At 40.5% G+C, this 144179-nt stretch overlaps 1 protein-coding gene across 2 annotated transcripts; it reads left to right on the forward strand.

Annotated features, from left to right (window-relative positions):
- The first annotated feature begins 19045 nt into the window (after positions 1–19045).
- Positions 19046–47602, forward strand: TLR4 (toll like receptor 4). 2 transcript variants are annotated; one of them, XM_012768778.3, is made up of 3 exons: positions 19046–19441; positions 23275–23441; positions 33960–47602. In XM_012768778.3, exons 1-3 carry the CDS (start codon positions 19349–19351, stop codon positions 36190–36192), a joined length of 2493 nt encoding a protein of 830 aa, XP_012624232.2. In that variant the 5' UTR covers positions 19046–19348; the 3' UTR covers positions 36193–47602. The 2 variants fall into 2 exon arrangements, with proteins under 2 accessions (XP_012624232.2, XP_012624233.2); XM_012768779.3 differs by having other exon boundaries at positions 19046–19287.
- Positions 47603–144179: the final 96577 nt, after the last annotated feature.

The raw sequence follows: 144179 nt of genomic DNA on the forward strand, positions 1-144179 counted from the left end.
TAATCTAGTTCTAACATACTTTCACTTTTGCAAAGGCAGCACATCAAAATAGAACTCCATTTGGGGAAAACTTGAAAGTTGGTGATCTACATTGGGCTCTCTGCCTTCCTTTTGAGCTAGCATTCTACAAGACAAAACTTTTTGCTATTATCTGAGTCCTCTGTCCCATGGTTCATTGTCTTACTTAGTCTGTTTCTCCATTCATCTCTGTTGAGGCTGGGGGAGGGGCAGGTAGTTAATAAATAAAACAGTATGATAGGGAAAGGGAGGTGACCTCTTCCTAATGCAAGGGCGGTGTAAGAGCTATTGTAGGAAATCAAATTTCTATAAAGTTTCTAGTAGAATAGAAGTTTGGTTCTCACTCATATCACAATTGAGAGTGGTTGGTAGGGCTTACTATGAGTCAATGGATGTGAAAGCACTTTCTCAGAGTGAATTGGTTGGTGGGCCTTATGAATCAGTAAATGGGAAAACATTTTCTCAGTTGTAAAACGCTATATGGACTTCAGGGAAGTGTTGGGAATTTCACGTAGGGTAGGTGAGTAATTTGGAGAGCAGATTCAGATTAGTGAAGGCTTTTAAAAAAACAGACAGCAGAGTGCAGAGCTTGGATTTTGAATCGGTCTTTACAGATGGAGTAATTAAGTTCCTGAAAGGCCTAGCAATGTGATCATTCAGATCTCTTGACATTGGAACTCCAGCCCTTTCCTCTAACTTCAATACCACTGGCCGAGCATACCTCCACATTAAAGGGTATACCAACAGAATGTGGTGTGATTGATCGTATGGTCTCAGTTATGGGTCAACTTCATTATTTTCTCTAGCCTGCCCAGCCATACTCAGAGTAGGAAATTGGGATTATAGACAACTCTAAGCTGTAAATTGAAGGAAGGACAAACTAAAGATGATGATATCTTGTATGTCTAGCACATCTACTGTGTGCCAGGCTCTGTACTGGATGTTTTGCTTGTTTTTATGTTACCCGTTGGATGTCACAAGGTATTTTTATCCCAATTTTATTGGTAGGAACAAAATCATGGCCCAAAGTCACACAATTGGCAAAATGTGAAGCAGATTCAAACTCAAATCTGTCTGTCTCCAAAATGTGCTCAATTTCCATTCTACCATGATGCCTTTATTAAGTGGAATAGAATCTCAATTATTGTCTAGGGCTCATCATTTATTCCTCCCACATTTGACCATAACTCTTTGTCTAAGAGTTAAGGAGTCTTTCTTAGTTAGTTTGAATTATTTTCAGGACAAGACTATAATTTCCTCTTCTTCTTTTTAGAAGTATGTTCTTCCATCAGTAGGTAGCATCGCATGACTTCTGAACAGGGAAGGAACTCTAGATGAAGATGTTTTCTACAGGCCAGATCTTAGATGTGATGAGTCCATACCCCTGGGACATCCTTAGGAGGTAGCTTCTCTTCTTGATGTAAGTGGGATTCTGATGTTTTATTGGCATTTGGCAGAGATGGCTGCTGGCAAATTGTTGCTTAGAAGTCTGGGCATTTGAATAATTCCTTATTGTAAACCCAGGAGTGTTACGTTCTATGATCTGGGAGAAGTCTGAAGTGCCCCAATCTCCCTTGTATAGTTAGATATTGAATTTTCCAATCCCCTGTGTAGAAATCGGATGACTTTTGTTGTTGAATTATTTGTTATTGTACTTTTATGTGTTTGTATGTGGGGCTGATAACTTCTGACAACCTCTGCTTAAAGGAAGATTATGTTTTGTGGAATGAAGGAACTGAATTCCCCTCCTCTCAAAAATATCCAGTCTACCTTCCCATTTTCTTTTCATCTTGTTCTTATGTCAGCTATTTAATTGAGATGTTAAGGTTCCTCACAGTTCTGAGTGGCAATTTTAAACCAGATTTCTCCATGGACCTGGGAGCTAGCAGTATGTGTGAGATGAGGCTGATCCAATTATCTAGGCTGAAAACTCTGGAGAGAGAAGATTTTCCAAGCTGTGATGTTATGTCCAGGGTTCTCTCTTTGTTAAAAATAAACATTTCTAAGTTATAGGCTCTTTGTTCGAGTTGGCTGTGTAATTGAGGGAGAACAAGGGACATGTCCTTTTGGAAGCTGCAATGGGGTGCTGTACATTATAGTGGTAGTCACCATCTCTTTATATTTTTTCATTTAATTAAAAAATGGCTTTGCCCTTAAATTTCAAATTTCCTGAGAATTGGTTACCCTTTTGATGTTGTTTTATCACAAGCTTCTTCATATAGCCTATTAGAAACTCCGAGCAAGGGTAAAAATCTCAGTATACCTCCTTCTTTTACAGATGAAGCAATTGATGTGGAGATGTAGGTGCTGTGCTCACCATCACATAGCAGGTTTTAGGGACAGAGTCATGAAAAATAGAATCCGGCTTCCTTACTCTATCTTTTTACATTTTTTCCCAAGTCTACTTTTATATGTTACTTCTCATTAGTTCAAATAATTGAGGGGCACAGCATCACATGAATTCTATGTCCAAATGGCATTAGCAGGAAGGCTGCTTTAGAAGTTAGCATGAACCATGCCACTGTTCCCATGGGCACAAGTTACCTTTTCAAGATGACTCTGTTTTGTTCGGTTTGCTGCCAGGAATTATTGTGCTGTTCCTTTTATTTTGTACTCATAAACACATCTCTTGCCCACATAGAATTCAGTTTCATCTTGGGCATAAACACCTTTAATTTTAAGAAGAGCTGTGTGTTCCCTTTGGTCCTGGAAAACTCACTCATTGCCAGCAAAATTGGATTTGGACTTATTTGCTTTTTAGAAGTCCTGTTCCCTGCAGGCTGGGCCATTCTCCGTTCTCCAGACGTCAGGGGACTGGCACTGTCAGTCCCACTTCTCCTCCATCCTGTCTTCTCTTCTCTTGAAAACCATAAAATTCTTCCCCTGTTCTGTTTGTATTCCATTCTTCTCCAAGGTTACTGAGTTGCTTTCCTTAGTTTTCAAATCTGATAACATGCACATGTCATTTTTTTCTGATGTTCATTTATTCAATTAATTCCTTTGATCATTGGAAGAATATGAGCCTATTATTGTGCCAGTCTCCCTCTGCAATTATTTTTAACATTTATACATCCCTATTTATTTGGGTTTTTGTTTGTAAGTTTAAGCTAACATAAGAAAAAAGAAAAACAATTGGGAGAATCTCTGAGAGTATCTCAGGAAATTAGACTTGGGAATAAGCAGAAGCCAAGAAACTCTGGTAGGGAGGAAAAAATGATAGTTCTGCAAAACATATACAGCTAAATTATTGGGAAAAATCAGAAAATGGAGAGAACAAAAGTTCAAGCAGCTCTAGGTAAATAAGGGGATGCTTTCTGGAGGAGATGGCATGTGAGCTAATTCTCCAAGAATAGGGAGGATTTATATATATATATGTTGAGACAGAAAGGAAAACTGTAATTTTTTTTTTTTTTTTTTTTTTTTTTTTTGCAAGAACTCAAGATGAACTTTGGGAAACTCCACACATGGACAATGAAATAGTCAGGCGATGTTGGAAGGCAGGTCATTGTTTGGGGTCAAAAAATCATGGCTGTTTTGCATTGTATTTTTTTTCTATCTTCTTGCCCTCATTTTTCCTTCCATTATGTGCTTTTCTCACTGTTGTTGCTCTTTCCTTTAGTATAACCCAGGTACCTCTTTTTTATTGTTATTCTTTCCCATCACCTGTGTTATGACTACTGACCTTACTTTTGGGATATTAACTTTGGTGTGAAAGTTACTTATGTTTGACTTCCACTTTTGATATGGCAGCATGAGGAGCTCTGTGGACATGCTCCTCATGGATACTGGTGAACATCATTAAAACACACACATGCACACAACCATTCAAAGTCTCTATAAGTGGTTGAAAGGGCATAGCAAATTAAGGAACATTTATTTAAGAAAATTTACCAAAAGTTGGTAGGAACAGTGAGAGTCTACAGTATCTGAACCAAAACTCACTCACTCCCCACTCTCAGCTCAGTGAGACAGAAATTGAATTCTAGTCTGATGCTATCAATAATACAGACCTCTATCTGCCTCCTTGTTGAGGATCTATTTTCCCACAAGGGGCAGAATGTCAACATTTCTCATATTGCTCCCACCTACCTATTTCTGAGGCTAAGTATTGGGTAAATGCAGCCAAAAGTGAGTGTTCCCTTTTGCTGTCAGGCCCCCACTAATGGGATGGGGGCTCTACCTTGGGCAGGCACCACTAAGAATACTGAAAGCCCAATCACCATTATTCTACCTGGTAAGTCAGGGGTTCCATGCTGGGAGAGGGGCAAACCTAAGGGACCTGAGGCTACCTTTATCCACTGAGCTTTCAGTTGTCAAAGTGGGAAGTGTCACTCATAGAGACTGATGCCATTCCTTGTCACCACTTGAGCTCCAGAGCCCTTGCTCAGAAATGTTGCCTAGGGGAAGGAAAAAACCCTAAAACAGGTAGTCCCTAATCTCTTCCTAAGGGAACTGATTTGATTTTCAAAAGAGTTTGGAGAAGTTAAAGCCTGAGAACTCTCTCAAAAACAGTGGAGGTTGTGGTGAAAGGTAATTGTGAGGATATTGGTAGATTTATCAGAGATATAAACTGAAGTGTAGTCCAGATAGTTTTCTATAGACAGATTGAGAAATAGCTGGGAGGAGCCCTCCTATAGTCAGAACAAATCTGAAACAATGACTTTAGAAACTATCCCTTCAAAGAAGTCTTAATTAGATTAGATAAGCCTACAGAGGACTTTATGGCCCAGAGCACTATTGAAACAATAGAAGAATCAGCCAGCTATTAGTGGAGTTTAATAGCTGGGTGTAGTCAGGAAAGACTCTATCAAAGAGAGGCCTGCATAAATCACTGTCCTTCCAGATTGAATGTTAGTACACCCAAGGCTGTGTCCCCTAAGAAACAATATCAGAGGCTTAACACTGCAGATGGGAGTGAAGGAATAGATTTTATTAAAAAAAATGTAGCCAGTTACTAAACATGTAAACAAGCAAGTAATATAGTCCCAGAGAAGAAGGGAACAGAACCAGAATTGTAACAATATGTTACCTAAAATGTCCTATTTCTGGCCATAATCTCTATAATGACAGCACTTAAGGAGGCCAGGGTAGGAGGATTACTTGAGGACAGGAGTTCAAGACCAGCCTGGGTAATATAGTGAAAACCCGGCCTCTAAAAAAAAAAAAAAAAAAAGATAATAAAATAATGAATAAAATATCCTGTTTCCAACAAAATGCAAAGAAATTGGAAAGTATGGCCCATACATTAAAAAAAAAAAAATAGCAATAGAAGCTGCTCATGAGAGTGACTAGATGTTGGCTATAACAGACAATGTGCTCAATGTAGCCATTATAAATATGTATAAAGAATTAAAAAAAACATGATTAAAGAAATGAAAGAGCTTATAAAACAAGGTCATATTAAATAAATATTATCAATTGAAAGAGAGAATTGTTAAAATGAGCCAAATAAAAATTCTGTAGATGTAAAGTATAACTGAAATAAACATTCACTAAAAAGGCACAGCAGTAAATTTGAATGTGCGGAAAAAGAGTTAGGAAACTTGAAGAAGAGATCAATAAAAAGGATGTATTCCAAAGAACAGAGCCAAAAAGGAATAATAATAAAAAAAAGAACAAATCTTACAGAAATTTCGGATACCATTAAGCACACCAACATATGCATAATGGGAGTACAAGAAGTAGAGAAGAGAGAGAAAAGAACAGAAAAAAATATTTGAAGAAATAATGGCTTAAAATTTCCAATTTTTTTGAAAAAATATCCACACATTAAGGAAACTCAGTGAATTCCAAGTAGGATAAATGAAAAGAGATCCACAGACAGATACATCACATTTAAAATGTTAAAAGCCAAAGTCAAGGAAAACATCTTGAAAGCAGCAAGAAAAAAAAATGATTTGTCATTTACAAGGGACCCTCCCCAATAAGATTAACAGCCTACTTCTCATCAGAAACAATGAAAACCAGAAGACAGTGGGATAACATATTCAAAGTCCTTGAAGGAAAAAACTGTTAATCAAGAATCCCACACAGAGAAAAGAGAATCTTTGTACACTGTTGGTGGCACTATAAATTAGTACAGCTGTTTTGGAAAAAAGTATGGAGGTTTCACAAAACTAAAAATAGAATGACTACATGATTCAGCAATCCTACTTCTGAGTATATATCCAAAGGAATTAAAATCAGTGGGTTGGAGTGATATCTTCACTCCCAAATTTATTGCACCATTATTCACAATAACCAAAATTTGGAAACAACTCAAGTGTCCATCAATGAACAAATGAAAAACAGCCCATGTACCCCCTAAATCTATTGAAATTGAAAAAAAAAAAAGAAAATGTGGTATATATATATGCAATGGAATACTATTCAGCCTTTAAAAAGAGGTAAATTTTTTCATTTGCTACAATATGGATAAACCTAGAAGATGTTATGATAAGTGAAATAAGCCAGATATAGAGAGACAAAGTAGAATGGTGGTTACCAGAGGGTAGGGAGGTGAAGAAAGGGGAGATATTAATCAAAGGCTACAAAAGAGGAATACAGTCTGGTGATCTATTGCACAGTATGGGGACTATAGTTAATAAAAATGTATTATATATTTCAATATTGCTGAAAGAGAGAATTTTAAATGTTCTCACCACAAAGAAATGATAAATATTTGAGGTGATGATTATGTTAATTAACCTAATTGATCATGCCACAATGTACACATGTAGTGAAACATCACATTGTACCCTATAAATACATACAATTATTTTCAATTAAAAATAAAGTAAAACTTAAAAAAATAAAATAGCATAAGTTAAATACTTAAAAGTATCCTATATCCAGCAAAGCTATCTTTCAAAAGTGAAGGTGAAATACAAACTTTCCCAGTTAAACAAAAACTGAAAGAATTTGTTGTTAGCAGGCATGATTTATAAGAAATAGTAAAGGAAGTTCTTCCATGAAAGAGTGACTCCAGACAGTGAATTAAATCCACACAAATACCACAGTAAAAGTAATTAGGTAAATTTTTAAAAAAAGTATAAATGCATAACTTTTTCTTTTTTTCTTAAGTGATTTAAGAAGGAATTTAATAAAACAATATGTATATAATGCATTTGGGGCCTACTATGTATAGAAATTTAATGTATTTGACAGCATAAAAGAAGTGGATGGGAGAAAGATGTATTGGGCTAAGGAAATGACTCCAGATGGTAACTGTAAGGAACAGTGACAACTTAAGAGAACCAGATATATTAAAAGAGAACAGTAATATGCCAGAAGCAATAGATATATATTTGTTCTCCTTTATTCTCTTACTTGACAAAGGGCATCTGTGGGAAACTCAAAGCTAACAACATACTTAGTGGTGAAAGACAGGATAGTTTCTCTCTCTGAGTAGGAATAATACAAAGATATCTGCTCTCACCACTTCTATTTAACATTGTACAGGTGGTTCTACTCAAAGTAATTGGGAAAGAAAAAGAAATAAAGGCATCTGTATTAAAAAGAAAGCAGTAATGCTATCTCTATTCACAATTGATAGGATCTTGTATCTAGAAAATCCTAAGGAATGCACTAAAAACTATTAGAACTAGTAAACAAGTTCAGCAAGGTTGCAGGATTCAAGATCAATATACAAAAATCAATTGTATTTTTTACCCTTGAAATGAACAACCTGAAATTGAAATTACCAAAACAATTCAATTTATAATATCAAAATAATAAAATACTTGGAAATAAATTTAATAAAATATAAAGTAATAAAATATAAGTATATATCAATATATATAAGTTCAATGAAGTATAAGTACAAAACTTATACTCAAAACTGCAAGGCATTGTTGAAAGAAATTAGAGAACATCTAAATAAATGGCAAAATATCTCATATTCATGGATTGGAAGACTTAAAATTGTTAAGATGACAACATAGATTCCCCAAATTTATCTACAGATTCAATACAATCCCTATCAGAATTCCAGCTGGTTTCTTTGTAGAAATGACAAGCTGATTCTAAAATTCACGTGATTTTTCAAGAGACCTAGAAGAGCTAAAACAATCATAAAAGAACAAATTAGTGAAGAACTGACATTTCTAGATTTCAAAACTTACTTCAAAGGAACAGTAATCAAAACATTGTGGGATTATTATAGGATAGACATATAGATTAATATAATGGAATTGAGAGTTCAGAGATAAGTCTACATGTCTATGATTAATTGATTTTTGACAAGGGTGCCAATACCGTTCAATGGGAAAATACAGTGTTTTTAATAAATGATGCTGGAAAAACTGGATAGAAACATGCAAAAGAATGATTTCTTACCTCACACCATATATAAAAATTAACTCAAAATTGATGAAGAACTTAAATGTAAGAGCTAAAACTATAAAACTCTTATAAGAAACATAGTGATAAATCCTATTACCTCAGATTTGGCATTGCATTCTTAGATAAAATGCTGAAAGCAAGAACAACAAAAGAAACCATAGATAAATTGGAATTCAATGCTTAAACCCATTTGTGCTTCAAAGGACATGATCAATAAAGTGAAGATAACTCACAGATTGGGAGAATATATTTTAAAATCATATATCTGATAAGAGATTAGTATCTGGAATATATAGAGAACATTTCTAACACAATAATATGATAAGTTAATTTAAACATGGACAAAGGAAGTGAATATACATTTCTCCAAAGAAGATATACAAATGGCCGATAAAAACTTGAAAAGTTGCCTGACATCATTAGTCGTAAGGGAAATGCAAATTAAAACAGTGTGAGATCACTCCATACTCACTAGAATAGATATAATAAAAAAGGTAGACAATAGCAAGCATTTGTCAGGATATGCAGAAGTTGGAATCCTGATATACTGCTGGTAGCATAAAATAATGTGGTCATCTTGGAAGACATGTAAGTGTCTCAAATGATTAAACATAGAGTTACCATATTACTTTGCAGTTCTACTTCTTCTAAGTATATACCCAAAAGAAATGAAGACATGTCCCCACAAAAACTTATTCACAAGGGTTTATGTCAGTGTTATTCATAATAGCCAAAAGGTGAAAACAAGCTGTGGTATATCCACACAATGGAATATTATTTGGCCATAAAAAGGAATGAAATACTGGTACATATTATAACATGGATGAAGCTTGAAAACAATATGATGTGTGAAAGAAGCCAGTTACCAAATATCACACACTGTATGATTCCATTTTATGAAATGTCCAGAATAGCAAATGTATACAGACAGAAAGTGCATTAGTGATTGCTTAGGTCTGTGATGATAGAAAGGAGCTAGGTTAGTGAGAGCAAAAGGGTTTGGGGTTTCTTTACGTGGTGATGAAAATGTTTTAAAATTAACTGTGGTGATAGTTGAACATATGGGTGAATATGATAGAAACCATCAAATTGTATGCTTTAAATTGAAGAATTATATTGTAAATCTCAATAAAACTATTTAGTGACAGTTCAGTGATATATTATCACAGTAACTCCCTGACACATGCATTAGAACTCAATTAATGATGCCAATAGTTATGATGATAACAATCACATTAATTTGTTGTATTTCAAAGTTCTTAGACCCTTTCTCTCTCCTTGTTTTTTTCCTCCAGGGTATTCTGGGATGGCGCTTCCTCTTTTCCACATTAAAGCATTCCCCCATTGTCTAATTGTTTGTTGATTTGTTTGTTTGAGGGTAGAGTGTAATGACACAGCTGGAATAAAAAAAAAAAAAGATTTCAATCTCAGCTCTGCCAGATGGCAGTATGAAAAGTGTGTGTGTGTATATCTAAGTTTTGTTTTCACAAATAAAGAAAAGGTGATTTCCTCAGCCTCATGGAAATAAGAGCTTCCCTTGTTGACAATTTGATTCCATTAAAGTGGCTGATGACAGAGCATGGTGGCCAAGCCCCTGCAATTGGCCCAGGCAATCTTTCTGGAATTTGACTCAGTTATGACAGTGCTATTTGTCCCTGTAATAATGATGATGTTGATAGTGGAGAGAGGTGGGGTGGACATGCAGTGGATCAGTACTTTCAGAGATAGGTCATGAATTAGCTAGTAAGGTCATTAAATATGAAATATCCCATTTTGAATCAAAAGTTCAGTTTATTATATCTCAAACAAGAAGCAGTACAATTAATCAAACATGTGTCTAAACTATCAACACAGTTTTCTCATCTTAACAGTAGCTTGTTCATGCCAGAAGTGAAGAAGCCCGGCAAGCGAGTGGTGATGAAATCACAAAAGATGTTTTTCACAGTTTGTTGAGAACTGAATATTGTTTTCTCGAAAGAAGTGGTCCAAGGTCTGGAAGAAGTGGTAGTCAGTTGGTGCAAGGTCTGGTGAATACGGTGGATGACCGAGAATTTCCAAGTCCAGTCTCCGTAGTTTGAGCAGCTTTGTTTGCGCAGCATGTGGAGTGTTGTCTTGCAAGAAGATTGCCTGTCTCTGTTGACCAATCTTGGCTGTTTAATCACAAGCATCCTCATCATTTCACTCAGTTGGTTGCAGTAGACATCTGCTGTAATCGATCGACCAAGTTTCATGAAACTGTAAAGGATAATACCAGTGCTGGACCATCAAATAGACAATATTCTTTTTTGTGATGAATATTTGGTTTTGGACTGAGTTTAAGCACTTTATTTTTATCCAGTCATTGTGCTGAATGCTTGTGATTGTGCAAAAATCATCTATTTTTTTATCACATGTAACAATACAGTGTAGAAATGGTTTAACGGTTTGCCTTTATGTCGTGGCAGCAAACAAAGGCAAGCTTCACGACTATTTTTCTTTTTATGTTTTTATAATTCATGTAGTACCCATCTATCCAGCTTCTTTACCTTGTTGATTTGTTTTAAATGGTCTGATATAATTAAATGATAACATTAAACTTTGTTGTTAATTTATGCACAGGTTGAGATGAAGTCACTTCCACTACGGTTTTTAGTTTATCATTATCCATCTTGGTCTCAGGTTGTCCATGTGGCTCAATTGTAAGGTTAAAATTACCAGAATGGAACTTTTTAAACCACTGATGCATTATATGTTCATTAGCCACATCCTTTCCAAACAGTTTGTTGATATTTAGAGCTGTCTATGTCGTATTGGCTTTACGACAGGACTCATATTTGAAAGTAATCTGAATTTTTGACTTATCTATGGTTGTTCAAAAATTGTTCTTAAAAATTGGAAAGATAATCACAAGTCAAAGCATGCATTCAAAAGAATGAGTATGTACCTTTACAATAAAAACAAAATAAGAAGTGTCAAAGTGAAATGTCAAAGATATTAACTGTCAAACATAGTACTTAAGGAAATCAGAGATTTCACACTTAACAACCTAAATACTTCCCTATGCATGCTTATTCTTTCTCTTTAATTTGTTGAGCCTCACCCCCCCCCACTTTTCTTGTATACACCTTTCTCTTGAGAACTTTCAGCTTGTTAATAAAATTAGCTTTCATGCTTTGACCACAGAACCTTTCTCTCCACTTGTTCTCTCATTGCACTAACTGTACAGCAATATGCCCCCTGTTTGCATAGGACTGATTCTGATTTGTCCCCACCTGCAGTTTAAATGGGCATGACCAAAATCTGCAGGTGAGACCTAGTCAAGCTGATCTAAAGTCACATTTTTATTGGTAAGCTATACTTCAAGTTCCCAGACTGAATCCCTTAACACTTTACTTCCCATTGATCACAAGTAGCAGTGCATCTTCTCTGCACCCTACCACCACCATGACCAAACAAACTAAAACAAGTTCATCATAAATGCTGAATTAGAAGTCTCATTTTCCCACATGAAGGACAGGGCAGCTCAAAATACAGAACGCCAATCTTACCACTGCCTCCTGTGTAAAGAGTGAAGGTGAGCTTAAAGATTCTATAGATCAGCATTGAGCAATCTACAACCATATGCTGCCCTCAGCTCTGCCATATGGCTCTGAGTCTAATTTCAAACTCATTTTTCAGCACATTTAAAGGTGAGGGATTTGGAGAGGAATGTGATACCTCCATGGAAACCACTTTCCAAGAGCAGAAGGGAGACTGTAGAATGGCCGGTCCCCTAGCATGTGTTCCCCAGCTGGGCTGGGGCAGAGGCAGAAGCGAAGGCTTTTGATTGCTGGGGAAGAAGGAAATGCCTGTGGAGGGCTCCCAGGCAGCTGGGGCTGTGGGCTCCAGGATGCAGTCCTGACTATATGGAGTCCAGAGCAACCTAGGAGAAGGAAATGGGGAGAGTATTCACTTAGTTTCTTATAGAATGAGGATTTCTTGGTCTCCTAGTTGCATTATTTTTTTGAGCTTCCCATTGTGCTTTATTGCAGGGTCAAATCATTTTATTTTGTTTGAGGAAGTTGCATTATGAATAGTTTCTCAATATTTATTTTTTTAAAAATCTGTTCTGCTATCAATTTTATTCATTCCTTTGCACCTCCTCTCCCGCCCTTCCTCTCTTTCCATTCCTTCCTCCTTCCTTCTCTTCCTCCCTCTCTCCTTCCCTTCCTTCCTTCTTTTTTTTTTTATTCTTCCTTTAGTTGATTTTTAATACAGGATGAGATGCTACATAGATTACATATATGTGCAAGGCAAGGTTCCTTTCCTGGAGGGCTTCCTGATTTGGGGGGAATATAAGTTGTGATAAAATGCCTTTCAATACAGGTGAGGGTGGATAAAGACCAGAACAATATTTCTTTAAAAAATCAAGATCACTTTGACCTGGTATATGAGAGTATGTGGTAGGGAAGTAGGGAGTGTTTTAGAAGGAACTAGAGAAGACTCTATGGAGGAGATTGACTTTGAGCTGAGCCTGGACCCATGGAAGATAAGTTTTTTTTGTTTTTTTTTTTCTCCAGACACGGTAAGTCACCACTTTCTTTCCATCCCCAATATCAGTGGCTCTGCTTAATGTGACATGTCCTCATTTAGTGAAGGAAACAACAAATCACCGGAGTTAAACTCCAACATACAAAAGTAACAGGAGTTTCATCAGCCATGTGTTTTGCATCTTCTGAAGTCATGGAAGCCTCCAACTAACTAAAAGATGTAGGATATAAGGAAACCAACCCAGGATAAACAGTCAGTGATCAGAAAGGTGTACTGGGTGTTACTCTTACACGAGCAATGAGAAGTCTCCATCAAGCATTAACATAAAACAAAAGAATAAATCCTGAAGTTGCCATAGTATTAGCCAACATTATCTCATTTTCTCTTGCAACAAGCATAATACAGAGAAGAAAAGTCTTGCAATGTTAAGTGATTTGTTTGAAGTCACACAGCTAAGAAGTGATGCAGCAAGTATTTTAGAAGCAAGTTCCCCCAAGCTAATGCATAGTCCATGCATTTCAGCTATTACTCCATTTCATATCATTGAGATAACTCCTTTACAGAGGCATTCAGTGGACGTTATGGTTCCTTGTGCTGACCTCTAGAGGAATTAGATGAAAGAGGCACAGTCCCTTTGGTGTAAATCAAAAGAGCAGAGGAGAGACTGAAACATATTTATTTTTAGTACCCAAAAGATATTTTTATGTTACCTCAAGTGCAAAACTTTCCACAAAATCACATCCAACCTTTTGTTTTCTTTCTTCCTCTCTTTATCTTCCTACTGTATGGCAGCTCAGCCTTTTAAGACACTAAGAGGGGGTTTTCCTTTTATAGCTATTTTTTGTTTGTTTTTCTGAGATAGGGTCTCACTCTGTCATCCAGGCTGGAGTGGAGTGGGTTGATTGTAGCTCACTGTAAACTCGAAATCCTAGGCTCAAGCAATCCTCCTGCCTCAGCCTCCCAAAATGTTGAGATTACAGATGTGAGCCACCTCCCCTGGTCTTTTACTCCTTATTTTGACACAAAGCAAGAGAAAAGGTAAATGCTTACACAAGCATAAAATAAAAAATCCTTGGTTGAAAAGAGTTTCACCTTAGGAAAGCATCCCACCTTTTAGTTTACTTTTATTTTTGTCCCCTGACCCCCATGTTCCTCCTACCATGGCAGCCTGTTTGTACCAACTCTGCTCCTTAGAATTTGTAGATTCCCTCCTTCCCTACCCATTGACAACACCAAGCCAAGCAGGGAATGACTAACAACTCATATTGACGTTTGAGGCTAATAGAATGTCTGTACTTTAGAAGGAAAAGAAGAATTAAGGACCAAGGGTCTGGGGAGGTGGAAGAGAGCACATGAGGACCAGGGGTTGGAAGTAGTATGATTTCTGCAGTGGAAAGGACAGCCCATAGGTAGGGCTCTCACGAAGGCTAGGGATGGGGCTGGGGACACATGGAGGGTCAATGAAATAAGCTCATGCCATTGTGGATGTGGCTCTGAACCCTGCACTGCCCTCAGGACTCTGTACGGATTGAACTATATCTCTTGAACCTCAAGGAAAGCATACACTGGATACTTTCCAGTGCTCCACCTGTATTTGCCCAACTTGTATAATTGTCCTTTATTTCCCAGCATGATCCCCTCCAGATTCCTAGATTCTTCCAGTGTGAAGGATTGGAGAAAATGGGAAGCCACCGCAGAACCAACTGACTACGTGACAAGTAATGCAACTGATGCAACCTTACCCTCTTCTTTCCAAAAATAAGCATCATAGACCCCTGGGTTATGCAAGCATGGGCTTTTGACTGTGATGCGTTATAAGGTGACTTGCAAGTCTAGCACAGGATTGCATCAGATACCAGCTCGAAGTGCTTCGTCATAGGTTGCCTTCTAGAAAAAGACAGCAGATATTCTTTTTACATGTCTCCTCCTTTTTCGCTTGAAGTTGCTGAAAGGAGGAGAAATTTGACTGACCAGACATCAAGGGAAGGGCTGATTATATTAGTACCTAGTCATTCTTTCATTCAGTAACAATTGTTGCATTAGGGCTTCAGTAATGGATGAAACAGACCCACTCTGAACTCTCTTGGATCTTATTAGCTTGTACCTGAAGTGAGACACAAATCAATTGCTATTATTATTCAAAGCTACTATAATCATTGATACGGCTAACATATATGAACTTTTCCTAGGCAAGGGGTGTACAGAGATTCACCAGATTCAGCTGCTGTCATCAGGAACTGAAAGCTTAGTGGGAGAGGGAGATAATTAATCCCTCCTGAGCGTGACACAGGGTTGCTGTGAGAGCACTGAGGACAAAGTGGCAATGTCTATGTGGGGAGGTTGGGCACGTATTAGTAAGATGGAAGGTCTTAGCAATGCCCTACAATACCGTGAGCTACCTGGCTACCTGTGCCTCTCTACACTGGCTTCCTCATTCTGGAACTTTTCTGTCTCTGAACCCTTGTGCTGGTTTATGCCTCTAACCTAGAGTTTCTCAACCTTGGCACTATCGATATTTTGGGTTGGGGGCTGTCCAGGGTCTTGCACATGGTGAGGTGCTTAGCAGCATCCTCAGCCTCTACTCACTGGATGCCAGTAGCAACACTCCCCACCACCAAGTCTTGACAAACATAAATGTCTCTGGATATTGCCAAATGTCCCCTGGGAGCAAAATCACCTCCAGTTGAGAACTATTATTCAGACCGGAGTGTTCCTCCCTCAGGTATCTGCAAGGCTAGTGACTCCTTCACGAATTTGCTGATCATGTCACTTTCTCAGGGAGGTCCATACTGATAACACTATTTAAATCTTCAGTACCACCCACCACTCTGCATCCACCTCACTCTCTTTTAAATTTTCACCTGTAGACCCTAACATGGTCCAAACAACTCTATAATGTACTTATTTATAATTGTTGTCTCTCTCTCTCCATTACAACACAGACTGCACTGATAGTGTCTGTTTTGCTAACTGCTGTATCTATCCTTTGTGCCTAGACCAGTGCCTGGCAGATGTTAAGCACTCAGGACATATTTGGTGAATAAATAACTGAATGAACTATAATCCATATTTGTGTAAAAAGCTGTATCAGTTACAAGTATGTCCACATACATGACCTCATTTAACCCTCAGATAATACCATTAATTAGGCCACAGTGTTATTTTCTTTTTAGAGTTAAGGTAATTCAGTGATGTTAAAAATAAGTCGCACATCAGAAAATGGCGATGCCAGGAGGTAAAAAGGAAAATTAAATATTTTAAAATATAGGCCTGTCTACATTGCTTTTCCAGAGTCTGAGTGGGCAAATAGGGATCCACTACCCACTTTGGGGGGGATAGGGAGAGAGAAAAAGTAGGGAGGACCCTCTTGGCCTTGGCTGTAATGAACTGTCCTCTGCCTCAGATTCATGACTATTAAATAGACAAATAAGATTTTTCTACCCTACGAACCGGCACAGTGCTTAATGCAACATGAACCTTCTAATCTACTTGCTATGACTCTGTGTTTCTTTGTGTTGCTTAAACTGGAGCACATGTACCCCCATGGAATCTAAGGATGTACAAAAGTGTAAGAGAAACCCCAGAATAATCACTAGGCCTTTTATAAGGGAGTCACATTACTCAGTATGCAAATGTGGCAAATACTCTAAAATACTAGCTACATATTAAAAATAAATGTAGACATATTGTTCATGAATCTATTCATCAACTACTTACTGCATATCTATTTGTGTATTCAATAACGATGAACATCGTACAAGGCTTCTACTCTCATAGAGTTTATATTCTACTAGATGAGAGAGATAATGAAGAGATGAGAAATTCAAAGCAATTTTTAAAATAATTCAGGAAAAGTCATAGACATTTTGGGCTGGGGAGGAGTAGGCGCTACTTAGGCTGATCGCCTTGTGGGGTGCACTCACCCTTTGTACTTGTGAGCAACATACTGAGATGTATGGGGGTATTTAGGAAGAACATACTGACATGTACAGGACAGGACTTAATGTGAGGACCCAACAGTAGAGACAGGAATTGGGTCACCTGAAACCAAGAGAATACCCTCCACATTGCTGCTTAAAAGCAGCATTTTCTGTGCTATCTACCAAAAGAGCATTGGGTCAGGGCACATTAATGGATATTCGCCTAGTAATGGGTGTCTGAGGATAAAAGAGTTGCTTAGGTCAAAAAAATTGGAAAACATTGAGTACTCTATCTCCTTTCGTAGATGCAAAATACACATTAGTTGAAGTTCTCAGAAGTCATTTGTAAACAAATCTCTTTTTTCTCTGTTTAACCATTTGTTTCCTGGATTTACTTGAACTGAGCCTACTTTTTTCCTTCTTAGTGACAAACTGTTCTTGAATATAAGATGCCACTGACTATAAGATGTACTATTACTTTATTTCCCACTAAGAGAGAAAAAGAAAACAAGCTTTTGCCAGTTATAATTTTAAAAGTTTGTCAATTATGAGACACATTCTGATTTGCGAGACGTTGACATGAAAAATGCGAAACTTAAAAACTTTGAATTGTTGGATGGGATCAGATTTGTTCTTAGATATGTTGAGCTCATGGGACCTTTTTTTCTCTGAGCCAGGCTGTGCTCTGATTGCTCTCCCTGTGTGTCTTTTCAAAATCACCATGCAATGGAAATCATGGGATGCTAAGGTTGTGCCTTGGACAGCCCACTGTTGAACAAGGATTTTTGTTCCTCTTCCGTAGTATAGCATTGGTGCTGTGAAGTGGTGCCTACCAGCGATTGTGTGTGTGTGTGTGTGTGTGTGTGTGTGTGTAAGTTTTGGGTGAGGGCAGGAGGCTTGAAGCTTAGGAGACAGGGAACCCTTGGAGGTTGTCTTAGAACCATAGAATGAGAGCAGAGATGATGCATGCCACTCCTGAGCAGAGGTAGGAGGCATCTTTCCAGTGGACTAAACTTAATTGAGCATCGACTCTGTGACAGGCACTGCTCCAGGGCCTTTACATAAATAGTCAGTTAATTCTCAAAGCAAAGTTGTGATGAGGGTGGAGGGGGATATTTTTAGCTTAATTGTGCAGGTGTGTTAAAGAAGTCTATACGAGTGTGTGCTTGGTCCACTGCCATGTGCTCCCTCACAGCCTGGCTTTTGACATGTTGGATTCAAGGTGTCTGGAGGACATCTCAGTGGAACTATCTAGGACACAGTATAGTAATATCCCCATTTTTACAGACTTTTTTTTTTTTTTTGACGGAAACTTACATTGCACTTGCTACTCTCTGGACATGCTTTACGAATGCCAGCTCATTTAATCCCAAGAAAATCCTCTGAGGTACATAGTATTATCTTCAATTTATCTATATTTTTAACCTCCATCTCTCATTTGTGGAATGTGATGATGATGCACTAGACTAGGCATCTTATGGAAGTTAGTTTAATTCAGCCATGCGAGACAGACGCAAGTATCTCCATTTTAAAGACCAGAAAACTGAGGCTTGGTAGGTTTGTGTAAGTTGACTACCTTCAGACAGCTTTATTTTTATGAATTTCATAAATGCAAGCTTTTGTTATGATTAAAAACTATCATCCCATTTGACAGACCAGAAATTAAGGCTCAGTTGTTTAAGTGACTTGGCCAATGCCACAGGCCACGAGTCAGTATATTTGATTCTGAATCCTAAACTTTTCCCAAACTTCCTGTTATCTTTCAAACTGTGTTTCACCATAGCTTTATTTTCAATCAGATTCATTGGTGAGTTTCTTCATAAGAAGACGTGTTATGGGCTAAATTGTGTCCCACCAAAATTCCTATATTGATGTCCTGACCTTCAGGACCTCACATCGTGACTATATTTGGAGATAGGGCCTGTAAAGAGGTAATTAAGGTAGAATGAGGTTATTAGGATGGGCCCTCACCCAACGTAACTGGTGTCTTTGTAAGAAGAGGAAATTAGGACACAGACGCAGTTGCTGGCACCTTGGTCTCAGACTCTAAGCCTCCAGAACAGTGAGAAAGTAAATTTCTATTGCTTACACCACCCAGTCTGTGGCCCTCCGTTACGGGAGCCCCGGCAAACTAATACAAACACTAAGTTTCCAAAAGTGAAACAAAATTGGTAAACCACCATCGTCTTAAATAGTTACGCAGGGTATTGGAACAGAGTCTGATTATTTTCAGAAGTTCCCTAAGCCCAGAGGTCAGATGACTTCCTGGGATAAAAGCCAGTTTCCTCTTGCTGTTGTTACTCCCCTCACTGGTCTGCAGACATTTTTTTCTTCTTCTTCTTCTTCTAACTTCCCCTCCTGTGACAAAGGAGATAAATATTAGAAAAAAAAAAAAGTACAGAATGCTAAGGTTGCCACTCTCACTTCCTCTCACGCCTTAACTGCTTTGAATACAGTAATTGCTACCGGGCACCAGACGGAGAAGAGAAGACATCCGTGCCTCAGAGACTCTGCCCGGGTAGGTGGTTACAGAGAGTCATGCTTTCACAGGGCCACTGCTGCTCTCAGAAAATGCCAGGATGATGTTTCCCTCCCACCTGGCTGGGACGCTGATCCCGGCCATGGCCTTCCTCTCCTGCCTGAGACCGGAAAGCTGGGAGCCCTGCATGGAGGTATGTGGTTAGAGTCGGCTCATCTGTGAGTCTTCCCTTGCTTCTGCCCAGAACTTCCCACGGCGTGCCCTGATTGGTTTATTGTACGAAAAGAAGTTAGATTACCTTAAAGACTCGAGAAGCCACAGGGACCAAATAATTCATTATTACAGGGCACTAACAGGCAGCCAATGGGGGCTTGTTCCATTAAGGACTTCTGAGTGATAACAGGGGCTGTAGGTTAGAGAGACCTGTTTAAAATCCCTGCTCTGCGACCTTAGGGCTAGGTGACCTTGAAGCAGTTATTAAACCTCTCTGAGACTAGTTTTCACGTCTATAAAAGAATTATAATTATCCCTACTTTGCTGGAGAGTTGTAAGAAGGCTGCTTCAGCGCCGTTCCTTTCTGCTGGAGGTTTGAACACTCAGCTTCCAGCAGTCACCTTGCCCCTTTCAGTCTCACGAAGGAGATGGCTTTTTTGTCTCCCAAGAGAAAGAAAGAGCTTTCTAAGTGCTTGTCAGACGACTGCGTGCAGCCGTATGGTTCAGTCCAGAGGATGAAAAAAATAAGAGAGTGGAAAAGAAAAGGAGAGACAGAGAAAGAGAGAGAGAGAGAGAGAGACAAAGAGATAAGAAAAAAAGACAAGGAGAAAGATGTAAAATGGTGGCTATTGCAACGGTTTCTCTCTTCATGAAATACTACCCTGCTGATTGGTAATTTTTCACAGTGGGTCTCTTTTGTTCCCCTGCAACCTCTCCAGCCCCCCTTCCCCTGCACGGGGGACTTCACAGCTGCTTTAGAAACCCATAACAGACCAGGACAGCCAAGAAAATAGTTTGTAGCAAGGCGGGGTCCGAAACTCAAGAGAAGCATAGCGAGCTGCTGGAAGTCCTGAAGTTGGCGACATGGGAGAAAACAGTGTAATGTTTAGCAGAGACGAATTTGTTATCTCAAAGTCCTCCCTCCCCCCAACTCCCCACCCACATCCCTACTCCTTGCCCTCCTCTCTATTCCACCCGCTGTTAGGTTAACTGGGCTAGATACTCCAATCAGGGCCACCCTGGGATAAAACCACAGCCACGGCTGGCTCCTTTCCCCACCATGCTCCTTATTTTGTCAGTCCACAAAGCCTGTCTGTCCCTGTCTATCCCCTCAGCGCCCCCAGAAGGCAGGCCTTCAGTTCTCCTGGGCTCGACTCCTGGATATAAATAAAGTGGTCCCCTGATTCCATAGTCCTCTTTCTTTAATCCATTCTGCACACTTTTATTTGTTGTTTAGTTGTTGTTTTTCCTGAGTATTGGATCTAAAAAAATTTCTCTCCTCAAAATCTTTTAATCACTCTCCATTGCCATTAGAACAGTTTCCTACCACAGGGCCTTTGCACTGACTGTTTTCTCAAACTAGAATGCTTTCCTCCTAGATCAGAGCTGTCCAATGGCAATATTATGAGTAACATTTGTAGTTTTAAATTTTCTGGTAGCTGCTTTAAAAAAAAGTTAAAAGAAATGTGAATTTAATTTTGATAATATTTTTGTTTAACCTAGTATATTTAAAATATTTCAAAATGCAATATATATATTTAACTAGTAATAGGATGTTTTCCATTCCTTGTTTGGTACTAAGTCTTTGAAATTGGGTATACAGTTTACATTTACCATACATCTCAATTTCTCATGCTATGTAGCTGTGTAGGGCTAGTGGCTACCATATTGGACAGTGCAGCCCTGGTCATTTTCATGGCTTAGTCGCTCCATTCAAATCTCTGCTTAAATGTCTCCTTAGGGCAGCCTTTCTTGTTTGTCCCATGTAGAGCTTCCCAGCCACACTTTATTTGCCTCTAATTTCCTTATACTGCTTAATTTTGTTTCTAGAGCAAACCATTATATATTTTTGTTTATTTATTCATTATTCGTCTTTCCTTTTGGAATGGAATCTGTAAGAAGGCAGGATCATTGTTGGTTTTACTTATCAGTATATTCCCAGCGCCTAGCATCTAGTAGCTGCTCAGTTTATATGTGCTAAATGATTGGAATAATTGCTGCAGGATAAAGTCTGAGGCCCTCCTGATCTGGCCAGGGCTTCCCTTCTGACTTAAGTGTCACAACTCCAGGCACTCACTCGCTAACTGAAATTAGTTTTCTGTCCCTTCCTTGCTTAACACTGTTCTCCCTTATGAAATATCCTCCTTCCCCTTTCCACATCTCCAAACCTGACTCATTTTTCAAGACCCATTTTGAAATCCTTCCTTCCTAGGAAGTGATTTCTGGATCCAGCATTTATCTCTCTTTTCTCTGGACCAGAGGGTGCATTTTCCAAGTTTCTTTTACGGCCCTTTTAGACAGTGTTAGTTTTGCTCCTATTTAACTCTCACTCGAGACTGTGAATCCCCTGAAGTCTGGAGCCATATCACGTTTGTCATTGCATTGCCCACTGTGCTTAGCAGAAAATGCCTACAATTTGAACTTAAGCAAATCTCCATTGAATCAGTGATTCCATCAGTTATTCATTTATTTATTCAACAAATATTTGTTGAGCATTAGCCATTTGCCAGGCACCATTCTGAGTGCTGGAGATAAAACAGTGGACAAACCTATCAAATCTTACAATCTAGTGCAGGAGATAGATACACAATACATAGAGAACAATCACACAGGACATATTAATGTTGGATAGTGATACATCCTGTAAAGGAAAATAAAGGAGGGGAAGAGAAAAGTACCTGGCACTGGCTTCTTCTATTAGACAGTGTTGTCTCTGAGGCTCCTATGATAGGTAGCATTTAAGCAGACATGCAAATGAAGTAAAGACCTGCATGCATGAACTCTGTAACTTTATGTATATTACTTCATCTCTTTGAATTTCTATTTTCTTTATCTATAAAAGGTTTATTTGAAGATTCAGTTTAAGTATATACCATATAAGAAATATACTGGCATATGGTAAGGGATTAATAATAACTAGTAATAATTAATGTTAACATTTATTGATCATCTACAGTGTAGTAGGCTTTGAAATAAGCTCTTTAACACCTTATCTCACTTAATCCTTTAAAAAGATTTTATTAGTTTTAAACAACAGAAAACCAAAATTAGCTGGCTTAAGCAAGGAATTTTGTTGGAGGAAATAAGGGAATTCAGAAATTAGATGGGAGGTTAGGGAATTAGGCTTTCAAAGAGTATGGGAAAGTAGGTTAGAAACCAGCACAGGAACCAAAAGAGCATAAAACACTTGACCTTATTTAGTAGGCTCCACCACTGTAACCCAAGCACTCTACAGATTTCCCCCCATTTCTGCACCACTCTGCTCAAAGGCCAATGAGCCAAGAAAGAGAATCCAATTGTCAAAAATTGTGCTTTGGCTAGGGGAGGTCTGGACATCTTGACTGGCAGTCTTCTCAAGGCTGTGCACAATGGGGAATATTGAGAATGATACTGGGTATTTTATTGCTTGTATTTTTACATATGACAAAATGAGATTCGCTGAGATTAAAAGAAAAAATAAAAGGCTTTCTCCAAATCACTCAGGAGAGCTGGTATGAAACCTAGATCCTTTAGACTCCCGAGCCTCACCACCTGATTCCATTGCTTCTTGCTAAATGTTGCCATTGCTATAGCAGAGGTTGAAACAATGAGTACATAGTTGGTGCTCTTTCCTTCCTAATCTGGAGTAAGACATTTTATAAATGTAAAGTGAGTGGATGGATGGATGGATGGATGGATGGATGGATGGATGGATGGATGAAAGAAGGTTGATTGGCTTCTGGTCCTGCAGTAGAGGCCTCTAGTCTGTGGTCTGGGAAAGGGGAGTTGGGAGTGCACACAGTAGACACTACAACTAATGTGTCGTCATTGCAGGTGGTTCCTAACAGTACTTACCAGTGCATGGATCTGAATCTCTACAAAATCCCTGACAACCTCCCCTCCTCAACCAAGAACCTGGACCTGAGTTTTAACCACCTGAGGCACTTAGGCAGCCATAGCTTCTCCAATTTCCCAGAACTGCAGGTGCTGGATTTATCCAGGTAATGAATGCACTTTTACATACTGTAAAAGGTAAGATGTTCATAGTTCTTTCATTTCATTCTTGGGTCATAAAGCCCAGTTAGCGCAATCTTACCTTCATTCACTTATTCCTTCATATGGCAGATGTCTTACTTGCTATATAACCTAAAGCAAGCCACCTCTATTCTCCGGGTCTTAGTTTTCTAATCTGTGAAATGGGAAGTTGGATGAGACAATTTCTAAGGACGATTCTAGGATTTTCTTTTAAATCAGGAGAGAACATTAACTTAAACTCTTTCATAAACAGATATTTAGTGACCACTTTTTCTATGTTATATACTCTGCTAGGGAACGAGAGTATATTGCTATATCACATGTAGCCCCTCGTTGTTAAGGAGGTGTAGCCTCTTGAAAGAGTTGATATGTTAAAGTCTTGCATATGGTTATGGGTACATAGTATACATTTAACAAATGTTACCTAATTCTGTTTTTTTTTTTTTTTTGGATTTTGAAGATGAGAAAAGGATGGTGATATATAAGAGTACATGATAAACTGTATGCAAACTACAGGCAACAAATTGCATTGTTCAGAAGAGGGGCCTTCTCAGTGGTGGGTAGTCAAGAAAGATGTCATGAACAGAGTGAGAGTCAAATAATATTTGGAATATTGAAAGTAGGGTAGCAGATAGGGAATTAGGAAAAGACAAGTAACTCAAGGATAAAGATGTCAAGATCAAAGGAAAACATCTGCTGTGGGCAAAGAATAGTGACTAATATTTTCTTTCCTGATGCAAGAAGTCTATCATTTATTGTGGCAAGTGAAGTTATCATAATTATATTTTGGGGAACTGAATACTAAAAGGGTTTTCATCATCAGGGCATTATTAAATAACTGAACTAGATCATAGACCATATTCTCTATAATGGTTTCTGAAAATGCTGAAATATATATATATATATATATATATATATATATATATATGGCTGGATACTTTCCAGACAGCTTTCATATTTTTATTACAGAAATTCTTGATAAAGACTAAGGTCATAGTATGAAAACCCCCTTAAGAGTAGACATTTATGTAGAAGAGTGAGTATTTGATGTTTTATACTCTAACGTGGATATTGATAGGGTATAACAAAGGAGGAATGGAACATTTTAAAGGCAGTAGCATAGAGTATAGAGCCCTATGTAGGTTAGAAGACCTGAGCCAAGTGATCCTCCAGCGTTTATAACTATGTGGCTTGGGGCACATGACTTCATCTCCCTGAGGCTCAGTTTTCATATCTGCTAAATGAAAATGATGGAACTTATCCTATAGGATTAAATGTGATAATGAGTATTAACATGCTATCCATGTAAAAACTTTATAAAGCATATTGTAAAATCATAAAGTGCCATTAGTATTCCATTTCATTACATTCTAAATTTCAGTTTTGTGAGTGAAAATTTTGCCATGAACTATATTGAGGTAGATCATTCTTCCCCCTTTTTTTAAATAAAAAAATAATTTTCATCAACAATCTCTTAGAGTTCATTTTTGATCCACCATTTACCAAAGAAACTTCTCTCAGAAGCCTTAAAGATGAGCTTAGAGAGAAGCCAGTTTTCCCTCTGGTTAGCCCATGGGAAATTCCAAATTAGGGCAAGGACAAACAATATAGCACAGTAGGCATCTTTTGCCTTCTCATACAATGTTCATATATAACAACTCAACTAGTCCTCTGAGAATCCTTTGTGCTAGACCAGGCATCCTTTTTTTCCAGCCTATGGAAATCTATCTATCTATCTATCTATCTATCTATCTATCTATCTATCTATCTATCTATCTATCATATATCTGTATCTACCTATTTTCCTTTTAAAGATGAGAAAACTGAGGGTTGGAGACTTTAAATGACTTATATGCATTCACTTAGCTTGTTGGCAGCAGACCAGAGATTCAGGTTCATATCTCCTGTGTCCAAGTTAAATGATCTCATCTTCATACTCTATTTCTCTAATGTGATGATCCCTGTGTAATGAGATACAGAGACAGCAAGACCCTTTCAGACCTCGCTGAGGTTAATGACTTCCAGTTCCATCCAACTTGCTACAAAAAAACATTATTTCATTCTTTCTTATAGCTGAGTAGTACTCCATAGTACCTATATACTAAATTTTCTTTATTCACTTTTCAGTTGATGGTCACTTAGGTTGACTTCACATCTTTTCAATTGTGAATTGTGCTATGATAAATATTTGGGTGCTAGTGTCCTTTTGTAAAATGTCTTATTTTCCTTTGGGTAGATTACCCAGTAGTAGGATTGCTGGATTGAATGGCAGGGCTACTTTTAGTTTGTTGAGGAATCTCCACATTGTTTTTTATAGAGGTTGTACTTGTTTACATTCCCACCAATAGTGTATAACTATTCTCTTTTCACTGCATCTGCACCAATACCTATTATTTTTTGACTTTTTAATACTATCCATTCTGACAAGAGTAAGCTGGTTTTTAATTTTCATTTCCTGATGATTAGTGATGTTGAGCAATTTTTCATATATTTGTAGGCCATTTGTATATCTCCTTTTGAAAAATGTCTGTTCACACCTTTTGCCCACTTTTTATTAGGGTTATTTGGTATTTCTTTTCTTGCTGATTTGTTTGAGTTTTTTGTAGATTCTGGATATTAGTCCTTTGTTGAATGTGTACTTTGCAACTATTTTCTCCCATTCTGTAGGTTGTCTATTTACTCTGTTGATTATTTCTTTTACTGTGCAGAAACATTTTAGTTTAATTAAGTCTTATTTATTTATTTATTTATTGTATTTGCTTTTGGGATCTTAGTCATAAATTCTTTGCCTATGGCAATGTCCAGAAGAGTGTTTCCTAAGTTTTTTTTTTTACAGTTTTTATGGTGTCAGGTCTTTCATTTAATTATTTAATCCATTGTGAGTTAATTTTTGTATATGATGAGAAATAAGGATCCAGTTTCATTCTTTTGCATATGGCTATACAATTTTTCCAGCACCACTTATTGACTAAGGCATCATTTCCCCAGTGTATGTTTTTGTCTGCTTTGTGGAAGATCAGTTTGTTGTATTTTGGGGTTCTCTATTCTGTTCTATTGATCTATGTGTCTACTTTTATTCCAGTATTGTGCTGTGTGAGCTACTATATAGCCTTGTATAATTTGAAATTGGGTAATGTGATACCTCCAGATTTGTTCTTCTTGCTTAAGATTGCCTTGGCTATTCAGGCTATTTTTTGCTTCTATGAAACATTTAGCACTGTTTTATCTAATTCTGTGAAAATGGCATTGGTATTTTAATGGGAAATGCATTGAATCTGAAAATCATTTTGGGAAATATGCACATTTTATTAATAACAATATTGAGTCTTCCAATCTATGATCATGGGCTGTTTTTTAATTTGTTTATGTCATAAATGATTTCTTTCCTAAGTGTTTTATAGTTCTCCGTGTAGACATCTTTCACCTCCTTAGTTAAGTATTTTCCTAGCTGTTTTATTTTTTTGTAGCTATTATAAGCCGTACTGAGTTCTTGATTTGATTCTCAACTTAACTATTAATAGTGTATAGAGATACTACTGATTTGTATACTTTAATTTTGTAACTTGGGATTTTACTGAATTTATTGATCAATTCCAGGATTCTTTTTGAGAAGTACTTAGGGTTTTCTAGATTTAAGATTATATCATCAGCAAATTGGGAGAGTTTGACCTCCTCCTTTCCTATTTTGATGACCTTTATTTCTTTCTCCTGTCTGATACTCTGGCTAGCACTTCTAGTACTATGTTGAATAGAAGTGACGACAGTAGGCAGTTCTCAGGGGCAATGTGTTCAACTTTCCCCCATTTCGTATGATGTTGTATATGGGTTTGTCATCTATGGCTTTTATTATTTTGAGGTATATTCCTTCTATGCCTAGTTTGTTGAGGGTTTTTATAATGAATCGGCACTGGATTTTATTGAATACTTTTTTTATGCATCTATTGAGATAATTGTATGATTTTTATTTTTAATTCTGATTATGTGGTGAATCACATTTATTAATTTGCATATGTTCAACCATCCTTGGATTTCTTGGGTGAAACTCACTTGATCATGATGAATTATTTTTTTGATGTGCTGTTGAATTCAGTTTACTGATATTTTGTTGAGGATTCTTACATCTGTGTTAATTAATGATATTGGTCTGTAGTTTTCTTTTTTGTTGTTGTTGTGTCTTTTCCTGGCTTTGGTATCAGGGTGATACTGACTTCATAGAATGAGTTAGGAAGGATTCTCTTCCTCTCATATGTAACAGTTTGAGTAGGATAGGTACCAGTTCTTCATTGTATGTCTGGTGAAATTTGGCTATAAATCTATCTGGTCCTGGGCTTTTTTTTTTTTTTTCTGTTGGGAGATCTTTTATTACTGATTCAATCTTGGTAGTTGTTACTGGCTTGTTCAGGATTTCTGTTTCTTCCTGATTTAAGTTTGGGAAGTTATGTATTTTCATAAATTTATCCATTTCCTCTAGATTTTCAAGTTTGTGTGTATAGAGGTATTCATAGTAGTCTTGGATGATCTTTTGTATTTCTGTGGTATACAGTGTTGTAGTGTTTCCTTTTTAATTTCTGATTGAGCTTATTTGAGTACTTTTTCTTTTCTTGGTTAATCTAACTACTGGGCTATCAATTTTGCTTATCCTTTCAAAGAACCATCTTTTCATTTCATGAATCCTTTTTTTTGTTTGTTTGTTTTTGTTTTTTGCTTTCAATTTTATTTAGGTCTGCTCTTATCTTTGTTATTTCTTGTCTTCTGCTAGCTTTGGGTTTGGTTTGTTTTTATTTTACTACTTCCTTGAGGTGTGACATTAGGTTGTTAATCTTTCTGCTTTTTCAATGTAGATATTTAATGCTATGAACTTCCCTTTTAGTCTTGTTTTTGATGTATCCCAGAGATTTTTGGTAGCTTGAGTTGTTATTGTCATTCAATTAAAAAATTTTTTGATTTCCATATTACTTTCATTGTTGATCCATAGATCATTCAGCAGTAGGTTGTTTAATTTAATTTCCATGTATGTGTATTGTTCTGAGAGTTCCTCTTGGAATTGATTTCTATTTTTATTCCCCTGTGATCTACAAAGATACATGGTATGATTTCAAATTTTTTAAAAATTTGCTAAGACTTGTTTTGTGGCCTAAGATATAATCAATCTTGGAAAATGTTTCATATGCTGATGAGAAGAGTGTACATTCTGCAGTTCTGGGGGAGGTTAGGTTAGGTTTATTTCTTCTAGAGTCCTTTTAAGTCTAATATTTCTTTGTTGGTTTTCTGCCTCAATGATCTGTCTAGTTCTGTCAGTGTAGTGTTGAAGTTCCTGTACTCTTATTATGTTGTTGTTTATTTCATTTCTTAGGTCTAGCAGTATTTATTTTATGAACCTGGGATCTCTGGTGTTAGATGCATATATGTTTAGGATTGTTATATCTTCCTGTTGAATTGATCTCTGGATCATTATGTTATGATCATATTTGTGTTTTTCTTTTTAATATTGTTGAATTAAAGTGTGTTTTATCTGATATAAGAATATATATAAGAAGATATATATATATAAGAAGAATATATATAAGAATATAGCTGCTCCTACTCACTTTTAATTTTCATCTGTTTCCCACCTTTTCACCTTGAATCTATGAGACTCTTTACAAGTTAAATGGGTTCCTTGGAGACAGCAGATATTTGAGTTATTTTTTTTTAATCCATGCCATCAATCTATATCTTTTAAGTGAGGAATTTGACTGTTTATACTCAATGTTAATATTTATAAGTGAGATATGGTTCTAGTCATCAAGTCTTCCGTTACCTAGTCATTTTATAGTCTTCCTTGTGTTACTGTTTCATATGAGCTGTGAATCTTTACTTTTGAGTTTTTACACTGGTGAGTGTCAACTGTACTTTTTGGTCTTTAGCACATTTGTGGGCATTTCTTGTAGGACAGGTCTAGTAATGACAAATTCCTTTAGTGTTTACTTGTCTGAGAAAGATTTTATTTCTCCTTCATTTATGCAAGACACAAAATTCTTGAGTGACAATTATTCTGTTTAAGAAGACCAAAGGTGAGACCCAAATCCCTTCTTGCTTATAAGGTTTCTTCTGAGAAGTCTGCTGTTATTCTGATGGATTTTCATTTGTAAGTTATTTGATGCTTTTGTCTCACAGTAGAATTTTCTCCTTCACTTTGACTTTGGCCAGTCTGATAACTATGTGTCTTGGTGATTTTATTTGTCCATTTGCATTGCTATAAAGAAAATACTTGATGCTGGGCAATTAATATAGAAAAGAACTTTATTTAGTTCACAATTCTGCGGACTGTACAAGAAACATAGCACCAGTATCTGCTTCTGGTAAGCGCTTCAGGGAACTTCCAAACAAGGTGAAAGGTGAAGGGGTAGCAGACATGTCACACGATGAGAGCAGGAGAAAGAGAGAGAGGAGGTGGTGCCAGATTCTTTTAAACAACCAGCTCTTAGTATAGTATACACAGCTCTTGTGTATACTAATAAAGTGAGAACCCATTCATTATCATGGGGAGGGCACCAAGTCATTCTTGAGGGATATGTCCCCATGGTCCAAACACCTCCTAACAGACCCCACATTCAACACTGGGGATCAAATTTCAATATGAGATTTGAAGGGGCCAAACATCTGAGCCATAACAGCAATGTTCTATTTGTAACAAGTCTTCCAGAGATTCATTTGCTCTTGTATCTGGATGTCTAAATCTCCAGCAAGACCAGGGAAGTTTTCCTTCATTATTCCCTCAAATGGGTTTTTCATACTTTTTCTTCCCCCTCAGGGATATGTATGATTATTACATTGGGTATTTTACAAAATCCCCAATTTATCAGAGCCTTTGTTCATTTCTCTTGAGTCTCTTTTCTTTATTTTTGACTGACTGGGTTGAATCAGAAGCCTTGTCTTTAACTTGTGAAATTCTTTCTTCTGCTTGGTCTAGTCTATTGTTCAAACTTTCCACTGTGTTTTGAAATTCCCTAAATGACTCTTTCATTTTCAAAAGTTCTGTTTTTTTTAAATATCTACCATTTATTGAATTTTTCATTCATGTCTTAAATTATTATTTGTATGTGTGTGCATGTGTGTGTGTGTTGGTTTTCACTTTCTCATTAATCCCACTGAGCTTAGTTGCGATCCATATTTTGAATTCCATGCCTGACATTTCAAAAATTTCCTTTCAGTTGGAGTTCATTACTGGGGAGCAAGTGTGATCCTTGGGAGGGTGTCAAAACAGCCTTATTTTTTTTTTCAAATATTGCCAGAGTTCTTCTGTTGGTTCCTTCTCATCTGGAACCTCTTCCCTCAGCTCAACATGGATAGCTTTGTCGTTCACCTGTTCTCTTCTTCCAGGAACTCTGCTTCTCAGTGTAGAGAGGGAGTGGTATGCTGCCTTTTGGCTCACGTAGGTAGGTACTCACTATGGTGTCCCTGACAATTTGGGTCAGTTAGACCTCAAACCCCTGAAAGAGTGTTCAGGTGCCAGCAGTGGTGGACTAGGTTAGCTAATTCCCAGTCCCCTGGCCTCTGAGTGGCATGCTTGTGTCCTGAGGGAACAAGACTGAGACTGGACTGGCAAATTTTCCTTCAGTCCTCCCTGAGTTCAGTGATAGTAAAAGATGGGGTGACTTGCTCTGGAAGAATGCTCAGGCAGGAGAAGGGAGATACGTTATGGGCCTTAGACAGGAGGGATAGACCACTTGTGACAAGATTAACAGAGGTAGGCAGCTGTCAGGTACACAAGCCACTCACATCTTCCTTTCCTGATAGTGACAGTGGTGTCTGTCCTTTGGGGCTACAAAAATTCCCAGATTTCCAGATCATAGCTTGGCCCAACTGCAGCAGAAGTGGTAGAGGCAGCTCAACCTGCTTTGTGCAGGGCTACTGAACTAGCTGTGGGCTATGGCTAAAATTCTCCAGTGGGTAAGGTGTAGTCATGCCAGGTACTTGCCTCCAGGGAGGGTAGGCTTCTCCCAGAAGAGACAGACAGCTCAGGGAGAGGACTGCTGTCGCCACCCTCCCTTAGGGGAGGCAGTATATTTTGTCCTTTGGGCACATGTGAAAGTGCTTGTCATAGCTTTTTAGAGGGAAAAGAGTGAACCCTAAGATCTATGCAAAGCCTGGATGTGATAGGTGCTCTGTCAGAGGTGGGGCAGCCATACCCAAGGGCCCTGACTTAATCATCCCCCGTTGAACGCCCATTGGTCCCAAACTTACACAGCTGCAGCTGCCTTGGCAGCAGTGGGTGAGGGACAGGAGGAGGAGGAGAAGGACCTGGTTGATATTCCTGGGTCAGGACAGCTGTAAAAATGCTGCCTGTCTGTGAAGTAAGGGAAATGAGCCTCATCCTCTGTGCAGAACCCGGGTGTGGTGAACAGAGTACTTTTGGGGGTGTGCCCCTGATGCAAGCCTGGAACTGGTCATCCTACAGCACTCCCACTCCAAAAGCTCATGCTTGGGAGCAGAGGTGGCTGTGTCTGTAGCAATGGGTGGTTGGAAGAGGGGAGGTCCCCATCTTCATGGCTCTTCCTGGGTTCCAGTGCCTCTTCTACTCCTTGGTAGGTATACTCTCCCACCCTATGGAGTCGTCTTTGCACTTGTGTCTCCCCTGGGAGGGCACAGACAACTTTGGATCACAAGCCGGGGGTTCTCGGGTGCAGAAAGTGCACATTCCTGCTTCCTCTGTCCTAAAAAGTGTTTTCAGAGCTAACCAGTTTGCTTGGGGCCATCCACCCTGTGGACCAGAACTCTAGAAATATGGCTGCTTTCCTGTGTCTCCCTGTCACTTTGGGGTTGCCATAGTCCAAGCAGGTGCCATCTCAGCTCGGGCCTGCGGTTGGGGGAAGTGACCCTGAGTTGACCCACACACCGTGGTATTCTTATTTCAAGAAGCTGTCAGTTCACTGATGGCAGCAGCACCTGGATTCATCAGGGTAGAAGAGCTCTAGGAGAGACTGGGCACTGGCAGACTGCCACAGGTGTGAGTGGAGGGAAGGTAAACACTCTTACCTATCCTTTCCACTGGACTCTGAATTCCTTTGGGGTCAGTTTCAGCCAAAATCGAGCAAAATCTTGCTCCGTGTTCTGCTCCACAACTTTTTTCTTGTGTTATCTCTGGTAAGGGTAATTTCTGGCATCTTTCTCTCAGTATTTCACCTGGGCTATGCTTTTCCACCTGAAACATTTTCTTATTTTGGGGATGATCTGGTGACGGGTGTCTCTAGTTGACCATCTTCCTCCTTCCTGGAGTGTTCTTTCTACTGTGCCCACTACTCTATCCAGTTTCAAATAAATAATAAAAGCTTTTTATTGAATCAAAATGCTTTTATTATTCAGGAATGTCCTGAAGGGGACAGGACAGGTGGGGAACATTTTAAATGCAATTCCACCTGGATTAGGACAGGACTTTTTTGTAAATCGTAAGTGACATGCACTTGCAATGCTAACAGGAGTAGATGATTAGCTTTGCTCACTGCATAGGAGCCTGGTCTCTAGGACATCCATATGAACATTGCGTGCAGCATGGCTTCCGTTTCTCTTGGCATAAAATTCAAAACCTTTTACCTGGCCTGTAAGCCTCTGGCTTATTTGGAACCTCCTTTCTCCAGAACCCCATCTCACATCCTTCCAATTTCTTCTCTGTTCTCCAGCCATGGAAACTGTTTTTCTTGGTTCCTCCATGAGTCATAGCTGCTGCCTACCTTGGGGCTTTTGTATTTGCTGTTCACTTCACCTTCTTCTCTTGTTAACTCATACTCATCTTTCAAATTCCAATTTAAGCATTCTCTGAAAAGCCTACTTTGATACCCCTAGTCTGGTCCTTTGTCTAGACACATACTCACACAATACACATTCCCTTTCTTCCATAAAACTGACTCCTATTACCTATTACTAGCACTTACCTGTGATAATGAGAACTTTCAAGTATCTGGAATATCTAGCTATCCTATATACAGAACTTTTCACAGCTATTAAGGGTATCTATGACACTTAGGTGTAACTTTTTTTTTTTTTTTGTATCTGTGGAACTGACATTTACCAGTCATTTATCATGTCTAACAACTAACAACTACCCACATGATCTATACCAATCAGATGTATAATCACAATTATGTGTGGCAGGAAATAGCTAAACTTGATCCAAGGCTATTACATACTCTATCAACCACACAATCTTTATGTATCCAGTTATTGATCTTTAACTGATTTCCTTTTGATGGATTTGCTGCCTCTGCTTAGCATGTGTGCCTAGCGTGATTAAAAAGAGTTTATCATTGCAGCTGATATGATGATGCTGAATCTGTGGGGCTTCTTACTTGCTCATACCATCATTACCTGTCCTGCTTGGTGTCTCTGCCTTTGTGCAATGATATGGCGTATCACAGCTGTACGAAGATCTGGATGGCTAGGATTGTTATTCTATCTTAGGTTTTTATTCTGCAGAAATATTACAGTCCGTATTTTTTCCCCTGTAGGTGTGAAATCCAGGTGATTGAAGATGATGCGTATCAGAGTCTAAACCATCTTTCCACCTTGATATTGACAGGGAACCCTATCCAGAGTTTAGCGCTAGGAGCCTTTTCTGGATTACCAAGTTTACAGAAGCTGGTGGCCGTGGAAACAAACCTAATCTCTCTAGAGAACTTTCCTATTGGACATCTCAAAAGCTTGAAGGAGCTCAATGTGGCTCACAATTTTATCCATTCTTTCAAGTTACCTGGATATTTTTCTAACCTGCCCAAGCTGGAGCACTTGGACCTTTCCAAAAATAACATTCAAAATATTTATCATAAAGACTTGCACATCCTACATCAAAATTCTTCACTCAATCTCTCTGTAGACCTGTCCATGAACCCTATAGTCTTTATTCAACCTGGTTCCTTTAAAGGAATTAGGCTCCATGAACTGACTTTGAGAAGTAGTTTTGATAGTATGGATATAATGAAAACTTGTATTCAAGGCCTGGCTGGTTTAGAAGTCCATCGACTGGTTTTGGGAGAATTTAGAAATGAAAGGAACATGAACGATTTTGACAAATCTGCCCTGGAGGGACTGTGCAATTTGGTCATTGAAGAATTCAGTTTAGCAAACTTAGAAGAAAGCCTGAAAGATGCTGAGTTATTTCATTGTTTGACAAATGTTTCTGCAATTTCCCTGGTGAGTTTGGGTTTGTACCATCTAAAAGGCTTTCATAATAAATACGGATGGCGATCTTTAGAATTAGTTAACTGTGAATTTGATCAATTTCCCACATTGGAGCTCTTTTCTCTTGAAAGGTTTATTTTAACTGAGAACAAAGATGGGCTCACTTTTGCAGAAGTTACGCTACCAAGCCTTGAGTACCTAGATCTCAGTAAAAATGGCTTGAGTTTCAAGGGTTGCTGTTCTTATGACGATTTTAGTACAAACAGACTGACACATTTAGATCTGAGCTTCAATGGTGTTATTATCATGAGTTCAAACTTCCTGGGTTTAGAAGGACTACAACATCTGGATTTCCGGCATTCCAATTTGAAACAGGCTAGTGATTTCTCAGTATTCCTATCACTCAAAAACCTCCGTTACCTTGACATTTCTTATACTCACACCCGAGTTGTCTTCCATGGCATCTTTGCTGGCTTGGTCAGTCTTGAAATCTTGAAAATGGCTGGCAATTCTTTCCAAGACAATGTCCTTCCAGATGTCTTCAAAGAAATGAATAACTTGACTTTCCTGGACCTCTCTGCGTGTCAGCTGGAACAAGTGACCCAGGAAGTGTTTAACTCACTCTCCAGTCTTCGATTGCTAAATATGAGCCACAACAACCTCTTAACATTGGATATACTTCCTTATAAGTCTCTCCAATCCCTCCACGTTCTAGATTGCAGCTTCAATCGCATAGTGGCTTCCAAAAACCAAGAACTACAGTATTTTCCAAGTAGTCTAACTTTCTTAAATCTTACTCAGAATGACTTTGCTTGTGTTTGTGAACACCAGAGTTTCCTGCAGTGGGTCAAGGACCAGAGGCAGCTCTTGGTGGAAGCTGAACAAATGCTATGTGCCTCACCTTTAGATATGCGGGGCATACCTGTGCTGAGTTTTAGGAACGCTACCTGTCAGATGAGCAAGACCATAATTGGTGTGTCAGTGGTCACTTTGCTTGTGGTATCCGTTGTACTAGTTCTGGTCTATAAGTTTTATTTTCACCTGATGCTTCTTGCTGGATGCAAAAAACACAGCAGAGGTGAAAGCACCTATGATGCCTTTGTCATCTACTCAAGCCAGGATGAGGACTGGGTGAGGAATGAGCTAGTAAAGAATTTAGAAGAAGAGGTGCCCCCATTTCGGCTCTGCCTTCACTACAGAGACTTTATTCCCGGTGTGGCCATAGCTTCCAACATCATCCAGGAAGGTTTCCACAAAAGCCGGAAGGTTATTGTTGTGGTGTCCAATCACTTCCTGCAAAGCCGCTGGTGTATCTTTGAGTATGAGATTGCCCAGACCTGGCAGTTTCTGAGCAGTCGTGCTGGTATCATCTTCATTGTCTTGCAGAAGGTGGAGAAGTCCCTGCTGCGGCAGCAGGTGGAGCTGTACTGCCTTCTCAAGAGGAACACTTACCTGGAGTGGGAGGACAGTGTCCTGGGGCGGCACATCTTCTGGAGACGACTCAGAAAAGCTCTGTTGGATGGTAAACCATGGAGTCCAGAAGGGACAGAGGGTGCAGAATGATGCCAGCAAGAAGCAACAACTTCTACCAACTGAGGTGCTTCTTGCCCAGCTTGTTCAGTTAATGAGTGCGAAATTCTGCAACATGCCAGGCATTATGCTAAAGGCAAGTGATTCAGTGGTGTTCAAGATACCCAGGACTGCTAATCTCATGGAACATACAGTGTAGTGCAGAGGGAATAAATTCTGGACTGAAATACAGAGCCTTCCCAGTGGGCATTTCTACCAACTCAGCCAAGGAGTCCATGACAGAGAAAGTCACTTCAACTCTTCCCCCATCAACCTGAATAAGAACTAAGAGACTGGGGCCCAGTGAAAGCAGAAAAGGACATTGTTCTTCTCCTGAGTCTCTTGAATGGAAATTTCATTATGCATTATGTTTTAGCCATCTTAAAACAGTTTTGGTAGTTTAAACTAAACCGAGTGTTTGCTCACTTTTCTCCCTTCTGTTGAATACAGTTTAAATTCTGCTTGATGACTCAAAAGGATCCTGGTTCAGGATGCTCCTTCCATTTAAAGTCAGTTTTTGTGCAAAGGTTAAAATCGTGTGGCTAATTCCTAAGGAAACCTGATTAACACATGCTCACAACACATCTTGGTCATTTTTTACTAGGTTCTGTTTATTAACTAATAATTTTTGATATATTTTTTCTTTTTATATATCTCCAGTTTTCATTTTTCATGTCTTGTCTATAAGCCTACATCATAAATAAGATGTAGAGACATGCTGGAAATATCCATATTTAACCACTATTTTTCAAGCAAGTATGTAAAATACACTCTGTCACTTTGTCACTTGATGTCATTCTAAAGTTATTACCTACTAAGTTATGACTGTCATGGATGCAGCATTAAAATAATTTGGTTGAAAGGGGCACTTTTTAAAAAAAGAACATGGGGAGAAAAGTCTAACTTCCTGGTCTTATAATGAGCAATTTGTGGTAGAAGCAGGAAGAGAAGTGAGAGGACCTCAGGAGGTCATCTTTTCTCGACAATTCCAGAAACACATAAGCTGGTATGGCTGGAGTATCCCCATGAAATGAGTTGCAGCAGAAGTTCCTTCTCAGGGGACGTGTTGTTTGATGGACCTTTGAATCTCTTCAGGGAGACAGGGAGGACTGGGACTCCTGTTTGTCACCCTCCCCACTGTCAGGAGACCTGCCTGTCAAAGGACTCAGGAGGAGGAGTGCACATCTTTGTCTCCCACTGCGCCTTGCTCCCTGCCCACATTTTGGGAAGGGTGGTTGTTGTCATTGAGAAAACCCTGTGTCCAGGGTTAATGGGGTTCCTGGGAAGTTCTCTGAAAAGCATGTTCACCCAGCTTCTCTAGAAATGGTGCATTCAAAGGCAGAACAATGAGGACATCATAGGGGAAATGCAAATCAAAGGCACACTGAGACCTCACCTCTTACCAGTTAGAACGGCTACTATCAAGAAAAAGAATACGTGTGGAGGGTGTAGAGAAATTAGAACCTCCTATGCTGTTGGTAGGAAGGTAAAATGGTGTAGCCATTTAATGGAACAGTATAGAGTCTCCTCAAAAATGAAAAATAGAAGCACTATGTCATCCAGACATCCTACTTCTGGGTATATACCCAAAAGAATTAAAATCAGAATCTCAAAAAGATGTCTGCACTCTTGTGTCCATTGCAGCACTATTCGCAATAGCTAAGTTACGGAAACAACCCAAATGTGCATTGAAAAATAAATGGGTAAATAAAATGTGTTATATACATACATAGGAATATTATTCAACCTAAAAAATAAGGAAATCCTGTCAGCTGTGACAACATGGATAACCTGAAGGTCATTATGCTAAGTAAAATAAGACAGTCACAGAGTGACAAATACTTCTTAATTTCACTTATATGAGGTATTAAAATAGTCCAAGTCATAGAAACAGAATAGAACAGTAGTTGCTAGGGGCCAATGGGTGGAAGAATGGGGAAATAGGGAGATGTTGTTTAATTGGTATAAAGTAATAGTTATGCAATGTGAATTAGTTCTAAAAATCAGCTGTACAGCATAATGTCTATAATGAACAATATCGTATTAGGCATTTAAAAAGTTAAAAGGGTAGATCTCATGTTAAGTGTTCTTACCACACGCGCACGCGCACACACACACACACACACAAGTGCAAAAAATTAAAAAAAAAAAAAGGACACAAGAAAACTTTTGGAAGTGGTTGGATAAATCTATTACTTTGATTGTGGTGATGGTTTCACAGGTGGAGCATATGTCCAAATTAATCAAACTATATACACTACATATGTGCAGTTTTTTGTATTTCAATTATACCTCACTGAAGCTGTTCAAACGAAGAGAGAAGAAGGTCCAGTAGTCAAAACTGGAAATATGGTCACACTCAGGAGTATGTTTGTGACTGAGTTTCAGAGTGTGTTTGATTTGAGCATTGCTGGAGTAGCTGAATATACCTAGATGTGTTTATGTCTTATGTACTAGTGAAAGTGGTTATATTTTTGCACATGTCCCTATGTGTTCCCATTAGTGTTTGTGTGTATTCGAGAGCATGTGTGGCTGTATGATCGTAGCTGCATAGAAGAAAGTTGATTGTATTTCTTGGAGAATATGTGCATAGGATGTGGATGTCTATGGCTGTTTGAGATGGGTTGTGTACTCTTGTGTTTGTATAGTAGACCCCCTTATCCTTGGGGGATATGTTCCATGACCCCAAGTGGATGCTTGAAAACCCAAATAGCACCAGACCCTATATATGCTATGTTTTTTCCTATATGTAAATACCTATGATAAAGTGTATTTTATAAATTAGGCACAGTTAGAGGTTAACAACAATAATTAATAATAAAATGGAATAATTATAATAATATATTGTAATGTGGTTTCTCTCTCTTCATCTTTCTCTCTCTGTGTCTCTCAAAATATGTTATTGTACTGCACTCACCTATTTTCAGAGCATGGTTGATGGTGGTAACTGAAACCTCAGAGAGTGAAACCCTGGATGAGGGGGGAGTAATGTACATACATGATTGCTTATCTACAAATGGATCCATTAGTTTCTGAGGATGGTTGAAAGCGTGTGATTTTTGTGTATGGCCTTGTTATATGTGAATGTGCTTGCGTTCATATTTGAGTATGTATTCTACATATGTGTGTTTGTTCAAGCAAATATACAAGGCTCCAAGCAGGAAGATCAACATACAACTGGAGTATTTCCTATATGCAAGGCTGACGTTGACTCTTTCCCATCAGCCCCTTCTCCAAGATGAGAATTCCAGGAATTGCAGGTGAGGTGGACATAAAAGGAAAAAAATGATATCTGCAGAAACAGAAGAAGAAAGAGGAAAGTCAGGCCTGGGACAGACTCTTCGCAGCTGTTTAAACTCTGGATGAGATGAAGGGTGAAATAGAGAGAAATGAATACCAATTAGAATGCCTTAAATCTGTGTAATACCCTACAACTTACAACATAGTCACATAATTATAACCATGTTTGAGTCTCCTATTGACTAGGTAAGGTAGCAAATCAATAATTAATTTTATCACTTTACTAACGTGACACTTGAAGTTGAATGACACAAATTTATTGTCAACAGACCACAGAGTAAGCAAGTGGCAAGGCCTGAACCTGGGCCCCCCTGCCCACTCAAGGAAGTTCACTTTCCACTACACCCCATTGCTTCATAGCAGGAAGTGAAACCCTTGCAGTTCTCTGTGTGGTTGACACTAGTCAAGGATTTTCAAACTGAAACCATGAATCATTAAGCAAATACATATGCATATCTATTATACACACCGAATGATTTATTTATAACACATCTCTTTCCATGAAAGACTTCAAGGAGCTTTGAACAAGGTATACATGGACAATAGGGCTAACTAATTCGACGCAGAAAATTTGGCCAAAGAACGAAAAGAGGAAAGAAAGACACCAAAGATAAGCTTTAGCATAGTGTTTTCCAGAGGCATTTCTCACTGTCTCAGCCTCCATCCATAGGATTGGCATACTGTAGCCTCCTTCTGCACTCTGTAATCTTTTTAGAAATCATCAGCAAGTTCCTGGAGTCCTGTATGAACTTGTGTAATATGTGACAATGAACTGTCTGGGAGGATGGAGACTGAGGTCTGATCCACGCTCTCCGTTCCCTTGTGTGATCTCGGGGAAGGCAGTCAAGTGCCTTGAGGCTCAGGCTTGAATACACAATATGAAGGTAATGGTACCTTCTTGGAGGAACTCACTTGGCTGTAACAATAATAATGATAATAGCAATAGCGACATTTAATTGATCAATCATTTTGCACAAGTGCTTTGTTTGTGCTATCTCATTTGCTTTGCCTCATCAATGACTTAGGAAGATACTAAATTATTTCCAATTTACAGATGAGGAAACTGAGGCTCAGAGTCATTCTGTAATGGGTCTAACATTACCTGTTAATAAATGGCAGCACTGAGATTAGGGTCTACATCCACTCTAATTTAGTTCCAGGACATCTGAACACGGTTCTATGCCAAGAGCACCCTGCTCCCACAAAAATGCATAAAACCTCCTATCCCATGATCATGATTTTGACTGATATTAACGAAAGGGAATTATTGTTATTGTTATTTATATTAACAGCCATAAAAGCCTTGGAAAAGCAAATCAGAGATACACGTGGTTAAAGATTATTATACACGTGGATGAGTCGGGGCCCACTGATGGCCTTTCTTTGAACAACATGCTTGGGGTTGTTTTGTCATATCTGTCTTTAGTTGTTCTGACTTTCTGATGGGCATCACAGACTTGTGCTTAAACACAGAGGTTATGGGGAAGTTCCAAAAGCTAAGGACTTTCCAGACGGTTGGAATAAGATCACACACTATGGTTTCCCTGATGGAGATCACTGAACTTTTCAACTCAAAGTGGAATCTGTAGCCTAAGTGGTCTACCAAAAGGAATCAAATACATTGAGGACCCTGTGTGCTCATCAGATTGTTGCTGCTCCCTTGTGAGTGAGTGGTCACTCTCCTCACTTTAGCAGTGAAGAAATGGATGCCCAGAGAGGATGAGTAACTTGCCTAACGTCACACAGCTTATCTTTATTAATCACAATAACAACTTACATTGGCTAAGCTTTTGGTACATGCATGGGACTGTCCTATTAATATTTGTGCGTTAATTCATTAAATTGTTAAAATAACCCCCTGATGCAGATACTAGTAGCTTGGCCATTCCACACATGAAGAAAGTAAGGTACAAGATAGTGAACTGTCCAGTTGGAAAGGGCAGAACCAGAGTGGGAACCCAAGTCGGCCTGATTCCCAGGACTGCATTTTTCCCATCCTGTAACCGCTTGCTGTCATGTCCTGAGCTGTTCTGCCAAGGGTGGTTACTGGAGTCACTAGAGAATAATTTAGACAAGGTCAGCAGCTCCCACACCATCTAGGAATTGAAAGTTTAAAAGGCAGAGTCTGCAACTCCCCTTGATTTCTGTAGAATTAAGATGATTCCTCCTGTGACAGTGCTAAGTGACAATTCTGAGTGTAAATGTGCTTTTTGGCACAAATTGTCCTGTCCTAATAGTCTTGATTATAATTATAAAATAATGGGTTTCTGAAAGGCTGCAAGCAGTTCCGGGAATGGCAATAAGGGTTTAGAAACGACGTGATGTTTACGAGAGAAGTGTTTTGTTGAAAATTAAACTCATGTTTAGGAGAAAGGACTATGTCGTATGCTCCTGAGAAACTGTCTCACTATGTAATTAAATCAAAGCCGGGCAGTTGCTAATTTGAGCTCTTGTCTCACACTAACAACACCCCATTTCTTGTGGGTCGAGCAGGACAGGACTGACCTGAAGTAACCTAGCCTGACCCTTATCCTCAACCTCCCTCAATCTTCCCAGGGCCCAGCTATGAAACGCTAGTGCGTGGCTCTTCTTCTTGCTGGGACTCAGCCTTATCTTCCCTTTTAGATTATTTCTTGGAGTCCTTCCCACCTCCACAGAAAGGCATAAACACTTTCTATTTAAGGGATTTCCTGGGAAGCACTATATGGAAAGAAGGAGGAAAAAAAAGTATATTGTATAAAGCTGTCTTTGCTCCTACTTTATTTCTTAGATGGGTAACAGAAGTCTCCCTTCAAGGTTAGAAAGTCCTTTTCTAGTCCAAGATCTGTTCCTAGATCTTGTATCTCTAGATTACTTGCTCCCTCTCTTATCTGTTGTTTCCTCTGCTAGCCTCTTCTCTCACCCTTCATTTGTACTCTATTTTCACCAAGGACTTCAGGCAGCTTACAACTGAGACCCTTTAAATAGAACTATTAAAAATGAAGGTAATAAAGATAACAAAGTTGACCAGGCCCCAAACTCTGACTTTTAAATAAATGCTTGGGTTAAGAATCGTTTGAGGGCTTTGATTGTATACATTATCTATTCATCTATTTATCTCTCTATCTTTATGATCCTTATTGCTGGAAATTCTGATTAAGTATGAAACGTTGGGCCTAAAGAATCTATATTTTAAAATATTCTCCAAGTAATCTTTGTGCACAGGCAAATTTGAGAATGACTGCTAGAATAGAAAATGAAAGCTGATATCCCATGTTTAATATGGTTAACGGTTTTGTCCTTGAGATTTATTGCTAAGATTCATGACAGACAAGGCAAGGTCAACAGAATGGAATATGTAATCATTCTTGTTAAAGGAAAAAAGGCGTCTCATTGATCAGATAATTAGTTTCTCTGCCTTTTACACTGGACAGTTGATTCTTCTCAATCCCACCAGATCAGACTTATTGGGACACTAGTGCCGGCCCGTTTGACTCTGAGCTTATGAGAGACCCATTTAAATACTGTGGCCTGGCAATTGCTTAGTTCTCCTAGTTCCTACTTAGTACATTGCCAATGTCTCCTCTTTATCCTTCTGGGTAGCTGAGACCCCACATGAACTTATATCGGAAAAATGTCATGGTTTGTGCTGAACTCTCTGGGCATCTGTTACCAATTTTATTTTTCCTGTTTTTCTAGTCCAAAAATAAATCAAAATAAAACTTAATTCCACTTCTGAAAACTGAGTATTCAGCTTGGCATCCACTATTAAGATTCTAAAATTGTCTATCTCTGGAAAACACCAGGAACTCCTGTGCAAAGACTTGCTGGGCCATTGTCAGTCTTCCCAGAAACCTCTTTTCCATTATTATTGGAGGGAGGTGGGGGAGCATGCACTGATAGTTGAAATTCTGCAGGAGCCTACTGCTCCCCAGTGGGAAATACCTGCTCTAGAAACTTCTTGCTTGCAAGGAGCACTTTTGAAATTAACGGCAGGGGATGAATCTCTGGCTAGTGCTGTGCTCAGCTCGCTGCGGGGCCCTGCTGAGTCCTCCCTACACACCCTCTTTGGCTGGATTGGCTGTGGTCTCAGTTTCTTGTCTGGGCCTGACAGCCTGGCACCACTCAGAGCAGCGAGCGTCCTTGCCAGTTACTGGCATATTAACTGCTGAGATCAGATAAAAAGAGCAGAGTTGGAGGTGGTATGGTTTAGGGGGCATGTCTGCCACTGGGAGCCCTCCTCTGGGCTCAGGTCTCTCATCTGTAAAATGGGACAATTAGGCTGGATCAGCATCTTCAAAAGTGTGATATGTTGGTAAATGAGATGATTTCATGTCATTAACAGATGAGTGTATTACCTTTAATGGTTATATATTTATTTCCATTGTTATTTTTTATTTATAATAAGTTTTGTGAATAGTTAATTAATGATCTATTCAAGCACATATGTAAGTATATGATGTGAACCTATTTAGGAAAAAGAAAAATCAGAGGATGAAATGAATTATATAGGAAGTATTCAGATGTGGGGAAAAAGTGGGAGGTGTCACGAGAGAGATTGCCAATCAGCTGCTGATGGCTCTCTGACATTCGAGCATGTTCACCTCATCAGCATTGTTTCCTTATCTAGAAAATGCCAGAGTTGGAGTAAATGTCCTTGGCAGGAATTCTATTCTAGATTGGAGATGTAACTTCCTCATGCAGATTCTCCAACATCGTTAACATGTGGTTCTATCATTTTAAACCTGATGCTGTATGAAAATGGAAGACTCATTTATCAAGTCATAGTTTGTTTGTGTATTTATAATTTGTACCACTTTTCCCCATTTCTGAGAAGAATTCAGCTGTCAACCCGGTTGAATGGTAAGTGAAAGTCCGTGGAAGCAGGAATCTCATGCACGGGGAGATGGCTCCAGGCCTGAATAGCTGCTGGACCAAGGTGAGTCTCTCCATCTCTTGGGCCCCTGGTCTTTCTTTATCCATGGGTTGAACATGTTTATGCAGCCTCTTCGATGAAGGCTTCGAGAATCAAATGCAATAGAGGAGTCAACAAAATTTAAGGAAGAGCCATATAAATATGAGGAGTTATTATCTTAATGGATTGAAAACTCCTTGAAAGAACAGTACTTCTTTTGCCCTACTGTATACTCACAAGAATACCTTCCAGATACACATCTTAGGGTTGTGGCAAGCATTGGGGGGGCAGGGGGAGGGAATACCTCTAACCTTTCCTAGGGAAAAGCAAAGATATACAATGTAACTCAAAGGTCAGAAAAAGAAAAAACAAACAAACTTTTATCGGGTGGTGGGCAGATGGGAGGGGTGAGGAGGGGAAGAATTTATACTTACAAAATAGGTGCGATGTGCACCACCTGGGGGTAGGACATGCTTGATGTTTTGGTAAGACAAGGGGTGGGGGAGGAATGGAAGGGACAATATATGTAACCCTAACAATATTTGTACCCCCATAATATGATAAAATAAAATTAATTAAAATAAATAAATAAAAAGCTTTTAAGTTAAGTTCTATGTCATTGTTACAAGGTTCTCCTATATTTTAGCAATGTGCATATTTGGCCACTTTGAATGATCTTAATGGAGAAGAATATGGCTTATCTAAATCTAAGCACTTTTTTGGACAAATACTTGCAATGACCCTTTCCTCTTTCCCACACTTGATATTTAAAGTGATATCTCCTAGACTCCTACACCGTTCACTATGGAGGTACCATCTGACCCCTTGTGTCTCTTTCCAGTTGAGAGCAAACTTTTGTGAATTCTTTCCAGTTGAGAGCAAACTTTCTGCATGCATTTCACAATTGGGGATTGGTAATAGCAAAGACCTCTGGGAGACCTCTGGTTCCTCATCCCTTCCTGCCTCTTTCTTAAAATGCCATCCGTGGTCGTCCCTTGTGTCACTATGGGGCCGCTATTATCCCTCATCCGTACGCTGCTGCACACAGCTACCAGCGGTGTACTCGTGCCAGAGCTCCCGGGCACTTCCCTGCTCAAGCAGCGGGATCGAGCCGCTCCCTTCCTGAGCTACAGACATCTGCCTCTAAACCATACTTCCTCTTTGCCTGCTGCCCTCCCCTGTCTCTGCCCTTCATATTTTTCTGGCTCCTGCAACAGTTTTTAAGAAAACTCTTCCAAATATCTGAAGCTCCATTCTGCTGCCATTCTCAGCTATCTAAATGTCACCACAATCTTCATTTCTTTGCACTTTCTTATTGGGCAGTAAGTTGGTTCTTGCTTGTCTTTCTCTCTGCCTTGACCTGTCAGTATTCCAACTTCCTTTCTTTTTGACGGCCATTTTCCCTTTACTCTTTTGCTCCCTTTCTTGTCTGTGAACTCCCTTAACTGCATGTTGACCATGAACGTGCCTTTCTTTCTTCTAATGAGAGAACAAAAGCTTTGGGAATCAGACAGATCTGTGTTCTAATCCTAAATGCCACAGTACCCTGTCTTGTTTGCCTCAGCTTAAAACGGGGATAATCATAGCTACCTTTCTAGTTTGTTGGCAGTTTAATTCATTGAAGGAAAGTTCTCACTTTCTTTTTTTCTCCTTAGAATTTTCCTTCATTTCACTCATCCTGCCATCTGACATTTATGGAGAGGCTCTCCGTTGTTAGCACACTGAGAGGCACAGGAAGATACGGAGATAAATGACAAAGACGTACCCCAGAGTTGTGGAGTTCAGACTCTCTTTGGCAAGGGAGATGTGTCAATGCACACACACAAACTGTCATGATGACATGGGGTGGCGGTAGAAGGTTGTTCTGCCTAGAAGCAATTGGGTAAGTCTTTACAGAGAAGTATTACAGAGTGCTATTTTACAGAGAAGTAAATTCTTCTCTTTACAGAGAAGTCTTACAGAGTGCTATTTGAGCTGGAAATTTTAAAAGAATAGCTTTGCAGGTGTACCATGGGGAAGGATGAGGAAAAGAAATTCCTAATCTAAAAGAATAGCATGACTGTAAAAAATAAATCTTGGAAAGAGAAGGTAGAAGAGTATAACTATAGTACAGAGTGGAGGAAAGGAACAGTAGAGATAGTTAATTGTGTAGATGCCGATAGTTAATTTGCATCAGTTGACCCTGGCAAAGACATTTATCAGGACTGCATCTCAATTTGCTTATCTGTCTGTTAAGGATAATATGGTAAGTGAGTGTTTCTATAAACAAAACGCTTAGCATAGCACAAGGCATTTAGCAGTCACTCAAAAATACTGATTTTTTTTTGTGTGTGCTCTTGTTTCAAGATGGATACAACCAGAAAGAAAGCCTAGGTAATCTCTCAGCATTAAGTCCACTGGTTTGAGGTGCTCAGGATTTAGGAGGCCAAGTTCTCATCCTACTGTTGCTACAAACTTGCTGGTTGACACCAGGGAAATTATAACACAGACTTGAGGTAATATGACTTGTTATTTGTTTTGCTTTAAAAACTATCTGGTGATTGGGGTGACCCCACCCTCCCTTCCAAGAAATAGCCAAACATTCTGGAATGTTACAACACCAGGGATGGAAAAACCACTGTTGTAAAGTGAGCACCTCCTGTAAAGTGAAACGGTTATGAGTTGCATAACAGGGTTATGCAATTACTTCTTCTGCTATTTTTATGCCAAAGAATCAAAGATTCATGACATGGCAGTTTTGCTTCCCCAGAGTAGACACTCCCGTTGAATAGAATACATCACCTAGAAATTAGCAGCCATAGAGCCATCGACCAGAGTTTATTCTTTGAATGCAAAGTGTTATACCAGATGATGAAAAGGTATGCAGAGAAGAGACAACTGCCTCCTGCCCTCAAGGAGATGCCAGGTGATCAGCAGAGACATAATGTGAAGCACCGGAAAATGAAATCTTACAAAGAACTCTGTGCAGTGGGGCCCATTAGTACTGCAGACACAGTATGGGCCCTCCTTGTCTCTCCCAGCTGGCCTCCTGTTCTGCCTGATGTCACAAGGACAGGAGAGGCACGGCCTGGATTCAAGCCAGATCCACCTGTTCCCGCTGCACGACACTGACTTTGTATAACTGAGACGCCAGGATCGTAGTGGTGGCGGTGGTGGCAGCAGCAGTAGTGAGATGATATTGCTATTGCTTCTACCAATAAGAAAACACAAGGGGAACACTAGGGAGAAAGGGGTGAGAAATCAAGTGAGGAATCAACTGGAGCTGTTGTACTTGAATCTCTTTTGTTTTGGGCTTCTTGTTAAGAGTTTAGCTTTTATGTATGTGTTTTTTGTGTTTTGTGTGTTTGTTTGTTTTTTGCTATTTTTGAAACTTCTGCTCAGTGTCCTATCCAATACAGGGATTCTTTCCACTATCATAAAACAGTAACAATAAAAAAAATGATGAAAAAAAATAAAACATTATTATGTCCACTTATGCTAAACAAAAGTCTTTGAGCAATTACTATGTGCCAGGCACTCTGCCAGGTGTTTTATGCACATTATCTCATTTACTATTTCCAAAAACCCTGGGAGGTAGGTGTCTTCATCGTCATCATTTGGCAGTAGAGGAAACTAGGCTTAGGGAGGTTGAATTGACCTGTCCGAAGCGCTTATCTAGTAAATCACAACTAGTAAGGATGTAAGATGAGAACCCATATGAGCCCAAAGGCTGGGCTCTTCTCTACCTTGAAATATCTCTTATATATGATTGTTCAACATATGCTCAAAGGTCCAGTGATAGGGATGATTACCTCCTCAAGTGTCTCATTGTATTGTTTGGCAGATATTTTAAATGGAGCCCACATTAGACTTCCCATGCGTGAGAGTTGGCACGTCATTTGCACCTATGTAGTAAGTGCTGAGTGCTGTTGCTTTACATGCATTTGGATGTGAAATAAAGGTTTTCCCAGAGGCTACCAGAGCTAGATCCTACCCTTTGCTCCTCAGGAAATCCTGGCTGGCTTGGGGCAGAAAGCCCTTGTCCTGGGGTGGAGACACCATTAGTCTGTCTGGGAGAAACCTCTGGCTGAGTCTTTCTCTTTTTTCAGCCTGGCTGTTTGACGCTCAGTAAGGCCCTGCTTGAGCTCTCCAGTAGGTAAAAAATGAGTGTACACTGAGGTTCCCTTCACTGTGGGCTCCGTGAGGAATGTTTCCCACTGGGTTTAGCAGTGTCTCCCCGTTATAGTGGGGTGCTATAATGCAATGTGTTTATGTATGTAATACATACGTACACACATGATGTATGTAATACACTCATCATAGTGCTTGACACATGGTCCCAATCCCTGGTCTCATTGCATAGTCAGCTGCCGGGTAAATGTTAAACAGGACACCAGGAAGGAGTAAAATGTGGTTCTTACAGGCATGGGGACTAGATAGGCAACTGAGTTTCCCTGTGCCCTCAAAGCCCAGATGGCAGAATAAGCATTATCCAGATCACTATGCCTACTCATTTAGAAACCTTGGCCGGGCACGGTAGCTCACACCTGCACTCCCAGCACTTTGGGAGGCCTAGGTGGGAGGATCACTTGAGGCCAGGAGTTTGAGATCAGCCTGGGCAACAAGCAAGACCCCATTTCTACAAAAAGAAAAATTTAGCCCAGGGTGGTGGCACACACCTGTATCCCAGCTTCCCAGGAGGCTGAGATAGGAGGACTGCTTGAGCTCAGGGGTCCAAAGCTGGGCCACAGTGAGCTATGGTTGCACCACTACACTCTACCTGGGGAGACAGAGCGAGACCCTGTCTTAAAAAAATAAATAAATAATAAATAAAAACCTTGACTGAACTCATGCTATCTGCCCTGGGGCAGGGGGTGGGTACCACAAAAATCCATATAAAGTATGCACTTCATGCTCAGGAAGGTCAACTCTAGCGGCGTAGACAGGGCAGAGCAGTGTGCTGGGTATGTTCCTAAAAGTATATGGAAAGAATTCTGGGTCATCAGGTAGCCAGTGGACAATCAGAGTTTGCATTTGTGGAGAGCTTCCTACACGCCCAGCACTCTTCAAAGTGCCTAACGTGACTTAACTCATTTACTCCATGAAACAGATAGGAGAGTAAAGCTCAGATCAGCTAAGAACCCAGCTCTAGATCACTACAAATCAGAAGCCTGAACTCATCTGGAGCTAGACTTGAGCTCTTATCATCCCTCTACTTACTTATTGGAAATAAAATATAATAAAACACAATTAGGAAAACATTACTGAGTGCCCACCATGGCCTGTTCCAGCTAGAGATGAAAACAATGAAAAAAAGAAAGCTCTATATTTAATCTCCAGGATTGATGACTTAGATGACAAAGAGACAGATGTGAACATGTGGTTATGTTGTAGTGTGATACATATGAGACAAAGATTAGTGATTTGGGGTTTGGTGATGGACAGACCTAAGTCCTAGATCTATCACACATAAGCTGTGTGACCTGGGGCAGGTCACTTAACCTCTCTGTTCCTGAATTTTATTATTTTGTCTGGTAAAACTAGGACAATACAGATACTTGCCTCAGAGAATTACAATGAGATAAAATAACTGAATATAATGAATGGAAAAATAATTGGCATACTGTCATATAGTAAGTGCCCAATTTCTGATACTTATAATTATTTTTAATAACGAAAGCATGAGTGAGATAAAGAAGAAAAAAAGTTGGAAAGGCAGGAGGAGGCCAGGTCCAGAAGAGCCCCTAAGGCATTGGGAAATGTTGAAGCTCTTTATTCTAGGTAGGGTCAAGAACATAAACGAGCTGTCACTGTCACTCGGGGGAGGGCGTGGAGGATGGGCTGAAGGAGCAAAGGGTGGACCTAAGAGAGCAGTCGCAGAACACGGAAACTGTACCCTCCGCTGCTTTGATGCATGTCAAAAAGATTTCTGATGTTGTTACAGACGAGACTCAAAGATCAGGAGGCACAGATAGTTTAGCCCTTTTTAGTTCTGTCCCATAGAGCACAGAGCGAGACCTTCAGGGCCAGAAACACAATCTGTTCTTTCTGGGAGCAGGTAGCAACTGCGATGTCTCCCGTGGCCTGACCCAACAACTTGGGCTCCACGCATTTATCTCAATAGCTCAAGCACTAGATATATATAGAACTGTGGTGACAACAGGCAGAAGGTAATTTAATTTGAGCAAAGGCCCCAAGTGGAAGAGACGGGAGGCCCTTCTGAATGGAAATGCCTAAAGTGTACGACTTTGCTTTTTTTTTTTTTTTTATTTTTGTATCCTCTAGCAAAGGCTCAGTCTCATCACGTCTCCGGTTGCATTTGTCCAAACACCAGAGGGGAAAAAAGACACAATCTAGGCCAGTAGTTATGAAAGGAAAGAAACCTTTTCTGAAAAAAAACAAAAAAAAATACATGCCTCTTAGTCCCTCGGAGGGTTTGAAAGAGGGTTCGTGAGATTATTGGTAATTCTCATGCTATCATTCACTTCCTACGAGCTGACAAGTCACTCTCTTCTTGATCCCCTAAACTTGCCCCAGAATATATTAGCGAGAGGACGATGGGACAGGCTCGCTTGGACTGTAATAAGTGCTGGTGCACGCTCATGTGTGTGTGTGTGTGTGTGTTTGTGTGTCAGTATCTGAGTTTTTCTCTCCCTCCCTTTTTTATCTGGATATTATCTTTGCTTTCTCTGAAAAAGGCTGCTCTGTCACTATTTCCTTTTAATTAGTAGTATTATTATTTTTAATCTAGGGTTTAATCCCATACCTTAAGGCTCTTAAGGCCAATCTGGGGCCAGATCTTGATTTTTCACACTTCCTGCATGGTGGTCTCGAGAAAGTCAAACGACCTTTCATATGATCAGTTTGTTCGCACGTCCAGGAGACAAAGATGTGTCCCTTCTCAGAGGAGGGCATGTGTGGAGTTAGATAGCAGAGGTGGAACGCTGGCATACAGTAGGAGATTCATAAATGCTAGGTCACTCGATAGCTACTTAGTCGCAGCTGTCCTGATGGCCCTAAAATCCCCCCACCACCCTGTGCCCGTGGGCTTCTAGTGTATGCACGGCCCACACTGTGGGGAGGAACCAGTGTTCTCCTCTTCAATCCGTGCACCACACCAGTCCCGGAGTAACACTTCTAAAACTCATTTCTGAGCTCATCCCTTTCTAGAATGAAGCTTCACCATTTCCCAACACCCGACTTCCCTCCTCAAATCCTTTGTATCTTTTAAAATCCAGCTAAAACTCCTTTTCTTCCAGGAAGCCTTCTCTGGCCAGAGAAGCAACCAATGTTTGCTGGTGCCTTGATTTCTGGCCTACAGGGCTGCCTTGGACATTTCATAAGCACTCCCAGGACGCCAGGGCCTGTGCTGACGTATGCTCTACATAGACTGCTTCACCCTGGGCAATAAAGCTAAAAACAGGGGGGCACACAGGTGTGCATTCAGCATAAGCCAGAGTTTTTATGGAAACCAGACCTGGCCGAAGTTGAATGAACATCCCTGGAAGGCAGAGACTTCCAAAATGCTGCTAAGCCTTAATTATCAGTGACCCCAAGTGCTGGTGCAATGGGGTGAGGGCGCGTGCAAGAGAAACATCCAGAGGTGGGGCTGGGCCTGCAATTGGCAACGAAATAATTTTAGTTTTGGTTTACAGATACAGAACTGCGATTTAGTTCAGTGATCATCAAACCACGCTGATCACCAAAATCTCCTGGACAGGGGTGCTTTGAAAAAGAGAAAGATTCATGAACTTCTAAGGACTTAATGAAAGGACTTAATGAAACCTTCTGAGTTACCAATAGGAAGTGCATAGTTTTTGAAGTTCTGGGTGATTTGATAATTAAGCAGATTTAAGAAGCCCTGATAAAGCCCATCTACCTTTTCCACAGGAAGGAAACTGAGATTGTCGTAACATGTTTTCAGTCCTCTCCTGCTCTAAGAGGAGTTTAAGCATCTTTTATACGTTGTAGTCAAGTATTTCAGCATTTGAAGGACTCACTACAGTTATTACCTTAGAATCATCAGAAAAGAGAGTGCTGTTTCCTCCAACTCTTACAATCTCTATTCTTGCTTGCTCATACATTCTACCAGTGTCCCAGGCCCACTCTCTGGCTGGGTATAGCTATGGAAGCCAGCAAGTAGTGAGCAATCTCTGTGCAAATGACTTGACCTGCATTGTCTCACTAAGTCCTATGCCTTCCTCTGAGAAGCATTGTTATTATTCTCATTTTACAGATAAAACTGCAATAGTGAAATTAATTAATTTGCTTAAGGTCCCACAGCTAGTAAGTGGCAAAGCCAGAATTTAAACCCTGATGCATGTATTACAAAAGCTACTATCATAATGCTTTATTATGCTTTAGAATTTTAAGATATGCATTTGAGTATTTGTTGTCCGATCTGAAGTTTAAACATGTAGCTTCATAGGTCATACATAGCCACTTCCCCACACCTTGCTTTTTCCCTAAGAGATAAAATCATTTTCCAAGCAAATTCTTTTTACTGTTTCAAGAAGATAATCTTATTTCTATAAGTATATTTTTGCATGTATGTTGTGGGGAGAGGCAACTGTATTAAAAAACATGCTGTTTTATTTTTTCTATTATGTAGGTAAGATCATACATCTCCCCACCCAGCTCTCCAGGGGTAAAATGAGGGGGTAATAGGAAACTGTGATGCTGTTTGCCGATTTCTCTGGTGTAAATATCCCCACCCTGGCTAATTTCAGGATACCAACATGTCAGTAAAGGTGGAAATGGGAAACAGATGCTTATAATCAGCTCTCAGTAGAGAAATTGAAATCTCTTTTCCTTTATCTTTTCAAATCTCTATTCTTGCTCACACACAAATCACATCAATTTTTCAGGTCCAATTTCTAGCCAAGTACAGTCATAAACACCAACACTAATGGAGTGATCTTTGTGTTCCAGGCACTGTGCAAATCACTCTGTGTAGTTTTACAATAACATTTGTTGTATTATTAACAACCAAGGGTGTGCTAAATAGAATTTCTAAAGTTAAGTTGCTCTTTTCTAGTGACCAGCGTATAGCCCACTGACCTAATGAGGCAGTTTGAAATATGGGTAAAGGAGTGGCTCTAGACATAGGCATCTCAGTCCTTGACCTAACTCTAGCACTGTTAGAGGTGTGACCTTAGTCAAGACACTTAATCTCTCCCGGATCTGTGATCCATGTTTAAACATGCTGACAACATAGGACTGTTAGGAGAATTAAATAATGGACCACATATAAAATACTGGACACCTTACAGATGATCAATAAATGTTAGCTATCGACCCCTGCTCCCTTCATGAATCATTTATATTTTCTCAACCCACATTGCCTTCTTTCTTATGCGCAAGGTGTCTGCACTTGCTCTTCACTCAGAGCTCACCGTTTGTGTTTCCTATTTGTGTTTCATGCTCCCCACTATGACTTGTAACTTCTCTGCATTTGTGCAACTCTATTTTCATTCTTCAAGGCTTCCTTTCTAAGTCTCTGGCTTTTCTTCTTTGTGTTTTACTTTTTTTTTTTTCCTCATAGTGTAACTCCCACAGTCATGCATTTCTCCTTCTTTTGCGATGTGTGCTCCAACACCAGTGGGACCCTTAATCCCAACTCTTTGCTTTTTCCTCCATTAATTTTGTACAGTACTCCTCTCATTTCTCCTCTGTGGATTTCGGGCAAAGCTGCCTTTACTGATGTGTGTTCTGTTTGCTTCTCCACACAAGAGCTGCCTTCCCTATCCTTTTTACTTCTTGTATCTTGCACATTCCTTGCTTCTGCCTACCCTCTCCCCCAACTCCCAAATGCTCCCACGGCCTCCACCTGGAAGCTATTGCCTTTATTTTTCCATTTCTTCCCAAAGGACTCCTTTATCCTTCTTCCATTAGCCCATTATTTTTCTTTTCCCTTCATTTCCCCCTGAAAATCCTCTGGCTCAGTATATTTTCCCTTTCAAGATGCAAAAGACTCAGAGGCAATTTGTATTGATATGTCTGTTCACACCATAAGGGTAACATTCATTGTTGAGGCTGTTGTAGCTCTGTTCTTGTCACTAGCATGGAAAAACAAAACAAAACAAAACAAACACAACACATGCTTCTGTCTCTACACTGAAACTTCTTTAATGAGTTCCTGCACAGAATGACAGGGTGGCATATACCGGAAAGAATGCAGATCCAGACCTAGTTTCAGATTCAACTGTCACGGCCATGTGGTCCAGGAGCAAGGGAATTCACCTCTGTAAGCCCCAGTTCTCCCATCAATAATAAGAGAGAGCAGCACAGTATAAGGTCTAATAATGGGCTTTGCAGATGGACAGATCAGAGTCCAATTACTGTCTCACCTTCTTAGATACACAATCTTAGGTCACTCACTTCTTCTCAATGGCAAAAGCCTCTTCATCTATGAAATAGTCAAGCAATTTCTAAACTGAAGGCAGAATTTGTTATAATTGTGTGTGTAAAATACTTAACCCATTGCCTAGCTCATCATAAGCAGTCAGTACTGGGGTTTATTATTATTGAGATACTTCTACCTTTCTCAGCAGTGACATGGCCCCACAGGTATGTCTGATCTGGTCATGCTGTTCGCTACATCTGGAATGTCCTTTCACTCCATCCCTAAAGTGTCTCCCATGACTCTTTGTTGGCATCTTTTGCAAAGCCTTCTCTAATCACCACCTTGCTCTAAACAGAATCAGTCGCTCCCCACCGTCTGTTCTCAGAGGACTTTGCCCACGTTTGGTTTATAGGTCTAATCACCTCATTTTGTATAATAGCTGTCAGTGTATTTAAAGGTGCACTTCTTACACATCAATCTCAACCATGAGCTTCTAAAGAGCCAAACTGTTTTTTTATTTTCCCCTCAATTTCTCAGCACCAGACATGATATCTAACAAATAGTGGGTGCTCAGTATATATTTGTGACTAAATTGCAGGATGGATGAGGACAAATGGCAGGTGCTCCCTGTACGTTTGCAACGAGGGAATGAATGAAGACAAAGGTCCGGTTTCCATAATTAGGCCATGAGGCAGGGGCATATGCATGGGCCATCCAGGCTGCAATTCCGGTGTGTGCACGATCAGGTCAGAACTGGCCCAACAGCCTGAATGACTTGCTGCTAAGGCCCTGAGCTGCTGATCTAGGACCTATGGCATTTCCATAGATGAGACACAAGACTTGTTCTCAAGTGTGCAGTAAGTTGGGATCTTTTTAAATCAATAAGGTATAAATGGTGGCAGCCTAGAAGATAAAAATAATAAAGGGTATGGGAAAAAAATAGGAAAAACAAGTCAGCAGAATAATCTGTTTATTTGGCTCTCTTAAGAAATAATTCCCAGACAATTTGGAGTTTTGACACCTTATCATCTTTCATTTTATTTCCTTATACTTGTACTGATTTTCTCATATTTATCCTTATGAAAATGACACAGGGAAAAATAAAGCATAATGCTTTTTTTTAAAAGGTGAACTAAAATTACAATGCCCCTCCACTCCCCATTCTTTGCTGACATTTTTGTGGATAAGACCAACATTTATCTTACTATGCTGTGTCAGGCTTTTACCTGTTTCTGGGAACGTGATTTAATCTATGAAACAGGGCGATTTGACTATGCATTCAAAAAGCATTTACTGAATGCAAAGTATGTTCTAGGCACCGTATGACATATCGAGAATAATAAAAAGTGATGGCTTGGAAGACAGTCCTAAAAGAGCAGTCAAGGGCTTGAAATTCTGGTCTACTACTCCACCCCTTGTTAGCACTATAATCTAGGACAAGTCACGTGGGTTCTCCCAGTCTCAGTTTCTGTATCTCAGAGGTAAGCATGGTAAAGGTTGCCTTCTATCAATCTTGCACTGTTATGATAAAGAAGAAGTGAAATAGTGCACTAAAGAGCTTTGAAAACGAAAAAGTGGCACTGAATTGCTAAGAATGACATTAAGAGTTCTGGGGTTTTATTTTTCCCAACAGATAGCATGAAATTCATCTTGGTGAAATTGATATAAATCAAATGTGAGACTCAAAAACAAATGCTTGTAAAAGGAGCCTAAGAAAATTCCCCAAGCTCTCACTCTGGTAGAGATTAGTCACTTCACCTCTCCTGTCTGAGCCTTGGTGTCCTTATCTTATAAAATAAGGTGACCAGAGCAGATAAGCTCTCCAGAACCTTCTAGCTCTGACAGTGTTCTTCTGTGGTTCAGTGGACATGACTGCTGTTTGCTTGAGCTTAGTATTGAGTTATGTTTATAACTCTACCCACCTAGAAAGGAAGAAGAGCAGGACGATTGAATTCCTTAAGCCTAGGAACACAGCTGGTGGATGGAGGACTCAAGAGACAGAGCAGTTTCCAGTCTAAGAGCAGAGGAGGCCAAAACAACAGCTAATCCCAGAGCCACATCACAAATTCTGGGGCCCCTTAGGGGCCATTTGCCTTTGTGGGTTCCTTGTTCCTTGCTCCATTAAAAAAGAGCACAGTATTTTAATGCAGTATTGGTATAAAGATGAATATACAAAATCAGCTATATATTTTTTCCTTTGATATGAGATATTTAAATCTGTTTTGGCCCTCTGAAAGTATCCTGGACCCTAGGCACTGGGCCCACTGTACTTATTAGAAAAGTCGGCCTGATAGGTTATCCTAAAAGTGGTGGTACATCTTCTTAAAGAACATGTAGCTACCAGCCAGACAAAGCTTGATGTTTTCCTAGAGCAGGGTCTGTCAACCTCAGCACTATTGCCATTTGTGCTGGAAAATTCTTTGCTGTGGAGGGCTGTTCTGTTCATGGCAGGATGCTTAAGAGCATCCTGGACTTTATTCACTAGATGCTGGTAGCACACCTGTCCCAGTTGTGACAAGCAAAAATGTTTTCAGAAACTGTCCCCCAGGAGGTGGAATTATCCCTGGTTGAGAGCCACTGCTCTAGAATAGTTTTTCTAGATGATATTCTACCTTATGCTGAGATCTCATGATCTTCTGGGACTAGGGTTCCCCATATCACTCGTGGTGACAGCTGAAGTCCTTATATAGATCTATAGGATAAATCTATAGGCTCTCCTGATCTTACCCTGACTTCATTTCCCACTGTTCTTCCTGTCACCTACATGGTTCCAACCTCGGTCTCCTCCTTGCTGTGCCTTGGACCTGCCAGCCCCACTATTACTACCTTAGGATCTTTTAAATGGTTCTTTCTTCCTCATGGAACAAGCTTCCCCAGGTAGTCCACTTGGGTAACTGTCTCACCTTCTTCTCTTCCTTGTTTAACTATTACCTTCTTAATTAAGCCATACTGGACACCCTTTATAAAATTATAACCTTGTCCACTGATGTCTGTCTGTCTTTGTATTTCTCTCTCTCTTTCTTCATAGATTTTTTTCCATAGATTTTTACCTATGAAATTTTCCCATAGATTATCACCTTCTAACATACCAAATGATTTATATTATTTAATTATTTACTATATTTATCATTTATTGTCTCTCTCCCTCTGCAAGAATATAAATTCGCAGAAATAAATAAATAAAAAAAAAGAATATAAATTCGAAGAGGACAGAGATCTTTGTTTTATCTGTTTTGTTCTGTTTTGTTCTACAACTGTTACTTATGCATTGATGAATATGCATTGGATTGAATTGAATTAAATTGAATTGAATTGAATCGAGGTAGCTCCCTCTGTCTTTGAGCAAGCCCACTAGGAACTTTTTCCTTCTTTTGACACCAAATTCGCATCTCTGTGTTTCCCTGGCTGTGGGACTGTTCCTTCTACGGTGGCATTTTGTGTCTCTCCCTGGCATGCTGTCATGCTCCACGACCGTGTTTCTGTTTGTGCCCCTCTGTTCCGCTTTTGTCCCTGGGATGCCAGGAGCATCGGAGGAGAAACTTGGGGAACTGGGTTTCGAAACAGCTGATTCCTTTCTTCATGCAGCTGTTCTTTCCGTGAAAAGGAAAGATTCGAAAGAGAATTGGAAAGCCAGCCCTTGCCACCCTTGTGGGCACAAAGAACGACAAACAGAACAGAGGGGCCTCTTTCAGTCTTCACGCAGGGAATTATTTGCCACTGGAGCTGCTGCGTACAAAGGCCAAGCTTTGTACGGGGTTATTACGGCCTTTCAAAGCCAGCTGGGGAGAAGGCAGCCGAGGAGACTTTGCGGCCGTGGCTGACATGTAGGGACACCAGGAGCCCATGTCTTGCCTGAGAGACGGCCCTTGCTGACCCAGTTTCAGCACAACATTGCCTGACACAGCACTGCAATCCGCAACTTTAATAACTTGGTGACATACAAAGCAGTTTTGACGCAAAGTGGAGCTGACAGAGCAGCGGAGGGAAGGCTCTGCTTCTCGCTGAGCTGCGTGGGGAATCCACTCAAGGTGACTGCAACCTTCACAGCCTAGTGACAGCCTGAGCCTGCTCTTGCAAACAAGGAAGGCTTGTTTGTTTTCCAGGAGGGCAGACATAGGGGTAGCGGACAGCATGTGGAACCTACTTGGAAGGACCGGTTGATACAGCCTGTCCCTTCTACTTTGCCACTATGTCCTTAACGTCCCTGCTCTTCATCATCCCTCCTGCTCCTGCCTCAATCCAGGCTTCCATCATCTGGGCCTCTGTAACAGCTTTATAATATTTTAAAGGCTTGTCCCTTCCATTCCATCTTATTCGTAGCCAATAGAGTGATCACCAGAAGGCATATCAACGATCATGTCACTTTCCATATCAAACCCTTCCATGGTCCCTGATTCCTGCAGGAAAAAATGTTAACATAAGACAGTTATCTGCACTCAGTCTGTAAGCTGCAGCCTGCTCGGCTTCTCCTGCTCAGTCCTGCATATTCTTGTCACTTCTGGCCACTGCCACCTCCGTCACCTCATGCTCCAGTTTTCTCTTTGCAATTTATTAAAGATATGCCAGACTTTTTATTCCTTGATAAAATGTATATGCTCATGCAATGCCCACTTGAATGCTCCCTGTGCTGGTGGACTCACTATGTCACATGACAGCCTTTCAAATTAGTTGAACAGCCTTAAGCTCTGCATGTCTTCCCTTATGAAACAGGAACTCTGCTCCATAATTCTTATTTGCTGCCCCTCTACCTGCTCTCTGGAGTCCTACAGGAAGTACTCCGTCCCACGACTGTCTTCTGAAAGTGAATTTAGCAAAATGCATCCTTAGAGGTTCTTATTTCTGCCAGCAGTTCCAGGATCCCTTAACCATTTTGCGTATGATAAAGGTTCCCCTATCCCAGTCCCATCCACCTCCCCTCTCTGCACCTATTCATGATTTTCCTTAGAACCAATAAGCAAAAGTTGTATACTTTGCATTTGAAGATAATCATGACAATTAGCAACATTAATAATAATATTTAGCAACTGTTCTTGGCATATAGAAATGAATGTTTTGGCTTAGGTTGTGTGATTTGAATTATTTGTGCGCACGTGTGTGTGTGTGTATGTGTGTGTGTGTAGAGAGAGAGAGAGAGAGAGAGAGAGCGAGCAGTGAGGGTACATGCAATAGAAACACAGTTCCTGTCTGCCAGTGTTCCTTGGTCTGGAGAGGGGTGGTAATCCCATAAGCAGCAATTACGATTCAGTGTGATTAGCCTTATGATGGGGCTGCTGTAGCCTAGTAAGGGGAGACTGGAAGGAGGCAAAAGGACTGGGGAAAGCACTGCCGAGAAATTACTGCCTACACCGAGACTTGGAGGATGATAGGAGTTACCCAGGGGAGGGGAGTGGGCAAGGACATTCATTCCAGGTGGTGTGAAGAGCAAGAGCAAAGGCACAGAGGTGAGAGAGCATAGAGCATTCAGTGACCTTGAAGGTTTTTATGGTTTCTTACCAGGACAGTGTATAGTAACAGGTCGATTCTTGTGTCCAGACTGCAGTTCAAACGGAGTTCCAGAAGGGAGAGATTACTGGGGCTTGAAATTGTCAGGACAATCTCCTTGGAGGTGGATGATCCTAAGGTGGGCCTGGAAGGAAAAGCACATTACGGCTGGCAGAGAGGAGGGGAGATGGATATCTATATGCAAATATGTCCGCACACATACATCTGCTTCATGTGCATTTAAACCTTAAATTGACTTTCACTTGCCTTCCACTTTGGTTTCCATGGTAACTCTGGCCACTGATTTTTCTTTTAACCTCCTTTTCATTGTTTTAGGATGAGGTGGTTTGCGTGAGGGTTAACCAGTCAGGGGAAGACAAGAGATTTTAAAGCAATTATTTGGATTTTTTTTTTTTTTAAGAAAACTGCCAACTTTGCAATTTAATGCAAACTGTCTCTGGTATATTTGCCCTGAAGGATGCTGTAGGGAGAAACAGGAGGCAGAATCCTTTCGTCCCCTCCTCCCTGACTTCTATTATTACCGTGCACTTACTGCTAATACAGCATCTAAACTTGCAATCTCGGTAACTATGGCAATAAAATGGGTGAGAATCCCTTCCATTATGACTTGAATTGTTAGGTCTTTGCAAAGAGCACGTGCGTTTGCACAGGGGAGGAAGAAGACGCACTCTGGGGAAAATAGTTATTTCAACTCCCTGTGGGGAGTTGGAGATCGTGGTGCATCAGTCCACATTCATGTGGAAAATTACCACCATCCCTGTGTTGGAGGATGCAGACACAGTACTTGGTGGACACAGTGTATTTCCAGAGCTAGCAAAACACTCCCGCGATAGCCTGTAGAGCTAGGAGGTCAGGACTGTACGGAGCTTCAAAGAGAGGAAGGTGGGAGGCAAGAGAAGAGACTCTCATCCAGGGCCAGAAAATTTTCTCTGTAAAGGGCCAAACAGTAAATATTTCAGGCCAAATAGTCTCTGCTACATCTACTCAACTTTGCTGTTGAAGCATAAAAGCAGCCACAGACAAAATGTCAATGAGTGGAACTGACCATGTTCCAATAAATTTTATTTATGGACACTGACTGATACCTGAATTCAGAATACCATTTCATAAAATGGTATTCTTCTTTTGATTTTTTTCCCAACCATTAACAAAAAAAAGTAAGAGAAATTCTAGTTTGTGCCTATACGAAAACAGGTGGTGAGCTAGATTTGGCCCGCAGGCCATAGTTTGCAATTTCTCACTCTATGCCACCAACTGTGCGTGCAACACTGGTAGATTTTGTTATTGTTACCTGTGTTCATTTATCATAATTACTGCATTGCTGCTACATTTGTAGCATTAAAGACTGCTACTATTATTGGCAGTGATTTTTATCACTTTGTGTCTAGCACTATATTAAGTACTAAACATATAATCTTATTTAATCATCATCAAAACCTAATTGATAATAATAAAAACAAGGCTCAGAGATTGAGTTGCTCAAGGTCATGTAGTTAATAAGAACAGTTGACATTTAAACCCATGGTTTTACTCTTACAGGTACAGGATGTTTTTTCTTCTCACCGACACACCTGCCTTCTGACCTGGGAGAGTCTCTGTGTCCACCAGGGTCTGGGGTAGGCCCTGCTCTCAGAGGTTTGGGCTAGAAATCCTAGCAGAGGTCCACCTGTGGCAACAGGGCCCAGGACTTTCACGAGCCTTCCTACTGCATGTTTGCAATGATTGTAATGATCCAATGTCCACAAGTAGTCACTGGGAACAGATTTATGCCAACCTAGCTACCAAGCCCCCTGATAACCCCTACTGGTTCTAGTCTCTGACTTGCCCTTTGCCTTGGACTGTGTAGCACAATATTCAAGTTCACTGTCTGCAGACTCCGGCTGTGGCCCAGGAAGAGCCCTTATCATTCCAGTCTGCCTCCATTTCCTTTCCCGTCTCTGCCTCCTCCTTGCCTTGGCTGGCCTGCCTGGATGCTGACAGCTTAGCCCCACGGCCTGCAGATTTTTCTCAGTGGCATATCATTCTTAAGCCGCCAGCCCCCACTTCCCATCCCCTCCAGGCCCTTTGAGGAGAGGTTCTGGGAACTTGGAATGCTCAGGAGGGAGAGAAAAATACTCCAGTGCTCAGGGGAGAGATTCGCTGTCTTCTAATCTCCAAGGAGGTAAAGGATTTTAATTATTTAGTAGAGTCATAGAGGGAAAAACGAGGACCCATGAGAAGAATTTGTAAAGTGGCCAATTTCTCTCTTGCAGAGCTTACTCTAGGTCTCTAAATTTCTTCATGGATAGAAGCTTCGTTGGGGGTCTAAGATTGTGGATCCAGAAATTTAGTCTTTTCAGTTCACACATTTGGGTCTAACTGTGCTATCACTCCCTCCCAGTTTGAGCAAAGTGGCTCTATGACTTTGAGAAATATACAGTTTGACCACAGCTGGCCTTGATTTTCTTGTGACCTTGGGCAAGCCAGGTCCCCTTCTCTGGGCCTTACTGTTCCCTTGTGTGCTGTGTGAGGGGTGATGCTATCCAGCTCCAGAGACCAGGGATGCCAGCTCTCTCTGCTCTGCTGCACAGAAACAGGCATATCTGTTTTTTTTTTTTTCTTTTTTTTGATCCATTACTTTGCAAACTTTTAAGAGATTTTTCCTCCCTCTCAGCCCCTAGGAAATTACTGCAGCTCTTCCTCTGGAAAGAGCAGCAGCCAGGCCCTGTGCTAAGCAAATGCATTCAGCTTCTCCCTATCTGATTTCTCTTTTTCCCATTTGTCAGCAAAGGAGAAACCTCCCAGCTATTAATCAAACTCCTGGCTGTGGATAGCTCTAATTGCGGAAACCATTGCTGGATGAGGAATGCTCAACTTTTCCAAAGAAAGCAGGCTGCCTAGCACAGAAGAGAAACAATTAATTACCTGTTCCTCCTGTCCCCAACAGAGATGCAGATGAACTAACAATATTGCTGTTGGCACCGAATTCTCCCTTCCCAAGGTGGAGGAAAGCTAAAGTAAACTCAGATAGCATTCATAAAAGTAGAATGCCCAACTAGAAGTTTAGCTGTAAGTAAAGCTCTGGTGGGCCCAAAAGTTTGCCTCTGTCATTTTTACTTTAAGAGGGATACTGACAAGCTCGAGATCTTATTGAAGAAAGTGTTTGGGATGAGCCTAAAAACCATATTCTCTGAGGAGGCACCTAGTGTAACAGAGATGTTGAATACAGTTGGGGAAGGGGTGCAACTTGAACAAAAAGTCAGAATTAAAGAGATCAGACTTATTTTGTGCATCCTAATCGACAGAATCAGAATTGTGGGTGGAATTTATCATTTCATAAAACAGAAGTATCTGAGACTTGGAATTGCATACCTATGCAAAGAGGTATTTCCCAAATGTAGTTGATCTAGAGATATTCAAGAACCATTGAGGATGTTGTGAGAAAAATCTTTGTATTGGATGGGAGCTTTGTTAAAATGATCTTGGATAGGTAACTTCCCCTCCTTAGGGTGCTTGCTTTATTAATAGCTTTGGCTTACATCAAAGCATTCAGTCTGGTAGACAACATAGAAGGAGTGGGTAGAGGGAGGGAGCACTAGGCTCAAGACTGGAGTCTGTTTGAAGTAGAAGTCATGCATTGGAGAGCTATGGGAGCTAACGTTGGAATACTTTTTTTTTTTCTTTTTTAAATCTGTAATTTCCACAGGGATCTGACGGTTATGATATTCTCTTTGAAACTCGGTACTAGGAACTATGTTGTTTTTCTTTGTATTCCCAATGCCTAACAAATACTTGGCACAGGAGAAGTGTTAAGCCATGTTTGAAAACTTTTTCATTGAATCAAATTTAATCTTGCTCTTCTGATATGGGTTCTGGGAGGCAGTACTGCACAGTTAGAAAGAGAATGAGCCTGAGTTAGACTGCCCTGGGGCTAGAGCTTACCTCCTTATTTACCAGGTAAGTAAACTTGGGCAGGTGGGAGAAAAACTCTCAGGGCCTCAGTTTCTTCATCTGTAAAATAGGAACACATTCATAGACCTCGAGGCACTGTGATGAAGGCTCAGTGAGGTCACAATGCAAAATGCTTGCAACAGGGCTTGAAAAAGAGTAGCAGGTATTTATCCAGCACTTAAAAATGTGCCAAGCACTGTTCTATGTATTTAACACAGGTCAATTGTTTTAATCCTCACAGTAACTTTACTGTTGATTATGATACTGAGGCTTCCATTCTTTACTCCCCTTTCTCCCTTTGCCATATGTATGACGGTGCACACAGCGAGTTCCTGGAGCTCTGAGACCCACCTGGTTTGATTTCTCGGTACATTTTCCAGAGTCTTACATGACTTTAGCATCTGATAGATGCTGTTCCCATGCTGAGTAAGTAAATGACCACTATAATGATTTCATTTATTTAACGGGCCCATGTTACATGGGCAGCTGCAATTTCTTTAGAATACCGGATTAAAACCCTTTCTTAGCCAGTTTTCCCTTTTTCTTTATTTCATTTGTTTATTTCTCTATTTACTTTTTTATTTGCAGGCAGAATGGCGTGCTGAAAAAATGCATCCAGGCCTCAGAACTGCAGGCTGTGTTAGCTTGGGTAAGTCACCTAACCTCTCTGGGCTTTGGTTTTTCCATCTGTGATGTAATAAGCAAACTAAAACCTGTTTTTGAGGATTCACTGGGTGATATTGGGGAATTTAATTATCTGAGGAACCTTCTTTGGAGATGACTAATTTTCACATTGATTTGTCAACCTGCAAACTGCCAAGGAGGAAATATGTGGTCTACTGTAAGAAGCCGCGGCAGTTCTTGCTGGTGACTACCCTCCCTCTTAATTCCCGGGTACTGAGTTTACCTCAGTTCCTGGTAAGCCCCGGCTGTCTACCTTTCAGCGAATTACCTCTCACTGTAGTTATAACATAGTGGGTCAGGTATGGGCGTGGGGAAGCTCTTAATGTCTTCATCATTGTCTTTTTAGTAGCTTGGGCTATATTTTTAATTATCATTTTTTCCCCCTTTGCTTGAAGCATTTTTCAGTTTTTTTTTTTTTTTTCTTCCCTGCCCTTTCTTCTCTTGCGTCTATCGGGCTTTCTCAACAGCTTCAAATGGAAAACTTTGAAGTAAGTGAACTTAAAAAGAAGAATAGAAAACTGAGCCCGATGCGATGCCCCGAAGTCCCGTGGGCAGCCCAGCCCCAGAAACCGCTCTTGCTGCAACTCATTAGCGCAGGCAACCGTTCGCGCCGGCGCGGGGGAGGACGCGGGCGCCCGGGTTCCCGGGATGCGCGGGGCTGGGGACCCGCGGCCACGGCGCGCTCGCCGCTCGCGGGGTCCGGGCGGCTCCGGGCGGGGGAGCCCATTGTGCAGCCCGCCACGCGGCCGCGCCGGGGACATCTGAGCCGCCTTTCAAGCAGCCGGCTGCTTTCAAAACAGGACTTTAAAGGGTGGGCTCCCCTGACTCCGCACTGGAGAACCGAGCTAGGCTTTGCGGGGAGGGCGGCCGGCTCGCACGTGCCCGCTCCGCGGCTCGCCCGCTTTGTCTGCGGATGTTCGCGCACGCATCCCCAGCCCTTTATTTACGGAGGAAGCGCTCGACTCCTGGAGCTCGCTCTGGCCATTGGGGGATGAATGGCTATTTGAAGTGAGAGTATTGAAAGACTTTCTTTGGGATATATATATATATATATATATATATATATATATATATATATATATATTTTTTTTTTTTTTTTTTTTTTTTTTTTTCTACTCTGACTCTCAACACTCGGTGATAATCGTTTTACTTAGGGATCCCATTGGGGCGGGGTGGGGGGAACATACAGATGCACGTAGAATTAAACAGTTAAACAGGGTAGTTTCAATCCTGTTTGAGGCTTGGCAATCCCACTTCTATTAGGCGAGGGAAAGGGTCACTGTCCTTTTTCCTGCTTTTGCCCCAAGCCTTTTTTGGTCCTTGGTTGAATGAGATGGCTTTCCAAACATCAGGGGAAGAGGTAGGAAGATAAAGTGGTGAGAATACAGGCTGAACAGCCACACAGATCAGATTCCAGATGCCGCTAGCATTGTGAAGCTGCCCCACCACGCAAAGCAGCTGCGGTTTGCTTTTCCCTCAAGGATGCATCCCCGGAGGGTGGACCACAGTTTTTGTATCCGGGTTTCCTCTGACTCTTGTTATCACTTCACTGAGAAATGGTTTCTGTATTAAAAGCTGTTCATATTTAATGTATATGACTCAATGGATTTGGGGAAGCCATCACCATCATCAAAGGCACGAAAAAATGCTCAACATCTCTAATCATCAGGGAAATGCAAATCAAAACCACAATGAGATATCACTTAACTCCAGTGAGAATGGCCTTTATCAAAAAGTCCCAAAATAATAAATGCTGGGGTGGATGCGGAGAGAGAAGAACACTCCTACACTGCTGGTGGGACTGCAAACTAGTCCAACCTCTGTGGAAAGCAATATGGAGATACCTCAAAGACCTACAAGTAGAACTATCATTTGATCCAGCAATCCCATTACTGGACATCTACCCGAAGGAAAAAAAAAAACACATTCTATTAAAAAGACACCTATACCAAAATGTTTATAGCAGCACAATTCACAATTGCAAAGGTGTGTAAACAACCCAAGTGCCCATCAATATATGAGTGGATTAATAAAATGTGATATATATATATACCATGGAGTTCTAACTCAGCCACAAAAAACAATGGTGATCTAGCACCGGTTGTATTATCCTGGATAGAGCTGGAGCCCATTCTACTAAGGGAAATATCACAAGAATGGAAAAACAAGCACCCCATGTACTCACCATCAAAGTGATATTAACTGATCAACACTTATGTGCACGTACTATAGGAACATTCATCGGGTGTCGGGCAGGTGGGAGTAGGGAGGAGGGCATGGGTATATTTACAGCTAATGGGTGCGGTACATACCATCTGGGGGATGGACAGACTTTAAGATCTGACTCGGGTGGTGCAAAGGCAACATATGTAACCTAAACATTTGTACTCTTGTAATATGCTGAAATTAAAAGAAAAAATATCATATTCGTCACCTCCCAAAGTTTTCTCTGACTTTATTCCTATTATTTGTGGTAAGAACGCTTAGCATATTATCTACGCTTTCAGCACATTTTAAGTATACAATGCAATATTGCTAGCTAGGAAATGCTGTAGCTTTCGACAACACAGATGGACCTGGAGGGCACTGTGCCAAGTGAAATAATGGAGGTCAGTGCAAACCTTTGTTTGCACAAAGGTTGAGTTTCTAACATTTCACAGATTTGCAGTGCTTTCATTTACACCGGCTTATTTGTGGTACTCTTCTTTGGTATAATCGCCTTAATATTCTTACATGTACTTTTATAAACTCAACTCCTTCTAACTCATCCCTGTCATATGAAGCATCTGAGGTTTCTGTTTTAGGAGATTGGCTCCTCCCACAGGGCATCCAAAGCCATTCAGCAGATTGTACTGGGCTAGGAAGGAGAAATGGAAGTACTCAGCTCTGGGATGATTTGTTTGGAAGGGCAATTACCTATTCAGGGTTTCAGAAGAAGGTTATCAGTGAATCAGTATGAATCCATGAGAGCATGTTGAAATAAACTTTCCCAGAAAGGCAATATAGATTTAATGTAACAGTCCTTGAGAGAGGTCTTGTTATCTCTTCTTACAAGAAAGTAGGATTTAAGGATCTCTGTGAATTCCCAAGGCAGCACAGAAAGTGGTGAAGCCAGAACACAACAAAATGTAGGTTTTCTGACTTTAAGTGGATGTTCTTCGCCTTGTACCACACACGGTGAATTGGCATCCTCCTATCCCCACGCCTTTTCCTCTCTCTTCCTGTCTAGCACTGTATCTCTTTATTCCTTACCTAAAACTTTTGTGCCCTGAAGCCTTATCGGGCTGTGACAGGCAGTCTTTGGCAGACAGCCCACCCAATACCTCTGACTAGTACAGTTTTCATCCTCACAAACAGGCCATGTTGTATACCAAAACCCTATTCCCTCTAGCAGGAGGAAACTGTTAATTACAATCATGGACTCTGTGTTCCAAAAAGACTCCATGCATGTCTTTGTGTCTGGTCCAGCCCAGTAGAGAAAGGCTAAACTGTGTTTGCAAGCCTTACAAGGGAAACCTTAATTGAGGCATAAAAATATATGCCTTTGATGTTCCTGGGACCTGTGGTTCTCCCATTACCTGTGTCCTGTTCTTGATGACACACATTGGAGCAAAGCCTGCAGTGAGACCTGTGGCAAAGGCACCAAGCAGGACGTTACAGCTGCCACCCCCGCTCCTCTGCTCACCAGGAGTGAAAGCTCTGCCTCTGTATACTTACCTGTCTGATGCGTTTGAAGTGGCCCCTACCCCTGATCTCTGCATTCATCTCCTTGTCCTATAAATACAGGCCTGTGTCCTCAGCTTGCAAATATTTCCATGAGATTTTCTACCTTTTGCTCCTAGAACTGCCCCTCCCCTGTATCTACCATTCTCTCATAACTGTCCCCAGACTCAACTGTATGACTCACTGACTTAGCTGAATGTAAGTGTTTTACAGTATGCCTCCTTCATTCGTTCACTCGTCCATTCACTTAATTTCTCCTTCACTCATTAGCTTCTCTCTCTCTCTCTCTCTCTCTCTCTCTCTCTCTCTCTATATATATATATATATATATACATATTCAATAATTCACTCATTTATTTGTCTCATTTTCAGCCTTCAATTAACTGGGTCAAAGGAGATGAAATGCATAATAATTTGATTAGAATCACTGTAGAAATATAAGGCTGAATGGGGCCAAAAGAGTGGTGTAAAATCTGCAAAACCCTCAGGTACGTTCATTCAGGGGTTGTATGAAGGTCAAAGACTGTATAATGACCAAGTCAGCTTATTGACGTACAAAAAAGTGAGGTGTGCAAGGGAAAGACCTGAGTTCTAATCTCAGCACTGCTACTAAGCAACATTGTGACTTTGGGCAAGATATATAACTGACATGAGCCTTACTCTTTTCACTTGCAAAAGGTAAGTGCTCATGTCTTGCAGAATCCTCGTGGGAAAAGAAGTCATGCATGTGAGCACTTAGCACAGGGCCTGGCACACCATTGTCGTGGCTTGCATTTGTTTTTATTCCTGCCGTAGCTGCTCATTTGTGAAGGAGAAGGTTGGCTTGGACCCATGCGGACAGCACTGCTGGTGAGTCCCTGTGTTCTCTGAACAATCACAAATACTCTGAGGCTCTCATGAGGCAAAACCTGGAAAATGGGCCTTTCTTGCAAAAGCCTTCAGCATGAAATGAAAGTGCTAGTGCTTCAAATTTCCCTTTCATTACCACCCGTGGGGGATCTGCAAGCTCATATCTGCGGGACAGCAATGGTGACATCTGGAAAGCGAGAAAAACAGGTGAGAGAGTGTGCGTGATGGCAATATCGCACGATCAAATCAGCAGTGTCTCACAGCCCTGCCTCCATTATGGGATGCAGCCCCTGTTTAAAACAGTCACTCCTCCACTCAGCTACCTGTTTGTAACATGTTCATGTTTGACCTGCCAGGCTCTGGAGGGTCTGGAGAGGATTGCCCTAAATTGTCCCTTTTCTGCTGCTTTATTTCTAAGGTAGCTTTAAAGTATTGTGTTTTTTTACCCCATCCTGAAGCAGCTCTCCTCTATTCAGAAGACATCCTGCTAAGAAATCCTAAGAGTGTAAGAGTGATGAGGGTTCTATTCTAGTTGAAGTAGAGGTTAGGCTCATGGAGCCTGCCCATTTAGTACCCCCCACCCAGCCCCAGTCCTTTCCTCTTGGCCTATGTGGGCCGGCAGGGATTCTAGAGAATTCTCTTTAGTCTAAGAACTAAAGAACTGAAGACATCACAAGGCTATTGACAATGTACAAGGCAATCCTGTTTCACCAGAAGGGTGGAATATGAACTATTTTGTACCAACACGCTCAACAGCAAGGATAGGTAAATTTATTGACACACACAGATCAGTTTTGATGGAAGGAGCGGGATACAAGCAGGGGTATGGGATGACAAAAGCACAGGGAAGGCGTGAGGAAGAACCTTGTCATACCTCTTACCTCATGGAATTGTCAGGCAGTCCTGTGATGTTAGGAAGGCAACATGGCCACCACCAGTGTTCCCGTTTTATGGACTTGGAAAGTGAAGCTCAGCGAAGTCACCCAGCTGAGAAGTGGCCAGGCTGAAATTTGCATTCAGGTCTTTGGAGTCTCCTTCCCATAAACATTGCAGTGCTTCCCACGCCTGCCCTCACGTCTGCCCCCACACCCCCTTATACTTACCCCTAAACACTGTGTCAGCTCTCTCTCTTCTCCAAGCATGAGAAGCCTGCAAGACCCCAAGGCTGTGCTCTCTGCCCATCAAAACCTCCCCTCCCCCTTCCTTCCTGCTCATTATCCCCTTATTGTCACCTGAGACTGACAGATTAGTGTGTGTTTCAGGAAGATAAATGCCCATCAGATCTTCTGAGGGAGCTGCCTTGTCTTGGGAGGAACGCTTACAACATCCTTCCTAGATCTAACCAGACAGAAGGATCCAGTGGCTGAGTCCTTCCTCCTCCATCAGCCTTCAAAAGTGAGGCTACAAAGGCAGAGGCAACTGTGGCTGAGGAAGAGCTTCCAGAATCAGTGACAGTCACCTCCTTGGCCATCTACAACTTGGAGTCAGGCAAGTGGGGATTTATCATCTGAGGCCACTTTCCTTATCTTTCCCTTGTAACCCCCCTTTCAAGTGAAAAAAGGAGTCTGTGCAGAAGGAGAGAACAATTATGGGTTCCCTGCTGACTGTGAGAAGGTCAACTAGCCTATCTGAGGAGTGTAAAGGCACTCTGTGCTGTGGAGGGGTTGCTTCTCATGTGGGCTTGGAACTCCATGGAAACTCCCAGAGAAAGGAGCCAGTGATGATGAAATCACTCCTTGTCATTTGAACAGTGTTTTGCAGTTAAAAAAAAAAACAACAAAATTTTCTTGTGCATTATCTCATTTGACCCTCGCAATAATCCTCTCAGGCAAGACAGAGATAAGCACTCCCATTTTACAGAAGAAGAAACTGAGGCTCATAGTGGCTATATGACCTGCCTAGAATCAGACAACTATGAAGTGGCAGAGCTGACATTTAAATCCAGGGCTTCTGACTCAAATGCAGAAATATTACTACACTCATCAGTGCTCCATTTTATGAGAGTATCTCCAAGGTGCTGAGGTCTAAATTTGCCAAGGACAGAGTTTTGAGGTTAAGTTTCTTACAGTTTTTGTTTGTTTGTTTTGTTTTGTTTTGTTTTAGTGAAATTTTAATAGGGTATTTCAAGAAGCATGTTAGAGGGAATGAGTTGGGTCCTTTGACAAATTAACAACTTTACCTCCAACATATCATCTCAGTTTAAGATAAGGAAGCAGAAAATAGCACAAGTGTTTTGGAAAAGATCATGGTCACATTTACACAGAATAAAATTTAAAACTTTGCAGGAAACTATAAGGCAGTCAAACTTTCTAGGGCATTCGTTTCCTCATAAAATAGTCATCCAAAAGAGAGAAGGGATTCAATCAGTTGGTGGGGTGGTTGGGACAGAGGAAGAGTATTTGAGAATAGGAAAAGGATTTTAAATAGTGAGGAATGGTGCTCACCAAGCTCGAATGCTATTTTCCTCACCACGTTTTCTGAGTGCACTCTGTCGGTGCAGCGCTGCTTGGGTTCTGCAGGGATACAGGACCCTGGCCTCTCTCCTGCCCATCCCCAAATATCTGCATTAGCGCCAGGTTAGTCTCAAAGTGTGGCTCTGGACACATCATTAACAGCCCTGCTTGTACACTTGGAACAGCTCCCACCGCCTGCTGGATAAAGTCAAATCATCTTAGCCGAATATTTAAGGCACTTAACATCTTGGCCCTAATTAACCTTTCCAACATTATCTCCTAGAAGTGCCATTTTTCTTCATGTGAAACTGCTCTGCTATTTCCCCTGCCCCTCCCTGCCTTTAGCACTTTGCTCCTCCGGTCATCCGTGTCCTCCCATCTCCAAATCCTAGCCTACTTCTGCTTTAGCCTCCTTTCTCCACACACCTGGGGCGGCTGGGGCCTCCCGTGCAGCCTCAGCCCCAACCTATTCAGTACATCACAAAGTGAAAAAGGTGACGCAGAAGGGGAGGCAGGGCATACCACATCCAGCGAGACCATGTGCTGGGCCCCTTATGACCTAGCTGCTGGGCTCCTGTATTTTCCTAAGTGGAAGATCCTCCCCTGGGGTTCTATATTCTGGGGTCCTTATATTGTAATTACCTGCCCCACTTGACATTCCTGCAAGACTGAGACTTGCTTGGTGTCTCAGATTCTTGACTCCTTTTTCAAGGGATCATATTCCTTTTCTGGAATATTAGATTGCTGACTGATTAGTGATAACTGCCTACCGGGTCCCCTGATATCAACTGGTTTTTGAATACTCTACTGCTCTTTTCTTATAGCTAAGTAAGTACTCTCTCTGTCCACAGTGCCTCTCTCTAAGATTAATCATTTATGCTTCCCCCCACTTGTTGGCTGCTGACTACCTCTCTGGATTCAGTGTTCCAACTCGCTGGATTAGACTTTAGCTCACTGTTATCATCAGCCCAAATGCCACCTCTTCCAAGAAGTCTTCTCTGATCTCAGTTTCAGTGGATTCCCCCTCCAAGGTACTTCCTGGAAGAACTGCCATCAAGAAATATGGACATATATAGTGATGAAACAGCAAATGCCGGTGGAAGAAATAGAGTCTTGCGTGTTTGTCAATTTCTTGGTATAAATCTTCTCACCATGGCTGAATATATGTGTGTGTGTGTGTGTGTGTGTATGTGTGTGTGTGTTTTGTAAGACTGGGTTTCACTCTGTTGCCTGGGCTACAGTGCAGTGGTGTGATGATAGATCATTGTAACCTCAGACTCCTGGGTTCAAGCAGTCCTTCTGCCTCAGCCTCCTGAGTGGCGGGGACTATAGGCTTGTGCCATGACACCTGGCTCATTTTTTTCCGTTTTTTTTTTTTTTTTGGTAGAGATGAGGCTTTGCTATATTGCCCAAGCTAGTCTCAAACTCCTGGCCTCAAGTGATCCTCCTGCCTCATCCTCCCAAACTGCTAGGATTGTAGGCAGGAGCCACCGCACCTGGCCCATGGCTGATCTTAAGCTACTACTGTAGTTGGAAGAGATGTGCATAATGGACTATTTCCAGCTGGTATGAACTGGCCCCAGAAGGACCTGGTTATGTGTCCTAACCCTATCTCTCCTTTTGTCTCTTACTCTGTTACGAGCACAGTGGACTTCTCTCTCATTCTTGAACATAACATACTCACTCACTCTGGGCATTTGCAAATGCCATTCCTCTGTCAGTCACATTCTCCTTGCCTAATACCCCAAGTCTTTACCTTTTATCTGTCTAACTAATATTCATCTTTCACTGCTACTTAAATACCATTCTGCCTCTGGTTAAAGATCACTTTCACTGGGAAATCTTCGTTTCCCCAGACTGAAATAGGTAACCCTATTTTCTCGACACCTCACACCTCTTTAAATAATTGAAATTTTGATTGTGTTTTTTAGGGCTGTCTTTCCACTAGACCACAGGCTTTAAGAGGCAGATGTCATGCTTGTTTTGTTTTCCACCATATTTCTAGCTCCTAGCTTTCTGACTGACACATGGTAAATTCGCAAGTTTACAGGATCATAAGCTTTTGCTTCCTCTGAAGAATTGGTATGCGTTTTCTTTATAAATACTGGACATCAAGCAACCAATTATGTTTTACTTTTTACTTCAGCAGACAGGATGCTCAAACCTGATTTTGCTGTTTAAATTTAATAACTTTTATGTGCTGCATACTGCATTTCTAGGTTTCAGCATTTTTTAAACTTTGGTCTGGACCTTCTGTTTTGCCTATATTTGTAGTTTTCAATTTCATTGCAGATATTTTTGAAAGCTGCTTCAAATTTGCTGGGCTGCACAGTAGGATGTAGACAAACAATTCCTCACTGTCATCTGTTTGTTTCATTATTGAACAAACACCCCCAGTCTGCCCTAAAGCAGGACCTCATAACGGGCCTTGTGATTGGAAGAAGTAGAGTGAAAGGATTAGGACACAGGCTTTGGAATCACAGAGACCCCTGTTTGAATCGCAGTTTGTCATCCGTTTACAATGTGACACCAGACAAGTTCATGGGCCTCTCTGATTTTAAAGTTTCTTTCTCTGTTACATGGAGGTTGATGATGTAATTCCTTACAGGGTACTTATGGAAATTAAATTAAATAATGTGTGGAAAGTGCTTAGCGCAATTCCTAGCACTTGCTCAATAAATGTAAGGTATGATTACAAATAATGCGGTTACAGAAGAGGTGAGTCATGGGAGAGTCATAGACTCAGGGGGGTTGGCAATGGTCGCCTTGTTTGCAGCAATATCTTCTATCTCCTCCCATCCTTCCCGTGGTGCCCCTTCCCCCACCCATACCCAAGCTGCACAAAAAATGCCCATGTGTAGTGTCTGATTTGCAAAGCGTGCATCATTAATTCCCCTGGGGATAATGCTTGCTCGGACTCCCCCTAGTTTCATTTGCTGGGAGAGAAACTTTAATTCAGCAAACTGAAGAAAATGCAATTTGGTACATTTCATCCATTTATTGCCACCTCAATTTGCTCAATTTGTGCAGGGGAGAATATGTGAAGACACGGAAAGCAAGCTGGAGCATGCTTAATGTTGTACGAGACCCAAAGGCAGGCACATTCCTTGGCCAGTTTTAGCTGCAGCCCCTGCACCTCTGTCTGTCTGATCACTGCCCCACTTATTTAGCAGGAGTTCTTGTGCAGCCTCTTGTGGGAGTGACTCCAAGTGGGCCCATTTTGTGGCTTTCCCAAATGAGTATTTTGAGTGAATTTGACAAAATTGCTGTGATCATCTCAGACTTTTTCAACCGTCTTGGGTGTGTTTACTCTCGGCATTATTTATCAAGCATGTGTTGAGGACCTTCTCCATGTGGGACGTTGTCATCGGCAACATCTCACTCATGAGTGCTGTGTATCAATCTTCTATTCCAAACACACTGATTTTCCCAGAGACCTTAAAGTGCCCTGGTCCTCATGCTCACTAGCTCTTGCTTATGACACTCCTCTAGCTTGAAATGTCATCTGTCCTTCTCCAAGATCAAAATCAAGAGTTTCAGTGCAGACTGAACTAACAATTATTAACAGGAACTGCTATTTGTTCATCCTTCCATTCATTCTTTCTTTTAGTGAATGCTTATTAAATTTACTATGTTGCCAGGCACAGTGTTTGAGTCTGGACATAAAAATATCCATTAAATGACACAGTCTCTGGCCACCAGGGGCTTATGTTCTACTAAATGAGACTGAACAATAAATAAACTGAAGGAGAAGATAATAGTCTTTATTATTTATGGAACACTCACTATATGTTAGACACAAGTTCCTTATATTACTTACTCCTCAAAAATAATTTGAGAAGTAGATATGATCAGTCTCTTTTAACACATAGAAACTGAATTTCACAGAAGCTCTGTGATTTGCCAGGTGTTTATCAGGTGTAATGGCAGTGGAATCAGAGACCAAGTCTGTGTCTTTAATCCTCATGCCTCTCCCACTGTGCCACCTCACTCACTGCAGAGCTGGCCTATATATAATCCATTGCTATGACAATCACTTGACTTGGGGGGTCTTTGTGAGCTGTCAGAGCCCAGACACACACAAAGAATCACAAACAAGGGCTGGAGAGTTGGGATACATAGGAGGTATGACTGGAATGCCATCATTCACTGGTGTCAGGAGGACAGCATCAGGGATGGCCCTGTCAGACACTGCATCAAATGCAGACGTCAAGGCCAGGCAGGAAAGGCATCAGACTCTGAGGACCTGCCCAATGCCTAGTTCAATCGAGTTAAAAAGGCAGCAAGAGATAGGAATTGGGTGGGGGTGCGGAAGGGTGTGCTTGGCAGTCCTGGAAGAATCTGTGCAGGTGAAGTCCTCTAACCCTAGGAGCTCTTGTGAAGCCCTGTGATTTTCCTCCTCCCACCCTGCGGCCCCACCACTTTTAGCTCTTCGCTGGTTTGCACAGTGCTCTGGAGCCTGCATCCAGCCAACATAAGATCGCTGGACCAGTCCCTCGAGCCAGGCAAGGCCATTAAAGTTTACTCAGAAAAGAGTAGTGGACAGAGTATATGAGAGCTGCAATAGCCTCCATCATTGTCACCTTACTTTAGGCAAATCACTGTGCTTTTTCCCCCGGAATTTCACTTTCTTTATTTAAAAATATGTACATGGACTATGAAATGTCTGAAGGGGAACCAAGTGACTGCTACAGTAGTAGACTCTGGGGAGAGCACTTTGAGGGCTGAGGAAAGGGAAAATGCTTCTCTCTTTATAGCATTTCAAACAGTTTGCGTTTTAGCATATTCGCATGTACATACACACACGTTAATACACACACTATATGTATGAATTTATACACACCATACATACACATGTATACAAACATATACATACACACAAACATATACATATATAATCATATGTATGCATACGTACCTATGCATACAAACATATACATGCATATATGTGCATATGTATACACATATGTATAAATTGTAGTCATCACTTATTATACCCCAGACACACACTATAGAGGGCTGACCTATCAATCAAAGGGTTTGCACCCACAGCAGACAGTGGGCTTTTAGAGGTAAAGGATGGAGTCTTGGTCATCTGTGTTTACCTGGAAACTAATATAGCCTACGGCACGTGGTATAAATACATGTCTATCAAATTGTTTACTTTTGAAAAATAAATAAATCTGCAGAATGAAATGTTAGACTAAATAAGAATCTCCTGAGGTGGGCCTCCAAAGCTTGGGAATCTGGATAGTAAGCATGTACCCCAAGGAGATTTGAATCCTTAGGGAAGATTGCTTATCTGTGACCATTTCGCTCTGTAGTATAGGACGGCGGGGCCTGTGGTCTCGGGGGTCAGAGCCGGCGCCACGGACCAGCAGCAGCAACGGTCAGTTTGGATCCTGGGGTGGAAACTGTTTTCTCTGTGTCTTCTGACTTTTGCTGTGGGTTGCTGGATGAATGCTTCCAGGTGTTTGCAGCCGAAGGTCAAGGCCAAGCTCAGGAGCGTATCTTGTTCCTGAAGAAGGCAAGCAGCAAGTGTGGCGAGTGTGGCAGGGAAACTCTCACACACCAAGCCTGCCCTGTGGGCGCAGCGCGGGCGTCAGTGCCGTGGGGGCCGGCTTCCTTCTGGGAGCCCGGCTGTCGGATTCCAGGCCTTTTTCCTGTGACATCTGCTGTAGCAGCCAGGAGCTGCGTCACAAGCTTCCTTTTTGTCTTGCTTCTGTGCAGGGTGGTCCAGAGGCAATGAAGAAGGGAAATGAGGGAGGGAGAATGTTGTGTACGCAGAGTTTAAGTGATGTCTTCGGGGCTTGGGAAAATGTAATTCTGTTTGAGCAGTTTGCTGGCGGTTTTGCAACTCATCCCCCTGAATTAGGGACCGAATGAAGTCATTAGGCCCTAATCAAAAGCAGCTAATCAGGAGTCAGTGGGAGCTCTACCAATTAATCGCGGCTGGAACCCAATGAGCTGAAGTACCCAAGGCAGGACAAATAAAAGTAATGAAATTAAGTATCAGTGCCTGCAGTACCACGCGACTTCAAGAACAGGGTAGGGGCTGCTCAGTCCTTCCTGCCGTATGAGAAATAGAAACTCGAAGCCAAGGCGTGGATGAGTTGGGAAGCAGCTTTGGAGCTTTCCCCAAGCGTTCCGTAAATCAAGATATGTGCAAACCACGGTGAGGAGCTGGGTAATGTGAAAAAGAAGAGGAAGGTGGATTTTTGTAGGTGCGAAAACAGGACAGAAATATCTCTTTCACAGCCTTTAAGTAACTTAGACCCAGGTTCCTTGTTGGATGTATCATACTCTCCATCCAAACCACAAAAACTGAGGTTGTTCCGGATGAGTCCCTTGTCACACGCTCAGCACAGCACCGGGCACAAGGTAGCTGCTCAATAAATCATTCTAGATTCATTTGATTAATTCACGGCAGAGCAAGAATTTGAACTGAGGATTTTTAATTCCAAATTTTCCGTACCTTTTCTATACACTTAGGCAGAGGGGTGCGGTGCCTTCTTTTAATCAACATAAGAGCTGCTACCTGGTAGCAATTTCTGGTTCAGAAATGTTCACATACTTTGAATTACAGCTTTTGTGATTTTTATGAAATAGAATGTCAAGTCCAAACCTCTGATCTCACAGGTGGGGAGACCAGGGCCAGGGAGTAACGGGAATTTGCCCCAAGGCCCCCAGCAACTCTGTGGCAGAGATAAGACTCCGGCTGAGGTCCCGACTCTAGGTTTAATCGTTCCCCTAAGCACCTGGCCCTTTGCTTTCATTATTAACAGTCATCCTTCTTAAGTGTTGTTTGTTTTCCTCTGAGATTTCCAGAGCTATTAGTCTGTTCAGATTGGGCCCAATTAAAGGACTGTGGAAGTGTTTCCAGAGAGTCTCTTCTGGTGGCCAGGGCAAATGAATCGGGCCACAAGGGGGGCAGGAATCCTTTGGGCAGAGGGGCTATCTGTACTCGGAGGTTAGTGTTATAAAGAAGAGAGGATGCGTTTGATTTGGGGGAGATTTCTGCAAGGATTTTCTTCTGAGTGAAGGCTGGGCTTTAAGATGAAATGGAGGAAAGTGTTGGTGAGAATAGAGAATTATGGGCAGAAGCATTCGTGTGTGTTATTATGCACAGGTATGTTTTATGTGTTACATCCTATGGATGACTTTGCATTTAAATGTAGCTCCTTGATTCCACCACAATTCAAAACACTATAAATGCTTGGATTTGCCTGTGTTGTGTAGATGTGTAGACTTCATTAGAACATGGGAACATGGGCATTTTTTGTGTCCATGACATATCTACAGCCTCCTGGGAGGTGCCATTTGTGTAGAGAATATTGAGGGGGTGTGTTAGTCTATGTGTCTATATGTTTTTTCTTTTTCTTTATGCATCATTTCCCTAGACTGCTGTCTTGCATGTTTGTGGGTCTAAGAGTCTGTTAGTGTCTGTATGAATGAGTGAGTGCTGTCTGTATGGTGAGGATGATTCAGGCAAAGATTTGCAAGTGTGCATTTAGAAATTGAGGGCATCTTTGTGTTCTGAGGAGTGTGAGTGTATGTGCATTTGAGAGCAGTTGGATATCTGTGTGGGTATTTGCTGGAAGACGGGACGTTTGGTATGTATGTGTATGTTTGTATGTTTGTATGTGAATGATATGCTTTGTTGGAGAGTGAACCTTGTGTGTTTGAAATTTTAGGCAATCATTTATCATTTATTATCCAAATGGGACATGTTGGAAAATGAAATATGTGAGTGTGTGTGAAAATATCCTTGTGAATGAGCTTTGATAAGTGTATTTAATGTTGTGTGTGTGTGTTTGGTGCCAGGAATTCATGGGAAGATCAGAACAGGAGAAGCCATTACATTATTTAGATCTTTCTTAGGTTGCAGGCTTGTAACAGAGACATTAATAGAATTAGCATGTAAGAACAGGTCAGCCACAAAGAGATGTATTATTTTCTTTTTAAAACCAGATCAATGAACTGAGAAAAGAGGCCATACATATCTTATGGTGACAAAAACCCACATGGTTTTAAAAAGTGAGCACAGCAAGTAAGGGAAGAAATGTGAACTACATTGTGCTGCAAAGTGTCTTTCATGCATAGCATCCGCTTGGCCGTGTCTTCTCTACGCCTCCTGCCTTGTTCCCCACGAGTAACTCCGGCTTGTGATGGCTAAGATAGCTGAGACCTTTCATCCTCTTACTGCCACAGTTTGGAAAAATAACTCAGTGTGACCTCCGCCAGGTAAGAGGCAGAAAGAGGCTGGGAGAGAGAGTTGGCTGTTTCATTTCAGGTGAGTCAGAAAAGACATCCCGGGGATGCTCCTCGTGTTCTCATTCTTTTTCAGAGTGCAGCTCCTAACACCCTGGTTTATACACGCACCCCCTGGGGTTAGGAAAGCCACATGCTCAGTTCTCACTGGCTTTGTCGGGTTTAGTGGAGAGATCGGAATGTTGCTTCTTCGACTCTACCACACTGGTGCTGTAGTTTCTCAGTGGCTTCATCCCCCCCCCCCATCCTTTTTTCATGCACAATCGCACAATCAGATGCTCATTGTAGTGGAGTAACTGCTGTTGCTTCTAAATGTCATCGTAGTATTAGGAGCACCACTGTAGTACCAGTCATGTGATAGATTAAATATGGCCACAAATTCTTTATCAACTTCCTCTCGCAAGCTGGGGTCTCATTGCCTCCCTTTGCATCTGGGCAGGCCTTCCACATTTATTTGACCAAGAGAATGTCACAAATGACTTTCTGCAGCTTCTAAGCCTGTCTCATAAGAAGCCTTGTGGCTTCTTCTCAGGCCTCTTTCCCCTTAGGGTAACAAGTTACAGCTCTGGGAGAAGCCCAAGTCACATGGAGAGACCACCCTGGTCTATCTGGTCTTGTTGGGTGCTCTGGTCAACAGCCTGAGCTGAGATTCTGGCTGACAACCAGCATCCTTTCCCTACGCAAGTGACATCCCAGCCCAGGCACCAGACGAGGGAGTGAAGACGTCGTCCTGGAAGTGGATGCTCCAGTTAATGCTGCATGGACCACAGACAAAGCCTCCTAGCCGAGCTCTTCTGATGCACACAAAAACATGGGCATGGTTATTTGGTAGTACTAAGTTTTGGAGTAGTTTCTTCCATAACAATATAATTGGAATAGCAGTACTAGCAATAATTATTATATATTGAGCCATTGCTATTTGTTAGAGTATGTTCTGAGGGATACACACACAGATGCACATACACACAAATACAGAGAGAGAGAAACATATATATGTGTATATATAATATATTATACATAATACATATATATTTAATTTTATCTTTATAATAATCTAGGGACTTTGGAAGTTTTATTATTCTCCTTGAACATATGAGAAATCTGAGGTTAGGCAACTCTTATCAGATCACACAGCCAGTAATTGGCAGATGGATTCAGACTAGGACTTTTTTAAAATCACATCTCTCCTCCATAGCTCCAAGCCTTTGTTCGCAACAATGTTGATATTTAGGAACACACTTTTTGTGTTGCTGGGAATAACCTTCCCACTCACCCCGCTTTACTCCAACTGAAAAACTCCTCTGAGCCCCTTTGCCTAGCTCTGTAACTGTAATGGCTTCATACCCAAATCCATACAGATGTCCCTCGGCAGGTACCACACTGCCTTCTACTAGCTGCGTGAAAACAAGCAAGTTAGCCTCCCTGAGGCTTAGTTTTCTCATCTGTAAAATCAGTTAAAATGACTTCCTTACAGGTTTGTTGTGAAGATTAAATGGGGTGACAGGTGCCAAGATGCATCCTATATGGGGGACCAGGACGCACACACTAACCATTATCAAAGCGGAACTGCGGGCTGGAAGGATGAGTTCCATAGTCAATTACCTTTTGCTGTATATGTCTCTGGGAGTACGAGTTGCCTAAGGCCCCACTTACGCCTTCAAAGAGCTCACAGTTCAGTGGGACAGAAGACAAGGACAAGAACCAATATATTAATGAGATTCATGGCAAGATAGAGGTGAGCATGGTGTCTTTGAATCTCAAAGAGGGACCCTTAATCCCTTTGGGGAGGCCATTGTAGGAAAGATTTCGTGGCGGTGAAATGAACCCTGCAGGATGAGAAATTTTTAGTGAAGCAAAGAAGAGGTAAAAGCAGTCATTCTGGGTAAGGAGGAGCTTAAGCAAGCATGCGAAGGAGCCCAGGATTGGGTATATGGGAGGACTTTCAAGTCGCTTGATACTGAGATCATAACAGGCTTTGGGTGAAGATGGTCTGGAGCAAAGAGAGGAGTGAGAGACACTCAGAGAACTTTGAATTCTAAGCTGAAGACTTCATCCCGAGGTCAGTGGGATGCTATTAAAGGGTGCAGAGTGGTGAGTGCCAATGAACCAATCTGCATTTTAGAACAATTACTTTGGAGACTGTTTTGGAAAGAGCAGGACTCGAGGCAGAGATGTGGACATGGTGGAGTTTTCAATATTCTAAACCAAGGGTGAGGGCAGGGTGATCTAGAGGCATGCTAGAAGGCCATCAGGGAGAAGTCAAAACAAAAGAAAGAAGGGAACTTGGTGACTGACTAAGAGGGAGAAAAGTGGGGAAGAGATCGAAATTAGCAACTTGGTTTCTGACTTGGGTGACAGTTCATGGTGGCACCTCGTTTGCAAATAGAACTAAAAGGGTGCAGGCAGGGCGGTCTTTTTCCTCCCTGAGGGGGTGGTGTGTGATGGGGAGGACACTGGGTCTCCTGGTTCTGGCTGTGCTGGTCACAGGAGCACAGAGTCAAGCAGGTCACTGCAGGCACATCAACATCTGCCATAAAAACTGAGCTTTAATTGTGCCAGACCCACTCTGGCATAATAAGTGTGGTTTTTAACATAATGCACTGCTGGAGTGAAGTTGTCAGAAAAGCAAGAGGCGGAGGAGGTAATCTGTGAGACTTCAAAAGGAGAAGATTGAAGCCATTTTATGTGGCTGGAAGTGAGTCATTTGTCAGCAATGCCAATGTGCTGTCAGCTCCAGGAGGAGAGATGATGGGGCACCCTGGGGGGAGGGCTGGTGAAGGTGTCAACCTCCAGTCACCAGAGGCCATGTGTGGGGTAAGAAGTGTCAGTCACATCGCATCCCTGTCCTGACCTGGGTTAGAGGGAAACCAGGGTCACAGCACAGTGTTAGCCTTGTAACCAAGGAACCTTGCAACCTGCCTCTGTCAGGATGGAACTGACATGCTCAGCGCTCTCAAAGACAGTTCAGAGCTTTAATTCCCCAGGGGACTTTGCACTTTAAAAGAACAGTAGGAGCGTGGCACTTAGGAAAAAGAAACTAAGATGTGAGAGTGGATTGGTGGCAAAAGGCAGGAGAGATTTCTGGGCAAGGACTTGCCTAAGGTCACTGAAAGAGTTCTATCTAGGTGAATACCCTTTCTCTCCACCTAGTTGCCAAGTCTAGGGGGGATTTCTAAGTCAAAATAGCTTAGTGAGTGACAACCTGCTATAGATGCAAGGATGTCTGCTTTATAAGCCATTGCATCACCTGCTACCCCCGCCCCCCCCCCATTATGCCATTATCTTTCATTTAGACACTAACTCCGGCTATTGCAGCAGGCTCCTCTGAGCTGGTCTTCTAGTTTTCATAGCTCTGCCCTTGTCCATTTTGCTCCCTGCAACCATAGTGATCATTTTAAACTTAAATTGAATCTTCTCTGTTCCCTGTTCTCTGTGTCCTCCCAGGCTGCGTGCTTTGGTCTCCACCAACCTATATGGTTTCAATCTCAAACCAGACAACTTGTCCTTTGTTCTCTGCACTCCAGTTGCACTTGCTCACTCTAGTTCCTTGAACACACTGAGATTTTGCCTCTCTCTAGACCTTTGTTCAGGCTAGAGTCTCTTCTTAGTTAATGCCTATTCATCCTTCAGCTCAGCTTAAATATCACTTCTTCAGAGAGGTACTTCCTCACTATCGGGGGTTCACGACATCCCCAATAAAGATAGGGTCCCCTGGCAGACTGTGTTGCAAGAGATGAGAAAAACAAAGACACAGACACAGAAATAACAGTTAAGAAAGCGGGGAGGTCAGGGGACCACCAGCACTCCGGTGCTAAGGTGGCGGTGACTGAACCCCAGAACTTGCTCTTTATTCTCTTTTCCATGTTGCAACATACAATGATCTCATGTGAAAAAAATCACGGGATACAATGATCACAGGTTTCGGGGCTCCCCCCAAAATCACAAGGTGTCCTAGCTAATTTCCTTCTCTTTTGTAGAAGTGAAAAACACATAATTCTTCAGCAGGTACAACCCTTTTGATCAAGGTAAACTGATTTATCCCAAGCTCAAGCTATGTACATGGATATCAATCTTTAATGTCAGTAGCTGCAACTCATTTGATCAAGGAACAAAGAAACTACATGCTTACCACTGGGAGACTGGTTTTACAGTAACTGAGGCATTGTTGAGAGAAAGAGAGAGAAGGAACTTGGCCCAGGGTTTGAACACTATGGAAGCCTTGAGACCCCTCTCCTGGGCTGACATATTGCAATCTACCTCTATAGCCATGAGGAGTCTTCATGTCAGGCAGCCTGTGGCTTTTGATGCATGAGACTCCTTAGGCTCTGAGGTTGGAACATGCTCTGCTGTACTCCCAGATAGCTGCTATCTGTCCCCCAACTAGGCAGTTAACATCTGCCCTTATTTCAGGCTTCTGCTCAGGCAATTCCTTCACTCCTCTCCTCTCTAAGCCTCAGGCATAGCATCCCTAAGTCCCAGTGGTCTTAATCTCATCACCTCACTCCTATTAAGTTGTGCCCCCTGGTCCCCTGCCCAACAGAATGCATTCAAGATGTTCTGTCTTATAACATTTTCTTTCATTCTTTTTTCTTGGTAATTTCACGATGATTTTATTTTTGTGATCATTTACATTCTGACATCCATTTGGACTCTGAACTCCGTAAGAGCAAGGATAACACTCATCTTTTTTTTTTGCTACTTCACTGCATGCCTGGGAGAGTGCCTAATATAACAGTTCCACACATGTCTGTAGGATGAATAAATGAATGAGTAGATGAAGGAATGAATGTCTGAACAGCTCTTCAGCAGTTCTGGTAGCAGAAACATTTGGGACTCCATGCACCAGGCAACATTACAGAAATAGCAAGTGACTTGTGTAGGCAGAGATGGGCAGGAAATCAAGGAATTTTATTAAAAATTGTCCTGCCATTTGAAGCTCTACTTCCCATTCACACTCTCTGTGCCAGGATAGCTTTTTGGTACTGAAGTTATAGAACACTTTCCATTAACCAGTGGTTCTCAAAAATCTCCTCACACGTTTATTAAAACATAGATAACTGGGGCCTGCCCCAGCATTTCTGATTTAGTAGGTCTAGGGTGGGTTTTGAGAATTTACATTTCCAAAAACCTCCCAGGTGATACTGATGCTGCCAGTCCAGGGCCCACACTTAGAGAGAGTGCATTACACATCAACTCCAGGGACAGGGATCCTGCTTTTCACATGTGCTTTTGTTACATACAGATGTTCTTACATGCATGTATATACTGCTACATAGTGTTTACTCTGAACATTTGTCAAATAAATGAAGGACACTTGGTAGGCACCTGCTCCCATCATCTGTTCCTGTCCCCAGAGCTAACACCTCTTATTTGTTCCTCTTCCATGAGAGATGATCAACACCACCACAAGCTCCCACCCCACCCACCACTTTGCCTTCTCCAGGTAGCTTTTATGTTCCACACATCCTTCCCAAGGAACATCATCTACCCTTGTTTTCCCAGTTCCTCTAAGCCTCTGATGATAGTTGATAAGCCTCTTCAAGTTACAGTGTTAACCAGTAATGGCAGATCAATACGGCACCTCACTAAAGAGAAACTTCATTCTAACATATGATTAAACATTTGTATCCAAAGAACATCGCTTAATAATGGTGAAACATAGCTTGTTGGCTGAAATAAGCCTTCATTCATGTTACCAAAACTATTATTTAGCAAATCACCTAGCAATAGAAAAGATTGTGGAGTAAGCAACGATAAGATAGCTCAATTGTAGAAATTACTTCTCTGTACATTAGAAATTTCCTCCTGTATGGCATTAAGAAGTGTGTTAATTATAATAGTTTCTTTATCCATAAGGAACTTTATTGAGCAAATATTTTGACACAGTAGGTAGTCTCATCATTTACATCTCAAACGCATGCATACTTATATGTGTACATATAGACATAGTATAGATGCAGGTAAAGATGTATGTATATACATTTTATTCATCATGAAATCCTAAAATTCCAGTTTTTGTTACCTCAACCAATTGAATCCATATGAATCAATCTTTATTTTATGAAAGGGAACCTACTACAATAAGCATTATCTGTTCTCACACACTTTAGAGCTTGTCACTTGTTGCCTCATACTCATTAAATAAGTGTTTAGTAACATTTCTAAAGAGTGACTTCTGCTAGATCAAGCTGTGAACTATTGGAGACTTGAAGTTATTTCCTTTCTCTCTCTCTCTCTCTCTCTCTCTCTCTCTCTCTCTCTCTCTCTCTCTCTCTCTCTCTCTCTCTCTCTTTGTGATAAAGCATTACAATCCCTGAACAATTTACCAGGTTGATTTAATTTAGAGTCACTTCCATGCTTTCCTGTAGATCTACCTTAAATCTCTAGCTGAACAATGTTAGAAATTGATGAAATGTTCTACCCTATGTCACACATACACACAAAGTTCAATTTCAGCACTGAAACTCTCATCTGCAGGCTTGGATCTACTTAGAGAAAATCAAATATTTTCTTTCCTCTTGAGCCAGTTATGTGCTACTGACAATAAGAAATGATGATGAGAACTAGTGCCCCGAACTCATGTTATACACCAGGTGCTCTTTGTAGGCTGTGATGATCCTATGCCAACCCTGGGAAATAAATATCATTTTTCCTTCCAGGCAAATTAAGCAAAAAGCAGAAAGTAAAAAGGAAAGAAAAGATCTGGGAGTGAAGTTATATGCTTGAGGTCATGCATCCAGCAAATGGCAAAAAAAGGATTAAGACACAGATCTGTCACTAAAACCATGCGGTATGTTTGAGCAAAGTCCTTGCCAACAGTAGAACCACTTGTGGTGGCCCCATGCCAGCTATGGATAAAACAACCAAAAATCAAGGGGAGTCAGAAATAGTCTTCCATTTGTTTAACTCCAAATGAAAGTTTGTTTAATGTTCCTCCATTTGTTTAACTCCGAGGAACTGTGTAGGATGTTTTTCTCTGCTAAATTTCATGATAAAGATTTCATATTACTTTTCCGAAACTTCTCTGAGATGTCTTTCACTTTCATCTCCTTTTTATTTTATCTGATTTTGAGCATCAAACTCAATCCTTCTCATTTATGACTCCTTCTCTGATTCTACCACTGAAAGTCACCTTCTTCATTCACTTATTCTAGAATCCTGTGCCTTTTATCTAGCATTTAACAATTTGTAACTTGACTTATTCCTCTTAATTGTCCAGGGATATTAGGGTTGATAGGCTAAAATTTTGGACCAAATCAGTGGCATTAACTTGTTCAATCCCTTCCAGAGAGAGAGACAGAGAGAGAGTGAGAAAGGGCGAGAGAAAAAGAAAAGGAAGGGGGAGAGGGAGTGAGACAGAAAAAGAGAGAGAATAGGATTTCATTGGTATTTCCATCCAGTTATCTCTGGAGCTCAATCTCCAATTCTCTCTGAAGCTCAATTTTCTCCTCTGTTATATGGAAATAAAAATTCTTTCCATGCTTCGCATATGGGGCTAATGTGAAGATCAAATAAGATAATATAAGGGAGAGTGTTTTTTGTTTTTTAATCTCCAGAGTGTGAAACACTAACAATTGTTATCATTAGTATTACTGTTAGGTCAACAACAAAAACAGCAACAATAACAAAAAAATCCATGAATCCATGAACCACCTGAAAAACAAAACAAAAAAATTCCTCTTTAAGTTAAAATTCTTAAAAGACTGACCACAATAATCACATATGCTTTTCTTGTTTTGTTTATTCCTGAATTCCTGGTAAAGTCCGATTTATTTGTACACTTTACTATTTTAGTATCAGTAAAGATTTTAACAAGTGTCAGCCTATTTTTAATGGCTGGTAAAGATTAAAAACAAAATTACCAATGGAAATGGGGGAAAGACGGTTTAAACTATTCGAGAAATAACATTATTCGGGAGTCCATAAAATCTGTTTAGCCATATCCAATTGCTTGCCAAGAATACACAAATCATTCTTATTTATTCAAATCTTCATATCTCAGTAAATTTGCATGTACTAAAATGGAATTTAAAAATGAACACAGTCTAAACCCCTCTTTCCCAATGTAGGGAAGTTGAAAACAACTGTAACATCAGAAAGTTGAACTAGGTCAAGAATAAAAAGAACATGGCAAATAGGTCCAACACTGTCCAACTCCTTGCTCGTGGCAGACATCACTAATTGATTATAGCACTTTCCTACTGAACTAGGAAGTAGCCTCAGAATCATCCCCTCCTCAAGGTTTCCATCAGTTGCTATCAATCAATTGGAGCTTTGTCATTGCAGGAGCTCTTACATTTCCTTAAGTCTGACATTTTCAGAGTGAAATGCAATGGATTTACCTAACTCCTAAAACTCATTTTGTTTTTTTTAAAAAAAATCTCCTTTCCTTTTCTCTGGAAGGTGATGACAAATTTCAGCATTTAAATTGGTATTTCTCATTCAGTTGTCTGTCTTCTGTGTTCTCCATTCGTGAATGGTACTGGTGTCTCTCAGTAGGATATGCCAAGTAAATGAAGCTGCCCAGCAGGAAACCCTGTTTGGCAATTCTAACAAGGCTTGAAGAATTGGTTTCCTCATTAGAAACAACAAAAGTTTCCTATCTGGTGAATTTACAAGTTCTGGGCAGCAGATTTGATCTGGCGGGTGCTGTACCTGAACAAAGTATTGGAGCATAAGGAATACAAATGAAAAGCAAATTCTTGATAGTGATGGCATCAAATATTCACCTTGACTATAGGAGATGAAAATTCCATTTCCTTGCAATGCATTACCTATATTGATAGGTTTTAACCCTGGAAGTGGGAGGGTTTTATCTCCGGAATGAGGATTATCATTTGATGAGCTTCTACCATGTACTCTGTCCTTCATGTGTATCATTTCATTTAAATCACAATGATAATTGCTAACATGTATTAAAATTTGCCTATATGTTTGGGACTGTTCTAAGCACTTTGCTTGAATTAACTCATTGAATCCTGCAAGAGCACAGTAGAGGAGGTTCTACTAGCATCTTTTAAAATGAAAAAAATAGAGGCAATGAGAGGTTAAGTAACTTGCTAAAGGTTGTACAGCAGTAAGTAGTGTAGCTTGCATTTGAATCCATAAAGTCTGGTTCTTGTACATGAGTTTATAACCACTGTATTATACTATCTCATGATGCCCCCAAAAGGTGGTGGTTATGTTTATTTTTATGATGAGTAAAGCAAACTTCATAACCTGGGCCATTTGCCCCACCACCTCTCAGCGAGGTAGTGGCAAAGAGTTGTATAGCAGGCTACGGCCAGCACTTTTCACCTATCATCTTACTTAACCCTGGCTACAGCCCCATTGTATAGATGGCAGTATCTCCTCCATTGAACAGATGAAGACACAGGGGTTCTGGTGGGATTGCAACATGCCCAAGATAACACAGCTAGTAAGAGGTAGAGGCAGGCTTTGAACGAGGCGTGACACCAGTTTTCAAGGAGCTGACAATCAGGTCTAAAGGAGGGAAGAGTGCAAACATGAAAAAGGTCTTCTAGGTCTGAGGGGCCAGACACATCAATGAGGCAGAGGTCAAGGGACTCAGAGAAAAATCTGAGTAATGAAGCAGTTTCAGAGATATTGGTTGACTCTGTAAGAATAAATACAGGGTAGATTAAAGAGTCTTCGGGCTGGGCACAGTAGCTCACGCCTGTAATCCTAGCACTCTGGGAGACTGAGGTGGGAGGATCACTTCAGCTCAGGAGCTCAAGACCAGCCTGGGCAGGAGTGAGACCCCATCTCTACAAAAAATAGAAAAATAAGCTGGGCATCATTGTGCACACCTGTAGTCCCAGCTACTTGGGAGGCTGAGGCAGGAGGATTGCTTGAGTGCAGGGGTTTAAGGTTGCAGTGAGCTACGATGATGCCATGGCACTCTACCCAGGACAACAGAGGAGGCTCTGTCTCAAAAAAATAGTGTTCAAAGAAAGGTGATAGCCAATATCTGTGGGGTGGGGATGGGGTGCAGATGAGGAGGGGTAGTAAGGAGATTGGCATCTAGTATTCAGTTTCTTAAGAGACGCTAATAATTGGTTAATACAGAAAATGAAAACTTGTTGAAGATCTTTGTTCAATATCTGCTTACTTCAAATGCAGTGAAAATGTTTCTGAACCTACTGTAGAGCTGACATAGAAAGATCCTAGAATTAAATTTTCCCTAATTCATCCTCGTTCTCATTCTACTTCCATTCCCCACTTCCATTCTCCTCTTCTCTTCTTCCCCCTCCCCCTTCTCTTTTCTTCCTCCAACTTCTCTCTCCCTCTCTCCCTACTTCTTCCCCTTACCTCACCACCATAATATTCTTGGGATCTCTTTTCAGCTCTTAACAGAATTCTGTTCTTTAAGTAAGGCTTTTAAAAATTGTGACCCTTAGTTTATTTTAATTCCATTTCAGCCTCTGATGTTTGGCAGTAAATTGTTCTTATGTTCATTTCTGCCACACACACTCCCAGCCCCCATTTGCCATAATTAGATTTATGCTTCTCCTCTGCCTTATATATGTGTTTATGTATATGTATATATGCATATAAATATAAAATTTATACATACATAGGTTGCATACATACATTCATTGCTAGCTCACAGTTTTGAGGTTTGGGGGTTGTTGGGTTTTCTTTCCCAATCATAAATAATGTTTCCATTCTACTGCCATCCTCTAGAGAAGACCGATAAAATTTGACTCATGAAGAGAGAGAGAGAGAGAGAGAGAGAGAGAGAGAGAGAGAGAAAATCCAGGAGGTGAAAGTAATATGGGGAGAAAATGAAAGAGATTTAGTGCCGCTATCAACCGACCGTTGTGCTGTCTTTAAGAGTCTGTTGAAACAACATAATAAAAGGTAATAAAGGCTGGATTTATAGTCTACCTGGGTGGAAATGGCTGCCCGTTTGTTCTTGCTCACTTGCAGACCACTGCAGTCTTTGTCTTGGGAGTGGGACCTTTCTCCCTAGAGTCTTCCTTCCCCTCCCCTTGGACTTAAGAGATATCAGAGAGCATCCAAATCAGGTTGGAAGGCGAATTAAACCTCCCTCTGCCTCCTTCTTTTCCCTTCGTTGTGCTGGGATTTAATGACCCAGCACTGTTTCTTTTCCAAGCTGCATTTGAATCAGTTGGCCTAGGAAAGCCCTCAGTGATCACTCGAATTGACCAAGGGAATGTTGAACCTTGAAAGTGGTCATGCCAGCCCCCATGGGATCAAGGGCTTATTAGTTCATCTTCAAATTCAAATAAATCTCCGTAAAATACTAAATCAGTATGAATCAGTCTCTTGAAAGGAAAGGGCCACCCATGGCTCAGGGAGTATGAGACAATCACGTTTCAGGAGGGCAAGAGGAAGGAGCAATGTCTGCTCAAAAAAGGGTCTGCACTCTGTTGCAGGGGGTGGTTGGGACAGGGGGTTAGTTGCCTGAACCTATAATGCTCCCTGACAACCTAGTGGTGACCATAAGTTAGATGCCATTGGAGCCCATTAATTCATTAGTTCCTTCATCAGACATTTATTCAGTGTCCACTTTGTGCCAGGTCTTGTGGCAGTGACAGGGCTACATAAGTGAATAAGTAAGACCAGGTATCTGTCCTGAAGAGCCCAGTCTAGAAGAGGAGACACCTTCCTCATCCACAAGACGGTAAATGCAGCAGTCAAGTCCACCATGCCAGTGTCCGTAAGCAGGGTTCAGGAGGCACGAAATTGTGGGAGTGGCTGATCTAACCCTAAGTATCTTGGAAGGCTCCAGAGCAGAGCTGGCCCTTGATGTCATCTCAAGTATTTGCTTGAATGGATAAATGAATTAATAATTTAAAAGAATAGAGGGAAAAGAAGAATCAGAAGTTATGAGTTCAAGATCTAACTACTACTCACTGTGAAATGCTGGGCAAGTCTCTTCCTCTCTTTGGACCTCAGTTTCCCCATCTATGTGCTGAGACTCTAATCTGTCTCTATGTTCTCTTCCATCTCTGACATTCTAGATTATATTCAGGAAGATAAAGAGATGTCAACATTTATTCAGGTCTGGGTTCTAAGCAGTAAGTCCGAGACCTCCCTCCTCTTTCCCTAAAAAATAAGCCTCATTTTCTTCATACTGTAGGTTTTTTCACTGCTTGTTTATAGACTTGGTCTAGCCAAATGGCTCTGCGGGGCTCAGATTTTTTGTAAGACAGAAGTTACACTCCTGCCCCCCCCCCCACCATTAAATAGTAGTTGAGGCCAAAGGAGAAGCTAGAAAATTCTGGAGAAAGAATGGAAATGGAACCACTAGGAGAAGCAGGAAGGAAGGGTGCCAGCGGCAAAGTGCTGAGCCCTGGAAGAGAGACGTCACTGCTAGAGTATGAGTCATGGTGATAGGCTGAATAAATCCCCATAAAGTCAGGGCTAATGGTGTCTGCTAGAGCCCGCATCATGCCATAAACGCAGAGGTGCATCCCAGCCAAGGCCGCGCTAATTGTCAGACCCGATCAGAGGGGCAGGGGAGCGTGAAATGAAGGATTAGTTCAGGGGGGATGAGTCCGGCCTCTCTGGGGACCCGAGCTCTGCATCCTGGCTGGCTTTAGCTCCTCCTGGGAGGGATGACCAAGTTAAGGATGGGCAGATGGAGGGACAAATGCTCCCGCAGAGGGCTCTGCAATCTGGATTTGGGGGCCAGTCAGTGATCCCTGAACGCTGAAGTTATTCTGGAACTCCTGGGATCCTTTGCCCAGGGACCTCTCCATTTCTTTCTCTTGCCTCTCTTTCTCCCAGCTGTCTTCTCCCTTCTTGATCTTTAATTTTCCTTTCTGTCTCCAATTTCTTTCTTTCTTTCCTTCCTTCCTTCCTTCCTTCCTTCCTTCCTTCCTTCCTTCCTTCCTTCCTTCCTTCCTTCCTTCCTTCCTTCCTTCCGTCCCTCTCTCCTCCCTCCCTCCCTTCCACTTTCTTTTTCCCTCCTGCCAATCTTATTGTCCCCCTTTCTTACACTTACCTTTTTCTTTTCCTCTTTCATACTCCTCCTCAACCTTCCTCCCCCTTCTTTTTTTTATATTTCTTTACCTTCTTCCTCTTGACCACATATCCTCTTCCTATTCATCTCTCTTCTGCTCTCCTTTTCCCTTTCTTTTGTTTTTTTAATAGGTGTCTCTTTTCCTGTCCCCCTGGCCTCCTTCTCCCCCTCATCTTCCTATTTGTTCCCTTTTGTCTCTTTTGTCTCTTTTCTTCCACTCATCCAAGCTTGGCAGCAAGTAGTGTGGGGTTTGCCCAGCAGGATGGCTGGGCTCCCACCCCATCATCATCATCTGCAAAATACCTTCATGACTTGACTCTTACAATAACCTTCCATAGAAATATGTTCTTCCCAGACAAAGAAAGTAATATTCAGAAATGCTAGGTGATAGGCTGGGGTCACACAAATACTATGTAGAAGACCCGAGGTTGCATCTCAAATCAGCCTGAAGTTGAGATTCCCACACAGAATTTGGACTTTTGAACTTTTGGTGCGGGAGGCAAGAAAACCACTCTTGGCTCATTGACGATGTTACAGGGTCAGATGTTCCCTCTCAAGACTAAGGGAAAGGGTGTGGCAGCAAGCTTGTCAGTCTCTCTTTCAGGCTCCTAGGGACTGATTTATTTAATGGATGTTGAGGATCACCATATGCAAGCATTATTCTTGTGCTGAGAATATAGAGCCAAATGACTCTCCACATGGAACTTCCATTCTCATGGGGGTGATAGTTGATAAACAAGCAATGAAATGAACATATAACATAATGGGCTATGATGCAGTGTCTGTGGCTGTGGAAATGTGTTCGTTAGGGGATGGGATTGGTGAGAGAGGACATTGAAAATTCTTAGAATTGTTAGAAAATTGCTTATAATATTTTATTTGTTTTTTTTTTCCATTTAAAAAAATATGTCCACTAAAATCATAACTGTCCTTCACACTTATAACAACTAATTTAAAATATGCAATGAAAATAGTGCCCTACAGAATAGTTTGACTGGACACTCTTAATATCTCCACAAAGACCTCTTCTTCTAAGATTTAGGCTTGACCCTGACTCCCTTTGTATGGGGTGTACTGTCAGCCAAGAAAATCTCCTAAGATTCTGATTCCAAATGCTCTTTGGGTTTTGTTGTCTACACAGGGGCTCAAGAGGCTACTGCCACAGAGCAATGGGTCATGGGGAGGGGTGGGGATTTCAGCCTGCCCTCAGTCTTCCAAATTGAGACCTTTTTTGTTTTTTTTTTCTACTTCTTCCATTCAACCAACCCTGTCCTTTCTATCTGCTGTGGCTGGACCATGAAGCAAGCTCAGTTTCCTATGTGACAGGGAGTAGTCATCCAGGGGACCTGCCATCTGGCAAAAAGTGCCACAAAAACTTTCTGATGTGTAGTTCTTCTGCTCACTGTTGGGGGAGGATAATACCTGAAGACCTTTGTCTGGAATAGACACTTGCCTGGAGACTATGGTGGGAATGTGTGACAACTGCCTCTGTGACTCGGTCACACTTTTACCCACATCCAGACTGCCCTTTGCGTCCACGTGCAAGTCTCTCTCCTCCTTCAAAGCCCACCCCAAGTGGTACCTTCTCTGCAGAGCCTTCTTGAATGACTTAACTATCTACCCATCTTCTGAAGTATCACAGAAAATCTGCTAGAGCCAGCGTAACCTGGCCTCATCACCTTTGTCCCCACACACCAGCTGTGTAACTTAGGGCTTCAGTGTGTGTTGCAGTTATTCCACAGTCACTTCTGTGACTTTTCCACGTCCCCATTACAGACTAGAGTCTAATTTTTAAGTTAATCCACTTTTGCCTTATAGACCAATAGAATACAGTGGAGGTGGGATTGCATGACTTCAGATGCTGTTGGAAGAAGCCCAAGCCATGTAGGGAGGCCACGTGTAGGTGCCTCTGATAGACAGTCTCAGCTGAGCCCAACCTTCAACTCATTTCAGCTCAGCTTCCAGATCTGTACGTGAAGAAATCTCTTGATGATCTCAGCCTCTAGACATTTGAGACTTCCCTGCTGTCCCAGATATCTTGGAGCATAAATAAGCCGCCCCTGATGTGTGCTGTCCTAATTCCTGGCCCACAGAATCTCTGAGCATAATAAAATGGTTTTATCTCATTATAATTTGGTGGTCTCTTATGCAGCAATAGACAAATAAACTGGAACAATTTTCAGTTTTTAAATGAGCGAAATGATACAATACTGTCAACCTTAGCATATAGTTGAGAAATTAAATGAAATAATATATGAAGTACCTGGCAGTGCTTGACATTTAAAAAGCATTTAATGAGTATAATTTCCTTCCTCTCCTTCAAACCAGAGCAGCTTTATCTGTCCACATGTCTCATATTTTACTAAAATTTTTGTTCTTCTGTGGGCAGAGTTGAATTGCATTTAACTTGTAAGCCCTGTGTTACCTGTTATGTATATATTAAATGCTTGTAAAATATTTGTCGAATAAACAGATGAATAAATAAATACAGAGAGCACTGCATTGGGAGTCAGAAGCTTTAGCTATTAGCTCTGTGATCTCCATCAGTTCTCCCCTCTAGGGATTATTTTTCTTATGTTTAAAATGAGAAGGCTTTTGGTAAAAGGAGAGATAGCGTGGCCATCTGGGGAAGACCTGACATTCTTAAAGAATGTCTTAAAAATTCTTAAAGAATTGTTATGGGGAAGAAGAACAGATTTCTCTGTTTGATGTTCAGGTGGAATAGTCGGGTCCCTGGGTGGAATACATAGGCACAAGACAATGAAGAACCATCTAAAGAGGCAGACTGTTCAAAGACAGGGGCAGCGAATTCCCTACCCCTGGAAGTATTTGTGTGGGAAGCTGTCATCTTACTGTTCTGCTGCAGAGAGTGTGCAGGCATTGCATGAGGCAGAGTACATCCTCTGTACTCTTAACTCTGCTGTTGAGTGACTTCTTCCACCTCCAAAGGTCTTCAAATTTGCGACAGATCTTTTGACTCTCTGGTCTCTTCTGTACTTGCTAGATCAGTGGAACTGGAGTGGTATGGGTGGGGAGCCGGCAAGTACAGCTAGGGTAGCCCGGCTTGTTTATTCCAGTGATTCCGGAGAGGGAAGCAGGAGTCGGGCGGGGAAGGGAGCAGGAATGGGGCAGTGGGGAAGGAGTATTGATCAGGGACTGCACTTTAAGTGCACTTCTAGAGATGATTACAGAGTCACAATTAATGCTCTGTAGGAACTCACCAGGAGAGCACTAAATGTTGAGGACTGGAAAAACCTCTGGGAAGTGTGGGTACAGAAACCCTGATGGCGGGGGCTTCTGAGTCTGAAAGGCAGGTTTGCAATTCCCATAGGAGCATCTACATTGTTATCAGGTGAGAATCAGTCACACTGCATTAACAAATGACCTCCAAAGGTTTTAGGATTAACACTATGAAAGTTTAATTCTCACTCTTCTAAAGCGTATTCCTCTTTTCAGGGCGGGAGCATAGCTATCCACGCAGCTTTGGTCCTGTGGTTTAACTTTCTCAACATGAAGCTCTGATGGGGGAGGAGGAAAGATGTGACCTTGAGAGAGGAAGAGGGAGTTGAAGGGTCTTGTACCAACAACAAGTTGCTGTATGTCCCCAAAGGACTCATGCACCTCTGCTGACAGCTCATTGACCAGAATTAGTAACACGGTGCTTCCTAACTCTAAGGGGCTAGGAAGGATAGTTCTTCTACGTGTCCAGAAGGAGAGAAGCACCAGATATGTGTGAGCATTAATAATAGTCTCTACTATTAGTATCGAGGAGGAAAGAGAATGAGAAAGGAGAGAAAGCCCACAAAGTACCCGAGAAGCTATGACAACAGAAAAGTAAGAAATCTCGTTGAGTCTCAGTTGCTTATCTCTCAAAGAAAGATGATCACATCTGCTGCTCTAAAGTTATCACGAAAATTACATAAGAAAAAGCACATGATAACTTTAAGCCCCTTTGTCAATGGCAAGACATTTTTTAAAAAAACAGAATCTTGTTTTACGATTGGTAGCTGTATTACTAAGAAACTGTGAAATGCTAGATTTCATGGGATATACAGGCCCGGCTCTACTACAGCTTTCTTTCTGTACTAGAGATGCAACAGTATCCATTACAGTGGAAGAAACTGAACAGGACTGAGGATCAGGACCAGCCGGAAAGCCATGTACATGTGTGACCTGGTTCAGAAGGAACAGTGAAGGTACTTGCCCTCTTCTAATTTGGGGGGTCTGACGCTTTTATGTGAACCTCAAAAGACCCACCAGATATGAAATTGGCAGGATGGCTGGAAATTTTCAAAATGCACAAGTCGATTGCAAGAAATATAATGCCGTTTTTGGGAAAGTGCAGGCTAAAAATAATCATGGTGTTCCTGGATGTGGCGCTATTTTGATGTTGGTCTTTGTGACCTGTCTGTTTTTGCCACCTCTGCTCATTTCCAACTGTTTTATTTTTTTATTTTTTTATCTCTCCTTTCTCTTCCTATATCTGCAGCATTCAGATCTGTATCAAAAACATGTATGCTTTCTTCCATTGATGTATGAATTCACATAGCATTTATTTACTCATTCATTTATTAAAGATTTATTTATTTATCCTTTCCTTTCTTTCCATGAAGTAATCCTGTTTTTTTATCTATAGTACAAACATTTATCAAGCACCTCCTGTTCTCTGGACACTGTGTTAGGCACCAGGGATTCTAAGGAGGAAAAGGCAAAACAAAACAGCCACAAGAATGCGTGCAATGTAGTGGTGGATGCAGAAAAGCAAATACACAAATACAAAAAAATAACACAGAGTGCAGTGGGAGTTCGGAGTTGAGTTGCTGTGGGAGTTCAACTAGCCTGAAAGAAGGTGGGTGAAAGGCGGCTTCCTGGAGGAAGTGGATGTTGAACTAATTTCTAAAGGAGTTGTTTAAGCAGGGGTGGGAAGGGCATCCTGGTAGGAGGAACAACATATGAAAAGGAAGCTGAGTGCAGGTGAGCATGGCATTTCTGCAAACCTGCAGATATTCTAGGGGGCTCTTTATTGAACGTGCGCCTGGTGTTGCCTATGTAATCACTACCTTACAAATTAATTGTAAAGGCGAAATGAGATAATTTAAATAAAGAGTCTAACAGAGTGCCCGATGCACAATAGGTACTAGAAAAAATATTATTTCTTAACTCTCATTTCTTTGCTATTGCATTTTTAGCCCTTCACAATTCCACAGTGCCTCACAGAAAGTAGCTGTTCAATAAAGTTACCTAGAATTTAATTCAATCCTTTGCCACCTAGTCCTGGTTTTAACTTCCTTTTCCACCTACGATGATCCTATGGGCCAGAAACAGGGCAGGCTCTTCTGGAAGGCTTCCCATTTTTCTCTGTTTGGGGAAATAACTCTGTGGTGTCTCCTCTGCTGTCTGTCTCTCTGCCTCCTGGGAATCTCATGCAAATCCTGCAATTAGAGGCTCCCACCCCCTCCACCGGAGCTACATCTGCCTCCCTAGATACGCACCCATTTGATTTGAAGAGGTAATCACGGGGGCTGCTTCAGCTCACAGCTTGGTGAAGACAGAAAAAAAAAAATTCGGAATAAATTTGTGGTTTCCAAAGCAGGGATTCCCCTCTCTCATCACATCCCTGCTTCCTGTCTGCCTGCACATTTGGGCTCAAGGCACAACATCTGATTCTTCATTTTTTTTTCTCAAAAAAAAAAAAAAACAAAACACATATAAATTAGGCAAGAAATGGAAATATGTCTTTTTGGACAGCTGAAGATTGCAAGGCTCAGAGAGAGGGAGCATTTGACTTGGGTCATGAGGCCGACCAGCCGTGTTGTCTAGCACAGCCACTGGGTTCTGTGACTGCCGGGTCTAATGTCCTCCAAAGGAGACAGAAGGAGAAAGGAAGCAAAGGCTTTTTCCCTTGAGATTTTCTAATTTTGATCTGTGTGTAGGTGTGTGTATATAGACATATATATTTTATTAATTCAAATTAACATTTTAAAATATTAGGAATACATGCATAATGTAAGAAATGTGTAAAATATAGGAAAGTAGAGGAAGACCCCAAAGTCACTCATTAATCACCCTCCAGAGATGCCTTTTGCTTCATATAGGATGTATGTACGTGTCTAAATAAAATTTTCCCAAAATCAGGATCACAATACACACGCGCACACATAGTTATTGTTTCACTTAATTTCCTTCTGTAAATATTTCCCCGGGTCATTAAATATTCTTCAAAAACACAGTTTGGTTTGATTCCGTTCATATTTGGATCTATGTCACTGAATTATTTGCTTGCTGTTCAAGTCTAGGAACTAGAGCAAACACAAAAAGACTAGCCTAAGAGAGAGAAGTCCTTGCTCTAGGCCTGGTTCTGCCACTTACTAAGCCTCTCCCCTGTGTCTCTGCTTGCCCATCTATGAAATAGGGATGGTAGTTGTTTGCCTTTTTATTAGCCACACAGCATGGTTTGGGGGGCTCACATGAAACCACAGCGGTGGGTTTGCCCAGGAACGTGGGATCACCTGGTGCTGCTTTTCTTATCAGGTTCCTATGGATTGCTATTGCTGTTTCTCATCAGGTCAAGCCCAGAAACCTCCCAGGAAGCCGGTTTTTACCCTTTCTCCAGGCAGTGCTCTCGTGGGCAGTAACAGTTTACAGGAAGCATCTCTGCTCCAATCGTCCTGCTGCATTGTCTGTCTTGATGAAAAATGACCAGTTATTATTCCCTACCTCTGGGTTTGGGAGGCCGGAAAGAAATCAGTAGCCACATAAAACAGCTGCTGTTATTATAACAGCCTTTTCATTGATGGATTTAAGTGTGAGGTGTTTGGTATCGATTGCTAGCATCTGTCCTGCAGAGGCTGCTCTGCGGGGAGGCTGTGAAAATGGGGGACTGGGCACCTCCAGGGGCTGTGGCATGCTGAGTGGTTTTCCTGAAGATGTGCGTCCCCAAAAGACGTTTCCAAAGGCTTAACCCTGTAAAGCAGGTGCTGCTTTCTTACTGGATTGCTTTCTCATTTGAGAGATTTGAAATTTTCATTCTCAAGTTTATATTCAGTAGGTCCCTAATTCCTATTTTGGGGACTTCTCAACAAGTCAGCACTTAAAAGCAAAAAGTGAACCAATAATGAAGCTTCTGTTATGTCTTAAATGAGTCCTGTAGTGTAATAAAACACATTTTAACATTTCTTTTCCATTCCTTCCTTTATTCTTGTCTTTTATATTTTCTCTCTAGCTTCCATGCTTCAGTTGTTCCCTCCCACTCTTTTTGTCTTCAGAAAACAGAAACACAAACTTAGTGTCTGCTATATTTAAAACAAGAAAGTGTTAAACATTATGAGAAGTCAAAAGTTGACTATGACATAGTCTGTGCCTTCAGAGAAACCCACTGATGTAGAATTTACAGAAATATATATGTCCTCATAAATTAAAGAGCAGAACAAATTGGAAAGAAGTCAGGGAAAGTAGTGAGTAATAGGTAGAATGACAGAACCTTAATATGTTACAAATTAAAGAGACCTTAGGACATCATAAGATGAGTCTTTTATCATCTCGTTTATAGAGAAACTTGAGCGCAGGGAGGTAAAGAGTCTAGTCCAAGGTCTCCTGATGACCTGGCCTGTGCTTTTGATTTACATTCCTGCTGTTTTTAGACCTGAAAAGATTCAGATTTAAACCCTGCTACTTATTGGCTATCAATGTACCCAACCTCTTTGAAGCTCAGTTTTCTTATCCATAAAACAGCCCCCTTACAGGATGATTGTGGGCATGACAGTGGAATCATGTGCACAGTGCATCTGACCTGGTAGAATGTGCCACACAGCCTCCTGGGCTCTCTCCCAGCCAGCATTCTCCTTTGGAAAGTCACCGGCCTTACTGTAAATCACATACCCTCCCTGTGACAGTGTACACCCTCCCTCCTGTGAACCCAGATGGATGGCGACACACTTCGGGGAGGTTGTTTGGGTGTTTGTCTGAAATGCTAATGATAGCTCATTTTGGCAGAAAAACAAACTCAGTCCAGCAGGGGTCTTAGAATATTAGTCCTATTTGTTAACAAAAGAATCCATCCGTCAACCAGACCTACTGAGCAGGCATGTCATCCACAGAGCTGCAGAGGCACAGATTGGACAAGTACTACCCTCTCACAGGAAGCTCTGGAACCATAACTTCCTTCTCCCATGGAGGAGATACCCCAGAGCTTTCCAATACTCTTTCCTGCTTCTAGTCCCTGCCAAGCATTAATTTTTAAATCCTGCAGCTCAGAAAGGGAAAATTATTTGTCCCATATTACACAGCAAGCTAGTTGTGAAAACTGGAGAAGAAATCTAACTTTCTAGAACCCAGTAAAAGCACTCTATGTCTGATTTGGAAGAACTTTCTGCAAATAGCTAGCCACCCTGGGCATTCAGTAAAGCTGACCACCTCCTCATTAAATTTCTTAGGATAGTGAGAGGAGCATTTGGTGTGTTTCTCAGTGGGGAAAAAAAAAAACAACAACCAACAAACAAAACCAACATTCCACTGATAAGTGGGTGAGAAAGTGCAATAGAAACCGAGCTGGTGAAATAGATCAAGATACAGGAACCAGGAATTCAGAGATAGGGACTGAGGTGCAGACTGAGGCAGAGGGAACAAAATCAGAAACTGAAATTCGAAGAGGAGAGAGGTGAAAAGGAACTTGTTGAGACACGGATGTGGAATCAGAAAGATACAAGTGGCACAGAAAGATTGTGAGAAAACAGAGCCAGATTCTGAGATCACACAAAAGAAAAACATAATGAGAGGAGAAAGAACTAGCAGAAACAAAGAGGAGGTACAGAACCGAGAATGGGAGGCCAGCAACGGGGGAAATGTGTGGATCTTTTAGTTAGACGCTAGCAGCCAGCAGTAGGGGGCGTCAGAACTCCATGAATAGGAAAAGATGACAATGAGGGAGACATAAGAGATAGAGAAAGGGATGAGAAACCTTCCTTGTAACTTCAAAATTAGAGAGAAGAGTGAGTGGCTATTCCTTGGGGTCCTGCATTTAGTGGTACAGTCAGTTCTCCAGGGTATCTTCCTGCTCCCTACTGACACTGAAGTCATGCTAAGTGGTTGTTTAAAATAATATTGAAGCCTTTCTCAAAGAGAATGAGTCCAAGGGAAATAAATGGCCTGTGCTGAAGCCAGCTGACTGACACTTAGGAACTCTGTTAAGCAGAACTCACTTCGTTGCAAATACCATATCTCAGTGGAACCAACTTAACCAAACATCTTCCTTGACGTCACCTCCCTCCAAAAGAGAGTTATTAATATTAGAGCATTCCAGGATGGCTCGCAGAAATGGAAGTGATGGAAAAGTGAGGCTTGGGAAGAAAAGACCAAAAGACTGATGCCATAACACTGTTGTTTTGTATGTTTTTGTCCTTCCCCTTCATCTTGCTATGTCAGTCTCATTGTCCCAGCTTTCTGTATGCAGATCCTATTTCACCAGGTGTCCCTTCCTCAATCTCTCACTAAAGATGAAGAACTCACTTCCAATTTTAGTTAAAAAAAAGAAAAATCAGAGGAGGTTTTTGATTGGATCAGCTTTGATCATGGGCCCAGGCCTTGGGCCAATCACAGTCACCAGGAGAGTGACATACTCTGATTGGCCCAACCTAAGGACACACCCACTCTTGTGCAGGTCTGGAGATGGGCTGGGGAGGACACATGGTGTATAAGGATCTGTTGCTAGAAGGAGAAATTAGAATCCCTGAAGCCACACCATTTGGGTCTGCTAAGTACATCTTGAAGAAGTGAGTTGACTCTAAGCTCCTTTTTCTCTTCGGCATCAGTTATACCTATCCCCCTCCAGGAGTTGTTAATGCTGGTCTGATTGGAATGCAGAACAAATCACAGCACTTCATGCTAGCAGGTGTGCAGACAAGCCGTCAGATGAAAATGAACCAAAGGCGAGAGTCAGGAGGCTCGGGGGCCTGTTTTGACGGTGACATAAACAAGCAATATGTGTTTGGGTAAGTTCCCAATCTCTCTGGACTTAAATATCCCCAGCTGCAAAACAGGAGGATTAGACTGGGTCAGTTATTTATTTTTTTGAACGTCTCTGTGGTCATCAACCCCTTTGAGAAACTGAGGAAAGAGATGCATGTACCGCCCTCCTCAATGTCAGAAAGTTCGTGAGTCCCCTACAAGTCGATCCACAGACACGAGGGTAAGAACTCCCACCTTAGATCATCATCAAGGTGATATGCGGCTGTGTGCAACTCATCGAAAAGAAGGGCTGCGTTCTCAGTCTGAAAAGACAACGCCGTGTATCAGGCAGGTGTACATCTCTCTTTGGTTGAAATCGCTTTCCCAGAAATATATGCATGTTTCTCATTATCTCGTTCCTCGGGACTACTTCTCTTTTCTTCCCTTTTCTCCCTGCACCACCTCATCTTTCCTCCACTACAGGTAGTCAAGTGTGGATGTGATTGAAGTTTCTTTTCCATCTGTGTTAGCGGCAGGAAGTGTTGCTATCAGGGAAATAGATGGGACATATATCATCTCTTATCTGCACCTCCAAGAACGTAAATGATTTCTTTCCCCCAACCAAAATAAATCAAAGGAGAGGAATTTTAATTATAGTCACCAGGTGGTGAATTTAATATATCCACATGAGTCTCTGTGCTGGCAGTGTTGTCAGACGAGCTTGTCTCTCCAGGCAGGAGGATAATGGGATTGCGAGAGTCTGGAGAGGAAGAACTCTGGGGATTATAAGAGCAGCTCCCTGGTGACAAGGAAACAGCCAGGCAAGGCCTGTTAAATATAAAGGCCAGAGGAACATTGCCTGGTGTCAGGGTTGTCTCCACTCATGTTCCGTCATGAATACTTTCGCCAAGGGACTCTTGGTGTTTGCTCACACAGGCATTGCCCACACAAGGCTGAGATGGATCCTGCACGTGAATAATTTTGCTTTCGTTAGTCAGTTTGGAGCAGAGGACAAAGCTCTAACTCAAGCCTTTAGAGAGATCTGGACTTATGTCCACTCTCTCATCGTTAATTGCTAAAGTTTTTAATTATTGAATATTCATTGAATGCCTAGTACATGCTAGGCACTGTTCTAGATAGTGGGGATATATCAGCAAAAAAAATAAATTAAAAATAGAGATTTAGAGCCAAGTTAAACATACACTTAACCTGTGACCTAGCAACAATTCTACTCCCAGGTATTTATCTAACAAAAATGAAAACATGTATTCATAGTGGTTTTATTTATAAAATAGCCCCAGCCTGGCAACAACCTGAATATTCATCAACAGGTCAATACATCAATTGTGGCATGTTTATTATAATGGAATACTATTTAGTAACAAAAAGAAACAAGCAACTAATCTTCAGAAGAACATGAGAGAATCTTGAAAACATCATACTGAATGAAAGGAGCCAGGCACAAGAGAGTACATATTGTAGGATTCCATTTTTATGAAATATAGAAGAAGTAAGACTTATCTACAGAAATAGATACAGAAATCAGTTACAGAAATTAGTTATAGAAATCAGATCAATTTGTTGCATGGGCTGGGGAGTGAGTCACACAGAATTTTTGGAGGTAACAAAAAGGTTCTGTATCTGATTGTAGTGATTTATTTAAAAAAAACTCATCAAACTGCAGTAAAATGAATAAATGAATAACAAATCTATGTAAAGTATAATTTGATAAAGTTGGAAAAAAGGGACAGATTTATTTCCAGTCCACATAAAGCTTATGTTTTAGTGTTAATAAAGAAAAAACAAATTTAAAACTTACCTAATAGTATAGCAGGTGGCAATGGGTGATAAGATGAAAAATACAGTTTAAGGGCTTAATGAATCGCAGGAGAAGCAGAGCTGCTTTTTCTTGTGGAATGATCAGAAAAAGGCGTCTTAGATATGCTGACATTTGAGAAGACCCGAATGAAGTGAAACTGTGGGCCATGTGGCTATCTGAGACCCATGGAGGAGCAGGTGCAAAAGTCCTGAGGCAGTGACATATTTGTCTTAATCAAAGAAGAGCAGGTAGGCTTGTATGACTGAGTGGAGTGGGCCAAGTGGAGAGCAATTAGTATAATTGCTTTATAAATGAAAACAAAGCTTTGAAAATTTTAGGCAGTTCAAACATCTGGATATTATAAGGTTCCTTAAATCTGTCTGTCTAGACAACCGTTACCCATCACGCAACATTGACTCTACCCACTCCTGAGTGCCAGTTAAAATACAAATACAGAAGAGAAGCAGCAAGAGAGAAGGCCACAGGATCAATAGGTGCAATACCAGCCCGTGAATGTTGGAAAATGTTGGCATATGTGACATGTTGGAGAGCTCAGCGGGTCTTGAAGGTCTGAGTTCCAAGAAATTCTCGTGTCTGCAGCGGAAGGCAGCAAGGGCAAGAGTTGGAGAAAAGAGACATCCAGACAGTTCTGAGCCTCCAACACAGAGGCCAGGGCAATTTCTGTAGCTGGCCAAAAGTAAGAGAAGTTGCTCCGCTCAGATTTGGAGCTTTCTGCTGCTTTCGTGGAGACACCATTAGGCAAATGAGCGGGTCTGAGAGAGGCCGATAAGGCGCAGGGAGAGAATGTGCGAGTCTTTCCAGAGAAGGTCCTTTGAAGCAGCCACAGAACAATAAAGCTGCTGGCCTGAGATAGGAAAGACCTTGAAAAATAACCAAATGAGGGGCTCTTCCCTGATTCCTCGGGGCTGAATATTATCAGGAAGTCCACTCCTGCTTACAGAAAGCTGTCATCCCTCACAGCGGGACACAGATTCTCAGTGAGACTGCAATTGCTGGTCACGTCTAAATGTTCAGGATCCTGTCTAAAGACCTGTTTCTCACTGTGAGTCCCGCCTGTCCTGTTCTCACGGCTTCTTAGTCTCCTAAGCATCTGGACCATCTGAAAATCAGGCCTGCCAAGGACCATTCCTTTCTCCCAGAAGGATTAAGCTTTGAACAATCCCTTAGGGAGACAACATTGGCTGTGCCTGTCTCCCTCGTGCCAGTCGCAACAAGGATGTACCACAGGCACGCGGTCACCTGCCACCCTGCCCCGCAGGATTCATGGTTGGAAACCTCAGTGCTAAGAATACCGACTCCTCAAATTTTCTTATCTTTCAGAGCTCTCTTGTTTTCTTTCTCTTGGGTAGTGGAAAGAACATTGGCTTCAGAACCAGGAAACTCAAGTTCCAATCCTGGCTATCTCTCTTTCATTTTTAACTTTATCTAAGTAATAAATTGTAACTGGGATTTAGTTTTCTTATTCCTGGAAGAGAGATTACAACCTTAAGTCACAGGGCTATAGAAGGGCCAATTTCAGTAATAATTTTAAGGTGCTCCAAACAGTGTCTGATACATACTTATAGACCTGGACCTATTGGGCTTCTTTTATTTCTCACCCTTGCTGGGCCCTCTCTGGTTGCAAGCCTTCCCCAACTCCTGTACTGTTGTTCCTCACACCCCAGCTCACCCCTTCATCTGGTTCTCATTGACTCATTCCCTCATATAAATTTAGATATCATTTCCCCTAGAGAAATCTTACTCGATCATCTCCCTTTCTGGGGCTCCCAAAGCACTCTGTTCTTCCCCATTACAGCTCTTATGAAAGTGTTAATTGACTTGGCCATCTCCTGCATGAGATGCAATCCAGGAGTGCAGGGCCTCTATCTGTCGTAACTGACATTGAAGTTACTTATTTTTCAAGTTTATAAACCTTCTCCATGCTTTGTCTGCTTTGTCAACCTTTGACTCTCCTAATTGAATCATTGACATCCCTGCAAGGTAAGTCGTATTAATCAGGTTATACAAATAAAGACTTGATGTGCCAAGAGGTTAAGAAACGTACTCAAATGGTATAAGCAATTAGATAATGCCTACAATTTGATTCCAGTTCTGTCTAATTGCAAATAACAAAAACTAAGCACTCATTTAAAACTTTTTATCTTTATTTATTTATTTCAATAGATTTGGGGAGTACAAAAGTTTTTCTTTTTTTTTTTTTAACAGGGTTGAATTGTATAGTGGTGAAGTCTGGGCTTTTAGTGTAGCCATCACCCAAATAGTGTATATTGTACCCAAGAGGTCATTTTTTCATCCCTTCATCCCCCTCCTATCCTTCCCCTTTTGAATCACTAATGTTCCTTATGACCCGTCCATGGTCTGTGTGACCATGCATACCCACAGCTTAGCTCCCACTTATGAGAACTTGCATTATTTTTTTATACCATTCCGTAGATACTTCACTTAGGATAATGACCTCCAGTTCCATCCAAGTTGCTGCAAAAGACTTTCATTGATTCTTTTTTATGGTTTAGTAGTATTCCACGGCATATTAAAAACTTAGGTGCCACACAGTGTACTAAGTGTTTACACTGCATCCATACAGTGTGGGTATTATCAAAATCTACATTTTACAGATGTGGCTATAACCACTCATCAAGGTTAAAGAACTCATATAAGGACAAATGGAGAATAAGTCATGGATTCAACTCAGTTCTGTCAGACTCTGGAGCTCACGTTCCTCACTATAGGAGTCATGTTGCCTCACACACTTTCAAAGTCTCAGTAAGTTCCACGGCACCAAAAAATTATTTCTATGCTTCACCCACGATTTTGCTGCTTTAATTAATACATTCATTTTTTCTTATGCCATTCTCTATAGATACAATATTCCCATAAACAAAATCTATGGCACTTTAATGTGGTTGTGAAGACATTTGAAGGTTTTGCTAAGAATTCTATAAAAGGGGAAATTTCTGGCTAATGAGTGAATAACAGAGGATGGACCCACAGTTTCTGTCGAAAGGTTAACTCTCAAATTTTATGATGATTTTATATTCAGAGAAGAGGATGACCAAGGCTAACCAAGAGTGTTTTAACTCTTAGATCTGAAGAAATTTTGAAGGATTTAGAGTTAACTAAGAGAACAAACTGGTTTTATATGTTTGTGTTTATTCTTGTGTGAAACTGTGAGTATAGCGATGTGAGAGAAGTTAGTCATAATAGTTGTCTTCAAATATCAGAAACTGATAAATGGGAGAAATGAGGATTCAGGTCTTTTCTTAATCAAAGGAAATACTTTAAGTCTATTGGAGCACCTATTCCACAATGGGGATTGCATTCTGACGTCGTGATCATGCTACATCTGGAAATACTCAAGGAGAAGTTACCTGAGGTCCTACAGAAGAGATTTCTCCATAAATGGGGTGATCATGTATTACCCAAACTGAAATCCATTTGAGACAAGAGAAGGAGAGCATGCAAATAATTTTTTGAGGATAGTAGACATGCCAAGGGACTTAGGGTCACCCTATAACACACATTTTTCTCAGGTTCCCTTTAATTCTAAGATTCCATTATATTATGAATCTAAGTTAACAACTTCTAATGATATTGCATGTAATAAATTTTGAGTGATTATCTAGAAAAATGTGAGAGATGACCTATTCTTGAAAGCCTCATGAACCCTTAAAGGCATATTTTCTTGACTAGTCTGGTTGGCAGTTTGGCTGTAGAGTGTCTAATGACCTCACTTTTATGTCTGGCAATTCTGTGGGGTTGTTGGCCCAGGAACCTGAGTTCTCCATGAAACCTGTCCATATGGATAGCTCAAGCTTCCATATATCATGATTGGGTGTTAAGAGATTGTAAAAGGAAGCTGCAAGCTTTCTTGAGGAGTCCTTAGAAATCACACTACATGTAGTCTATTGGTCCAAGCATGTCACAAGGCTAGTGCATGTTTAAAGAGGTTCAACATTTGAAAGTGTAGAGAAATAGACTCCATCCTCTAATAGGAGATAGGCAATGTCGCATTGCAAAGGTAAATGCTTAAATGGATGAAAGAAATTTGTGGCCATATATTTCAATCAAATACACTTGGAAAGAGGAATTTCTTTAGCATCTTCTTAAATTCTTGTTGAACTTGTACAAATAAAAATAATGATCACCTATGCTATACGAAAGCAGGCTTTCTCAAAAGTACTTCTTTATTTTTCCCTCCCCCTAAAACCTGGCAACCATCATTATACTCTGTGCTTCTATGAGTTTGACTATTTTAAATTTCTCGTATCAGTGGTATCTTACAGTATTTGTGTTTATGTATCTGATTTATTTTACTTAGCATAATGTCTTCCAGTTTAATCTATGTTGTTGACAATGAAAGGATTTTATTCTTTTTTAAGGCTGAAAAATGTTCCATTGTATGTATATGCCATACTTTCTTTCTTTATTCATCTGTCAATGAATATTTAGGCAGCTTCCATATCTTGGCTATTGTGAATAATGCTACAATGATTTCAATTTTGTTGAGTATATACTCAGAAGTGGGGTGGCTGTATCATGTAATAGTTTCGCTTTTAATTTTTTGAAGAAATTCCCTACTCATTTTCATAGTGACTGTACCAATTTATATTTCTACCAACAATGTATAATACAAGGGTTCCAATTTCTCCACATTCTCACCAATACTTTCTATCTTTTGCCATCTTGATAAACCCATTCTAACAGATATTCAGTGATATCTCATTGTGATTTTGATTTGCATTTCTCTAATGATTAATGATTTTTAGCACATTTTCATGTACTAGTTGGACATTTGTATGTCTTCTTTGGAGAAATGTCTACTCATTTTCTATGCCCACTTTAAAAATCAATTATTATTTGCTATTGAGTTGGAGTTTCTTATATATTTTGAATATTAACCTGTTATGGGATTTATGGCTTGCAAATATTTTATCCCATGCTGTAAGTTGACTTTTAGATTTGTTGGTTGTTTCTTATACTGTGTAGTAGCTTTTTAGTATGATGCAATTACGTTTGTCTAGTGATGCTTTTTTGTGTAAGTATTTTGTGTGTCTTGGTGTCATATGCAAGAAATCATTTCCAAAGCCAATATTAAAAAGCTTTTTACCTATAATTTTTCCTAGGAGTTTTATGGCTTCAGATCTTAGATTTATGTCTTTAATGTATTTTTTAGTTGATTTTTGTGCGTGGCATTGGATAAGGATCCAATTTCATTTGTTCTTCTGCATGTGGGTATACAGATTTCCCAACACCATTATTGAATAGACTATCCTTTTCCCACTATATTCTTGGCATCCTTGTCAAAGATCACTTAATTGTATGTGTATTAATTTATTTCTAGGCTTTCTGTTCTGTTCCATTGGTCTATATATTTTTTATGACATACTGTTTTGATTACTGTAGCTTTGTAACGTATGTTGAAGTCAGTAAATATAATGTCTCCAGCTTTTCTCTTTGGGTTTAAAATTGTTTTGGCTATTTGAATTTTTTTTTTTTTTGGTTCCATATGAATATCAGGACTGTTTCTTTCAGGACACCATTAGGATTTTGATAGGGATTACACTGAATCTGTAGATTGCTTGGGTAGTATGGACATTTTAACAATATTATTAACTAATGCATGTTGTTTCCAGTTTCCAAAGTTCTTTAGTGTCTAATTAATTTCTCTTTGATTTCCATAGCACCATCTCCTATTAAGTGACTTAAAGAAAGTTGTTTCATACATTTGAGCTCCAGTTTCCTCACTCATAAAATGGAGAATATTCTTGCCCCATCTATGTGTTTGGGTTGCTGAAAATCTAATGGGGTAATCTAGGAATGATTATCAGTGGCCAATATTATGAGATTTTGGTGACTTTTTTACATTAGGCATCAAAGAAAGGAGTCCTTGGTGATCACATTTCCTGAACACCAAATCCTTACAAAGGACTTATGAACTACTTCAATATATGAGTCTCGGATATAGTTTAGATTTTGAAATGCTAGATTTTTGGAATATTTCATTTGTCTATTAGACAAAAAAATTGATGTCTGAAGTTAAGATTGTGACCAAAAAAATCTAGTTAGTTTTACTGCTATGCTACAGAAGAAAAGCCCCCACTCAATTCTGTGTCAACCAAAACCAAACAGTATGAGAATACTGAGATAATGTTTAAACCTTACAACATGCCCCCATGGCTTATCTAATCACCCACGTTCTATTCTTCTTTTTTTTTTTTCACGTTCTATTCTTTAAACTAAGATCCTTTAGGGCATTTTTATGTTCTCTCAGGGAAAATGTTTCAGGGACAGCAAGGAATGATGGAGGAGAATTACCATTTATCCTACCCCTCCTCTGTCCCCAACATCGTGCATACGACAGCTCACTAAATCTTCTCCGGTAAGGTGTTTTGGATGAGCGCACTTAAGCCTGCTGCCGCTTGCTGAAAGGCTTAGCTCGTGTCTGATCACAGATTCAAACTTAAGTCCTCCAACACCGAAAGCCTAGCTTCCCAGAATACGATGCTACTTTTCCAAAAAGCAAGAGCCTTCAAGATGTTACCCTTTTGTAGGAAAGAATCCCAGGAGACTGAGTATGAGATGGTTGCTGTGAGGAGAATGAATCATACTGAAACCTTTGGGTCTGTGGGAAGAACAAAGAATCCAGTCTGAGCTATGGGAGCTGACTCAGGAGCAGGAAAGATACTACTGTAATAAAAGGTCCCTTCCATTCCTTACAGCAGCCTCTGCTCAATAACCCAGTGGCTACTCAGTATCTGCAACTTCCTCTTTCTTCTCTCTGCGTCTAGAGAAGCAGAGGAGAGAAACGATTTTGAACAGAGAGCTTTTCTAGTCCTATTGGCAACAATCATATTTCACCTCTTAAAAGCTGCCGACAAGCAGCTATATTCATTTCAGTGCCAGCATACCATAAATTTATTTGCTTGTTAATGCAGCTTCCCTGGTTCATGCTTTTTGCTAACTAGAAACATCAAAATGTCAATCTGTCCTCAGGGGTGTATCAGCCTCATGATCTGAACTTGGTAACAAGATTAGAGCGTATGGACTGCTGAAGAGCACCGGTATCAGAGAATCCTACAGCGAATGAACGAGAGTTGTAGATCATAGACTAACACACTATTAGCGGAGGATAGAATCTTAGGGTTTATTTAGTCTTGTTTTGCTTTTTTTTTTTTGTACAGCCACATAGCTTTAGCTTCCTTTTATATTATTGATATTGAGGGATGGATGGATTCAAAGTCTGGTATTATGTGAACATAACTAGCATCCTAGCCCACTGGCAGACAGAAAGAGGAGAAGTGACTGGTAGAGTGGCATAATTCAATTTGGCATTGAGAGTCTCTAGGTACAAAACAAAGATGTAAATATTGACACGATTTTACTATTTTCATGGCAGCAGGGGTTGTTATTTGTATGTTTCAGTGTATGTTTTGCCAGTATCTTCCTTATTTTGTCAGAAGGCCCTTGCTTTTCCTTTGGAGAATGAACCCTCTTCAAGCCCCAGACAATGTCCTGGGGGCCTGATCCAGCCCCCAGTCCCCAGCCTAACATTGGCTTAATCGCCACCCCCCCCCCCGCCACAGTTTATGAATAAGCGTGCCACCCCAGCTAGCCAAGTGAAAGTGAACAACGGACTTTGCCAAACATGTACAAAAAGGGGCTTTCTTTTTCCCTAGAGTTAATGACCCAGTGAGATTGTAGCCTGGTATGGTAGTGACTGACCTTCTGGCCATCTTGTAAGCAGACCCTAACCAAGAATGATGTTATCAGAGAGAAAAACAGAACCAGGATGCTGAGAGACAAAAGCATGATGAGATGAAGATAGGGGTACCCCACGTTCCTTCAGACCCCAGTAGTGAGGCGAGGCAGTATGGCCGGTTCAGGCCAATGTAGTGTGAGTAGAACCCCTGCGAGGAGTTGATGAGTTGCACATCTGAAAAAGGGGGTGGCTAAAAGTTAAACCTGCAATTACCGTATGACCCAGTCATTCAAATCCTATTACTAAAGAGAGATGAGATGAAAGCATTATGTTCATATAAAGACTTCTAGGCAAATATTCATAGCACCTTTGATTCATAACAGCCAAAAACTAGAAACAAATATTTATCAGGAGATGAATGGATTAAAAATGCTTTTTAAAATAAAATGGAATACTACTCAGCAATTTAAAGGAATAAATTATTCACACACACAATGAGGGTGAATCTTAAAATAATTGTTCTGAGTGATAAAACAGACAAAAAGAACACATAATGAATGATTCCATTTATAAAAACTTTTGGAAAATGCAAGCTGATCAATAGTAACAGAAAGCAGTTCAATGGTTGCCTGAGGACAGACAAAGGTAAGGATAAGGGTTGAGTTATGAAGGGACTACAAAGCGATATTAAACTTTTGGGAGTGATGGAAATAATTTTTTTTTATTGTGGTGATGATGATTGTGGGAATGCATATGTCAAAATGTATCAAATTATATAATTTAAATATGTGTAATTTATTGCATGTCAATTATGCTGCAATAATTCTGTTAAAAATAGGGAAGTACAGCCTGTGTCATCCTGGGTCCCCAAGTAGAGCAGAGGGCCCCTCCCACCAGGAGGCGACCCATATTGGATATGAGTATTGGCAAAATAATGTTGCAAAACAAATCATCCCCAAATTCAGTTGTTTAGACATTGCCCACTTATTGTCATATTTATTGGTTGGTGGACTGGATGCAATTTGACTGGGCTGGGCTGGACTCCAGGATACAGGCTGCAGGTCAGGTTTAGATCTGTTCCAGGTGTTTCTTATTCCTCAAGCAGTAGCAACCCAGGAAATGAGCTCTGCCCTATGTATCCCAGTCTGGGGCCAGGTGGATGGATAGTAGCTACCTTGGCTGTGTTATTTTCATGTTGCATCACAGTAGCATTGGAGCCCAAACCAAACTGGATAAGCATGTGTATGGCTTCTGCTCATGTGATGCTTGCCAATCTTTAGTTGGCCAAAGCAGTGATTAAGTCCAGCTTTAATGGGATGGAGAACAGACTCAATCATAGTGTAGGGTAAGGGAAGTGACATTTGTTGAACAATTATTTAAACTACGACAGACATGTACGATAATCCAAAAAGCAAATCTTTGAGTGTTAGATATTTGGAGGCTCTTTATTATAACTGAGATAATTAAGATATTAAGATGTCTCAAATATTTGTGATATTTGGAGGTTCTTTATTACAACATATGAATTCTTGCCCATCCTAAAGATAACATTAGATGTGTACTAGAATCCAGTGGTACTTTGGAATTTTTCATTTTGTCAGGCAATATATATATATGTATATATATATGTATGTACTTAACTGTCTTTGAGTTAAGTTTCTGTTATTCGAGCTAAAATTATCTTTATTAATATAATTGTGGGAAGCTATGACAATCAAAGAGCAGAGTTAAGCAAAACAAATGGTATCTGTCATTAATTGAGCAACTACTGTTTACCAGTCACTTCACATTAGCTATTTTATTTAAGCCTCATCACCATGCAGCAAGGTTGATATTATACATTACTCTTTTATTGAGAGAACTAAAGGTCAGTGTCTGAAGAAAAAGACAATTAAGAAACAAAGCCAAACCTGTCAAAACCAAGACCTATTCTCCTACCAATTTGCCATGTTTTTTGCTGCTGAGATAATCAACAAAACATGGCACCAGGGGCATTTATGATATTTCTCTCTGTCTCTAGACGAAGCTGCAGCTAATTTCTTTCTAAGAGATCAACATCTATTCTGTATTTTTTAACACTCTCTTACAATCTCCCTGGATTGATGTTGTCAGTGTTTAATTACCCTTAGACTTGAAAATAATTTTCAGTCTGTACCATGTGGTGCACATTAAGAAAGTGGTAGTCGTGCCATGCAGAAGGGTGTCTTGGAATCTCTGATCTTCCATTTAGTGGTGTTGAGAACTTCGGGAAACTGTGTAAAGATCCAGTGCCTCAATTTCTTTCTTTACACATTGAGAAAACAATGTGCCTCCTGCTTACCTGATTTGACAGTTAAATATGCTGAATTGAAAACAGTTTATAAACTATAAAGTGCTTTGAAATGTTATGTAGGCTTAGTGTTACCATCATAATTAAAGTTACTAGTAACGATTCAGAGGAAATAATCTCTGTCAGTAGGACTGTAGTGGTTATAACATGTGGAGGTAGGGAAATTTATGGCTAGAGGTGCCAAATGGCTCTTAATTTAGACTTTTTAGACAGAAACGGTCCATATCTTCATATAAGACAGTAACTACCGCTACATCTAGAAGATGCTATACTGCATCTATTCCTAAGGTCTCTAATTACCCAGGGCTTTCTCCAGCAATCTGCAGCCCACTCCACGACCATCAAAAGATCTCCCAACACTGGCTGTGAGGCTTTTTTCTCTCCTCTAAGAAGTCTTTATTAACTTCCCTGCCTCTGCTGGGTCCTGGAGGCCAGGTAGGTGATTAATGGCCCCTGAATTATGATCCAACCAAAAAAAGCTGTTGGTGGAAATTTATACTCAGTGTGGTAAGCTAGAATTCTTTCAACCCAGGTACTCGACATTCATTGCACACTTTAATTGTGAAGAGTAGTAGTTAATGAGAGCACAGGGGACGAGGGGAAGTAGGATCAGGGAGTCTGGGTTGGAGGCCAGTGCTCTCAGCGGGGAAGTTACATCTGGGATGGATGAATCACGGAGTGGACAAACTGTAGCACTGGAACAAGCTTGTCATCATCAGTGTATTTTATCAGGAAGGAAGCTAAGGCACACGGAGAAAAATGAGTAAAGATGGTGATGATGATGATGATGATGATAACAGCTCCCTTCTATTTTAGTGTCTTCTCTAAATGAGGCTCCAGGCAGCACCAAAGCTAATCTCAGAAACAATATTGTAAAGTTAGGTATTATCATTGATATTGTATAGATGAGAAAAACTGAAGCTTAGAAGGCTCCACTGACTTGTCCATGATCATGCAGCAAGTCTTGATTCTGGGATTGTAAACAGGGTCTTCCTGAACTTTAAAATCCTTTCTCCTTCCAATGTATCACTGACATCGCTCTGACCACTGCTTTTTGCTGCTACCACCAATGAAGGGTTAACTATATGCCAGGCACCTGCTGTGTATACATTTTTTCATGGTTATTCCCATTTACCAATGAGAAAGTTGAGATTCTGTTTGGGTAATATTTCAAAAGCCCCATGGCAATCAGGAGGAAGAACTGGAATTCAAAGTTATATCCTTCTGACTCCAGGGATAATTATCTTAGCCATTACCATACATGGCTGCTCCCACAAATAATCAACAATGTCAACATAATACATAATGCTGTGGTTCAAACCCTATTTTTAAAGATGTACAAGGCCATTGATATGCTAGCTGGTTTGGTCAGAAAAGCTAGTCAGTGTGAGCACAGTAGGATGAGATGAGATGGAACAATAGGAGCAGGGTGCAAAAGGCTGTGCACTTTTCTGTTACCACTGCATCATATACTCAATCCCATGGCATGAAGGACACCCTCTTTTGGTAATTGACCTTGACATTTGTCAATCCATTGAATCAGCAGGGATAGAAGTTAAAAAGTCAGCCACCTCCTACACTAAAAGAGTCTTGGTGCTTAATGAAACCACGTTGTCTTTTTAGCTGATTGGGAAATTGGATGAGCCAGGCTGCCAAGATGCATGCAAACCTCTGAGCCCCAGTAAGTGTCCCTAAGTAAATAAATTACAAAAATAAAGTATCTCTTTTACTTGCATATAAAAGCAAGCAAATGAAAGCCTATTGCATAATTACTGCAAAGGGCAACCAGACATTCCTATTTGCAATTTTATATTTCAATAAAGTTTTATGTATTTTCATTTGCAAATGAATTTGCTGCTTATGAAAAGAAAAAGGCTCATTGCTCTAACTGTGCCAGGTGGTTGGGAGGAGCTTCCACTCCCAACACTGGCCTTTTTGCTGACCAGAAGACCTCTGAGCTTGTCTCCTTGTCTTCCCTTTCCCAGCAACTCTGGTTGGCTCTTAATGTATTTATACTTTTTTTTTCCTGTATAATTGTTGAATTGGCTTCTTTTGTAAATAGGAAATAGAAATGTACAAGCATTTATTCATTTAATAAACATTTGTTAAATACTGACTATGTGCCAGAAGCTGTTCTAAATACCAGAGACACGACAATAACTATACAGACAAGAATCCTTGCCTTTGCAAATCCTAGTAAAATTCACTTTTGTCTGGGGTAGGCATTTGGGTGGGGAGAGGGAAAGTAGCATTAAAATATCCCATGAGAGTGGAAAAAGCATGCTTCAAGTTCCTCCGGTGCAAATGATCTTATAGTGCTTCTGGACCAGGGGGGGATGTGTGACTGGGGCGGAGGGGGCAGGGGAAGGGTGTTGGGAGCTGGGTCTAGAGAGGGAAGCAGGAGCCAGAGACCAGGGGGATTTTGCAAGCTAGAGCTGGTGTGTGAGAGACAGCATGTAGCAATGATAACACAAGCAAAAAGAAACAAATAAAAACAAAAACAAAACCCACTAAACAAAAAGACAAGAAGCTAAACATGTGTGAAATATTTCTTTGGCAGGGCAGAATAAAATTCCTCTGGAAAGGTGCACAGGTACCAACTAGATTTTGAAATTCTTATCACTTTCACATATGCCGTCTGTTCTCCAAGATCTGTGAATTGTCATGGGAATGGTGGCAATTGACGCAGCCCAGGATTCTCGAAGGCTGAGATTCTATCTTGACCCAGCGAGTGTTCATGAGAGCACTAAGAAAAGTATGTTTTCACAGAGAACAGAGAAGGGAAAAAAGTGGAGTTTTGGTGTTCTTTACCCCAAACCCCAGAGTGATTCCATAGTGAGCCAAGGTGGGCCACATGGGTGGCTGCTTTTGCCCATCCTACTGTATCACTTCTGTGATGAGAAAAGGCAAGTCCAAGGAGAAACTCAAAAAAGGATATATCAGAGATGAAGGATTTTCTCCCTAAGGCTAAGAGTTTAGTTGATCTAATTTGTCAGCATGGGATTTCCTTGATTCTGCCTGGTTTCAAGTTTGATAAGTGTTGGCAAATTTTAACTATAGCAATTTTACAGAAAGATAAAACAACAAAAAAAAAAACTTTAAGTAAGAACAAATAGGGTAGGTTGGAGAGAGAGAGAGAGAGAATTTGTTCCCAGGATGGCAGACAAAGATGCTCACCTCAGGCCTCCAAAGTTGAAGTTAATAACCTTGAAAGCAGTTCAAGATCTATCTTCTACCTTGAGCTAACTTTTCTTTTTGGGATACTTGGGGGCCTTGTAGGTTTTAGTCAAATCAGAAGACAAGAGAAATCTCAAAGGCAGACAGTTGAATTTATGTTATTAAAGTAAGTGGGAACTTGTATAAATCATTAGAAAAAATAAAGGTAAAGAATCTTATTTCTACCCTAAGTTTGTAGCTTAATCCATTACAGAAAAAAAAAAAAGAACCTGTCTTAGTATCACCAAAAGTGAGAACAAGTAAAATCTCTTTAGAAGTCATATTGTTAGTTATATTACTAATTGCTGAAATGGGAGAAGAGGCATTTCCAACCAACCCCAGTTTTATGGAATGCTGGAAGAGACATCGAATGACAATTTCATTGAGTTCCTGCCTTCAATTTATAGGTGAATACATATGTGATCATATAAAAAGTGAACTAAAACCTAACTGCTGCAGATTCTCTGGCCAGGGTTGTTTCAACACCCTCCTTCCAAGGAAGGATAGGACAGAAGGTATGAAGCATAGTGTTTGGAGTTTTTCCAAATGGTTAGGAGCTTGGTCCAAGCTACCTCAATATGGAACTGCTTACCTGGTGATAAATGTTGTCACTAGTGCTTCTGGCACTTACTGTCTGGTGCTTATGAAGAGGGACACTGATTTATGGCTGTGTTACGTGTGTGGACTGGGCAGAGGAAGAAGAATGTCTAATGCAAGGCCTGAAGATTGGGATTTTTTTTTTTTTTTTGGCTGAGGCCAATATCAACTATTTCTTTATTCTATAACCACCATCAGATTTCCTTGTGATTCAATTCTACTATTTGTTGAGTGCCCTCCTCTGTCTGTCTGTCTGTCTCTTTCTTTCTCATTCCATTTTTCTCTGATTAGCTCCCAAAGGCTCAACCTAGTCAGCCTAGCTGGACTCATGTCAAAGGGAAGATAAAGAGGGAAGAAGGGAAGGGAACATTATTTAAGTACCTCTAATGTACCAAGCACTGGGATAAACACTTTCATGCTGGGTTTTCCATTTAAGCTGCACCATCATGCTGAGAAGGGTAATCTACCCCCATTTACAAATGAGAAAACTTGCCCAGAGTTCACAGAGTTGGTAGGTAATAAAGTTGGAACTCAAATTTAGATCCATCTGACTCTCAAAGTGTGTTCTTTCCATGTGTCTTCATTTATATCACTCTTCCCCATCTGTCTAATAGATCCTCCTGCTCCTTGTCCTGGATATATACAACAGCACATTCATTTAATGAACACTGAGCTTCCATTACGTGCTAGAAATTGAAGAATCAAAAATATATAAAACAGAGTATCCACCCTCAAGCAGCTCCCAGCTGGTGTATGCATATGTGCTTGGGGCTTGGGGCTGATAAAGAATGTACAGTAGTACGTACATCTTAAGACAGAATGTTTATGTATTCACACATTCATTCTCTCAGCAAATGTTTATTAAATACCTATTTTGTGCCAGGCATTATTCTGTTCCAGCGTTTGTTAATCCTGGCTGCATATTACAATAACCTAGGGTACTTTTGAAGAAATACTGATCCCTGGCCCATCCAAATAATTATGTAATTGGTATTGGGTGGAGTCCTGGCATCAGAATGTTTTAATAACCTCCCAGGGAATGGTAATTTGCAGCTGGGGTTGAGAAACACTCTCCAGGCTCTAGCGATGTAGTGGTCGAAAAGGAGAAAGAGCACTCAGGTTATTCAGAGGGTATGTGCCTCCTTATACAGGTGGAGGATGTGGTAGATGAAGAGAGAGAGAGGAAGTTGAAGTTGAAAGGCTGGATTGCACCTAAGTCAACTTAAGTAACTGGACAATTTGAAGCAGGGAAATAATTTTAAAGATGTACGTTCATATTCTATCTTTCTGCAATCTGGACCAAGGGGAGGAATTTCCAGTCCTAAGGTTTTTTTCAAATCAGACTAACAGAGGCAGGGCTTTACTCTGTGTTGCACTAGAAGCTATGGGGACAGAAACAGATAAGAAAAGTTCTTGTCCTCCAGAGTGTGTGTTGGGGACGGAAGGCTGTGAAGGAACTGTTCTAGTGTAGCACGAATAACTGAGTTAGAGGGAACATAGGGTGCGACGATGAGACGCATATTATGGGACACTTCCTAGGTGCCATATTTGCAGATTCTCTACAGGTGAGTAGTGATTGAATAGGAAGAGTAGTGGAGGAAGGACCATATAAGTAGAGAGAACAGCATTTGCAAAATGAAGATGAAGAAGAAAATCACGCTGATCCTCATTCTTTCAGTGGTTCAATCTGTCTTGAGCACAAACCTGAGAAGGGAGACGTGAAGAGGTTCATGGTTAGAGAGGGGAGTGGGGCATAACAGGCATCCTAGGTCATATCAAAGAGCACCTTAATTTGAAAATGTTTTGAAGGAGTAAAGGAGGAAGTTGCACGGTCAAATTTGCATTAAAAAGTTTCCTCTGGTTGCTCTGTGGATAAGGATGGCTGAGCTTGTAAGACAGGAGGCTAGCTCATGGTAGCGACAGCATTGATAAAGAAATGGGAAACCTCATCATGCAGAGTGCGGGAGTGGAGGGATTGCCTTGATGGGGTTGTTGCTTTCTAGAGCCTGGTCTTTTGGGTTTGTGGCTCCAGAAATTCGACTTTAACTCACCAAAAGGTAAGTTTTCTGGAGGAAAAATGGTGCAGTAAATTACTATAAGACGAGAGATCAGAAGATCTGGGCTTCTGCCCTGCTTTCACCATTTTTGAATCATGCTCTTGGGTACATGGCATGCTACCTTGTTGATCTTTCGTGTTCTCGTCTGTAAAGTGGAACTTTGATAGCTACATTCATTTCCTTAGAGTTTTTGGGAGGATTAAATGAACTGCACCAGACGGAAGCAATTTTTAAATTCCAGAGAACTTTGCAATTGAGCATCATATTCGGGGTTCTCTGAACCAGTCTCAGACCATAAGTAGCAACTATGTGGGCCACACAGAGGGTCAGGGCTCTGGCAGATTCCATTTCTGGGAGAGAGTTAAAAATTTCTTGTATGGGCTTTTACTGTACTATGGAATCCAATCTGAAAATATCCTCATAGCCTACATGTTTGCCTCTCCCCAGTTTGCAACCACATCAGTTTCTGATTAGAGTTACAATTTGAGTGGGGAAGTGACTTTGGAAAAGACATGAGTTCTGTCAGCAGATGGAGGCGAGGAGAGGGAGGGAGCCTTCTGTAACACCTGTTCTGGTTGGGATTCTGAATGAATATGAAAGGTAAGCAGAAACCCAATTAGTAACCCCTGAACTCACTCCATGTTATCTCTGCAAACACACATCCTCTTCCATCCTATGCTTCCAACGGATAGCAGGCTTCCTGACAAGCTATTGCAAGGAAGGATGCAGACCCAAAGGAGACAGAGAATGAAGCAACCCACGGCCTTTTATGCCTCCTCCAACATCTCTAATTCAGCGTTTTCTGTGCGGATCAAGCAGTTTCTACCTCTGAGAACATGAAAGGAGATCATCATTCCCACTATGTTCACAGTTCACTTTTTTTTTTATTAAGTACCTACTATGATCCACACAGACATTTCTTTCAAAATTTTATTAAGTACCAATATTATTTTTCTCATTTTGCAGATAAGAAAACAGAAGTGCAGAAAGGTGAAGAAGCTACCCAGCTACTGAGTAAGGGATCAAAGACTTCTCATGTCTTAACACATTCAATTCTCAAACAATAATGTGAGGTGGGTCTTATTACTCTTTCCACTGTTGGTTACATTGCTGTTTTGCCTAGCATTCCTGTTTCCCTCTCTGTAATCTTCTCCCAGTGGGAGGAGTATGCTTATTGATTACTAAAGGCCAACATGGTGATGCAGAAGGTGGGGGGAAGTAACAGTTGTCACTCTTGTGTAGAAGCCTTAAGATTTTGAGTGTATTGTGTCATATCTCATTTTTCTTTGCCACTAGACTAACAAGGTCTGAGACTGAGGTTGCCCAGTCAGCCTGGGTCTCAAAGTGAAGACAATACTGAGAATAGTCATAGCCATACATGGACATATAGAAATACAGCCTGGGATTTGAGGGTCACTTGTTACACAGCACAGCCTAGTCTGAGCTGACTAATGTACCATTTGAAGTGACTTAGGAAAAGGTAAACAGGTACCTGGCTATATAGTGATGAAGCTGAAATTGAAGTCAACTCCACCCTACTCCAAATTGTGTGATCTTGACCATTGTATTCCTCTTCCTCTGGTTCCATGAGATTTTCCTGTGTTTTACAGTGGTGGCTTTAAAGAGACAAAAAACAGCTAGTTTAAATTGACTGAAGGATGGATAGGTCCTCTGTAAGGGAGGAAATAAGTTAGGGCAGTAATTTGTAATTTCAATGAATATGCCATTCATCTAGGGATCTTGTTAAAATGTAAATACTCTTATAGAAAGTCTAGGGTAGGACCTAAGATGCTGCATTTCATACGGGGATCCAGATGAAGCTCAGACTTCTGTCTCCTTGGACCACTCTTTGAGTAGCAAGGCCTTCTTGGTTGCTAGTCAGTTTACCACAGTGATAACAGGTGGTAAATTAATGCAGCATAGAATAATGGTTAGGGATGCTTGAACAGGACTGGAAACTAGGGCCAGGCAAGCAAGATGACAAAGGAACAAAATTTAAGAGGCAAAGTAGAATAAGTGCTGAACCTGCACCCTGAGAGTGAGTGTCTCTTAGTTTAGTCTTCTGTGATTTGTTTCTAAGTTGCTTCTTATAATTGCATTTGAAAATGGAATTACTGCAAAGACAAAGACTATGCTAAGATTTGACCGTCACATTGGTTCTAATGTCACTGACCACAATTAGGCCAAGGAGAATGCTCACAACGATGGTACAATTATAGACTTTTGGTTAATTAAAAATATACATAATATAAAAAGCTTGAAATCATGCTATGCTTCAGTTAGCTTCATATTTGAAAGATATTATTGTTTGGGGGTTATGTGTTTATTTCCAGAATTTCTGATTATCTTTCCTTTGTCCTCTGTGCTCTGTCCTTTTTCTCATATCTTCAAGTTTTTCCAAGTTTGCAATTATACTACAGTGTCTATCAAATCACCCCCACCATCAATACCCCACAGAAAATTTCCTCCTGAAATTTTCAGTGCTATGTTTTCAAATTGGACTTAATATTGCTAAACTAAGATGTTTGATGCCATTTTTATTTGTGTTGTTTACATTGTATCCACATTCCAAAGCTCAAGATAACATAGTCTAAATCACTTGTATTCGAAAGAGAAACCTAAGAATGGCCAACTTTGGGGCAAGACTCTTCCATTCACCCCTAGATCTTGCCAGAAAGGAGCAACCAACCCTACTCTTGTGGACACTAGCATCCCTCTTTCTCATCCCTGAGTCTACTTAAGAAGAAGGCTAGGGTAGGAAAGGGGAGTCATTGCTGGCTTTGTGAAAAATTGTCATTTTCTTGATGAGTTTTTTTCCCTTTTTTTTTTCCATGAGACAAGGAAAAGGAAATTCTCAACATCTTCCAAGCCAGGTAATTAGAATGACAAGAAAATAACTTATAATTATTTGGAATGTCTACACTAGGAGACTGACATATCCCTTCCTTGGTAGATAAAATCCACAGAACCCTTAGGAATACCTGGTGTTGGGAGATTATGAGAGAGATTCATATCTATAACCTGCTGGGCAGGTTAATTCTTTCTTTAATTAAAATCCTCTCTATACACATTCGGCCTCCATAGTCAGCAGTCTCATCTGTGCCTGAAAAGCATTAGATGTCTCTCATCCATGCTGCCTTCTGTTTTCTTCTCTCCCTTTCTGTCCTTCTTTCCTCTCTCTCCTTCCTTCTTCCCTCACTTCTCTCCCCTCCTCCTCCCTCCCTCCCTCCCTCCCTCCCTCCCTCCCTCCCTCCCTTCCTTCCTTCCTTCCTTCCTTCCTTCCTTCCTTCCTTTCTTCCTTCCTCTCTCTCCCTCCATCTTTGTTAGTTAAAGTTTTCTGCCTCTAAACATCCCTTTACATTTACAAGAATCTCTGGAGGAAGGGGAGATTGATGCATCTTCTCTGTCCCCATCTGAGTGGCATGTTCCTCCTATAACATCAGGCTGTGCTTCTATCATTTGGTGTGTACTTATATAGCACATCGTTTCTGTGTCATTTACAAAACAGGCAGGAGTCAGAAGGAAGAGCATGGGTTTAGAAATTCTGCAGACTGGCTTAAATCCTGGCTCTGTCATTTACTAGCTATATGATCTTTGGGCAAATTTAACTACACTTTTCGATCTGTCAAATATTAATCATAATAGCAAGAATAACAATGGAGACAATAATGACAAAGTCAACAAAAATAACCCTAGCATCTCATTTGGTTTTTGTCATGAATAGGTACTATATAAAACACATAGTTCAGTCATTAATTCATATATGAATGTTCATTAAGCACCCACTATGTACCTGGGACAGTAATGGGCACTGAAAATTCTGCAGTGAATAGGAGAGATGTTATCTTTGTCCTCCTAGAGGTCATGGTCAGTCTAACACAGGGACTGTCAAGTTACTACATGGACTGGGGCCCAAGTCCTGCCTTTAGCCTACTTTTGCACTGGCCTTGAGCTAAGATTGATTTTGCATTTATACAGGGTTGTTTAAAAAAATTATATGCAACAAAAACTTATATGTGGCCTGCAAAGCCTAAAATATTTACTCTCTACCATTTTATAGGAAAGTTTGCCTATTCCTGGTGTAATGGAACGTGCAGGAAACACATTCAATAAATGCTTTTTACCAATTCTTATTCTGAAGTTCTTTGCATGGGGTTCTGATTAATTTCTATAGCCCTTTGATTCCCTTATAGGCTTGTTATTGCCCTTACAACAAAAATCAAATTTTCCAGATGTTTGTAGGCCCTGTGTGGGTGACCCATAAGCCTCTCCAGCCCCCTGTAATTATACTCTTGTCCTTCTACCTCACTGGATTTCTTTCTGTTGGACAAATATTGCTCGTGTGCCTCAACCTGGGGGATTGTTCTCTCCATTCTCCCTTCCTCCCAACTTTTCAGCTAGTTTACATCTAACTTATTTCTTAGAATCAGCTCTAAAATTACTCCCTTGGCTAAAATGTCCTTGACCCCTCCTTACCAGATCTGCACACCCCCCTCCCTTTAAGTGCTCTCACGACTCCTGATACTATGGTAATTATATTCTCCTTTGTGATCATTTTCTTACTGTCACCTCCACAAGTTACTTTCATAAGGACAGAGGCTGCATCTCTCTTGTTTATTACTTTATCTTCAGCACCTAGCATCATTGCCTGGTGCTCAATAAGTATCAGGTGACTAAATGAAACAAAGAGTGAATGGTTCACTGTCATGTTCACTGAAAAGACATAAGTCAGATAGCTTATAGGATCCCTTCAACATGGGGTGCCTTCCTGTCCCAGGGAAACACACCCCCAAATCGAATGTCTGTGGCTCCATTTCCATAGTCTCTTCATTCTCCCTGGATAATTAATGGGGGCCTTGTGAGCTGTTTTTGCTGATACATAATCTGCACTACACGGCAAATGCATTTGTTACAGACCTATCTGGGCCAATGCTAATGAAACATTTGCAAACGTCCTGATTTACAAAGAGAAAATTGGTTCACCTGAATGACAAGGTTTGTATGCAAGGGAGATGTTCTTCTTTGTAATTTTCTAGCTGTGTTCTGGAAAGCCTCAAAGTCTCATAGAAATACACAGCAGCAGCCCCTTTGAGAAAGAAAAGACCAGAGGTCACCTTGGAGGCAGATAGAAGTTCTGAGATCAACATTCCTTCATGTCAGTCCTCTTGGTGAGCTTTAGGACGCCTGTGAACTCTCTGAAATTGTAAACACAATGTTTATTTGCATGTGTCCATGCTCCTAAAGAGCATATAAGATTTAGCAGCTTCTCATTGGAGTCTGTAGATCTCCAGTAATTGAAAATAGTGCTTTAAGAGCATCAGAGTTTTCTTATCCTTGAATTTATTTGTTATTTTTTTAAAAGAAGATAAAGAATAAGGAGCAGAGATGAATGTAACTTCTGAAAGGATTTCCAGTCCCAACCTTCCCTGACCCACCGTGCAGATGAGAAGATTCAGATCAGCTGGAGAGCCAACTTGCCCAGGGCTTTGCAGCGAGATCCAAACCGAGGACTCCAGTCCTGCCAGCCTAGCGTCCTTTCCGCCACACCCCGCTGTCCACTGATGTGACAATCATTTGTTTCTTCTTTCATTTCTTTTCCCATTCAGTCACCCAATTTTTTTTCTCACTGTCCCACAAATTTCAGAACTATTTGTTCTTTGTAACCAGATCACTTTTAAAAAGAATGTTGGCTTCAATAAATGATTGTTCAAGGAGGCTGTTAAATTGGAAAATAAAATACAGTCAGAGGAAATATTTATCTTTTCCTTTCCAAATGCATCTCTCGAGTGATAGGAAAGGAATAAAAAAATCATATAAATCTACAAGAACCAAAAGAATGGAAGAAGAAAGCATACTCCATGGGAGACTGCAGCAGGTTGTAGAAATTGAAGATGGAGGATTCAACCAAGAGACAGAACCACAAAATAAGGGCCTGCAGTGGGAGACACTGATGAAAAACAAATCAGTTTGTACTAAAACGTCAGTGTATAAGAACAGATATAAGAGGATGGTGAATATTGTGGGGGGAGCTGATTGAATGTCCATGTACATGAAGTATATATAGGAGTTGATTACCACTCCGGTTTCTGAGTTCTCATTGACTAACAGCAGTTGTGCCCAGAGACCAAAATCAGAAGAATGGAGGAAATCTGCATAGCTCTACAGAAAGGCCTTTCCAATGTGGTTATTATTATTAATCCATGAAATTAGGGACTGGCTACCCCTTCACTCTGATAGCCCTGTGACAAATCCCACCCATGTGCTCAAAGCTTCGAATCAATTTTTTGTACCTAGACAAAGAACAAGCAGTGAAGGATCAACTGATAGTTTAGAGGCTTCCAAAATGACAGGGAAAATCCTAAACAAATAAATATGAAAGGAAAAGCTGGAAGAAAACAGATAAGGCAGGGAATAAAATAAAGCTTTTGAACCAAAGCTTATCAATAATGTAAGTGTAGAAGTTGTATCTGTGAGAAAGAAGATGATGCTGTAAAAATAATAATGGAAAAGGATAAATAAATCTTACAAGTTATGTGTGTATGTGTATGTGCGCACACACACACACACACACATAAGACGTGAAATAAAAAATCCAATAAAGTGTTGCAAGGCGAAGTTAAGAAAATATTCCCGATAGCAGAAAATGACAAAAAGATTTAAAAAAAATGTTTGGGGCAGTTATTTATGTATTACCTGTCAACTCTAAATACACCCTTGATAGCCTTCTCTGAGATACGGGAGACAGACCTTATAAATATTTCTCCTTGGCCTCGTGGCGGGATGTTGCATTTTGTCAGAAGAGGAACACTTGAGCATGGAAAGGGTTTTCTTCCAGGTTCTAGTTTTCTCTTCTCTCCAGGCTGCTGTAACCCACACAGCTTCTGCAGCCCCCAGCAGTGAAGAGCTTGGTAGTCTACTGGTCAGCAGTATGTGCAGCCTCTCCCAGAACTCTCCTGCGTGGTGTGGTGATGTCTTCTTAGGCATGGCACCTCCCTGTGGGGTCCTCCCCTGGACTCCAGGGCGGACTGCAGAGAGTCCTGCTTGCAAAGCACCTCGGTGGACTTCTCTACCATTCAGTGACCCACAGTCACATCCTCTCCGGTGAAGCCTAGATCTCACCATGGGGTTGGGGGAAGGGATTCTTTCTTGGCGCTCTATCATAACCCTGAAGACAGTGGTCCCTACTTATATCTGCTATGTCTATATTCATTAGCATTATCATTACCTTTTACTAGCCAATTTCCTATTACCAGGGTGCCATGTTTTAATTCTTTTTTTTCCAGACTTCCTTTTTTGCTTTTTATTTTTTTTTAATTTCAGAATATTAAGGGAATACACACATTTGGTTATATATTTTGCTTTTGTACAGTTTGAGTCAAAGTTATAAGTGAGCCCTTCACCCAGTTAGTGTGCTTTGTACTCATTAGGTGTGAATTTACCAAGCTCCTTCCCCCCTCCTGCCTACTTGATTTCCCTTGAGTTTTACTTCCATATGTGCTCTTAAGTGTTGATGACTAGCAGGGAATGTTTAATATAAATGATTATTCATATTAAATATTCCCTGCTAAAATTACTGTGTGATGTCTGTCTCTTGACTGGACCTAATAGCTGTGGTGGGAAATAAAATATAAGAATATTAAAGAACCAATGTAGGAAGAATGATTATATTGATAATAGGAATTCGATAAAAATGCAAATAAATAAAATTCCTTCAGTTAAAAGAGAAAAGAGTTTCCAGATTGACAGTTCTCAATAAGTGACCACATTGGTAAAAAAGAAAGAAAAGGAAAAAAATGTGGGGAAAACCCACATAATCATAAACTTTCACAACTTGACCTTTAGCAGAGGTAGAGTTTAAAAACTTCCAGTTTAGCTGGGGAAGATCATATATAAAAAAAAGCAGAAAGAATCAATCCTCTCAACCACAATGCAGAATGTTGGAAGACTGAATAATGTTTTTAAAATTTTGAAGTATAATATTTTCAAGCAGCTAAATCATAAATTTACAAGTGTGAAAGAATGATAAAGTTAGCAAAGGTTTGTAACTACTACTTCCATATCTTTTCTTAATAAGTTATTGAAAGATATACCTCTATAAGGTTTAAGGACTGATCCTTTTTTTTGTTGTTCCTGTTGTTTTTATTTATTTGAGAATAAGGAACTTTAAAGCCAGGTGTGAGATTACTTTGTAATAATGTACCATGTATTTAACAATAAATGAAATATAATGATCTTTATATACTCTATGGCTTTTAAAATTATGAGGGCATAAATAAAAACAGCCAGAGTAGAAAACAAACCTTCCCATGTTAATGATTAGTTCTCCAGGAAGGGTAAGTAGAGGGGGAAAAAATGACACAAGTTAATTGATGTCATTTTTCCTTAGCTTGTGTTCATGGATAGGGACACTTTAATACATGAATTCCATGTTCTCATCAATGGCAAAACAAATCCTCATGTACCTACCAAAGCCTGGCAAAAAGAAACTTGAATTTTCAAAAGCACCTTTTAATCTAAAGAGAGGAATTTGAAAAAATAAGGGTTGCACAGGTCAGGATCCTCAGAGCTCCTCAGGCAATAGAAGATGGAAGTAATGAGATCCATGGAACAGGTTATATCCAATATGGAAAAATATCATAGCTAAGTCCTACAATTATATTGGAAAGAAGTTCTAGAAGGATCATTTTATATCAAGATCAAGATGCAAACTTGAAAACAGAACACAAGGACAAGATGTTCTGACACATGTAGCTCCCCCCTCAAAAAGAAAAACCCTATAAATTACTCAAAATGATAGCTTAAGTGAAAAAAAATAGGTATGTGGTTGGTATATATAATGATGTATTAAAAATGATGTTAATTTATAGAATGTTATGAAAGTAAAGATAGGCAGTTGCTAACTCTAGTGACAATACACCCAAAAATATTCCAGAAAGGAAGAAAATTCCATGCTCATTTATGTAAATATGATAATATGAACATATGTACTTTATTAAAATTACATTATAATTATGTTTGATTTATGGAACGACATAACTGTGGAGAAAATCATGCCTAAAGACAAAAAATATTAGCAAGAACATGGTGCTAAAAACTAGAGAAAAATGCCAGCACTGATTTTAAGAAATGAGATTCCCTTTGATCAACAGGAATGAAGAATAGAGTGTGTCAATGCTCTTTTTCATTGTAAACTTTTCTGACATTTTCTTCAAAAATGGGTACGTATATAGTTTGATTAAATTATAAACTAAAAACCCAAAAAATGAAACTTCCACTGGGGAGATAAATGAGATGATAAATGGAAGAAATCAGCAAAGTGCTGAGCAGACAGCCATGATTTAATGAGTGGTGGTTGTGGCATAGTACTTATTGAAGAAATTAATTTGGAGGGAAAAAAAAATCTATGATTTAGCATTCAACGTGAACTTTAACTTCAAGGTGGGGGTGTAGAACAGGTAAAACTTGGCTTGACATAGTAAGTGTATTCCTTCTTGATATAACACAAAGTTTTCTGATATTCACTGTTAGATAGATGTTATCACTTGGGTGTTTCACAGGGTCAATGAACAGCATTTTAAATGATGTCTTAGACTGGAGAAAAATCAATCTTTCCAAGAGTGTTTCTTTCTTGCATTCTTGCCTTACATTAACAAACAAACCAACAAACAACCCCTACCTCCACACCCACATACCAGCAACAACACAATAACATAGATATGGCCATTAAATCTTAATAAATGTATGCATATTGTTTTCAATTGTAAAAGACTGAATCAATTTATGGGGATGTTCTCTAAAATAACAAGGTTCTGACCATGTAACTAATAAAAAATTCAGATATAGAATACTTCGAAGAAGGGATCAATAACAAGCTTTTCAACTAGCTCCTTTCCAGGACTGAGGTCAGGTGAAAGCACTTTGACATCATTTGCAGGCAGGTAATTGGCCACTTTTCAACAGAGGTCTGTCATAGGCTGATCAGGTACTTCAAGGATGCCCAGGAATTCAGAGACTGAGTTGCCCAGAAACAAGTGACTCACCAAACCTTTAAAATATGTTGCTAAAACCAATCATGTGTTTACATTTCAAACCTAGCGAAGAAAAAAAAAAACATATATATGATTTATAAATACATAAATCAAACTGATGTAGTGTGATCAGGTTGCATCAGCCTGTTTCAATTTAAGGCTGACAGGTCACGTTTTGGCAACAAAAAGTCTTATTACTAAATGGAATTTGCATTGGAACCTATCTAGGGAATTCTGATCAATACCCTCAAAATATATTTCTAAATAAAATTCTCTAAGGAAGATAAATAAATACACTACACACATGAACACACAACATTCACACATATATACATATATGTATATATTATATATGTATTTTACATATATCATTTTGTTATATTTTATATATTATATATAATTTATATGTACTATATACACATATGTGTATATGTCTATCTCTCTCATATCTCATATATATGAATAATTTCTCTGTCTCATATATGTGTACATATTTCATATATATCTCATATAAATATATGAGAAAGAGACAGAGACAGAAGAAGATTAAACTCAGATATTCTTGGCAATGTGAAATTATTAAATGAACTCTGTAACTGCCCTATGAACAAATTTTAGGACCCCTGTATATTTTTTAGTAATTCTGTCTCTTAACTAACTACTTGACATTTTGAGTTGTTTCCCAGAAATGGTGGATTTTCTGCAAGACAAAGGAGCTGAGATTCCAAAGGCCCCTGGACAGACTTCCTGATGCCAAGATTCATCATCCTCCACGCCTCTCCGAATGCCCCTTGTTAGTTACACCAAGACCTGCCCCAAGGCCTGCGGCCTTCCCTTTAAAAGCACATGTACTCACCAGCAAATTGGTATTAACTGATCAACACCTAAGTGGACACATAGGAATAACATTCATCGGGTGTTGGGCAGGTGGGAGGGGGAAGGAGGGGATGGGTATATACATATATAATGAGTGCGATGTGCACCATCTGGGGGATGGACACCCTTGAAGCTTTGACTCTGGGAGGGAGGAAAAGCAACACATGTAACCTAAACATTTGTACCCCATAATATGTTGAAATAAAAAAAAAAAAAAAGAAAGAAAAAAAAAGAGACACCAAAAAAAAAAAAAAAGCCCATGGTCTCTGTTAGTCGTGGAGACAGATCTGAAGCAGCTTCTCCTGTTCTCTGGACAAGACATCTTTCATATTGAAAATTCTTTTCTTCCTTGGCAGTCCTCATCGTCTCAATAATTAGATCTTTGTGCAACAAGCAACTGGATCTAGGCTGAAACTCCCTTGTAGTTTTGGTAACTCCATCCCATCTTTCTAGACATGGAATAGCAGGATACTGTCAAAAGTGTCATATAGCCAACTAGTGTCAGGAATGAACATTAAAATGTGTGGCCTAGTAACCAAACCTCAGGATGAATGTGGTGAGAACCCTACCGTAAATATCAGAAAGGTTTTTTCCTTCTCAGCATCAACCACAATTACATTGACCAACGTCAGTTGCATCATTTTTTTTTTCTGATTCAAGTTTTCTCATGAAAGTAGAATCATAATGCAATGCCAATCAATCTCATAATATTGTCTTGAGATTAATACAAGATAATGTATATAAAACTGTGTTGAAAGAGTATAAAATCCTATACAGATTTGAAGTAATAAAATAGCTCTATAAAAATGTCTATATAAGAAATTCTAATTTTGAGCAAAAATTAGAGTTTACTGGGTCAGATGATGGGGAAATTACATACTTAAAAATTATCCAGAACCTGTTTTTTTTTTTTCTATATCATTATTATCTGCTTCACCAAATGGTTTGATTTCATTTTCTTTTACTATAAAGAGGCTTTCCGTGCCATGGGTAGAGAGGAGGGGCCAGTAGCATATAATTCCTGGCTTATATTATGTGAGTTTAGAGGAAAGAGAAATCTGCTATCAGCATATGCTTATAAATTGCCAGGGAAGGACTCTTACTGGACAATCTTGGATCTTGCACTTGCATTTGAACAAATGACTATGGCCAGGGGAAGGGTTTAAGATTAGCCAGACCTGGCCACATGAATGCCATTAAGGCCATGGAGTGCTAGATCTTTAGCTCTTTAAAGTAAGGGTATGCTATTACCAGAGGAAGAGGCAAAGAAACACTGGCAGAAAAATATCAGATGCTCATGATCCTGTCACTACCTCTCTTTGCTCCTAAGGTTCCCCACACATCCCTCTATCACGGCTCTTATCACATGAAGATGGGACTGTTCCTCGACTTATTCACATTGCAAACATGTGTCTGATTTACCTTCATACTCCCAGAACATAGCACAGGACCCAACAAATATTAGTTCTTCAATAAACACAGATTGAAGGAATGAATAAAGTAATCTTTCTATTAAAATTGCAGAGGATTTTGCTATCCCAGTTATTGTACATATGTGGAGAAGCAACTCCTGGGTGTCTATGCTCTGAAACTCTCCCAAGTTCAAATGCGCTTCTTGGGAACACCCTCTATCTAACTTATCAATATTCACTTGGCACAGGTTGGGCGCAAAGCCCTATGCAGAGTTCTTCAGATGATTCTGAAAAGTAGACTCAGGATTACTTCTTGGTTTCCTAAATGGTAAATGAGAAACTCTAACTTCCAGAACTTTGCAGCCAGATCGCCAAATCATGGCATCTGAAATAGAATGGATAATCCTTGAAACCATGTGCCTAATGCCCAATCTATTTACATGATATATGATGTTGAGGTTCAGAGACAAGATAAATGGAGACCAACTGGAAACAGTGGGAAAGCTACATGACCAGGAGAAAAAACAAGATTCGGTGAGAACAAAGAGGAAGGAAGAATAACATTCACACACGTATTCTGACCCAGGTGCCAGGCTCAGCATTTCATAGCCACTATCTTATTAGATCTTCCCAGCCCTGGGAGCTAGGGCATGTTTATCTCTACCTGGCAAGGTAGAAAACTCAAACTCAGGAAGGTTAAGTAAATCAGTGGGACAATGTAAAGAATACAAGGGTTATAACCATGCGGGAATGTTTTTGATGCCTGTGTGTTTTCTCTCATGGTGTAATTAATCATAAATACAATATAGGTGTCAGTGTAAAAACTGTGTAAAGATGACCAATCAGGAGATGTAACAAACAGCTAATTTATAGCTACATTGATACAGATAATTATGAAAATGTTAATAGGTAATGGGAATTGATCATAGGTGATAGATTATAAAGATGAATGGGAAATGAAGACACATGAATATATAATTGAGTTAGATTGATAGATATGTTCATATATATTCATACAGGGACACTCTCAACCCTATTTTGTGAAAAGTCAATTTGGCAAGATATAATGTGCTTTGGTGCGAAGATAATCGTGCAATTATGGGGAAGCCACGATCTGCTCTTACCTCTCCCCCTGGCTCTGTGGCCTTGTGTCCTTGTCTTTTCTCATCCTCAGTTTCATCATCTGTAAAACGAGAATAATAAACAGAGCCCAGCCTCCTCGCATGGGATATCTCTGAGAACGTTACAAGGTAATCGTGGAGGAAGCGCCTTGGAAATTGTAACACGCTCTGTCACTCCTGTGGGTTAGACCTGGGTGGTTTTGCAACTTATTTTGAAAAGAAAGCCAGCTCCATCTTAGGTCAGAAAATAGCTTATTTTTTGAGTCTATGTGTGTGCTCGGCTGCCGCCTTCCCCATCACACGACACGTGTTTTATCGGGTTCCACATCGCCTCTACCTTGCAGCTTAGCTCATATCATCAAAAACCACTTTGGTGCACTCTATGTCAGCAAATGGCTGTTCGTCTGTTGTATCTTTTGCCTCATCTCCAAAGCTGAGCTCCGTAACCGACCCTTTTTTGATGCCAGATGATCTGAAAGCAGGATAAAAAGTCAGGAGAATGTTTTCCCACTCAAGATCAATATGCCTTTAACCTTCCTTCCCTCTATCCTTGGGGAAACGTCTCTCCTCACCTCACTGGCGGCTTCTGCCCTCCCAGACTCCTGTCTTTTATTCTCCCTCCACTCCCCACCTCCAGCACCGCCTGGTTAGAATTCAGCATGTCTTCCACTTGGAGATCTTGCCTTAATATCCATCACTACAGGTTCTGCTGGGCGGCTTTTCCCCATACATAGAGTCCCTTTTTTGCTATGAACCAAAGAAACTCAAGAGTAATTCCTTTAGAGCCGGGAGACACAGGTTTGAGTCTGGCTCTATTTTTAGGAGCAGCTTGACCTTTGAGAACTGACTTCACCTTTTTGGGTCTTTGTTTTCTTTTCCACAAATGTGGGCAACAATATCTTCCCTGCTCATCCCCTGCAAGCATGGGACAGTTATGATAGATAGGTCCTAGATATTAAATCTTAAATGCAAAAATTCAAATGTATTTTAGTTTTTTAAATTATAAAAAAACAGGTAATTTTTAAATGTTAAACTATTCTTTAACATTTTAAAGTACTGTCCTAATAATTTAATCTTGATGGCCCCACAAGATATATATGATCAATATCTGTATATTACAGATGAAGACCCTGAAGCCACAAACGTAAGGAAACCTGCTCAAGATTTCCTGTTTAGTAAGTGGTGGCACCAGGAATTTAACCTAGATTATTGGATTCCAGAGGCTGTGAGATTAACCACTGTGTTTCGCTGCCTAGGCAAACCAGTGATCCATTACTGGCCCTGCAGGTGGTGTGATGTTGTGGGTGTACACTAAGGAGCACTTATTCAGTACTTAGGAGCACCCTACTAGGATAGGACAGGTAATATCATGGTAATAAATGAACACTAACACATTTATTTTTCACTCATGCCAGATACAATGAATGTGTAGACAGACTCTCCAGTCAGCAATCATTTCATTTGATGATTCAGGGAATGAACCAGATATAGGTGAACAATTCTAACATCTGTCACTCCTACCTATTCATCGATTAGATATAGCCTACTCAATGGACACATTACAACTGTACAAATTACCATTAAAGACAGCACTGCACGAAGAAAGAAAGAAACAGAATATGACATAAAATTTCACTTCAAGCCAAAATATGTGCAAAAAATAATATGTATTTTGTAAGGATATACAGAAAGAAAAATAGACATTGAACATATTAAAATGGATATCTATCCATTTTATAGCTATCATCTATCTATCTATCAGAGTAGACATAGTGAAGGGAATAGAAGAGATAAATAGGTAAATAGCTATATAGGAGCTGTATAAATTAAAATAAAGCCTATTGAGGGAACTTGCATGGATGAATGAAGACCAGAAGCTCTGAATGGAGAAGTATGATTAACTCAAACCTCTAAAGTGGAAGTTGACAGACTACAGCCTGCCTTCCAAATTTGGCCTGTTAACTCTTTGTATGCATAAAGTTTTATTGGAACAAAGTTACTTTAATTTGTCTATATTTTGTCTGCAGCTGCTTTTGTAATGCACCAGCAGAGTTGAGTAGTTGCAACAAGGGAAGCCTGGCAGCCAAAGAGAAATATTTGCTGGTTGGCTTTTTATAGGAAATAGTTTACATCCTAGAGAATGAAGATGAGATACCACCTTACTCTTCATATCAGCCAGAGTTCACTCAAAAAAAACAGAAGCTGTTTGATGTAGTCCATGTAAGAAGATCTTAATACAAAATTAATAAGTTACCCAACCTCTATAAGTTAAGGGAGCAAAGATCAAAAAGTTGTCACGGTAGATCTCATCCTGAAACACAGAAGTGGGTGGTTCTCAAGCATCTCCAGAACACTGACATTCACAAGAATCTCTGGGAAGCTACTGCCATGGTCTCAGCCCACAGTAGTGAGAATATGTGGTTTTTAAGAGCTTTCTGGCAAGCCGCTGTAATCCTTATGATTTCCCAACATACCTGGCTGCAAAAATCATAGATAATAATGGATCCTCTTTCCCTCTGCTGTACACATTTAGTGTCTCCACTGTCAAATTCTAACCTAGAACCACAATCATCCTGGGCGAGGGGTTCTTGGAAATGCAGTTTGATGTCTCCTCCACAGTGCAAAGGAGACTTAAAAACGGGTGGTAGTGATGTGAGTTCACGGCTGTCAGTGGAACATTACCCTTTTATTTCCGATGTCCTGAAGTCCTGTAGGACTGCTATGAACATTTATTCACACTAGTGATACTCTGTTCTAGAATACTTTAGCCTAAGGCTTATGGGATTATGGACATCCAGAAGGAAAATGTTTGGTCTTTTGAGGTGACTAACTAGATTCCAAACTGCTTTGCCCCCACCAATAAGTGGGAATCTGTGTGTTCATGTGTGTGCATATGTATGTATGTGTGTTTCTGGCAGGATATATCTGTCACTTGTGTTATCTGTTGAAAAGTTCTAGGATCCCTTGGACAGGTTAAGATCTACCCTACCACTATGTCTGCCAGACTCAGTGTTCCTTGAATGCAAATGATTTTGTCATTTTCACATACCTCAGAGCTATGCATGATGTTTGACAGAGGAAACCTCTAAGAAATATTGTAAAATAAGTGATCGATATAATGAATACATGTACACTTTTTGCGGTTAAAATAGACATTATGCAGCATCATTTATTTTTTTAAAATCCAGCCATCCATAGTTAATAACACATTCAAGGTTTACATCAAACCCTCCCCAATGTGTTCTAGCCAAATCTACCTCAGCACCAGGTGCTGATATGGATTAGACAATTGTTCAGGTAACACAAGTAATGTCTTCATTCCTGATAAGAGACAAGAGCCATGAGCAGGGAGGAGAGCAGGCCAGGGAGACAGGCTCAGGCCCCTGTCCTTTTCTGCAATGTCGTGTCTGCAGAGCCTCATGCCCCTGAATTCCCTCCCTCTGTGTAATGAATGCCTCTGTTTTCTCAATAACTGGGCAGTCCAAAAAACTGAAAAATGTGTGCACATTAAGTCACTCTATGCTATGAGAGCCCTCTTAACATCACTAGAATTTATAATATACAGGTTCAGGCCCTAACACTGCTCTTCCTGTTTTTGTTAATGGAGAATCACTTAACAGTCTCAGAAACTAGTTTTCCAATCTATAAAATAGGCATGATAGTGTACGTTCTAGATGAAAAATCATTCTACATAGTTTTTACACATTAATAAAAGGTCAGCTGTTAATAACAGTGCTTATCATACTTGCCTCAAGATCCTCACAATTTTGTCAGAACCTGGAAAATTTAAATATTGGCTTAAATAAGTGAGTCAACAGCTAACATGGTGACTCAAAAGGTCAATAGTAAGCTATCACTAACATCTCCCCACAAACTGTAATTCAAGCCAACACATTTATATGAGTTTAATATTACTGGCTTCTGATTAGCTGGCTTTCTCTTGTATTTTTCCTATCCCATTTCCTTTGTTTATACAACTTTTTTTTCCCCCCCAGCTAAACCTAAATCCCTGGAAATCTGAACTGAACATGCCAGGTGCAATTCTTAGGGCCATAAATAAATACAGGATTTAGTTAAGGCCTCTTGTGTCTGAGCCAAGTGTTCATCCCCTTTGAGATTCCAGAAGTCCCTAGAAACTTATTCCCTCCACCTGTTCCACTCTCTAACCTCTTATCTCCCAATATGTAATCAGGTGGTTAGCAAAGAACACAGAGTGTGCAGAGAACCTACTAGTATGCAAACAGGTAGACTGGCTTATTTTCCATGCTTAGTTCATCATTTTAGCAAATCTCTCTTTAGAGCTCAGTTTCCTCATCTATTATATAAATTGACAGTGACTGTTATTAGCCTACCTTGGAGACTGTTATGGCAGAAAGAACAGCTCTTTCTGGGTATTAGAAAATGCTTCATAGACAAGCCATTACTGGAGTTTCAGGAACAAGAAAGAAGTGACCACTGGAGAAAGTAGGCACAATCATGAAATATTTTGATATTTCCTATTGGTGGTAGACTAAAAATACCATCACTGCAGAAGTTCCATAGAAGGAATAGCAGAAATCAAGATATATAAAAAGCTAGGATACTTTGGCAAGTTTGGAAAAGAGAGAATTTCAGTAAGCTTGGACTTTCTGATGATGCAGGAGCACAGTGAAATGTAAGAATGAAAAATTTTAATTAAGCCCAACTAGAGAGGATCTTGAAGGCCATCGTAAGGGTTTGGAATTTATAATATACAGGAGAACTGCTTAAATATCTAAAGTCTAGATATAAAATTATATCTAGTCTTTGGAAAACTGCTTCATCAGCTGTGCAGAAAATACAACATAAAAGTATACCCCAAAGTGTATTCTTAAGGCAAAAATGCAAATGGTTGTCGATGTTACACACCCAGATCTCTACATGCTCAGACACACATACAACTGGCCATCACTTATGGTAATCGTACAGCAAATATCTGTTGTAAGAATGAATGAGTTAAGGTTAGGACATTTTAGGTTCAAGCAAGTCAAATAAGACTTCTCTTATTGTTTTTGTTTGTTTTGCTTGTTTAACTGTAGTATTTCCTAGAACATCTAATAAACTGATGTGAGTAGTGTATCCCTGAAAGGCAAAAGAATAGGTGAGATTTCATAATTTTATTGGTCATGAAACTTCTTTCATAGTGTATCTCGTGGGGCCAGGATTCTGTGGAAAACTTTTTGAGAAATATTAGAGCAAAAAGAAAGATAAGAGACAGTGAACTCACACAAAGCAATTTAGGTCACTCAGGAGGGCAAACGTGGTACCTGAGCTGCAACAGTGACAGATGGGTGGGGAAGAAGGAGAATTTAGGGGACATGCTATGAAAGTAACACGGGCAGGACTTAATGATTCATTTGATGTTGGGAAAGGAGATGGAGAATCAAAATGATTCCTGGGTTTTTAATTGCAGGGAAATGGTGGTCTTATTCTATTTATATAACTTGATCCTGAAGTAATTGATTTATCAAAAGCCATTGTAATTGAAATGTTTTTTTTTTATTTTCTCATTCCCTTCAAAAAGTACTCCAAAGTGAGAAAAGTGAGAATGCCCTAAAATTGGCATTCACCTGCACAGTATCTATCAATCATCTATCCATCTATCCCTTAGCCCCTTCGACCCAATATTTCCTCAAAGAACTATCATAAATGCACACAAATATATAAATCACAATGTCTTTGTAACTCAAACAAACAAAAATACCTCAAAATACTAAGAATAGGAAATTAGTTAAATATAACTGAGTATAGTAATCCATTCAATGGAATACTCTGCAGCCATTAAAGACTATGTTTTACAAGAAAACTTCCAAACATTTCAAAGAACAAAAACCTCCCATGGTGTAACTTAAATGTAATAAAAAAGAAGGGAAGTTATAAAGCAAAATATACTAACAAGAATTTTGTTAATAAAAATATGTTGCCATTACACAGAGAAAAACACTCATACAGAAATACAATATTTTAATGGTAGATTTATTTGGACAATGAATTAATTATAAATTTTAGTTTGTCCTTATATATTTAAATTTTCCAAATATTCATGTAGTATTTGGTAAGCAGGCAAACTTGTCTTTTTAATAAGACAGAATTTTTTAGTATAATATTATGGTTATTATTATTGCCAGAAAATACATATTAATATCATCATTCACTTTCCTATCCTTCCTTTCTTCCTTCCTTCCTTCCTTCCTTCCTTCCTTCCTTCCTTCCTTCCTTCCTTCCTTCCTTCCTTCCTTCCTTCTTTCCTTCCTTCCTTCCCTCCCTCTTTCCTCCCATTACTTTAATCAAGAAATACTGAATATACATTGTGTGCCATATTCTTTTTTAGACTGCTGGAATATAAAGATGAACAAATTAATGAATCCTCCCTCTAAGTGCTCCCAACCACAAAGTCACTGGTAGAGGACCAGCATCAACCAGTCTATTATATTTCTGGCCGCAGCCTTTGCTGAAAACAGGAGGCCCATTAAATCAAGGGGAAGAGGCGTTTGGCTCACAAGATATTTGTTAAAGAATAGAGTTAGCTGTGCAGAGGATGGAAGCACCCACAGATAAATTCCCCACATGTATCTGGGGTAGTTGTTATGGTCTTGGGAAGGGTGATGGCATATGTCTTTGGTATGGTGGGGCAACAATACTCATTTAATTCTTCTTATGCAGAGAATTGCAAGAAATTGGGATAAGTACCAAAAAACGAGGACTGTGGGAGCCAAAGGGGAGGTGCTACGACCTCGAAATGTCAATGAAATTTTCAGAAATATAAACTCTTCAGAGGAGAGGGAGACAGGATGACTTGAAATTGTGGGTCCATAGTTGTAGATGGCAATCTGACAATGCATTCTCCTTCTGTATGCAGGTGTGCTTGTGTGTAGGTATATGTCTCTGTGGTAGGGTAGAGAGTAGGTGGAGGGCACAACTTCTAATGAATAGGTTAGAAGCTACTGATTGAGCCATGAAGATGCCAAATAGATGATGCCATCATTAGGAAAGATGCCATCATAAAAAATATTACATACATTGGAAGCAATGCCTGAAACATTGTTCTAAGAGCCCTAAAGTTGTTGGGACTTTGAAATTTGGAGCTCTATCATTTCAAAAATGGTCATCATTTCCTTCTGTTTGTTTTTCTATCAAAAGTTGAAGAAGTTTATTCTCTGGAGCAAACTGTTCTCTTTTTCCAAGTGACCAGCTGAAAGGGTTTTCTTATTACTCATGAAGCAAACTCCACCTCCATCCATCTATATTGGTTATAGATAGATGCCCTTTGTCAATATATCCAAAGATATGCTTTGAGCTTAGTTGGGAATGATGGGGATAGGGAAAGGTAGAGCATCATTTCTAATCAGCCAATCCACACTCACACGTATACACACATGTACGCACACACACACACATGCCTGTACATGCGTGCGCACGCACACACACACACACACACACATGTCCCGTCAGCCCCTTGTCTGTTGGTTAAAGAGGTTTTGCTAGAAACTGAATATCATGTTTTAACAAAATATTTGTGAACGAAGAGATTTTAGATCCAAGCAGAAGTGCCTGGAGATCCAGTTTATGCAGAGTAGGGGGAGACTGTCCTCTCAGCAATACCCAGAGGAAAAGAGACATTGAAAACACTGGGCAATGACACCCTTGGCCCAGGCATTGGTAGCTTTCGAGAGGCACGTCAGCTACGACAGCTTCACAGGTAACAGACATTGTCAGGCAGGAGAGACAAGACAAGAGGGCCTCTTTGTGGTGGCTGTGGCTGTCAGCCTGGTTTGTGGACACATGTGAAGTCCTCTGGAACTCCCAGAAACCATTAAGCCTTCTTAATGCCTTTGGAAAAGGGCAAGCAGGGTGGGCGGAGTAAGTCACTGTACGGAAGAAATGGAGCCACTGTCATTTGAGCATAAATGTCAAAGTGAGCACTACTGTCCTCCCAGGCTAAGAAAGACCCTGATTTATAAGCTACATATGTGGAGAAGAAATGAAGCCAAAGCTGACATTCCTGTTCATCATTTACCCACGCAGAGGCATGCACGCCCAGATCCTGGGTATAGGTCTTTTGTACTTGACAATTCGATCAAGAAAGGGCATGAGCTATTAATTCCCCACCTCCACCAGGCCTTTTTACCATCTTGGGAAATTAAGACTAGTTATCTTACTTTTTAAATGTTTCTTTCTCCTTTAGCTTTGGATGGGGCTTGGGGGTTGGGAGAGAGAATGGAGAGAGATGGAATTAAAATGTAGGTCAGCGGGTAGTTATTTACAAATGTCTGGGACGACAGAACAAGGGCTGGCTTGGTCAAGTCTTGGCAAAGGCCTCAGAGGTAGAAGTGAAGAAGCACAATCACTTTCCGTGAGAGAGTCACCCCTTTCGGGGTCAAAGCCACTTTCCCGAGTTGCTGAAGCGAATCTTTATTTTTTCCTAAAACTCAACAGACAGCATCTTCAGAAACTAATTTGATTTTGATTGATTTTTGAAACTTGAAACACTTCTAAACTAATTTTCAGTATATTACTCTTGTCAACGGTTAAAGATTTTGTCAGGAGGAATTTGCTGAACAGACACAGTAATTTTGTTTCTCATTCTGGCATATCACCCCTAAAGAGGAAGCCCAGGGAGGGGGGCAGCTCTGTTACTACAGCTGCTGCTATTAGAATATACATTGCAATTACTTTGCTGCTATTTCGGGGGCCTTCTCGAACGGTTCAGGCTGCGACTCACCGGAGTCTTGAAATAAGAATCACAGAATTGTCAACTCCCCTTATAGGCCAGATCTGGGATATAGAGGAGGGACTTGAGGCCCAGAGAAAGGTGATTCATTCAAGGTCATAAAGCAATTTAGTGACAAACCTGGGGCTGGAGAACATCTTCACACTTTTAGCGCGTTTTTCTCCCCAGGGCATCAAGAAGCACTGAAGCCAGGCCAGCTCTGCAGGGGTCACAGACCAAGTTGGGATTTATTAAATAAATATACCAGTGACAACTTCAGTGGGAGAAGGGGCCTTTAATTGCCAATCAATAGACAGTAAAAGCAGCCCTGAAAGCCCAGTGCAATGCCTGGCCCCTGACGACGTGCAACATGCAGGGGCTGTGCTAACCCTGTCTCCCTTTTTGTCTCGCCACAGTCAGCAGATCCGTTGGGGGCTGCTGGAAATAACAATGACATTACAAGATAATAACCTCTGCTCAAGCCGGCATTATGCCGAGAGGGCTGTCAAAGAGTGCTTTCCTTTTATTGCTTTTTGCCACCTAGGGTCCGTGGCACGCGGACAGATGGACGGGCTCATCCTAACAAATAAGCAATGGGGACAAACTGCACTGGCTCAAACCAGCAATCTTCGCTCAAGGCAGGGCCTTCCCAGCAAGGACCTGCGGGTGCCTGGGTAACAGCGTCGGCAGATGCAACGTAAAGAATGATTCAGGAGGGGAACAGAATTGCTCAAGGGCTGGCCCATTGTGTGGCCAAATGGGCTCAAGGACTTTCATCTGCTGCAAAAGTACCTTGATGCAGCGGGAGTTAGTGACGACATGCAATGGGGAAAAGCATTAGGAGCAAAGACTGGAAAGTGTAGAGGTCTGTTTGAGCTATTTAATCTGTTTCCCAACACTCAGCAGCCTATAGATGGATGCTAATAGGTCAAATCAATATGCATTTATGTATATGCATTTATTCATTAATACATTCCCAATACACTTTGATGCATATAATAAAGTGAACATGGGTGAAATTGAATGCCAAAGTTTTTTGTTTTTTTTTTTTTAGTTCTGGGTAAAGATAGATTGAGAAAGGAATGGGCATTGATATTTTAAAGAAAAAGGTAGTTTTAAAAAATTTATGCATTTTTTTGTTTCTATTGACACGTTAATGGTGTACATATTTATGGGGTAGAGTATGGTGGTTTTAAAAACTGAGTAATAGAT

The sequence above is a fragment of the Microcebus murinus genome, chromosome 12 (genome assembly GCF_040939455.1).
Source record: "Microcebus murinus isolate Inina chromosome 12, M.murinus_Inina_mat1.0, whole genome shotgun sequence".
In the NCBI taxonomy this organism is placed as follows: domain Eukaryota; kingdom Metazoa; phylum Chordata; class Mammalia; order Primates; family Cheirogaleidae; genus Microcebus; species Microcebus murinus.

What these genes read in the sequence shown, in the direction of transcription:
- TLR4 (XM_012768778.3), top strand. Translation starts at nt 19,349, where the DNA reads ATGATGTTTCCCTCCCACCTGGCTGGGACGCTGATCCCGGCCATGGCC. An exon ending in GCTGGGAGCCCTGCATGGAG is followed by an intron (nt 19,442 to 23,274) that starts GTATGTGGTTAG and finishes TCGTCATTGCAG; the next exon opens with GTGGTTCCTAACAGTACTTA. An exon ending in CAGGTGCTGGATTTATCCAG is followed by an intron (nt 23,442 to 33,959) that starts GTAATGAATGCA and finishes TTTCCCCTGTAG; the next exon opens with GTGTGAAATCCAGGTGATTG.